The following is a 144,179-nucleotide window of genomic DNA, read 5'->3' on the forward strand; positions in this document are numbered from 1 at the left end:
TTTTGTAGCCTATTGTTCTTGGCATTTGCTTCGCAGTGGGCCCCCAAACCCTGCGAGCCTCCCCGCACTGCAGGCCCTGCGGGGCCCTCAGTTACGCCATTGGGTGGAGATACCTTTCTTGCTTTCAGGAAGTTGTAACATGTAAAAAGTAAATAGAAAGATCGGGTTGCAAGTTTTTTTTTATTTTTTATTTTTTTTAATGACTACAAGATTCATGTAAAATGGAAACCTACCTCTAGGTGTTGCAAATAAAGGAAAAAGGGGTGTAGGGGAAAGTGGAGGAATGGCGGTCACCTAAGCAAAAATTGTTATAATCTAGCTCGTAAAGCACGAAAAGTTTCCGTGATAAGTCGATCCTGTAGGTAACTCTGTCTAGTTTATTGTGACCAATTCAAAATACATCTCTTATTTCATTGCCAAGCTAAAAACGAAAATATGAACATACTCAATTGACTGTTATTTTCCACACGGTTAGGAATGGCATCAGGGATTTCCCCGTGCTTTATACATGGAAAAATAAAACTTCAACACCATTAAGATTTCAAATTTATTCATTAACTTTAGAATAGTTGGTTATCTACTTGGACAGATGATAAACAACAGTTTCGTGTCAAGAAGATTTACAAAAATACTTATTCATTGAAGTTACATATATTTTTCGTCAACACCTTAATATATTTGAAATATAAATCTACTGGTATTGACAAAAAAAAAATCATCAAATGAATTTATACGTCTGGATCCAGTGGAAGTTCCTTGTTCAAGGGTTAGATTTCACTTGAAAAGCTTTGTTTGGGGGTTGACTGTCAAGACTTATTTATTGTCGTTTATTTTAATGTCGGGGAGCTCCAGTCACTGACTGCCATTACCCCATCCGTTTGATCGGGGCTACCCAAAACGCATACACGGTCAACACCAACATAGAAACAAATGAATGCATTAATTTATAGATTACTTTAGAACTATATAAGCATAGTGTCTACCTAAAAAGTCACTTAATAAAAATATCAAATGGAATAGTACTTACAGTGTCGAATATTTTGCCTAATATTACGTCAAACGCAGCAAAAAAAAAAAAAAAAAAAAAAAAACACTCCTTCATTTAATACCTATCAGTCTTATAATGGCGTCGCTCTCAAAATTACTTTATCTGACAGCTGCCAATAAGGGGCCATCATCTGCTTCTATTTACGACAAGTTTTTCACGCTATATCGAACTGACAGTGGCTACCGCCTGACCGGGGCTACCCCTCTCTCCCATATTATGGAGGTCTTGCTTGGACCAGTGGCGGCCGGTAGATTGTGGTTTTGGGTATTGCAGTACGAATGATCGGAGACAGAAGATATAAACTGGACTCATTGACTAATCAGCATAACTTCAGATACAAATGCTATGTGACATGAAATTAAATAAAATTCTGTTTTTAAAAATTAGAAAAAAAATTCAGAACATTTTATCCTGTTAGTCACCTTATTTAATTAGTAAGTCCATTCTATCTTCGATTTGAGTAAATTTATCTAATACATGATGGTTGAACTCCGGTATGATGGAAAGCATAAAAATCGTCGATAACCTTTCTTGAAACATTCAATCCCTTAAAAGTGTCAATTCTTTTCGATATGGAGAAACGCCTGTCTCCTTTTGCTAACGTCATAAATACAATTTCAGAAGCTTTATAGACTCACTAAATATTTTTTCTATATTATTGTGAACAATTCATTCTAGCAAACCCAGTCTCTGACAGTGATCCAAATTCCTCTGCAGCGTATACAGAAGACAGTTCGTGGCAGACATTAGTGTTACTTAAAAAAAGTAAATTGAACACATTTTATTCACAGTTTATCTAGGAAAATTTTAAATAAATTATGGAAATATATCTAAGGCAAAAACAATGCTGCCATAAGATATCCTGTGAATTTAAAAGGGATCTTTTTCGAACATTCTTCTGAATTGTCCCTTGCTTGTTTTGTCTAAGCCTTAATTGCAAGTTTTTCCTCAGTGGAGAGCTGGGCACCTTTTTTTTTTTTTTTTTTTTTGGTAAGTTACAGAAGTCATGGTATGGAATGCATTCAGAATTTGTCGGTTATTTACAAAATTAGAGCACTCACAATGCAAGTAAATCTAATAACGAAAATTTACTAAGTACAGTAAATCTAAAAGTAAATCTAATACAGAGGGCTCACCGCGTTGGACAATAATAATTGAAGATAGTGTCAGGGCAGAACAAGACCCATACTATGTAAATTTTTAAGTGATAAGAAAAAGGAACGCGTATTAAAAAAATAGAAATAAACTTCGGGGTACAAACATTTACGTGGACCAAGATTACTCTAGTTCGGTAAGACAGGAACGTAAACAGTTACAATATTATTTAATGAAAGCGCGCAAAGAAGGAAAATATGCGAATATCAATTTCCGATATTTGTATATTGAAGAGAAAAGATTCACACTTGCCGAACTGCAGAACAGTGAAGACAGGTATTTCCAAGAAACTGACCAGGCCGAGGGAGTTTACAATCAGCCACCTGAATCGCCTAAAACACATGTCAATCAAGAACAAGGAAAATCTCGACAGCATCTGGGACAAGAAAACCAAGCATCCGCTCCCTCCCCCAACCCTTTATCTGGACATTCCAAGGCAGGCCGAAAGATATCAACATAAGGGGGATGCACCAAGGACACTTCCGTAAGTACAAAAACATTCAAAGTGAGAGGTGAAGGTGACAATATAGTTAAGGGGAAAGATGGCTATTTTAATATATATATTCAAAACGTAAGGGGAACTCGTACCAAATTAAGAACGCTGACCGAAAATGTATTAAGTAACAACTATCAGGCAGTTGCAGTAACTGAATCTTGGCTTACTAAGTCATAATGACTCTGAACTCTTTGACTCGCGATATGTCGTGGTAAGAGCTGACAGAAATATTGTTACTTCTGGTAAGAAATTGGGTGGTGGTGTTGTATTAGCTGTAAATAAAAAATATCGTGTGCAGAAAATTCCTTCCCCAGACATTCTCCACGGAATTAGACGCAATTTCTTTGCAAAATGACATTAAAGCTATTTTCCAATGGTGTGAATCAAACAAGTTGCTACTAAATATTAGAAAATGTAAAGTAGTATCATACACCAGGAAAATAAACTATGTACGCAGTGTATACTATTAATCAAACGCCAATTGAGAGAGTGGATTATGTTAGTGATCTTGGAGTCACTCTGCAGTCAAACCTATTATTCGATATTCATGTCACCAGAGTAATTGGTGAGTCCTTTAGGAATCTTGGCTTTGTAATGAGATTAGGAGGTGATTTTTCTAATACTAATGCTCTCAAAACATTATACACTGCCTATGTACGGTCTAAGGTAGAATATGCAGCGATAATATGGGGTTCTAATAGTAAAAAATATATAAATAAAATCGAAAACATTCAAAATTGATTTGTGCGCTTTTTGACATATAAAGAAACAGATATATATCCAAAATTTGAGAACTATGACGGTCTTCGAAACAAATATTCATTACAATCTCTTGAAAGCAGAAGAAGTCATTTCATATTATCTTTCTTACATAAAATAATTCATGGTGCAATAGATTCAGAATATTTGTTATCAGAAATCAAAAAACGCGTCCCACACAGAGCAACGAGACCCCATAATGACATATTCCATCTCTCAGCGCAAAGGACTGATGCATTAGATGTATCGCCTGTCAGAAAAATGTGTATATTATATAATAAGATGTCACAAGAAAACCCAGATATAGATATTTTTAGTTACAAAGAAAATTTACATTCTACATAAATTTGTTGTATCCTGTATATCGTGCTATCTGTATTTTAACGTATATTTTGCTTCCATATTATTGTTTTATTATATATGTATTTTGGAGTGTATTACGATAGAATTGAGGTCATATTATTATGTCATTATATGTGTATTACCATACAATAAGGGAAAACTGCAATTAGGCATTTGCCTGTTGTTTTACCGAAATAAATAAATAATAAATAAATATTTTGTTCACAAATTGCTGTGCAAGACGCCTTCATTATCTATATAAGCTAAGAATTAACATGTAAATGCGTGTTTCCTTTCATTTGTTTTCTACTCTATTATTTTCTTATTTCGTAATTTTGCGATCACTTTTTTTTTAATTGTCATTACATTGGTTTGCTTCAGTATAGTCCCTCAATTTAAAAATACAAATACATAAAAATAAACTTCATTTGTAATTGGTAGTAAAATAAAATTTAGAACTCTTACTTGTATTTAGCACGAAAAACCTCGTTCACTGGAAATCGTGCCGCGTTGTTGCAGAAGCATTGCAACGTAGAGACCTGCACGGGCCGGGCTTGGGCGGGCCGACTCTGTTATTTCTTTGGGCCGGGCCGGGCTTGGGCAGGCCGACACTGATTTCTCTTCAGGTCGGGCCGGGTTGGGGCCAATTAATTGCAATTCTTTAATAATTATTGACTTTCGTTAAACGATAATTAGAATAAAGGCAAACGTTGAAGAAGTGTGCCCGTGAAAAATGTTACAAAATGAAACTTTTAAAATTTATCGGGCCCGGGCTGGGCTTGGGCCAAGAATTTCAAAAAACTTATCGCCACTGGCTTGGACATGCTAGGTTGTCTCGAGTCAAAGAGAGTCCTCGATCCGAATCATCCATCTCCCTTAGCCTAAAGAGCATAATCGTCGGACGTTAAACTGAAATATTTCATTTCATTTTAATACATTTTGATGCTCATACTGACGAGAAAGAGTCCCTCCTTTCAAAAGAAGAAGAATGCAATACATAGCCAACTTAATGAAATCTTATGTAGGGTTAAAGAGAGCTTCTGGGAAGTAAACTTTGTTTCTAATATGACTGTACAATATTTGTGATAAATTATAAGAAAAGTTGTTTTATTGGAGATCACATATGGAATATACTGCATATTAGCAGAATAAATTTTTGATATTACTATAGTAAGAGCAGGTAGTCTTAAGTGTGTCAGCCTCAGTCTTGGGAAGTAACGTAACGCAAGTAACGCGTTATTTGTAAAGCGTTACTTTTTAAGTAACGTTTCCTAGTAACGCGTTACATTTTTCCAAAGTAACTGTAACGGTAACGCGTTACAAATTTTTAAATAACGTACCTAGTTTGCGTTACTTATTCCCGTTACATTTCGGATGAGTAACTACAATATATGTATATTTTTTTCGGAAACAAACGTTTCTTTCCTGTAAGTGAATTTCTCAGAATGGAACAATGGAGCATGAACGATGTCAATGACCGATAATTCCTGCACTGTTCGCCTTTTCCCGTTTCGCCTTATGACCTCTAGCAATGAAATTAGCATGTAAAACCTGTTATCACTTTTCATCTTAATGCAAGGCGGAACGGGAAATCTCGATGAGCATTTTCCCGTTTCGTCTTACGAACTTTACGTTGGTAGGCTTGCAAATACATTCATAGATACAATTTGATTTGTTTATTTACATAACAAAATATAGTGTCACTTGCTGCTTTTGGAAGATGAGGACAGCCTCAGGGAAATCATGTGTACTGATTGCAAGCACCTGGAAGATTTTGTCTTAGATTTTGACAGCTCCAAATCAATACATTCAGTGAGTGAACTACGAGTGCAATGGTACTGGTAGTCTATTTTACTTTGAATGGTGTTGTTTTTATAAAGATGGAGAACGAAAATTTTTTTATCGTTCGAACATTTGAAAGAATACTTTTTCTTAAAAGCTGAAGATGACGGTGAACAGCAGTGGCGTATTTAGGGGTGGGGCTTCCGGGCTTAAGCCCCCCTCCGAAATCTTACTTACTATAGTAAAGTATATAAAATATCTTGCAGAATTTTCACATTTTCAGGCAAAGCCCCACCGAAACAAAATCGTAAGTACGCCACTGCTGAACAGAATTTAAAAGTAAAGTGGTGCCCCGGCGGGAAATATTTATCAACAATTAGGGTGCCATAATGAACGACATTCAGTTAGGGTTTAATATGAATAAACGGTGTTCTGATGAGCAGGCCTACTTTATTGATGTAATGTTGATGGTAGGTAATATTAGGGTTCTTTTAGATCAGTTTGCATATCCTATGTTCCCGTTGATTATAGAGTTTGGAACAACTAGCTTTAAAAAGCATGTATCGATTTTAGAGTTATTGGCAATTTTGATTCACCCCTAGTTCATGTGTTCTCATTTCGTCAGTTGTAGTGTAATGTTTCTCTATATTCTGTATTTTTAATTTTACATAACAACATTGTTATTATTATATAATTAGTTTAGCAGAATAATAATAAGCAACCATTTTTTCTAGCGCATAGGGATGGGCACGAGTCAAGCTAAAATTCGACTCGAATCCAAGTCGAGTTTCGAGTCGAGTCAAAAGTAATATTCTCGAGTCGAGTTCCGAACCGATTCACTGTTTTTGGCGTCGAGTTTCGAGTCGAGTCGAGTTTGATAAGTGGCTCGCTTGTTTTAACTTGTTTTGAAATATGGGCTGATTACACTGGAAAGCGAAAGCCATGAGAAATGTAAGCTAATCAATAATGTGGAATACTTTTAGTGTTGCTCACGAGAGGGGACACTGCTCGCATCTCGTCTCGTCTCGATAGCGAGACTACAAGAGATTTTTTATAACAGGCTTAGCTCGGCTCGGCTTAACTAAGCCGATGACTCGAGCCGGCTCGTTTGAGGTGAAGCATCGGCTCGAGCTGGCTTGGTTGGTATAAGCCATCTGCTCGGTTCGACTCAACTGAGCGAAGGGCTCTAGCCGACTCGGTTGGATGAATTTTTGGCTCAGCTCACTTCTCGGTTCGGGTCGATAGTGAATGAGCTGTGAAACGAGCTGCTCGAGTCGTTGACAATTTTAAACACGGACCGAGCAGTTTTGAAGATATTTGGCCAGTGCCCTATAACTTTTAACAACGTTTGGCTCGAGCCCGAATACTCAACCTAGACCCTCAATCCAAATTAAGAAGCTCGTGAACAATGTCCTTGACTCCTAGACTTCACGACTACCGAGGTTAGCAATCAACTACTTTTTTAATATTCATATATAAACCGCCTATCTTTCATGTTTATACACAGTGTTGCTATAATAATAATAATAATAATAATAATAATAATAATAATAATAATAATAATAATAATAATAATAATAATAATAATAATAATAATAATAATAATAATAGAAGAAAAAGAAGTTGTAGTTGTAGTAGTAGTAGTAGTAGTAGTAGTACCATTGATAATAATTATATTGTCTATGTAAGATACTTGAAGAGAGTACGCGAAACTATACACCAGATTTGACTCGACTCGACTCGAAACTCGACCCGAATTTGAGTTGAGTTGGAGGAAATTTTTCAAGCCGAGTTCTCGAGTCGAGCTCAAAGATGTCTGTTTCTAGTCGAATCGAGTTTCAAAGAAAACTTGCTCGAATTCACTCTTGCTCATCCCTACGAGTAACGCAGTATGGCATTTTAGTCAATGTTACATTACATTAAAATCTTCATATAGTTGTCAAGTAAAAATTTGTCCTTGCATTTACATAAATCGATTCAGAACGTGCAATAATAATAATAATAATAATAATAATAATAATAATAATAATAATAATAATAATAATAATAATAATAATAAAATAGCGGTAGTAATAGTAGTACGGAAAACTGAAGTAATAGGATTTTTTCCACATATTTAAAGTTCCGGACCTAAAAGTAACGCGTTAGTAACGCGTTACTTTCGAAGTAAAGTAACAGTTACTTTTTTGATGCAAGTAACGTGTTATTAACGCATTACATTTTAAGAGAAAGTAAAGTAACTTGTAACGCGTTACATTTTTACAAGTAACTTACCCAACACTAGTCAGCCTCTTCGATACGCCATTGGTGTAATTTATGTAGTATATATTTCCAATAGTATGGTTGAACCAAATATATCAATTTTAATAACACTTTTCACAGTTTAATAACTGTGACACAACACTTTAATAACACTTTAATAACACTATTATGTACTCCTTCTAATATCGGAATGCATTACTTTATCTGGCGATTTTTTTCGTTTCCATTTTTCTCTTTAGATTAGAACTATCACTTCAACAATATTATAATATACGAGTAATAAACTATGCAGTGACTTTTGATACTTGTATGTACGTTCTGGCCACCAAGGGAACCGATCCTGGGGGGCCGGGGGGAGGCAAAGCTCATGTGGGCCCCCTATTGTATTTATAAATATACAATATTTGGCATAATTTGAATTCAATTTGTCTTAACATCCTCATATATATACGGTATCTTCTGCATCTGACTGCCCCCCCAAAAAAAAATTACAGAGAAATCGTCGCTTTTGCTAGCCACCCTGTATAATAAAGCAAAAAAAAAAAAAAAAAAAAAAAAAACAACTTCCCTCTCATTAATCTCTTCAATCAACTACTGTGTATAAACATACCACAGCGTCTCTACAAAACGAATACACTAACTCATCAGATGGGTAATAACGGGCAATATTCAAAAAGATGATTACAATACTGCATATAACTAATTTGCCGAAATCTTGAGTAGGGCGTTAAGTTTGATTTGATTTTTAGTTTAGCGTCCCTTTTTGCAGCTAGACTATATGAGATGTGGTCCTACGACTCAACGCGGGATCCGAACCACATAAGCTCCCGCCAGGAAAAGTAGGGTCTTAAAGATAGAGCTTATATGAGAAGTAAGCTTTTCTTTAGATTTGATTTCAGAGCGAGGATATGTGAGACGTGGACCTACAGCTTAACATGAGATCTGAACCACATGAGCTCCCACTGGGGATTGAATCTGGATCTCCGACGTCAAAGGCGCGTGCGCTAATCGCTTAGCGACGAAGAGCTTTAAGTTTTTCTTTAAACATGTTTGTGTAATGCTTGTTTTTCGTGACAAATTATGTCTGTAAAAGACTTGTAACATTGAGATAGCAAATGGAACATACTACATGAAAGCAGAGGTCGTTTCAGTATCACTGTACTAAAGGAGGGATCGCTTGAACCGATTCAGCACTCTGCTTCGCCATTGATATTGATAAATCATCAACTTCCATGGCCGGATCAAGGGGGGCTTAGGGGGCTATAGCCCCGGGCCTCCAGGTCCAGGTGGACAGGGGCTCCACTCTTATCAAAATCTCAACTGGCTATCTAAGAAGAATCAATATACAATCATCATCAGGGCCCGGATCTTGTTGACAAGTCAACTTTTTTCTGTTACGCATAGGACAAGGCAAGTTCAACTAAAAACGTTATCCATCAACTCTAGGTTCTAAAAATATAGTTTTTTAGGGTCAACTTTTGGCCAGTTTTTGCCGTTTTGAAATTTCAGGTCATTTTTTAATATTTTAAGGTAACTTTTAGGTCACTTATGGTCTTTTTATTCTTTTTCTTCTACATAAGGAAATCTTTAAATGAACACGGTTTACGGATGTGGAAAAGACGAAGTTGAATAATCTCTTTCTTCTTCCTGACTGTTGGGGTGGAAAAACTGCATTCTTAACAAGCTAATGAAAACTAAGCTGTAGCTGGTTAACGAAAGGTGGTGGTTAGTAGGTGGCCACACAGATAGTTTTGGATTGTTGACCACAAAGAATGTGATCACGTGAATAACTAAAAATGGATTAGAAGGCGTACAAGGATTTTAAACAGGTTTCTATATATTATTTTCATGTGAGTATATATTATTTTCATCTACACTTGCGAACTTTTTATTGTTTAAGAGTGCTTCCTAGTTTCAACTCGGGAGTGAATTGACATTTTCAGTACCTACAATGCCGTACAATGGACTGATCAATAGAAATAAATGATCAATGGAGTGCAACTAACTAAAACCAGATTTCTTGAATATGAATGAGAAATGTTAATCAAAAATCCAATGGATATTAAAAAAATGTCAATGTTTAACGAAATAAACGTTTAAGAAAACGTAAGTTTTAAGGTCTATTTTTGTGATTTTTAGGGTCATTTTACAAGAATTTTAGTGTCATTTTATAGGTCACTTTTTAAAAATTTTTAGGTCAACAACATCCGGGCCCTGATCATCTTCATAAAATAAAATATGAGACATATTCCTTTAACTTTCCTACTGTACTTTCACAGAAATGTATTAGGTGACATCAGCAGGGACCACATTTTGTTCTAGCCCCAGACCTCCAGATGGGTTAATCCAGCCCTGTCAGCTTGTTTAATCATTTAGCTAACTGGATGCGCACAGTTGCTATTTTATTAACCTACTATACTATTGCATAAAATGGACTTCCTAAAACAATTTGACACAAGCTGTGATTCCTGTAAATGTGCAACCTGTGATTCAAATTTTGCAGGTTCAAATCCATGTTTTAACTGCTAATTTTATTAATTTTATAATTTTTACACTGCAGTTTTAACTGCCCATCTCCCTGGTTGCTATATTACGGTTTGGTATTTTTTTTTATTTGTTTTAAGAAAATATTAAGAAATTTAATAATTTTCTTGAGCCAAGAAAGTCCCTGTCCCCTTTTCGGGCGCCCATGGTCTTCGGAAATAAGACTTTCGGTTCCCTTTTAGTACCGTATATAAAAGTCCGATCTCTGAAAAAGTAATGGGTACACCCCTATCTTAATATAACGATTATTTCTTTTTTTTTAACTTCCGGTTTGTGATAATTTCTGTGAAAACAATTTGACAATCTATAAGCATCTTCCAATGAGCTGTTGCAATCCATATGGGCTCGGCGAATGAAACTTGATTTTCAGCAATTATGTGAGAATTACTTTGGAGTACAGAAAATGTGTAACACAAATTTTATTCATCGAAGAAGACCGAACCACTTTCTCCCACCCTTGGGTTCCATTCCCAAATCATCGGTTTACTATGACATTCAATCTTTACGTTATCTAGAATCAACAGGTTTGTTAATATTTTAATAATTTATTGTATATTAACTACGAAGTAGATCTAACGAAGCTGTTGAAATTTTGTAAGAAGTATAGCACTTGAATGAAGTGTATTCTATGTAACAGTAGTTACTTGTAGTGAAAGTTTTATTTATTTTCCAGCATAAGCGCAATAGTTCGATATTTGCAACGAACTAAATAATGTTAATTATGTAACAGCTGAGAGCATCGGAGAGGCGAGAGCGCAGACATTTGTGTTCTCTCATTGGCCTCCGAGGCATTCGAATGTAAGAAGAAATACTATTGGTTGATGCTCATTTGTGGTCCTTTTAACTTGATAGACCGTTGAACTGCAGTGAACGACTTATTTCCAGTTGTTGCTTGCGTGATTTGTGGTGAAGGTGTTCCGTTAAATGAAGTGGGGTGCTTTTAAATGGTGTGAAGGTATTTGTTTCACTTGCTAGGATTTTTCTTGCACAATGTCTTTCCCGAGGGCGAAGATACAACGTTTTAATGATTTTACAGGTAAGTTCGCACTACAATGGAATTTCGAACGGACAGCTTTTTATCATATTTTTGGACTAATTCATTTGGCATTTGTATAAAACTTATTTTTCCTTTTATATAAAATTGCTATGTTGTTTGCTAGTAATAACCTATGTTTACGTGTATATATAGGATGAAAAACTAGGTAATATAACGTCTAATTAGGAATGTTGCCATTGCCTGTTACATCTTCCGAGTTGTGGTTAAGAAGTTTTGCTGCTTAAGTTCCGAAAACTTTTATGTGGCGGACCTCTATATTTAATCGAAAGATCCCTCCTACAGAAGTAATATCATTAATACACAGCAGATTTACCAAGCACAATGATAGTTATTAATACAGTTGATAATGTAACACAGGGTATGTGGCTGTACCGTGGACGAAGCGTGTGTCATAACATACTGGCATAGTATGTCTAAGGCATAGTTTCGATCCCCGCTTTTGCTCACTCTGAATATAACTTGACTACTTTCGATAAGTTAAAATTGACTTTCTTACAGTCATACACATAAATTTATATAATAGTGAAACTTGTATTTCTTCGTCCGCCAAGTGAACTTTGTGGTGGACAAACACCGTGTGCGCGGGTTTTCTCGGGGTTCTCCCGTTTCCTCCCACTTCATTCATTCCACCATTTCATTCATTACTCATCATCACCGTCTCCTTTAGCCTAACCGGCATAACCGTGGGACGTAAAACTCAAAGATTTTGTATTTCTTCGTGGAGATATGCTAGTCTTCTCCATTCTTGGCTCATGCCGATAGCGCACAAGGAATAGGTATATTTTAGGGGGGGGGGGGCACCAACAGTAGTTAAAAAAAATAGTTTTTCCATTAATTAGTTCATAATGCCGGCTTTTGTTCCTCAAAAGGGGGCCAGAAGCACTGATACAAACATTTTGCAATTTTTATTCAAAAAGTTACATTGATTGGCTCCTATCCACCAATTACTTTCAGATTTATAATATGCGTGCAAACTTCTATGCTAGCTCATTACTAGCATTGAATAAGTACCTAGGAAATTATATGCCATTAAAACAGTTACTCGGGGCCTCAATGGCACAGTGCACACCTCTGGCACATGGGGTCCTGGTTCGAACTCCTACACTGCGGTGGACAAACACTGTGTTCTGGAAAGTTCAATCACCTTGCTCCCGCAGCTACTGATTTTTGTCTAGGAATCCGTATCTTGTATTTCGGTCCGTTCTTGGAACATGGTTACGAACAGTCACTGCAGATACTAGAAGATACTAGTTAGATATTTTTGTTGCTTGTTCTAGCAAAATAAAACAGTGTTTGAAAAAAAGAATAAACACGATGTGCTTATCATTGTAAAGTTGAATTGATCGATTTAATGTAAAGAGTTAGGTAACCACAACCTAGTGCAGGCCTGTATCTACGACGGGGTCTAAATTTTTACTGGCCCTCTAAAATTTTCACGATAGGCTTGCAAATAAACTATAATATGGTTGGATCCCCCCCCGTAATTTCTACCGGACACCCTACATTTTTGGGCTACCGGCCTGGTCTAGTGGTTTCTTCTGTTACAAAATCATAACCTACTTATTGCTGCAAGAAACTTCATCGCTTGAGTTTATTTTATTATGACTTTTCTATATTCAGAATCTCGTACTGATTAATTGGAATGTTTTGTCTTGATTTTGTGGTTCTCCCATTTTCTCCCACTTGTCATTCCACTCTTATTAGTCAGATAGGTTCTGGAACACAGGTTCCCCGGATTATTTAGTTTTTCCCCCAAATCACTTGGTAGTGACTGGCTGTAGGGGGTGCGTCCGTAGAGAGGCGTGTCAGCGATGGTAGGTAATTTACAACGACTTGCTGTAAGTCACAGTACCGGCTTCAAGGCCGCCAATGAATTTGGGGAGAGAGACTAAGCGTCCCCCTTTTATAAAACTACTGAAATATATTTTACGTACCTTATTTTGGTTCCTTTTCATTTCATATTAGTGTTCTTCCATATTTGGACTTTATCGTTGAAATATATTATTGCCGAATCTAAGAACACTGAACTTCAATCTTTGAACACTATTACCATGTTTGTTTACATAACCGCACTAGTTATATGTAGTTCTATTGTTTTATACGTACTTAAAGTAATAAGTTTTAATTAATTATAATTTTAGATGAATTTTTTTTAGTTATTTCTTTGATTTTACATGCATAAATTTTATTTTAATTGCTTTTTATTTTATTCGAAATTCCATTTATTTGTTTTCGTTTCCGGAGTCTATGTTGAATTGTTCATTGGCTGGAGACTTATGTGATTGCATTGTGTGAATCTGTCAATGTATTTATATGTGACAATATATTGCTTTACACATTGTGTTCTGCGTACATTTTATGTTTGTGTTCTATTTCTTGATTCATGTGTGTTTTGAGTTTTAAGGGTTTACACTTTTTTTTTTTTTTTTTTTTTGGCATAGTGTGTAGTGTTCTTTGAAATTCATATGTTCGCGATGGGTATATTGTTCTGCATTGTCTGATGTTAATGTTCCTAGCTAGTTTTGTTTTCTAAGATAAGTTGGGCGAATTACAAATTATATTATTCAAACTTATTAATTAACCAAAAAACATATGTTTGAGGTGTGTGGAGGGGCTTTGCCCCCACTCTTATTTTGTCTCTGGGTGGTGGACCTGGACGGGGAGCTATGTATAGAACTAGGGTTGGCTGGTTTAAACCAGCTGGTTTAAAAAAAAAAAAAAAGTTTAAACCAACAACAAATAACGAAAAATGCTTTATATCGTATGAACTTCATGGTGACGTCCCCACATATCATACTATCTGCATTCAGTTTATCTACTTTTCACCTTTTAAACAGGGATGCCGTGTTTAATTCTCGGTCGAACCACAACCCATCTTTTAAGTGTAAACCAAGTAGCGATTCGGTGTCCCTTTAAGCGAAAGTCTTCTCTGTGATAACCTTGGTATTTCATATGGATGTTAAGCCTAAACATACGAAACGAAACCAAATTATATATTTCTACTTGCCTGAATGCCTGCTATTTTATAAAGAAGCCAAGGTTGCTTAAATATATTGATATAAATTTGTAAAATGTATCAACTGCCTACGTAGCTTTCAACATCAGCTTGGATTCGACTTTGTTTTAATTTTATTGAATGATATCTCCATACCAAATTTGTAATGTAATACATCAGTTTTAGCGTAGTGATTATGATACGTTGACCTTAGAATTTTACATACAAATACATTTAAAGTAATAACAGGATTTTCCCAATGCCTAAGGCGGGAGTTTCCCGATTTACATATAATTCAGTATAATGTTTTCAATTGTGTAACTGTTTATCATTTTGTCCTTCTGAAATGACTCTTGACAATTATATTAACAAGTAGGCGTATGTAAAGATAAGTACAACGTATTTTTATCAGGAGTCCTTTGTGAGTGAGTTGGCAATCGCATTTGTGACCAACTAGTCCCGGTATCGTGTCGAAATGGACAATTTCTCTTGGATATAAACCAAGAAACGGTTTGGGTTCTGCTTTAAGCTTATGTGACCCCTTCCAGTATAACCTTGTTGTTGCATAATAACACCACGGCGAAACAAACTAATTTCTGTCCATGTGGGGACCCGGCTTCTTCAGTGTGGGAGACCCACGTTCAGTTCCCGGTAGGAGCCCGTTCAGATCCAACGTTAAGCTGTAGGCTCATGTCTTCTATAGCCCTGCTGCTGAATGAGACTAAACTAATTTGTTCAATCAGGCAACATCATGTCTGAGTTTTCTCGGGATTCTCTCGTTTCCTTCCAAATCATTCCTCCCATTATTTCATAATCACATGCTTCCAGTAATCAGTCTCCTTTAGTTTACGGAAGGTAATGTGAGACGTAAAACTGGAAATGTCATTTTTTTTTCCTTTTCATAAGTCAGTTTATTTACTGTTTTGTCCTTTACTTGCATTCGTACTAGTATTGCAGCATTTCTATACGATTTTCCATGTGTTCTGTGTTGGAACAAGGTTTTCTAGTGAACGGAAAAAGTTTCTCATTAAGTGTTTTTGACCTAATATTTGTAGTATTTTCTTGACTGTGATATTTTGATAGTGTTATTGGTATAATTAATGTGGCAGTGGTAATAGTATACTTATATCAATAGAAACAAGTTACAGCTGTTAATTGTCAAAGAATTTTTAAATTCATTGTACAGGGAACTGGGCAAAGTTCATAAAGCTTTATACTTGTAAACAAACTGTTATATACAAAGAACATAAATCAACTGATTATATTGCCTATACCGGGATTCCACAGGGCTCTAATCTAGGTCCGTTATTGTCCTTTCTATTCATTAACGATCTCCCTGATCATATGTTAGTGACACATTGCTTTTTCGGATGACCTAAAATATACGGTAGGATAAAGGAACTGTCTCAATTTACAACACAGAAAATATTGCTAAATGGTGTTCTCTTAAACTTAGTGTAAACTTAAACACATGTAACATTTTATTGTTTACTAGAAACGAAAATCAAATAGTACTAAATAGATGAAATTCAGTCAAAGATCTTGACTTACATTTGATACGAAACTGACATTTTACAACCATGTAGTGAACATAGTTTATGAATCTAAGATGTTAGGGTTCATAATTAGAACTGGAAAGAAGTTTAACAATATTACCACACTAACAAAAATGTATTATTCCTATCTCCGATCAAAATTGGAATATGTTGCTGTGATCTGGAACCCATCATAACAGCAATACCAACACCAACTGGAAAAAGTCAAATTTAAATTTATCAAATACTTGGCATACAAGAGAACTGGAATCTATCCATCTTATAAAAATTATCTAACATTAATAGACAACTTCTGTATCCCTACACTTGAACAAAGGCGAAACGAGATAGATCTCATTTTTCTCTATAAAATAGTACAAAACTAGTTTAATTGTACAGATCTCATATCGACATTAAGTTTATATGTTTCGACACTTAAAACTCGTGCTGGTAACTCTGGCCTATTCCCTCTATTGCAAAAAAGCAAGGACCAGCGTATTATTGAAGTCATCAATCTGGATAATATGCTTTTCTTATAACAAAATATGTATCAAATACAAAGAAATTGACATATGTAAAATGAATTATGTTCAAGAAAATTATGGCAAATTTATTTTGTAATACACCGACACTATAATTGGGCTCATGCCTGTTATGTTGATAAATAATTAATAAATACATACTCATGTAAGAACGAAGAATGATACTTCGGACCGTCGACTTTTCAACGACAGTGTGTCATCTTCATTAGTACACATTCATTAAGGAACAACGTTGCTGTAAGGATTGCATTGTCGATGAATTATCTTCCATATTAAAGAAGTACCTTACTCTTTTGTTTATAAATGGAAGGTAATTCACAGAGTAGTTCGTCTACCAATGCTGTTTCCTTAATGAATTTGTGTAGATAAAGTTGGCGCACAAAACTGTCAAGAGTATGTGCCATTGTTATATGTGAATGAAAAGCATTGTTGTTTTAAGTATGCAGGCACCCTTTTAATACAATAAATATTTGGTTAAATTTATCACGTATCGATACACATCTTTCGAGTCTTAGTTTTTTTACTTTGTCAAGGCAAGACAAAACGATATATTAATTTCTTTATGAAGCCAGAGTTCAAAATTGTTGTATTGATAAGAATAGAAGTTACAATTTAAGTAAATCGACGGAATTTATAATTGTAAACTATGGACCTGTGACAGGAGATTTCCACATAAATTGGTTTAGGAACTATAGCTTATTTTACTTAATTTATCCATGTGAATAACTTCCGTTCCTTTTCCTTCCCTAACCAATGAACTAGCTTAGTTCTGGAATATTGCCCAGATTGAGGAAGAAAACGTCTGAAATTTATCTCAATAGATAAAAGAAACTTAAATATGAAACTCTCGACGTTAACACCCAGTGTGGATAGAAAGCAGGGTTAGCAAAAACCATAGTTTTTGTTGAAAAAACAAAAAATTTTTGGGATTAAACCATTTTTTTTTTTTTTTTTTTTTTTATAACTATTGTGCTCCATGTATTTATATTACACGTTGACACAAATAAGTTTGCTTCACCTTCGTGTTATTATGCAGCAAAGGGGTTATGCTGGGAGGGGTCACATAAGCTTAAAGCTGAATCCAAACCACTTCTCGGCTTACATCCGAGAGGAATTGTTCTCAATTTGGACTCGAAACCGGGACTAATTGGCCACAAATGCGATGAGTCTGCCGACTCACTCACGAAGGACTCCTGATAATACGTTGTACTGATCTTGACATACTTGTTAATTGTCAAGAGTCTTCAGAAGGACAAAAAGATACAGTTGCACAAATGAAATCATTATACAGAATTATATGTAAATCGGGAAACTCCCGCCTTAGCCATTGGGGAAAATTCTGTTATTACTTTAAATGCAAAGTAATAACTGAAAAATCCCGTTATTGCTTGACATGTAAAATTTTATGGTTAACGTACGCTAAAACTGAGGTATTAAATTACAAATTTAGTATGTAGATATCATTCAATTGAATTAAAAGCGAAAGTCCAATCCGAGCTAATGTTGGAAGCTACATAGGCAGTCAATAAATTTTAACAATTTCTATCAATATATTTAAGCAACCATGGCTTCTTAATAAAACAAGCTCATTCAGGCATACAATTTGGTTTCGTTTCGTGTGTTTAGGCTTAACATCTTTATGTAATACCAGGGTAAGAAGAAGACTTTAACTTAGTGATATCCGAACCGCTACTTGGTTTACACTTGAAAGAAGGGTTGTTTCGACCGAGAATTGAACATGGGACGCCTTGATTAAAAGCTGAAAAGTAGATAATACTAATGCAGGTGGTATGATACGTGGAAACGTCACCGTGAAGTTCATACGATTTAAAGAATTTTTCGTTTTTTTTTCTCCTTGGTTTAAACCAGCCAACCCTGAGAGAAAGTATGATTACCTACCATCTGATATGTTTTACAGGCACTAAGTAGCTTATGTATATGGTCAAGTTAAATTTCGTACAAAATTTAATAAGATTTCGAGAAATCTTGTAGTTTGTTAGAAACTTATGTTGTCTAGGTCATCTTGGTTTTTGATTCAAAGAATTATGGCCTTTGGACTACTTCGCGGATCGGACGAGGCAACTGAGTGATGTGGATTTCCTTATACCAAATCTGTGTTGAGCCTAATTTATTATTATTATTATTATTATTATTATTATTATTATTATTATTATTATTATTATTATTATTATAATGAGCCTAGTTACTGATAGTTTTTGTGTAACTAAATTGTTGGTAAGCTTATTTCTGCAGGGTTAATAGGGGAGGAGTGCAGTCTTCGTTGTCTTGAAGTACAAAAGTATACTAAGATGTCAGTATCCAATGAAAAATAAAAATATTATAGCTGTACTTAACAGAAATCTAACGTGAGATGTGTTTGTGAATTGTTTCTGCTTAGTACATATTTATTTTTCTAGGATGTGCTCCAGGTCCTGGTGCGTACGATCCTAAGTTATTAGAGAAACCCAAAGGTGGTGCTATTCTGAAAGGCGAACGCTTTATTGATCCCAAAGGTGATGCCTCTGACGGTGTAGAATCTCTCAATGACACAACCTCATCCAAACTTAATGAATCAGTGTTTCGAACAGTAAGTATTGACAAGAATATCTCACTAAGTAAGAATAGTTTTTTTTAAATTTATTTTTCGTTTTTGTTTACATATTTTTAAGAAAAAAGGAAAATAAGTTTGAACTTTTGCAGATGAGCTAATTTTAAAGGTACAATCTATGCCAATAGTGATTCGGACTTACTGGTTAAAAGTATTTTTTAATTTTTTTTTTTTTAAATACTCAAATCGGTATGTAGAGTACTTTTGATATCTTTGCTGGCTAATGGACGCTATAGGATACGTAACTATAATTATCTCGGTTCTTTCTGGGGCCTTCGTAGATAACTTACCTCCAGGTGCTTTTCTATCCTTCAAATTTACTCTCAAAGAGAATTTTCTGCAATTATTTAAAGATAAGAGGATAATCTGCAAACCTGTTATTTTAGTGTTCAGGCTGATATGGTACAAAAGTTTTTTTGTAAATAGTTTTCTAAACTTTTTCAGTGCCATGAAGGTTTAATTTTATGTTTAATTTTCAAGAACAAGTGTCAATAAGTGAATCTAAAGTGATACCCATAATTCGAAGGATTTTTGGATGATCATGTTTCTTTAACCCTTGTTTAGTACCATAGGGTCTTTTCGGGACCCCAGAGATATTTAATGCAGTATATCTCTTAAACGTGCATGAGTGATTTTGGACTCACTTGTGAGTGGAACTATTTTTCCATAAGTCACGGCAAAGGTGTTTGCGATGAAATAGTTGAGACGCTGAAATGTCTAGCGAGACATGCTAGTTTACAGAGGCCACTGGATGACCGGATTGTTACTATTGCCGATTTCTTCGAATTTTCTCAAACTACAGCCAATGTCAAACTATAACCAAACGCTTTTTTATGCTGGAAAATGTTGGAAACCTTTGTCCAATGCTTCAAAAGAGGCTGGAAAAACCATAACGTTGCAGGGGATGCGTGAAATTAATCATTATGAACACTTCAGCCTGTTGAAACTTGAAGTCAGTCGTGTACCTTCAAAGACAACATTCAATCTACTTGAGCAGAATCGAAAGACAATCTTTCATGTGAGCAATTTGTTGCGTGCATTTCTGAAGAGGAATGGTGGATTGGAAAAATAGTTGAAAATTCACAGGAACATCGTGACTAATGTGAATTTCCTTCATCCCCATGGACCCTCGAAAATGTTTTTCTGGCCAAAAATACCTGACACATGCTAGATTCCATACGAAGCCTGCATCATTAATATTGAAGTACCCAGTATTTCAACTGGTACTGGCAGAAATTACAGCATTTCTGAAGAAATTAAAGCTACTGAGGCCTTCTCTAAAATTAGTGATAAGCAGGGTGGATTGATTTAAATCAGTCTGATTTAAATCACTTGATTTTTTTAATAAAAATCGTTGATTTAAATCGAATTCCGAACTAAATTCATTTAAAGTGAAAATAAGTAAAATCCCGTTTCTGTTCTGTTATTTCGATTATGGAAGTTAATAATCATAATATAATGAGACTCAAATGTACAGTATAGTATGAAAACAAGTGTCATGCAAAGGATGATTAGGGAAAATCCCGTTTTTGAACAGGTAACGGAGCAATCCTGCTTTCTTCTTTTCGTAACATTGGGTTTGGGTTTTAAAATCGTTAACTATTCCAACGGGGAAATCACCATCGACATTTAAGACGAAAATTCTTTTTTGTGCGTGTCCGTTTGTTCTCAGATAATAGGGCGTATTTAGAGGGGTCCTATCCCCTCTCCATTTTTTTTTTTAGTTAATTTTATAACTTTAGGCGAAATTTATGTATTTCATGCCGCAAGCTAGTTCTGAGTTTTTAAAAATAGGCCTCTGCAAAATATCAGTAACTTTTCTGAAAAACCTACAATATTGAAATTTTGCACACTTACTCACTGTACCCCTCAGTATTTTTCAGATTTGTTTCAGATCTCTGCCTTAAAACAGGAGGAGGGGTCCACAGAGGTAAAAATTAAAAAGAAAAAAACTATATTTTTAACAGAAAATTCCTTTTTTCGTCAATTACCCCCCCCCCTCCCCAGATATATGATGGAAACATTTGAAGGGTATCGTTTGAAAATTTGTTTTATTCTGAACAGGTACAAATCATGATCCTAGGATAAATAGGGATGTCTGAGGAAATTTTTATATTACATCCGGTTCATCTGGGGCATTCTGTGAATGTTCTTAACTCATTGTTAAATAGTTTCCTAACCCTTACTACTCAAGATAGAAGCTTGAAATTTAGTACACCCCTTAGTATTTCGCAGTTGGTTTTGAGATCTGTGCGTTAACACAGGGGAATCCAGAGGGGATCAAAATTTAAAAAAGTTAAAGAAATGCTGATTAGTCTCAAAATTTCCCGCTTCAGGGACATGATAGGGAAATGTGAATGTTACCGTTCTAAAAGCTGTTCTATTCTAAAGAGAGTGATGCATGTATGATGATCCTAGGATAAACAGGGATGATGCTGTAGCTGCTTGACTGAAAGTCTATAATTTACCTTTAAAATGAGCCATAATTTAAAAGTGTTAAGAAACATTGTTTGGGATAGATATATGTTAACGATTGGGGATAATTCAAAATTCAACCCCAATACTTTCACTTAAATGGCATAATTAGCATTTAATACTAATTCCTAATGGTTTTTCTTCACTTTGCGACTTATACGAGGAGAAAGACTTGATTTAAATAAAAAAAATCGATTTAAATAAAAAAAATCAACAAAAATGATTTAAAAAAAAAATCATGATTTTTTTCCACCCTGGTGATAAGAGATCTTAGACTCAATATTTCAAATTGTTTACAATCAATCAAACATGTAAATGTTTTTTGTGTATTATATAACGATAGTTCACTATTGTTCAGTGTTTATTTTATTAAATCAAACAACACTATATAGGTTGCGTAATAAGGACATATTGTTCTAAAAGGACTATAAATTACATTTAAGGAAGATTTCCTACTTGTTTATTATTATTATTATTATTATTATTATTATTATTATTATTATTATTACTTTTCATAATCATCAACCATTGTAGAGGAACATACTTAGCCATGCAAGTCGTATTATTAGAAAATCAAATACGAGACTTGAATTGTTTTTTTTTTCCTTTTAACATATCAAAACACACCCTACTATTTTTTATATAATAAACAGGAATACCAGATCTACTTATTTTGAAAATTTGAGGTTGATGTTAGGTGGGCCTTTCTCAGAAATAATTGAAAAATTTTGACATTTTTCCTTTTTTTCTCCTTGATGGTGAAATTCATATGCTTATTGACACTCAATCCAGCATTTCAAGGCATTTCATCACTGTTGTAAAGTTCTGTAACTAAATTAAAGGTGTTTGCAGGAATACTATATCCTTTTTAGAACCAGGTTTGGCTAAAATACAATGCTCCTTTCTGATCTGGGTTTTACGAACGAGATACTCGGTTGTTTGAAATGTTTCAACCATTTTCATAGTCGTCCATGATTTTGGAACTAATGACAGAATCTGAGTTCTTTTAGCAATGGTATTTGAAGTTTCAGATTTCTGGCACAATTCATTTATTCAGTCACCTCAGTCTTGAGAATTATAAAAAATTTCAACACGGAAAGTTGGAAACAGTCACTGGAAATTTGGGAGTTTTGTGCAAAAATTGCCTAAATCTGTCCTCAATTTAAATTGTGCAATAATTTGTTTTTCTTGAACACGCCAAAAAACACACACCTAATTTTTATATATGTTAGAGGAACACCAGAGCTACTTACTTTGAAAATTTAAGGTTGGTGTTAGGTGGGCCTTTTTCAAAAATAGTTGCCAAATTTTGGCGTTTTTTTTTCTTTGATGGTGAAATTCATATGCTTAACCCCACTTAGAAAGTCCATCACTACAATTTTATTGCTACAAATTCTAAGATTGTTTTAGTGAAAACTATTTTCAAGAGGCTTCAATATCTCCAGAGATCTAGCGGTTTCAGTACTTTAAGTCGAAGACGGACTTAGGTGTTTTCTGCACAAAACCCCCAAATTTCGAATGGCTCCTACAGCAGTTTCCTTTGAGGCAGAGTTGTAACATTTTACAGGTGTCATTTTTGAGTACCACAACACACGTACATAATTTGAATAAAATTTAAAACATATGAGCCACATTTTAGTTTCAAATATGGCGATTTCATATGGAATGACCCAACTGAAAATAGAGTGTTTCGGAATCGTACGTAACGAATTTATTTCGAACTTGGTCAAATTCACTCTAACTAATCTGGAGCAAAAAAGAATGCAGTTATGTCTCCTATTTTTGTAGTACATACTCGCATATTAGTACAAACAAATAATAAAATGTTTTTTTCCATCGAAAATGCTTCATTTAGAAAAGGACTTTTAGACACTACATTTGGTTAATTACATATATCTAAGCAAATAATAATTGCATTAGAAAGGAAACAGAATTTTCTATTATGATGATTACAAATGTAGTAATAACTTCGTTTTTGTAATACCATAATTTGAATAACAAACTACAAATTCTTCACTTGAAAAAGGAAATTACTAAAGATCTAAATCTATTTTCTCAACACGACACCTCCCAGCGTCAAGAATGTGGCGACCCTATTGCCCAGTTCTTCGGAACTGCAATAGCCACTGGTCCTCCAAGTTGGGGAGCTCATCACCTTCCCGTAAAACTCCTGCAGTGAAGGATTGCCTAGGTCACTAATGTGCCGCAGGGGAATGTAATTGTTTAATATAGTACTTCGGATGAAGCCGGCCTGTTTGTCTGTTGTGTATGGACTGAGGTTTATAGACCAGATTTCTAGTTTTTAGTTACTTTGACTTGGCAGTGATTATGTTAATATGAATTTGGTTGACCTGGGGTCGTGTGACGGCGAAGTAAAGCTTGTTAGTGCCTATCCGTACTGGATCGAGTGATGCCTTGAAAGGCAAAGCCAGAAATGCGCCTTGTTGGACCTCCATAGATGCCTGGCCTGTACCATGAGCCAGTGGGACGATGTCTCCTTAAAAGTACCCATCAGTCGAGGATGGAAATGGCGCAGACTCCTCGCAGTTATCGCTCAGCTTCCTGACAAGGATTGTGGTATGTAGTACCTGCCCGCGTCGTTGGTCCTTCAGAACGGTGACTGGAAGTGGAGGAATTATGGTTATTTTCACAGCATCGAGCCCACTTAAGAGAAACACTAAAAATTAAGAGAAAGCGAACTAGAAAAAGATGAAACATGTGCCATGGTATTCAGTTATTAGATGTACTGAGACTTTTGCAACATGTTGCCACCGAAACTTTTTCACCGGGGCATATTCGCAAACTTAGAAATAGAGCTCTTATACAGACTTAAATGACAATTCAAGTTCTTGCGTAAATGCATCACATTGGGCACAGTTTCAGTGTAAGTTGAAGCAAATAGTCAACTGAATATTAGCAAAGGCATGATTTACTCGTTTTGACCTTTTAAAGGTTGTCAGAAGGCAGGATCAAGGACGAGTTGCTTGAGCATGCTGGACGTTAAGCAGATCCACACCCGCAAGATTGGCAAGCTAAACAGACATATTCTTGTATCATATTTGGCATTTTAGACTTACCTGCCAATCTTACTGTTGCATATTTTCCTTAAAGGTGATACCATACATTCCTGTCTCCATTTGCACTGTTTTAAATGCTAACATTTTGGCCGCTCAACTACATCATGTAATGTCACTGTCATTTGTGACAATTATTTTTACGCAGGACGTGTTCCAACCTAATGTACGGCTCCGCCTAATTGTGCTAATTGTAAAGCGGGACATCTGGCTTGGTCTCGTGACTGCCCGACATTCAAGGACGAAAAAGTAATCCGTGAAATTATGATTACTGAAAATATTTCCGCCGCCGAGGCCAAGCGCCATATCAAACCGGCTCATACTTTTGCCTCCACTTTTTCAATTGGGCTTTCTGCCTACACCACCATGGAAGATATTTGAATACGAAAGGATTTCGAAAACACAACCAATAAATTAATAAGAATACTAAAGGCCGATGATCACCTCCGTCCCCGAGGAAAGTTACTTTCAACTTTGGCTTCTGAAATTCCCATAAAAAATTGTCAACTATCAAGGCTTTGTGATGCACTTTCCTTTCACCTCTTTAGCACGCCGCTAATTAGAATAAGTAGGCATTTTGTCATCTAAATTATAAAGCTTGAGTTACAAATTTATCATGAAGACGAAAGGATATAGTTTGGATATTGTGATTTTTTTTATTACATGAGTTGCACGTTCTTCACACGGGGAGAGTGGATTTATGAAAAGTATTTGAGCTTTTCCTTTTAGGATGTGCGTTTCAATGAAAGTGTAATAAAAATTAGTACTGTTATCCCTTTTGGCATCGAGACTCGATATTCTTCTCAGTAACACCGAAAACTATTGAGTAGACATATATCGGTTGCTTTCGATTATTTTTGTCACCCTCCTCCACCTCCGTCCCTCACCCCCTTGTCGATGAGGGATGGATTTGGTTTCGGGAGTGTGTCCTCTCCAAAACTAGGACTACCTATGTATACATTAATAGCGGTTATTTTTCTGTTACTTTTACATTCCACTCTTTCCACCCCAACCCTCACCTCATGCCGATAATGTAATACCAAACGTAGTTAGGCACTGGTCCACGTATGTACTAAAATCATTAAATTTAGTACAGTAGTCTAGGAGGATTTGACCAAACGTTACATTCATTTTTATTTAATACCCCCTTCTCCCCTAAAACGGAAATTTCTAAAAGGACTGGGCATATGTCCCTTATTGTTAATGAAGAATGTATATACCAAGTTCCGTTTTTCTAACATGAGCTCGTGAGATACTGTATTTTCTGACTTTGTTTTTTTGATTGTTCTCTACCCCCTTAAAATACACCCTTCAGGGTAACTGTGATAAAATCCTAAGTTAGGTCATAATCTATTCAAGTACCGAAAATAAAGATCGGTCTAGCGGTCTAGAATGAGTTAGCCGTCGAACATTTTCAAGTTTGGTTTTGGCAGAGTATACATATCAATGCTTGTGAACAATATTTACGATCTGAGTCTTTTCTTCCATTCGTCTTATTTTTTCTTTTGATACTAGCAGGATACCTTCCTCCCCTTAAAGCATTAGCGGGTTTTCTCTTAGCTTCAGAGTGGATGGTCAGATTGGAAATGTAATTTTGAAAGATCGCCTCCTCCTCAAAAAGGAAACTCCACTAATGGCATCTATGGACAAATCTGCCGTCTGTTTAAACCAGGGACTCAAATAAGCAACAAAATTTTACTAGCCCAAGAAAAAAAGCTATTAGCCGATACCCCACATAGAAATTTTCTTTACTTACCTTCAGTATATTAAATAGTCGCCCGCACCGATGAACCACTCGCCCCGGACGAGTGGTTATTTGCATCCTTGGTTTAAGCCGCACAAATTAATGCCAGCAAAGGATCGTGCAAATTACTCAATTTTTGTCTTTTAATATCTTGAATTGTTATTTCAGGAAAATTTTCACAATCTTTCTTTTCGAAAACAATTTGAGTATTTTATAAAAAAAGAACTAAGTTTTATCTGCATTCTAAGCTTATGATGATTTGGTGTTTCCTTTTTTTTTTCCATTGATTTTCTTGTGGAGTTTTCGTTTATCATCATAGTAAATTACAAGTTTAATATGCGTATGAAGCTTCTGTCGGTACAATTTCATCAACGTACCTGTTACTTACGTTCAACTATTTTTTATTTTTTTTATTTTTTTATTTTTACGAACTTCATAGGCCCGAGATATAGTGAAACGTATTTATAGCTCATGTTAAATCAAAGTTCTTAATACTGACTCTACTCACTCTTGCTGCCACGTAACACATGAATTTCTACTTCCCGGAGAAAACTCACCATTGTGTATGGGCTTGTGGAACGAGACAAAGTATTAAATATGTGCTTGTAGATTGTCTTCACCGTGCTCAACTTCGAGCTAACTTTCCCCTACTAGCAGATTTGCCAGGACTGCTCGGAGATATTACCGAACGATCTCTCAAGTTTTTGTTTGTCCTCCATATTCTCTCTGTATTGTGATTGTCCTAGTGTTTATACTTAACTCATTTCTTGCTTCCTCGTGTGTGGTTTCTTCCTGTCTGTTGTTAGTAAACTCATTTTTTCGTTTCCAGTTTGACAATCACGACAGTTATTTGACTTCTTTTTCAGTGTGATAATTAAAGGGAGGAAATTTCCAGGGACTTCTGAACACTTTTCCGGAAACTCTTTTCCTATGGAGATGGTACTTGCTAATGACAACTCCTGACCATGCCCTTCATTCTGTGTGTCCTGAACAGTGAACAGGTTGAGAAATGTTGCAGTTTCTCAGGTTTAGTTCTGTGTTTCGTTGAAAACTATTTTACTGCGAACAATGGATATGACAGTTTTTCAAGCACGAATTAGATCATGATGAAAATTCGAAAAAAATTTAGCAAACATGAAGAAAATCGACTTGGAATTTTTAAAAATAAGCCAAAAGTTCCATGTACACTCATGTCTATAAATATGTTGTAGGAATATAATTTGATAACTAATTCGCCCGGTATTTCTTATAATGTTTGTATGCGTATAATCGGCAAAGACATGTATATGGCAAATTTCATATCAAAAGAGCAGTAAATAAGAACAATAAAACGAAAATAAAATTTTCTTGTCCATTTATCAACATTTTGGTTTACTCATTCTAATATTTCGTATTTATAATTCTTTTCCTATGACATTTACCACAAATATAAATTTCCCGATTATACACATAGTATCAGTATCAAAAGTACCCTGCAAAATCATTATCAAATTACATTCTTACAAGAAGACTGTTATAGATATGCGACAATCATTTTGGACATGTGTGCACGTAATTCGATGAGTCAGTGATGTTCTCGTGCCGGAAATATGTAGCTCGACACAATTCAAAAACACTCAAACGAAACTAAAATGGTTAAGTACAATTGAGGGTAGTAGTGAAGTGAGGGGAATTTGTAAAACTGATTTTAAGTTAAGTGATGTGGACATTCAAAGTGGTTTCCGCGCTGTGCCTCAAGAATGAATTGACGGTGCAAGTGCGAAAATTTCTGAAGAGCTACTGGACAAAATATACGATCACGAGAACAGAAGGGGGCATAATAATAATAATAATAATAATAATAATAATAATAATAATAATAATAATAATAAAAGAAAGGAAGAAATTAACCAGAAAAAGTCCAAAGAACTTATTACGAAATCTATTGAGTCTGCTCATAAACGGTGGTTAGAAGTACATAAATCTCATTGATGCGACATGCAGCGTGTTCAGAACTGCGTACTTAGTAGCATAAAATTATATTTCTGAACATTCACAGATGTTATTTCACTTCAAGAATTAAATGGGTAAAATGTTTTCACATGTGAGTTGTAGCAATATAAATTTTATGGGTGAAAAAAAAAAAATTCTCGTACTTAGATCTGATTCACTTTTTCATTGATGATGGATAAATCAACTACTGTATCATCTAAAATATGTTTAATCGTGTACTTTTGTTTTTTGTACAATTTCACTCGTTGCAATGTATTAACTTGGTAGAATTAAGTTCAACATCAGTGGAACAAATAGTAAAAACACTGGTTACACATCATAACCTTTTTCATATTGTACAGGAGTATTTTCCTGCGAGTTAGTTTCTTTTGAAATGCGTTGAGAAATTAACACTTAGCCTACAAGAGTACTCTTCTAGTACATTTTAGGCACACACTAACCCCCCCCCCTTCCTGTCGAAGTTCTTCAATTTTCACTTTAATCTTTTTAATACTAATTTGGACCTATTGTTTTATCCTTGCCACGTAACCTCAACAAAATATTAATGTCCAGCTGTTACTAATTTTATCCTAGTGTTTTTATCATTGTGTTTGCATGTTCTGTGTTTTCTTTCATGGCAGACTTAATACTGTATTTTAGAAATTTGACGGGTGCAGAAAGACCTCTACAGTAGAACACACTTACTCCAATCTCTTACTAGACATTTTATTCCTTTCGCCGCCCCAGTGGGGCTTTCGAGCATGCAAGATCCTAGCTTACTGTTCGTAAACTAGATCACTAGCAAAAACATAGAACTTTGGCAATACTCACTTTTCTGCCCCTTTTATCTTTTCATAGTGTTGTCATAACACTGATTCAGAAATGTTCTTCTCGCCCTAGTTTGAGCTGAAATTAAGTTGTCTTCAGTTTAAAACTATTTTCTTTTTTTTAAAAAGGGGGAGTATAAACAGAATTCGAGAAGCATTTAACTAATGAGTTACTTAATATTTGTGAAATTGAACTATTTATTATTGTGAAAGTAGATTTCTTCATAGATTGATACATTTAAAACTAGCGACTAGCATAGGCAATCCGTAGAATGACAGTCTTTTTTTAAAATTATAATTGTAATTTCTTTTTCCTTTGTTTACTCTTTATTATATTTGTTTGTGATATACGAAAATGATTAATTTTTATCATATGTCTACGTTTTTTTACTATCAGAAAAAAGCAATACAAAACTTATTGCTATACAAATTTAATTTGTTTAGCAGTTTGCTTGTGTCAACTTAGGTAAAAAAAAAACTTTCGAAAAATAAGTGTATTTTGAAGTACAAGTTTGTATTGTATAAATAATTATTGAAGGTTATTTCTGTAATAGATTGATTGGTGTTCAGCTTTTTTCAGCGCTTGAGGGTATGAGAGACGTGCAGCTGTAATTTAAGATGAAGTCCGAACCACCGTAATGAGCTCAAATTTCAATGCTCTTCTATCGGGAATCGAATCTGGGGCGATACTAGCAACTAAACCAGAGGTGAGAGCTCCAATATAGAGAACGTTGCATGTAGTACATTTTTTTTAGTTTGCCATTCACACATTGATTCAAATGTTTTAACTGCAACGTGCTAATTACCTACAGAACGCTACGTCTTATTCTTTTCCCCCTTTCGTTCATGAAAATAGGACGCAAAGATGATAATCATGATTCGGAGGGCCTAAAACCGTATGTTCTGTTTTTGCTTCTCTTTGACACATTTTTGAATTCCTTTGTCATACCTATATAACCCTTCTGGCAACTGCATTTTATCTAGTAGACTTCTGATTTTTCGTTGGGATCTGTGTAATAGCCCGTGAATTAGGCAATATCTTTGTCCGAAGATTTGAGGGTTTAAATGCTGGAAAATATAGGTAGTTCAATTAACGAGAGTCTAGTTTTCAGGTCATTGAGTTGTAAATTATTTTCTACATCGTAGATGAATGTTGATAATAATAGTGGCTTATGATTAACAGTGAGAAACTTAATACTCTCTCTTAAGTTAAATAGGCGAATCTACAGAAGGTTGTTTGGTTTATATCGGACCGAATTAGGAACAACGGGGTCATCTTAGAATTGATACTAGAACTAGATGTCTTCTGTTGTGAGCAGCTGTCTCGGAAATTACAGGCGGATTAGTGTCGCATGGCGATTAACTGAAAATGAAAACTACGCAGTGTTAATAAAAACTCGAAAGTGAATGCAATATATTTTCGGGAATTCACACACATTTTTCGGATCGACATTCTTTGCGTTTTTACAGGAAATGGAACAAGAATTCGTGTCATTCAGTTTCAAGCATTTCTGTGAATAACCTTGCTGCCATTTCAATGGATTTCTACGGCTTTGACCTATTGCAGTCTCCAACATCAGAGTCCGTGCAGCCTCTGGTCTCTGGAAAGTTTACAAGGTGAAGTGGCACAGATTTTCGTTGTTGGCACTTCAGTGTAGTTTGCTACATTAGAAACTTCCATGATGGTTGAGTCCATAGTACTAGAGATCTATCAGAACACCATCGATAGATGAGGCGAGGCTTCTCGTAGGGTGAGTAGGTCCGTTATAAACCGATCAACTTTCAGTGATTGTGAATTTTCTTCATACTGGAAAATTGATAAGTAGATGGTGTACTATTTCTAGGGGGATATAGTTTATCGGAACAAATTTTCTTCATACTGGAAAATTGATAAGTAGATGGTGTACTATTTCTAGGGGGATATAGTTTATCGGAACAAATGTTGAAAATATTTTATTCTTTTCTACAGGAAATACATATCTTTTTCAAAATTTTGTCCCATGTCACCTTGTCGGACGTTTTGAATCTATATAATTGGTGTCATTAATAGGAAAAATGTCATATTTTGAAATTAAATCACCAACAAAAAGACGAGACTTAATTTTTTAAGAACACTAGAGAATTACACAACTTGTAAAATATTGTTTAGTGAAATTGAGTTTTGGAATGTTACGCTTTTACGAATAGCTATGTTGGTTCACTTTGTACTGAATGCAAACATTTACTTTATCTTTTCAGCCAAAAATAATCAGGAAATTTGGAAGATCGTTGAGCAGTAGTAGCAGCAAAGAAACTGTACGATCAGTAGATTCTTTAGAGGTGAGTGCTTTTTTTTTTTCTCGAGAGTGTAGAAATTTTCAGTGAAATAGATTTTCCACCCTCCATAGGGAAGGTCTTATTTATTAAGGTGAATGTAAAGAGGCACCAGCTGCAAATAGAAGGCAGTATACTCCTCTTTTCAATGTTTCCGATGTTTTGTCATAGGGACAATATTCACAATAATTCAATCGAATTGAACAGATGGGATGTTGAAACTTCACTTAAAAAAAAAAAAAAAAAGTTTCCAACTGCTCTGTTTCATTCAATGTTGAGTGCTTTTATTTCTAGGGAGAATAACTAATACTAACTAAAGAAACCCCAGATCATGATATTGACAGGATGTGTTATACAGGGTGTTTGAAAAAGAACTCTCTAGTTTTAAGTATAAACTTAAGTGGGAAATGAATGAAAACTTACATCAATGAGTACATATCATGAAAGAGAATTCCTTCAAGTTTTATTTAATGTTGGTAGACTTCAACGTGGGATCCATTTGTGGCCCTGCACACGTCGAGACGATATTCCACTTCTCACCATGTATTCACCAACATTTCAGGTGTGACTGTCCCAACCACCGCGACGATTCTTTCCCGTAAATGATTGATGTCTCTAATATTTTCACTGTACAGAACATTTTTTTTATGTGGCCCCAAAAGAAAAAGTCCAGTGGGGTTAAGTCTGGGCTTCGTGGTGGCCAAGGTATTGAGCCAGCCCTGCCTATCCACCTTCCTGGGAAGCGAGTGTCAAGAGCCGCACGGACATGGCTATTGTAATGAGGTGGGGCGCCATCTTGTTGGAAAAACACAAGCCTCTTTCTGCCTCAATATCGTCCATTTGGGGAAAGATGTACTCTGTCAGCATGTCATAGTAAACGTCCCCGTTTATTGTTTTTTCTACAAAAATGAAAGGACCAATCACACGATCTTCCATCAAATCGCACCAGACATTGTTTGGGAGTGTCACGTTGATGCTGAATAACTTCATGTGGATGCTCTGCCCCCAAATTCTGCAGTTATGACGATTAATTGTTCCACTGACATGAAGTGTAACCTCATCAGAAAAGATAATCTTTTTTTTTTTAAAAAAAAATGACATCAATTTTGTGTAGAAAGTCAGCAGCAAACTCATACCTTTCGATTTTATCAGTAGGTTTAATTTCATGTAACAGTTGCAATTTGTAGGCGCGCAACTTGCGTCTTTTACGCACATCATACACAGTACCTTTAGGCACTCCTAATTGTAGACTACGTCTGGCCAATGACTTCTTCGGGCTCCAAACACAAGAAACACGGAACTGTTGAACATCTTCAGAAGTTCTCGGTCTACCTGATGATTTTGCTTTTAAAACCCTACCGGTTTCCTTGAAAGACTTTAGCCAATGACGGATAGTTTTTGCTGTAGGTGGTTCACCACCATACTGACGTCTAAAATTACGTAGCACTGTTATAACTGACTCAGTTTTCACAAGCCAAATAACACACTGCGCTGTTGCGGAGTATACATTGTTGCTGAGTTGCTCTGCACTGCACGCCTGCCTGGACCGAACTGCGGAAACAGGAGAAAAAAAAAAAAAAAAAAAAAAAAAAACAGCACTGGTGCCGTCTCAAGGTCAAGCAGACCTGCCAGCTGCAGCGGAGCCAAACTTGGAGAGTTGATGAAGCAAACAGCACAAGCTAGAATAGTGTATGTCACTTTGTACAGACTCTAGGACACATTAAAACTAGGGAGTTCTTTTTCAAACACACTGTAGATGGACAAGTGTACTGAGGAAGGGTGGGATCACCACCAGGAGAACGGTACATTCGCTGGTAACCAGTGCCACTAACAAAATAACGTGACTTTAAAGCCAGTTTTTCTTGCGATGATTCTCTTAAAGGAGTTTCGTGCGAGCTCTAACTTCGTAGCTCTAAGTCTTCATGAATTTTCTCCTGCACCGTCCGAAGGGATACATTACCAAGCAATGCAGGACTTTTAGTTCCCTAGCTGTTAAAGAAGGTTGCTTCTGCAGCTGCCTTTCATGATCTTTATCGTTCTTTGAGACTTTCCTAGGCTTAACAGACTCTAGTCTTGGACGAGGTATTTTGACTTCTTTATCCTTAAAGCGTTTTTACCAAACGTTGTACTATTCTCAGCTTCAGACTCATTTGCCTAGAGATATCTTTGAATTTTTTACTAGCTTTAAACAGGGCAAACACTGCCTCAGTTTCACGAGGCTTCAACACGTAGTAAGACATCTTGACACAAAGAAACGAGATCACAATACACAGAGCAGGAACAAAATTACAAGAGCACGTGCGCACGGCAAGTAATCCTGTCGACCCACCAGAGCAAGTTGAAACTTGTTACTCCACAGCAAGCAATACAACAGGTAGGAGTTTCCTGCCATTGAACGACAAATACTTTACGCAGTGTCAAGGAAATATACACGGATGGTGTGTAAAAGCGTGCAAAATATTGACACTAAGCTCTAGGCGTCAATACTTCCCGCGCGAACTGTATATAGATATGACAGAATATTGGCACCAGACTCAAAGAACGCTTTAGGGAGTCTCGAGAGAACGAAGAAGCTATATCAGATTTATCAAAAAATCTACAAATTACGAAACTCATAGTATGATTCGAGTCTTACTTCGTGCTACCTCAAAATATTGAAAGAAATGTTACGCGTACTAGAAGCATATTTGATAATAAACAATCCATTGCTAAACACTGAGAAAGGAAATCTTGATTGGGATGGTTTGTATTGGTTTAAAATAGAGTAGTGGTTATGGTGGCATGCTGCTTAAGAACTATCAGGTGGTGTGAAAGGATACCCGAAACCCACAAAAATAAGGTATTTCCATTAAGTTAGTGCACTAGAGGAATATAGTATAATGTTATACCTGTATATCAAAAGTAAGAAATAACTATACCATTGGGAAAGATAGGTAACTATAAGTAAGAAGGAAAAAAAAAAAGATAAATGTTGAATTACCATTTGATCTCAAGAAGGAATGAGACGGAGAAATGAGAAAGCTCCCCGGCTTCTTACTTTGCGGGTAATGTAAAGACATACAATTGTAAATTTGCCAAAACTATTAAATTTTACTACTAAGGTGAGTAAAATCATAAATTGTCTGTGGTAGTAAGACAGCTTGAGTCAATGTTAGAAAAAAATCACATTCATAACCAATGTAGCGATGGGGAGCAGAGACATTTAAGTAAAAAAAGTTCTACTTATGAGCCCTTACCGTATTCTACTGTATGAGGAGGAAAGTAGTTGGGTGGGATTACTGCATCATCCAGATCTAGTTGTTACAAGGTGGCGCAGTTAGATATGTGCAGTAGTATTCTATTGTAAAAGTTTGATAGAATAAAGGGCTTCCTTGGAAAATTTGATCCGCCAGAGGCAGTCTGTGAATAATCAAAAACTTACTGCTGAAGATCTTAAAGGAACTATATAAAGTTCTTAGTTGCAAAATGCTTGCCGACTACATAAAAAGTTGGAGCTCCAGTGCATTTTCAAGCAGGAATAATGGAACATACTTCAAGGTGAAAAAGGATACCTACAGGGATCAGCAAAATCAAAGTTTAAAAGTAGTTGATTGAGAAACTCCAACGTCTTAGAAGTTGGAGATTTCAACTAATGAGTTTGCCGTTTGGATCTGGAATTTGCCGTGAAAACAAAGTACATGTATGCTCCTTTAGTGCCTGTAGACGTTGAACGCTCCTTCTCGCAGTAGAAAGTACTCCCGGTAAACCGAGAAAGCCTGCAGTTTTCCGGCATTAAGATAATGTTGTCAAATCCAATTAATTTCTATTTCACTATTCCACGCCTTAAATGTCAAGAAATTGAAGGTCAATTTGATATTTTACATTTTTCGATGTTCAAAGAAATATTTTTCAGGTGACCAAATATCTAGACGTCCAGAATTTGGTTTTCATTCCACCAAAAACTGTTTTTTCTACCCATCTGCACTTTCCACCCATCATTTTTTTTAAACCAAAATTTTTAGATACATGTAAAAAAAAAAAAAAAAGTTTATTCTCTCATGTTAACCATCCATCGTACATAACTAACCTAGTGAAAAGTCGTAGCTAATTACATATCTACAAAAGTATAGCTCGACGATGACTTGATCATTGGCAGGGTTGGAATTATAATTAAATATGCTGTAACTCACATAATCAAATCTAATGGATAAGAACTAGAAATGATTAATTCCCTTTCAACTGTTACAAGTAGATGTCGATATAATGTTGCATTTATAACTTCCTGCAATTTCAGTGCATTAGGCATAGTCGTTGCTATCGAGCTATACTTCTTTTTTCTGATCTATTATGATACGTAGGGATCAACCAGCCAAGCTACGAATAAATAAATATATATATATATATATATATATATATATATATATAAAATGACTGAGTTTCTACCAGTCTCTTCTCAAAAGCTTCCTTTCAACCACCTGCTTGCTAGATTTTTATAGATAAACCTTGTAATTGATCGTCTGATCGAGATTTACTGTTTATTTTTACAGTTCAAATGTGGATTGCGGAAGAGTTGTAAACCTCAAATTGAATTAGAGAATGAGCTTAAAGCGTGCAGAAAGAAGACTGAAAATATTGCCAAAAAGTTGCGTGAGAGAGAGGTAAGTTCTTTACAAGTTGTTTTCCTGTTAATTGTAAGTTCGAGGGAGGGGAGTGGGTGAAAAGTTTCCGACCTAACAGGGGGGGGGGAGGGAGATAGATTAGTACAATTGGAGTATGTGATCCTTGTATGTACTTAAGTTACAATTTGAACATCGTGATGCAAATACTCTTCCTGTTGTTGGAATGAGTGACGCAGCAAAATATGGAATTAACCCGGTCGAAGGAGTCGGTGATTAAGTTGCACGCAAACGATACATTAGCTTCTTTTAGGTGCATTATCTATATGTATCCTGGATGTCTTTTAAAGCTGCCACAATTTGTCGGGGGACTCATGCTTCCAAAAATAGTTTTATTGTAGAAAATGAAAACCACATATGCGCATAATTCGTCTAGTACTTTTATTACTTTCACACCATGCATGTGCTTGGGGTATTTGTTCTGGCGTCACATCTTTCCTGATTGCGATAGATATGAAATCTTCCTTTCATTTGTATTATATACCCACTTTCACTCCATCCATCTGTGTGGTGTTGCCACAATTTACCCTATTACTTTTGCCTCCAAGAAACTTTTGAGAGAGAGAGAGAGAGAGAAAGAAAGAAAGAAAGAAAGAAAGAGAAAGAGAAAACTAGAACGAGAACTAACTCTTATTTTATGCGTACTCCTTACAGTTTCGTTACAGTCTTGCATGTAATTGTGGTACTTCTGAACTACCTTCATTACACATTTGACGTTCATGGTCATAAGTTTGAAGGGGCTTCTGCCCTATCCAACCATTTTATTAAGAAAAATACAAAAGAAGGGTTCTTTTACACTCATCAGCCAAAACATTTAAGACCACTAGGCATGCGGTTTGGCGTAGAAGCAATATGACCTTGATATGAGCTGGTGGCATGGCACATTAAATCTGCAAACACAAGTCACGTAATGCCTATAAATTACTTGGAGGGAAATTTCCCATAGATGTTCAGTTGGCTTAAGGCTGGGCGAATATGGGTACCATTGATCGATTTAAATTCACCACTGCTTCTCGAACCATGCAGCCTCATCAATTGTGACAGGGAGGATTGTCTTGCTTAAAAAGATGCCATTGCCAGCTGTAAACATGGCCGACGTGAATGGATGTATATAATCAGCGATGACCTGTCGATAGCTAGGAGCAATCATTGTACCTTACACTCGCACCACCGGGCCTATGAATGACCATGTGAATGCTCCCCAAATTTAATGGAGCCACCACCGCCCTGCCATCCTACTGTGCACCTCTCAAGCAGCTGTTCCGCAGGAAGGACTGTTTCCGACCCGTCCAATAATGTAATTGAAGGCAGTATCGTGATTCATCGGACCATGCAACATTGTGCTATTGCTCGGTTGTCCAATCACTATCAACACGTGCACATTCCAATCGGAATCGACGATACTGTGTGGTTAACATTGGCACAGGTATGTGACGTAGATCGCGAAGGCCCATATCTGGCAGTGAACTGTTCTCACACACATTCTTGCTTTGTCCACTGTTGGTCTGCTGTTAATTGTGCCATAGTTTGCGTCCTAGGCTGCTTCAGAAACCTTGATAGACTTCGTTGTTTGGTGCTGGTTTCACTGTCCTTTTCTCATATTTAATACACTAACCAGGCAGCTTGCGAACACCTGACAAGGGCATGGTTTCGTGAAATTCGTTCCCAGCCGTCTGGTCATCACAGTCTGGCCACTGTCAAACTGATAATATCACTGACCTCCTAATTCTACTTACAAGCATCATACTTATTGATCGAGTGAGATCCTTGTCACAGTCTGGCAAAGTGCTCTGTTATGCCCCATGACTTATGTCAGCCCAACGACTTCGTTCCAGAAATAGCGGGTGGTCATAATGTTTTGCCTGCTGAGCGTATTTTAAATCTGCTATATCTGTGTGCATTCATTCGCTTAGGTCTACTTCTTCCTGCGTTCTGGACATAGACTTTCAATATTTTGAGTGGGGACTTTTGGACCCAAGAGCAGTTTTTCCGCAGGAAAAAAAAGAAACTTATTCGCTTATGTCATGTCCAGTATCTAACTGCCAAATTTGATCGAAATCAGCATGAATCGCTAACATATTTCTTATCAGACAGTACGTGATGACACAACAGCATATTTACTGGGATTAAACAGAACTCCTTGGAAAAATAACAGCTAAGTTGAGAATAAGACATTACACATGTAACTATCATGCTATAGTGTTCTCACTGGTACGAATAAGAATTATGGCAACTGTTTAAAAATACTCAATTGTAGTTTGACTGACCCCAGCAGAGTTGTGAGAAACCCAGAAAAAAAAGTGTACATACATTTAAAGCCGTATTCCTTTCTAAAATACCACTTAAGCATTTTTGTTCTGTTGTGCATATTTAGTGAAACTATGGAATTCCTTTGTCGCACAAAGGAAATCCGTGAAGACTCATCACTGTTTCGTGGGATACACTTCGCATTCGCTTATATTTCGATTTCTTGAAAGGAGGGAGTAATGTTGTAGAGTAACAAGAGACGTGGGTAATTCCATATGTAGAATAGGAATAAAATCCTGTTATTCGGGACTCAAGGACCAGTCGTCCTGACTGAAGATTTCGTTAACTTTCCTCAAAATATGCCAAGCAAATACTAGGATAGTATCTGAAGTCTAGAACCTACATGCCTGCTACAAAGTTTATGTTTAGGATATAACGCTAAGATACGAAACAAACTATTGGGATCTGCTTGGTTAATATTTTATATTAGAAAGAAAAAAAATAATTGCATTAAGACTTTTTCGCGTAAACTCGAAGTTTGTAAGTTGCTCACTACTTTAGTATGCCCTTCGTAAGATGTGACGTTCTATATATGTAACTGGAAGGATCGGAACCTACGAACAAAAGTTCTGTACCAAATAATTATAGTTTGCTATTTGAAAAATGTTTTTCTGGTTTTACCTGTAGCGAAATAAATTAACACATTTACAGCTGTTAGTATACAGTAAACATTAGTAAAAGTGCTTCTGTTCGCGAACTGGTGGTTTGTCATATCAGATATCACTGAAGGTTGATTTCTAAAGGGTGTCTTCTAATTCATGTATCTAATTTGCATTTTCAATATGGTCTTTTTGAATCACTGATAAAAACTGGTTGCCCTAGATCTGTGTTAGCTAAGAAACCCGCCTTGCTAGTTAGGTAAATGCGCTAGAAACTGCCTTCCGGAGGAACACTCAAGTAAGGTAATTAGAATGTGTTATTCTCTGTCGTAAAGAGGAAAGTGTTTAATACCTAGACAATAATAATAGATTGAGTTTTTCTTTGACTTACAAGAGCATTAAGTGATTAAATAAGTTATATCTATGGTTATCATTTCTACTTTTGAGTTTGTTTGCATTTGTTTTGCATGCAAATATTCTAATACATATTGTATTATACATTTGTTCTAAAATTAGTTGAAATTTATATAATTGAACTCATTAAAATGAATAATTGGTGCTCAGACTTGTGCTTATTGTGTTTTTGTAGTACTTAAGCGGGCCTGGGTTATCTTATGTAGTTGTTGTTGTTTCAATGTCCTTAAAATTTTCACATTAAAACTAATGAATGTATTGAAGTTTTTCGTTTTGATCTGATTTGAAAATTTGGCATTAATGGAATATCATGTCAACTCTTCCGTCGTATTTTTATTTTACAATCACCAAGAACAAGCAGGAAAGCAGTTTTACTTCTATACGGATAAAAAATAACTGCACTGTATAGATATATTAAATTAGCTGTGAAGGCTAATTTAATACTATATTGTGTTTTCACAATGCATCTACGAGGGTCGTTCCGAAAGTAATGCCTTATTTTTTTTTTTTTTCATGGAAACTAATGGAGATCCATAAATAACAGCACAGCTAAACAGAGCAATATTTCAGCTACAGACTGTCATTTTTCCACATAGTTCTCATCATTCGTTATGCACTTGCCAACGATGAACCAGAACCTGCACGCCGCGCTTGTAAAAATCGGAACCAGCTGAGGTTAATCACTTCCTTACAGCTTTGACAACAGCTTCCGCGTCTTGAAAGTGTTCGCGACATTCAGCTTTGTACACAATTCTCTGGTCGTTATCCGGCGATCGGCACGGATGAGTTGATCAAGTCTCTCTTCATTACGAGGGATGATAGCTGTGCAGGGTCGACCGGGCCGTGGCTTGTCATGAACACCCTTTTCACCACCTTGAAAATGCCGTACCCATCGCCTCATATTGCTCACGTCTATTGTATTGTCTCCATAAATCTTTACCAAGCGTCGATGGATTTCAATCGGCGCAGTTCCTTCAGCAGTGAGGAATTCAATCACACATCGTTGTTTTATACGCACGTCCATATCAGGCTCCATTTTGGGACACTCCTATGCTGGCACCAACTACCGCAGAACAACGGAACCAGCTGCAAAATAATAGGAAGGTTCAAGTATTAGCACTACACCAACACGGACGTACAAAGTCAACACAAAAAAGTAGGAGGCATTAATTTCGGAACGACCCTCGTAATTATTTCAAATTTGATCTTTTCAAAAGGCAAAGAAATAAATTGAGGAAAAATATTTCCAATACCCGAAGCCCATCTTACTTTTTCAAATTAATGTTGAAGCTACAGATAACTTGTTTCTTGACGTTGCAGACATTACATTTGTCAGCATATATAAATAACATAATAATAAGCAAAATGAAATTTTACAAAGTAGTTTATACCCTTTCTTAAGTGCTTAAATTTTAGAAGCCTGTTATTTTTCATAAAGTATGCTTTCATATCACGGAGCCAAAGAAACGCTATCAATTTAATATCGCTGTTTTCTAAATTTTCATATGATATAAGGTTTAATAATGTGATGGGGATATCAATGAAAGACACTGATTAATATTTTACAGGTCACACTGTCCAAGAGCATGAAGCTTTCTCGATCTCTTCGCAATGTAATAGAAAAGTGTAAATCGTGTCCAAGTGAAGCTGGGAAATTGCTTTCGGAGCTTGAAACCTTAGAATCAGCAATCCTAAGACTTGAATCTGAGGATAACAGTTCCGATGAAAATGGAGTTTTATCCCAGCGTATCCCTAATGGGTGCTCCAATCCTGATTCGAGGAACTTGTGGAAGGTGATTGAGCAGAAACTTTGTCATTTAGAAGATGCTGTTAGTTTTGCAGTGCAACAACAGAATTTACTATCAAGGTATCGTGCTGAGTTGGAAGATCGAGTGCAGCAGCTTTCAGCTTGTAAAACTGAAGATTGTTCGGGAGATCTAGAGCATCTTGATCCTCGGGTAGCATCATTACTCTCCAAGCTTCATGATAAGCTCCAAATGTTCATTGATAATAATGAAAAATACGAAAAGGCGTATCAACAAGGTATGATAATTATCCAACATTTGGACACTGTAAGAGACGACAGTGAAAACAGAATAACTGCTTTGTCAGAGGAGTATAAGTGTCTTCGTGAACAATTTGAAGAGCTTCACAAGTTGTCAGTAGAGCAGCTTCAGTCTTCTGAGCCCAATTTAAAAGATCCTTCAGTTACGGAATGGAGAGAAGTGGAAACAAACGTGGAGGAGAGGTAAGTGTATTTTCAAGTAATATAATTTCAAAGATCCCTTTCTCTTTGTGCATATTACAAGAGTTTTTAATGTTCATATTAAGGGTAAATGATGTAACGAATGTTTATGCGTTGTTTTATAAATAGTTCTCACTTCAAGATTACTAATAAAACTCCAAGTGACCAAAGCAGTATATATATATTTTAAGATTATATATTTGTGTAAGTTTCGGCTATCTAACACAAATATATAATCTTAAAAAATATATATACTGCTTTGGTCAGTTGGAGTTTTATTAGTAATCTTGCATTTCCAAAGCTACAATGAATAATTTAAAAGTTCTCACTTCATTTCAAGAATCTAAAAGCGGCCAAATTACTAGCTTCTGTAACTTAAAACTATTACAATAACTTTACTGTTATGCTTGAAGTTGCCAGTACAATAGTATTATTCAGAGTATCAATTTGTATCGTATCTACTTGAAAAAATTAACATGAAATTTTTTCGGTCAAGTACCTCATGTGTGTCGTATCCAAACAATCTCCATTCTATACATATTCAAAAGCTTTGCTATTCTATACATATTCAAAAGCAACATATCACTTTGTAAGACCAGATATTGTTCCGTTACAATTAATATAACTTACCTGTTCATTTCGGTTAATGTTTCTCTTAAATTTTCAAGTTTTTGTTGTTGCAGTTAAAAACCTATAAATTTCATGTGGCGAAAAGTAGGGCGGAACGATTCGTTGCAAAGGAATGAATTTTCCGTGGTAATGAAAGGATGGCATCTAAACCAGATAGCTAACAGGAGTTGCAAAATCTGGCTTTCACTTTCAAGAGATCGCTATAGAGCAAAATGTGAGAGTGCGAGAAACTACTTACGGATTTAGAGTTTCAAGAATTTAGTCCATTTCCATGCAATTGTTCTATTGAAAACTGGAAGTGTGGTAGAAACTACCAATTCGGGTAACAATATTGATCCTGATAGAGGAAAAACGGTAATAGATAGCGATAAACTGTTTGGTTGATATAGACTGAAAGACTAGAACCAGCCTTACTAGGCACTCACTCTTTCTCGGTATTAATACTTCAAATCGGCTAAACCTGGAACCATTGAAACCTATTATAGTTCCAAACAACACATTAACACCATATATTATCATAACACCCATCAATCTGTACTATTAAATAAATATTTTTTTAACTCATGAATTTAATTTGTTTCTAGAATTTCTAACTGAAGCCCGATTTTCATGAGGTTTGTGGCAAATGATTAAGGAAGGATGGAAAATTTTGGAACTATGTTTACTGGTTTAAATTCATCCTGGGTAATATCGGTCACGCCTCAAGTGAAATAGCAGATATCCGCCAGTGTACCTTACAATTGGAATCAGGTTTTGGATTTTTGAAGCGGAATAGCAAAATATAAATTGTTAGTAAGAATACAAATTAATTATTAGTCGTAACAGTCATAAACATAAAAATTATTACATTACGTTATTACTAATGGTACAATGAAGACACGTAACGTCTTACCTTTAGAGAAGATGCTGAAAATGTTCGCCTCTTTCCTGTAGACAGTCTAGCACGCCGTTCCCATGTTAAGGGCTGTTAGACGTAATGTTTCCTGGCTAATGTTTGCATTTTTAGTTGTAATCTTCTGCTTCAACATTTTTAACAATCCCAAGGATATAGGGTGGTTTCTGTACGCACGTCTCTTTAGGAAGAACCACAGAAAGAAGTCAGGTGTAGTAAAGTCCGGAGACCTCGGAGACTACAATCCCTTCGGATTTTTTTTTTTTTTGACAGTAGGGTGATTTCAATCTGGGCCATACTGTCATGTGATGTTTGACATGTTGCTCTATCCTGTTGTTAATAGCCATGTGTGAGTTCAATGTCGTTCAACCTTTGAACAAATTCAATGGAAATTTCCCTGTACCTCTCTGTTTGTTTCATTGAAGATGATTGGTCTCACCATACGTGATGCTGAAACAGCGCACCATACCCCAACTTTGAGTGATGCAACGGAATTTACACTAGACTATGTGGATTAACTGCTGCCCATAACCGTCAATTCTGCGTAATAACGTACCCACAAAGATGAAACCAGGCTTCATCTATAAACAGTTATTTTGAGAATATCAGGATTACGTATAATGAAAATTAAAAACCAGTTACAGTAAGCAACACCTTTCTTATCTGGAGCCTTCAATTCTTGAATAGGTGTAATTTTTTACGGTCTTAGTTTTGCAGTTTTCGCTGTCTTTTGAAATGTTGAATAGCTGTAGCCGGTTTCTTGCGACAAACGACGGAAACCTAAGGAGTCTATAACTGACTTAAGGAGTTTCTTGGGTGACCTAAGGAGTCTACAACTGACACAACACCCGCTTGTGGGATCTCTCAGAAGCGATCCTATTTCTTCCAATTTATTCACTAGCGACATCTGTTCCTGTCTGGGACATAACGTGTGGCAAATTTGTTTTTAAATGCCCTTTTGCGTACCAACAACAGGTTCCTTTCTCCAAAAACTTAACGATACACACACGTTGCTCCAAAGAGTACACCATTGTCACTGTGTTCTGATAATCACATAATAGCACACAGCTGTACAGTACGATTCCCAATACAACGGATCAGTTTCGGGTTTCTTTTTGACCGTGGTGAGGTTGCCATCTAACGGAGAAAACTCAAACCTACACCGCACTACACTTCATTCCAATTGTAAGATACACTGGCGAATACTTGTTATTTTTCTTGAGGCGTGGCCGATATTACCCGGAATGAATTTAAACCAGTAAACAGTCTCATAAATCTCCTATCCATCCTTGATCATAAGCCACAAACCGTATGAAAACGTTAGAAATTGTAGACCCAAATACAATCCATGAGTTTTAAAGAATCATCCTATAAAAATATTTCTAATCTTGAAAGTATAATAAAGAAAACACAATAATTATAAAAAAAAGTGGAATATGAAATCATCTTTTTTCTTCATCTACGTATATATATTTTACATTTAAAAAAATGGCACCACTTTTCCCTTGATTTTATCTTGACTGCAGCTTCATTATGTGAGGTGGTATCAAAAATTAGACTAGTTCTGTAACCCGTCAATAGATGGCAGCGCAAGGCTGCACGCACAGGGACCTTCATAAGTTAGTGTGCCAAGACGCGTCCTGTGTACATCTGGGAGCTGCGCAGCTGGTACTATTCTGACCACGTGCATTACCACGTCGGCGATTTCATTATAGACAGCAAGTTAGAACAACGAGCGAACGTGAAATTCTGTGTGAAACTGTTCAAATCTGCCAGAGACCCTTCATGATTCGGCTAGTGTATGGCGACGTTGCAATGAGTTCGAGGTGTTTTGAATGGCACGCACTTCCAGAGCGGAAGAGCACCACTTAAAGACGACGAAAGATCAGGACAATCTTCAACGAGCACAGCACCCGAAAATGTTGAAACCATTCGGCACTTGTGCACGAGAATCGTCGAAGAATCCACAACATTGGTGCCACTGTCGGTGCGTCATACGGAACAGTGCAGGCAATCTTCACGTGTGATTTGAACATGTGCCGTGTTGTTGCCAAGAACTACGTCAGAGTGCCGTGGATGACCCATTCTTCATGTCTAGGATCATTACCGGTGACGAAACTTGGGTGTACGGTCGCAGCATTGTGAATCACGAATTCCTCCCCAGGGACCAGACCGTTAATTCTGCTGCAGGTTTTGAGGCATCTGAAAAAGGACATTCGGCGAAAACGACCGTATTTGTGGTGCGCAAAGAGCTGGCTGTTCCACGATGACAATACACCCTGTCACCGTACTCTTCCTCCGCGAGTTTCTTACTAGAAACTAGATGATCGGACTTTCGCCAGACTTGACCGACTTGACTTCTGCAGGTTTCACTATCTTTCCGAAGCTGAAGATGCAGCTCAAAGGTCGCTGTTTGGACATCATTGCGGAGATCCAGCGCGAATCGCAAAAGATGTTTGACACTCTTCGAAAAGAAGACTTGCAGGGCACATTCCAACAGTTGCAGAAGCGCTGGGAGCGCTGTGTTGCTGTACAAGGTGACTATTTTGAAGGTGTTAGTGTGTAACTGTAGATAAAGTACTTTCTTATAAATAGAACTTGTCTCAAAACCTTTTGATACCACATGATTATATATATATAAAATATTTTTTATCATACCCCGACATAAAACTATATCATCTGAAACCAATACATTTATTTTTCGATTCGATTTGTTTAAAAACTAGCAACAAAAGAATTTTAGAAACCTACTGTAATTATTCGTACTGGAAAGTAATTATACATATAATCAATATGTTCATCATTGACGTAGAAGGGTAGTTGGACAAAAGCCAGAACCGCACATTGGTAACAAATAATCTTAAAGCATTGTCCATAAAACATACCGGTACTCTAAGACTTATGATTGCATAATTTTTTGATTTTTATTGTTTACACGATAGCTTGCTAACTGTAATTAACCCATCCCGGATTCTCGCAAACTAACAGTCCCGATAGAATGCCATATCATAAAGGAATTTTCAAAATTCCAGTAGAATACCATATAAAGGAATTTTCAAAATTCCAGTCATAACCGATATCATCTCGGAATCGGAAGTCATTCAGTCTTCCTTTTCGAAGTTCAAACGCCATTTTCTTCAAGTGGAGGTAACTGTTATGAAGCTTAACCTGAGAGTACATATCTGTATATGTTCAGAATATTGCTATATTTTAATTCCATGTAAATAGTTTTATACAAGCTGGTTCACTTCATAAAATGTATGTAGGTAAGTAAAATGCAAGTCAGCAGAATTTAAAATAGTAGGAAGTATGTAGGTCAAATTGTCGCATCATTAAATAAATAAATAAATAAATAATTAAAATAAATAAATAAAAAGAGACAAAAGGTATAAAGATGAGGTTCTATTTCGGTTAATGCTTTAACTAATTTTTTTAGCAGCTCTTTTGGGATATTTTCAGATTTTTGAGATTGGAAAGCTCCATTAGAAAACAACAAGAATTTTATGAATCTTGTATCATTGAAGTTCAGGATCTTCAAGTGAGACTAGTGGAGAGTTTTCAGAGAAGGTAAGCCTTTCGTCTATTTTCATCAATACTTGTTTCAAATTTTTAATCTATATTCTAACATTTGATTATACAGTATATTGTTTTAATTTCACATCAATTTGTTCAGAATTTTGAGGGCATAAGCGCGAGGAAGACAAAAGTAAAGACTGTACGTTATTTAAAGATTAGAATTATAAGCTCTAAAGGTATTCTTGTACTTTGCTCTTTTTGTGATATATATAATATAGCCATGAAAAAATTAATAGTAACTCTGGAATTTTACGCATTTATAAATATTTCAAAGAAGTTCCTACCTTAATATGCACACGTATTTTTACAACAATTGATGATATTCAACAAAATATGACGTTAGTTGTTAAGTGAAGTGTACCCAGTTGATTTTGGCTCAAGCTAATACTTGATTGTATGTCCACGCTAAATAATGTCTTCGCATCGTTGTGGCATGTATTTGACTAAGTTTTGTAGTGTTTATTGAAATGCAGTATTGCCAGACGTCGTTTATTGCTTGAATTAACTCAGCTCTTGTAGAATGTCTTGCACGAACCTTATTCTTCAAAACACTCCATAAATTTTCAATTGGGTTTAAGTCGGGCGAATTACCAGGCCAAGGAAGTTGGGTAACATGACGTAAGGACAGCATATAGTCTTTTTATAACTTTGGCACGATGACAGGGGGCAGAATCGTCTTGAAAAATAAAGGAATCACTGTTGGATAAATCACTATCCGCAGGTATCATTGTAGTTTCAAGAATATGTTTGTAAGTTTGTGCATTAACAACACAATCACAAATGTGAATTTTACCAGTTCCATTAAAAGAAAAAACATCCCCAAATCATTACACTGATAGAGTACTTGGAAGTTTCTACAGTATACGCAGAATTTAAATACTTCGCCAGTCATGGATAAACTCTAGCGCGTGAATTATTGCTATAAATAGTTATTTTCTTCTCATCGCTAAACAGAACTTTGCGCCACTGGTCACGTGTCCAATTCTTGTAAGTTTTGGCATACTCTGTGGCTTTTACGTTCCGGTGTAAGATACGGCTTCCTGACAACTCGGTGAACGCAAACCCATCGATTTTAACCTGTTTCTCTCCGTTCTCGGACAGATGTCGACACCAGATGTTTCCCTCTTCTATCAAGATTTTCTGATGACTCAAATCTGTCTGCAAGACAACTGTCGCAATGCACTGTTCTATCTAGGCGAGGATTTCATGTTTCGACCACATTTGCCAATTCTTCCACTTTTTATGCACCCTGCTTCCCGAATTTTGGCCAGCTGCCTACCCACTGTATATTTTATCATTAGTTTTGCCACACTCCATGTTTTAATTCTAATGGCTTTCTAAGGTGTAAGGTCACACGTTTTACTCATGTCGATGTCCGATATCAATTTATAAACGGTAAATCAATATGTATGTAAAACTATCACTTTCAAATTTGTCAGTGAAATTAACAGTACTAGAACAACACAATTACGTAACCCAGGGCACCCACACAAGAAGTAAGGAAGCAGAAACTATACTGCACGCGTGGAACGTGGATTACCGTATTGAGCACTCACTGAAAGCAACATGTTCATTCATTAAATGAACATTTGGCATGACGGATTTGTTTCCTTTCCCACAAATTTTCTTGAATATCAGCAATTGTAAAGATACGTATCTTCTGTGAGTAGATTTGGATTCTAAATAAAATTTCCTTTAATTTGATGTATTATTGTGCGTTTGTGCATATTTAGGTAGAAACTTCTTCAAATTCCTTATAAATGCGTAAAATTCCAAGGAGTTGCTATTAAGGTTTGATCTTTTAAAAGGATCATCTTTCCTTCAGAATGACTATATATATATATATATATATATATATAGTATGGCGCTAAATAAGTTTCTGGACACTTTCACTGGATTGACTGCCGCATAACTCTTTGCGACACAGATTTTGGTGATCTGAAAGAACTTTCGGTACTACAACCTTCGCATATATTTTCTTGTTCAATCCTTTATTTAGAATGCACCGAACAACTTTCCGATCTGAGTTAAGCAACTCAGCCAGTGCACAAATACTAAATCTTCATTCACCTCACTTTATATATAAATATAAGGTAATCTGGTTCTATTAAGGTTATTTCATTGTCTTCCACTTTCTTCTCTCCAAAAGTAAGTTTATGCCAAACACACGTATCCCCAACAAACTATTATCTCCATAAGCCTCAGTTAACATATTGAATGTTTGTTGCTGATTTCTTGTTCAGTTTTTCCACTATAATTCTTTCGTCAGAAAGCGGTTACACATGTTCAATGAGGTAATAATCATAGCTGGCGATACCAAACGAGTTCAAACTTGCAACACAGATAAATGAGGAGTGTCGCATGACCTCACCAAATTAGGTGTTGCCAACTGATCTCTTTAAATTAATGCATTCAGTTATATTTGTCGCTTCATATAGGAAAGTATTTTTTTTTTTTTAATTATTTAATATGATTTTAAGGCGTCATGGTTATTGAATGCGTGAAAGCAACTTAGCCATACCATATATCATACAAATTTATTTTTGCATTTCATGTCACTTACATAAGTGTAGCAAGCGAAGAACAATCGAAGTAATGAATTTACTATTAAAATCAGAACGTCAGTCATCCTTAAAGATTATGGTAATCAAAGATAGTCAGAATTTTACCATCGAAACACAAAATTGCATAATCTTTAAAAGTATTTTGCTCGTACAGTAGAACTCCAGTCCTCTGGATCGATATCAGGAAAAAAAAATATTGAAGTACAATCTGTATATATTCGTTTGTAAAAATATATTTTCCTTGAAAATCAAATTTCAAGGAAATTCAAACTAACTTTATATACTATTAGGAATATGTTGTTTTCTTTGTAGTAAACGTGCTCATCTGCAACAGACATTAGCCTTACCTTTGTATTAATAAGAGCGATTAGTTTTTACTTAAAACATTTTTTAACTCATTTTCTCAATTTTCCTAATTTCTGGATATCCGGAGTAGTCCAGAACTCATTAATCCGAGTACTTGGAGTTCCTTTGTAATATTGTGATGAAGTAGGAATAATATTGATTAATAATCATGGATTGTACTGATAATGTGGTTTTTGTGTTATTTTGAACTGATGAAAAAATAATTTAAAATTACTTTTCAGATCAGTGCAAGACAAAGTGAAATCTTTCAAGCTAATGATATCGCAAAGCTGTACAGATGCCTTACAAGAAATTCAAAAGAAATACGAAGATAAGATGGAGGAGCTGACTGTGGAACACAGAAAGGAAATAGATCGCGTTACATATGCTTATAATGAAGAAATAGATCGTTTAAAGCAGACTCATGAGAAGGACTTGGAAATAAAGCTTAACAGTGAGAGGGCATTGCACACTAATCTGCAACTATCTCTGGAAGAAACAGAAAAGAAACACAGAGAAGAGATTGTAAAATGTGAAACAGAATATCAGTTAAAACTGTCAGCACTTGTTGGTGAATACGAGTCAAAAATTTCAACCTTGAACAACGAGAAACAGACTGAGTTAAGCGAATTGGAGGACAAATATGATTCTCTCACAAAGAATTTTGACGCTTTACAAAAGGAGCGAGATTCCTTGAGGAATGCTCACGAAGAGCAAATAGAAAAAATATCAGATTTGAAAGAAGAAGAGAAATCGTGGAGAGAGAAGGTTGAATCTCTCGTTTCACAATTAAATGAATTGGAAGCAAATTACAATTTGAAAGTGAAAGCTTTAGAAGATTCTCATGCTGAAGAGCTTAATACGTTGATAAAGTCTCATGAATTGGAAGTACTTTCTTTGAAGGATGATTACTTATCCAAAGAAGCAAATTTAGTGGATGCCTTAGAAAAAGCCAGCAATGAACAGACAAGTTTGCAGTCTCTTTTAGCTGAAGAGCAGTGCGCCAAAGAAAATCTTCAAAAGGAGCAAGAGGCATTGTATAATGAAATAAAAATGCGTGGGGAGGTTGTACAGTCTCTGCAACACAAATTGGAACTGGAGGTAAACAATATGAAGCTAGCTCATAATTTAGAAATTGAAAATATGAAAATTAAGTTTAATGAAGAAACTGAGCAATTAAAAGTTAGTTTTGAAACTGAGAAGACTGAACTCTGTAGTGCCTTAGAGTCGTGTACAGCTCAGATAACCATGCTTCAAGAAATGAATAGAGAGCTTGAGAGAATATTGACAGAAACAAACCAACGATTGGAGGAACGAGATTCTCAATTCTCAGCTACAGTAAAAGAATTGGAATTCACTAAACAGAACATGGAATTGCTAACGGTCAAATTAAAGGAAGAAATTTCTTATTTGCAACAGCAACACGATGAAGTTTTAAGAACTTCTGATGCTAAGTTACAAGCTATGCAAAATCAAATGGAAGAAAAGTTGAGAGAGAAAGATGAATATTTAGAGAAGACAAGGCAACAATTCTCAGCTGCTATCAAAGATTTAGAGTTCACGAAAGAGAATGTGGAGAAATTAACAAATAAATTGCAGGAAGAAAACAATAATTTACGAATTCGACATGAAGAGTCCGTGAACTCATTTTCAACTCAGCTCTCAGAACTGCAGCAAATTAAAATCAATCTGGAAGAGAAACTGAAAGAGAAGGAAGAGAATATAGAAGAAAAAGAGAAACAGTTTTCAGCGACCATACAAGAATTGGAGTTTGCAAAGGGAAATATAGAATTACTTGCTAATAAGCTTCAAGAAGAAGCTATTACTCTGAAGAACCAATATGAATCAGAACTTCAGCAAGTTAAGTACGAGCTGGAAGATAAAATAAAGGAAAAGGATGTAAGTTTACAAGAGAAAGAACAACAATACTCAGCAATAATTAAGGAATTAGAGTTCACAAAAACAAACGTCGAATTGCTTACGAACAAACTTCAGGAGGAGACTGTGAATATGAAGACCCAATATGAAGCAAACCTACGAGTAAAGAATGAGTTGGAATTGGAGATAAAGGAGAAATCCGATTGTTTGATGGAGAAGGAAGCTAAGATTTCTGGCTTAGTGAAGGAATTAGAATGGACTAAAGAAAATCTTGAGTCTTTAACAGCAAAGCTTGTGCAAGAGTCCGAGGCACTAAAGAGAACACACGAAGAAGAACTTGCAAGAACAAATCAGGAATATATTCAGAACTTGGATAGGTTAACTGAAGAGAAAAAAGCAGAATACGATAAACTTTATGAAGAGTATATGAAAGCACAGGAAGGTCTAAAGTTATTGTCGTCAGAAAAAAATGAATTAGATAATCTTTTGTCGCAAGTGAACAGCGAGATAGAGAGAATAAAAGAGGAACTAAGTTTTGAAAAAGAAAATACTCTAAAACTAACGAAAGAACACAGTGATTTTGTTAAGAACCATGCTGAAGAAATTGAAAATCTTAAAGAGGAATATAGGAGATTGGAAGGAACTTTTACTGAAAAATGTAAGGAACTCGCAACCTCTAATCAGTTGAAGTCAGACTTAGAAAAGGATGTGTTGGAGAAGCAGATCGCGATCATTGAACTAGAAGATCGAGTTAATGTTCTTGTTACGGAAGTTGACGAAGCGAGAACGAAGGTAGATCAAATGGCATCTGAGAACCATCATATATTGCGACTGCAAGAAGAAAATGACAGGATTGTTCTAGATCTTCAAACACGGTTGCAGGATGCAGTAACACAAACTGAAAGTTTAAAAATCGAAAAGGAAGATATAATAGCAGAAAAAATGAAAATTGAATCACGACTTGAAGAAGAGGAACAGCAAATTAGAGATCTAATGGTGGAAATAGATTGTCACGCTGAGCAGTCAGAGGAAGCAAAGCAAATGGTGGAAGAGTTGCGGAAGGAATTAGAAGAGAAAGAGAGAGAATGTGAACGATTGAAGAACGTTGAAGAAACTCTGCGTTTGGCAGAAAAGCAAATGACTGAATTGGAAAGCAGTCTTCAATCTAAATCACGAGCTGTCGACAAACTAAGTACAGAACTCAGTGAATACAAGGAATCTGTTAGTTCACTTGAAAAAAATTTAGCGAACTTGCGGGAAAGAGTAAACACTGAACAACGAGAACGGAAGCTTTTAGAAGCGTCTTTGAAGGAGAAACGTTCGCGAGAAAAGGAAATGCATTCCTCACTGTCTAAGCTTAAAGATGAGAAACAAAATCTTCTGGAAAAGAATGCAGATATGGAAAGGGAGGTGAAAGATTATCGCACTGTTATCAGGGATCTTGAGAAGAGACTAGATAAATACATGGAGAACAAGACCAGACAGGATGTTGAAATACAGGAGTTGAAGAACGAATTACAACTTAAAGAGGAAATGCTGGAGAGGTTAGTAAAGATTTCTATTCACTATTATGTGTTCTGTCGATTTTGTATGAAGTAACTGAATATTCAAACTGCACATTGATGGCTTAAAACGCAAATTATAGCGTTCTCTTTCTCTTTAAAATACCAATAGTTCTGTAGTATTTACAAAATGGGACTAGTGTTCGGAATTCTGTGTACTTTATTTCTGCTAAGAAACTTCCAATGATTAGTTGTGGTGCTATCAATTGAAATTCGAAATTAAGTACAAGTTTCTAAAGACGCGAATAAATAATAATAATATAATGGTGAATGCCGCAAAGAGGATTGTATGAGAAACAGGTTATCTATTATGAACCTTAGTAGATCTGATACACGTGAAGTATTTTTTTTTTTCCTTTACGTTGTGTCGATGGTTCATTCCAAATCATATTTTACCCGCCTAACTTGGTGCGGGCTGCTTCCGAGTTTCAAATTTCTTACGCCTAAGTGCTTCTTTTTAAAATCCGATAAAATTGTGTAGAATATATTTGGTCTAGGAATTAATTCGTGCGGTTGGTACGCACACATTGAAGCTGTAGTACAAACACAAAATACATAAATACCTTAAGAAAAATATTGTCCATCGCTAGCCACCACTTTCGCCCATCTGTCAGGCAATGTACGGATTCCGTGGCGAAAGAAGTCCTCATCCTTGGAAGCGATCCAGTCAGAGACCCATGTTTCGATATCTTCTGAAGAAGTAAACCGCTGTCCAATCAAATCGTTGTTCATGCAATCGAACAAGTAGTAGTCCGAAGGAGCAACGTCTGGTGAATACGGCGGGTGGGGTAAAACTTCCCATCCGACATTTTCTAAATAGGTTTTGACCGGTTTTGCGACATGTGGGCGAGCGTTATCATGTTGAACAATAAGTTTATCATGTCTGTTCTCCCATTCTGGTCGTGTTCTGGCCAGAGCTTGCTTCAAACGCATTAATTGTCGTCGATAACGTTCTCCATTCATAGTTTCACCCGGTTGCAGCAGCTCATAGTACACCACACCTTTCATATCCCACCATATGCACAGCATAACCTTTGCACAGTGAATATCTCGTTTTGGTTGTGATGGACCTGGTTCACCTGGTTTCACACAGGCCTTTTTTCGTTTAGGGTTCTCGTAATGGATCCACTTCTCATCACCCGTAATAATTCGATGCAGAAACCCCTTTCTGCTCTGTCGTTGAAGCAGCAATTCGCAAATGGTTTTTCGTCTTTCAACGTCTCTGTCTTTCAATTCATGTGGAACCCAATGTGACATCTTTTGAATCATTCCCATGGCTTTCAAGCGTTTGGAGACTGTTGTTTGATCAACGCCTAATGCTGCTGCAAGTTGTTCCTGCGTTTGACACGAATCCTGCTCGAGCAATGCTGTCAATTCTTCGTCTTGAAATTTTTTTGGCTGTCCAGCTCGCTCTTGGTCTGCCAAGCCGAAATCACCACTTCTAAACCGTGCAAACCACTTCTGACACGTTCGCTCAGCTAGAGCATGGTCACCATACACTTCCACCAAAATACGATGACTTTCAGTCGCACTTTTCTGCATGTTAAAGTAATGCAGCAGGACACCCCGCAAAAACACTTTATCAGGCACAAATTGCGCCATGTTCACTTAACTACAAACTGGTGTTGTTGACGCTTTAATCCACTGCCCTATACTACGAACGATACGCGATGACAGGGGTTTGCAACACATGTGTGGATACACGGAACTGTGGGACGCTCCGTTCGTTGCGCCATCTCTTGTCCACCCGCACGAATTAATTCCTAGACCAAATAAATTTGTTAAAAGCTGGAAACTATTGTTGACAGCCACTACGACCACAGTAAAAATTGCTAGCTTTTTTTTTTTTTTTCTGATGCCAGGAACCTTAATTATTTGCTTGAAGCTTGTTAGGGACATACCGTATTTGCGCCAATAGAGGCCACACTTTTCTTCCTACATTTTGGCTTGGAAAAATCATGGTACGGCCTATTTTCTCCCTCAGATCCTAAATCGTTATATTCAAAATAACTTGTACACGTATTATTTTGCAGCCTTCAATTGGAATCATTATAACGGCATATTCACATTTCCAGTTTTAAACTACAAAATCAAGCAATCTTTCTCCCGCTTTCCGTGTTTCTTTGCATAGCTGATAACTTGAAGTTCAAATTTCGCTGTGAAACTAGTACGCTCTTTTCTTATCGTCAATCAAACCAAATTATCAACTTCCCTCGAATTAATTAACTTTGAGCTTCCTTACACTGTCGCTTAAATTAGTCACGTCACCAGTCCTCTCAATACGCAAAACATGTTCTGTTGATTAGTCACCCTTAGTTACGAAGTTGAAGAAGAGGAAGGAGAGAGATGAAACTCAAATGAACTTTCTCGTAAATTTAATACTGCGGCCTACATTCGAGATTTACATTTTTCTATAATCTCGTGTTAAAAGTTTAGTTGCGGCCTATATTTGCACACAGCCTATATTCATGCAAATACGGTATCACTTGACACATGAGCTAATTAGGATATCCGGCCGGCAAAAGTGAATATAACCCCCTTACACCAAGTTATTTTTTCCTTGTTTATATTGGTGGTCTGTAGTACTTTTCAATTTTTAGTATCAAATTTATATTCTAAATAATTTTAGCTTAAAAGCATAAGAAATCTGAAACTGAAGAAGTCCACAGCAAGTTATGCGGGTCAAGTATAAGTTGGAATAAATAATTAACGCAACGTAAAGATGAAAAGCTTTACCTTCCCTGTTCTGCGTACCTTATTTTGCACATTTTGAACTTTAGATCAACTGTAAGAATCATGACAGTGCTTAGAATCAGTGTTTCTGTTAGTATGATTTAAATTAAAGGACACTTTACGATTTCGTGATTCATATTTCCTTCATGTTTTAAAATATAAAAGCATACACTGTAGTTTTTAGTGCAGCGAGATTCAATATTTATAACATTTGTGGCAATGATGTTTTACACTTTTTTTTTTTTCTTTCTTCAAATATACATGAAACACGAAAATAAGACGTGTTTTCCTTGAAAATTTTTATGATCCTGTCTTAATAAAATTTTTAGTTTTATTTCATGTTTTTCTGAAAGTTACTTATGCATGACACACACTTTTCCTTTTACAAATTTTAACAATGTGCTATAATGCAATAGGAAAAGAATTTCTGTAGTAATTGGTATATTAATAACGGCATTCTTGTAACATCTAGCCGGCAATAGACAAACAATTTCGTGCTTGGGAAATATGCACCATACTTGTCACCATGGCAATCTTTCAGTAACAAATAAAAATGTGTGGTTACAAAAATTAACTACAGTGCTTGAAAGAGTTAAGCCCAAAATTTCCTAGACAAAGAAGTCTTAGAGAAATACTTTGATATTATTATTATTATTATTATTATTATTAACGTTTATAGATGAGGAGGAGAGGTAAAGATGGAAAGGCTCATAAAAAAAAAATGTGCCTTTCTTTTTTTGAAATAAAAAGAACTAAATTTCCCATAGATTTTTTTTTTCCATGGGAAATTTTGGGCGTATTTAAACGTTTCAATTTTAAGAGAGAACAGTACAGTCCAGCTTTTACTTTTCCTAACACGAGAGACATACTGGTATATTCGAAGGAAAGAAAAAAAATTAAACTTCATTTGATAGGGAAGAGCTAGACACAAGTGATTTTCTAGTTTCAGCTAATTGTATTTAGTTATTAGTTATGTTCAAGTTTTTTTCCCCTCAAAACAAAGATCAACAAATTTTAGTGATAATTGTACTGATAACTTAAATTTTCTTCCACGAAATTATTCAATTAAATTACATGTTTTAGGAATTAATGACCCATTTTATATGGAAGCATAGTCAAAGCAAGTATATCGCATTTATAGAAGTCGTTATGCGGCAGAGTGGTGAAGTTGTTGGTACGTTAAATTTTTATCTTTGTTTGGGACCACGTTGAACTCATTCCCAACAACCGGAACTACCATTGCAACAACGAAAAGTTGTGCGATTAATGCTACTATATATTCACAGCAATTCTAATGTGTGCATGGGGCCAGTTTTTATGAATCTCAGATATGTTATTTATTTTTTTTTTTTCCTTCTGAGACTACAATAATCCACGTTACTTTCAATTTCCACAAAGTCAGGATTTATAATCCAAAGGTTGGGGAATAAGTCAAGGCAACCCAATAACATTTCGACAATCGAAGGATGTATTAAAAATGTTGTATACAACTGAAAGAGTATCTATAATGGATATTTTGTTGATAGGAATCATGAAAGATAGCCCAATACAAAAACTCTTCTCATTATGATGAATCATCAAAAAATAATCTCCCTCACTGTCCACAGCATGCTACCATCAATGTTACAAAACCTTGTCTGATTATGATAATCTCTCGCATTGTCCATGGCACTGTATTATCGAAGTGGAAGACGTCGAATACCATTGGGAACACCATCCTTTGCACCATGCCTGAAGAGCTTGATATATTGGCGCACAGCATTTTCAATGTCCAGGCGGGTTGCATATTGTCGACCACGCAGTAGTTTCTTCACCTTGGGAATGAGGCCAAAATCACACGGTGACAAGTCCGGTAAATGTGCTGGGTGCTCCAACTCCTCTCATTCCTATCGGCGCAGTAGGTCCCGTACACAAGCTGCCTTCCGTAGCTTTGCATTATAGTAAAGTTTGATTGAATTACACGGTAGATCTAGACGCTTCTTCCTAACACCACATCGTAGATGTTTCTGCAGGAAGTCTTTGTAATACGCTGATATGACTGATGTCTTGAAGTACGAAGTGACAAACAAGTATTCCTTAGTGTCATATGCCACAATCACCAATTGTGTGAGCGAGGAATTTTGCCGAACCTTCTGCCTACGCGGTATCCTGGATGTCTCCACTCTGAAGACTATGATTCAACTCAGATTCATACACTCTGGCCCAAAATTCATCTATGGTAATGATCTTGGAAAGAAATTGGTCTTCTTTCACTTCAAAGATTTTAAAATCAGTAATAACACGGATTCCTTTGTTCCAGTCGACACTTAATTTCATCTTGGATATGGTTTCGGACTGTTTATAGTGAACACAGATTTATGAAAGTATCCACTTTGTCGAAAGTATTATGTGGTATTTTGACGCATCCATAATTTGCAGTATTATGATCTAGACAAACTTCCATGTGCTTAGTTGTTTCTTCATTTACTTCTAAACCGATAAAAGCATTTAATAAGGCATCTGCATTTCTTTCCATCGTTCTATCTCCTATCAGATTTAAATCAGTATACACCATAACCTGATGAATACTTCTGTATCATTCAGCTCCAGGCTTTGGTTGCTATCTTTGATATTCCTTATAGCGTACTCCAGAACAATGGTAAATAATAGCGACAACGTATCACCTTGTTTTAGGCCATTCTCGATGTGAAACCTCGTGGACAAGAATTTTCCTACTCGGACTTTACTTTGGGATTCATTTAAACACATCTAACTAGCTTTTTATCGGTGTTCAAATGCGATAAGAATGTCGTAGTGTTTCCCTCCTAACCGTCATAGGCCTTTCTAAAATCAGTAAATAATTGATGAAGCAGAGTATTGTATTCTCATTTCTTTTCGAGTATTTATCGAATGGTAAATATTTGATCGATATTTGGTAGATTTCGTCTAAATCTGCACTGATAATCTTCAGTAAATTCATCTGCATATGGGGTCAATCTTGCTAATATGTTGAGAGGAATGTTTGATTCACTTTCACAAATTTGGAAATTTCATTGCAAAGGAGGAAGGAGTAAAATTTTTACTTTATGCTTTCAGATGGTTAGATAGATGTAAAGGCACGAAATTTGATACACGGAGTTGTTATGCTTTATGGACTAGGAATAAAATTTCCTTACATATATTCAAAGTGGGGGATGCAGAAGGGAGACGAGGAAAAGGTAGTGCGCAAAATATCCGTGGTAATATTTATGAATTACCAGGGTGTGTATCGGTCACGAAAGTCATGAAAAAGTCACGAAATCGGAAAACGGTCATGAAAGTCAAGAAAAAGTCACGAAATTTAGCTTCTGGGTCACGATTTTTTCATCTGTACAAATATAAGTATAGACTGGAAAATTTTGTTTTGTAAAACGTCAAAATTCAGCACCAAAAATGTCTATGGTCGGCTTTAGACGCTATCAAATCGCAAACAAAGCATGCTTCTATCGTATGCATGAAAATTCGGCTCAATTCGCACCCAAATTTGCTCTTGAGAATGTTACTAAATTTTATGGTTTGGGAAAGAAAAAGTCACGAAATTTCATTTTGGCATTTTAGTACACTCGGATTACTTTCCTATGGGAACAAAAATAGTAAGATTGAACATTGATGCTGAATTACCTTATACCACAACAATTCTCAGCATTTATTTTTTTAGTTATATGAAAATTGTCGAATGCATAAATTCTATAAAAATGTTGGATGAGATTTACAATTTTTTGAAACTAACTTAGTTTTTTACATTATAACTTTTTTTTTTTTTTTTTTTTTAAATAGTGAGCGTGAATCTCAGCGAGAGAATCTCACGGAAGAACTTGAGGAGTGGAAGAGGAAGTACCTGGAATTAGAACAATTGGTTGGTCCATTCAGAGAACAGTTAGAAGCATACGAGGCTGAAAGACAGGCTTTAGAAACCCAAACAGCAGCAGCGAAGGGAGAAATGAAGCAATTAGCTTTGCAGTACGCACAAATTTTAGGGCACCAAAACCAGAAACAGAAGATAAGACATATGGTTAAATTAAAGGAGCAGAATTTGGAGTTGAAAGATGTAAGTATCAATAGTTGAATTATTACTCAATGAAAATATCAGTTCAGCGATTGTTTTCGGTGCGTTTTAAAGTTGTTAGTTATTTATGTGTGGATAAATGTTAGTGCACAGTTTGTGTGATGGCTTTTTCGTAGTATTTAGAAAGTAGTGTATAGCTGGAGAGAAACTTAACTATATTTGCCGGCGCATTTCCTTTACGTATCTCATTTTCTGTATTCAGTTTTGAGGAAAAATATTTTCACTACATATTAGGTATTTAAAAAAATACAAACAGATATTTTAGTAAGGAACATAAATATCTTCAATGCCTTCACTAAATGTAGAATCTCAGGCATCTCCGGGAATATCTAAAACGCATGCGCGTCGAGAAAGAATACACTCTCAAACGATAAACAGAGATATTTTATCACAGTTTTTAAGTCGCTAAACTGTATGCAACTTAAATGTTGCAGACCGTAAGTAAATAAGGACATCAACAAGAGAGGAATCAGAAAACCTTAAATTTAAAATTAAACGGAATATCTATATCAGTGTATAAGAGCAAATTTTTTCGACTTATTCCCAAAGACTATCATATACGCCGGCATATACGGTACTTCCCAAAAGAGAACTTGCCCTGTCCAAGAAGTAAAAAATCGCTTGTATTGCTCAGTAACAATAGTTTCGAGTTGTTTGTAATGGAGGTTTCAGATTTCGAATAGTGGAACTTGATTTGACTGGTGACAGCAGTTTCCATAAAGGCTGTGAACAACTCATAAAGGAGTATACAAGTGGTTAAAGTAATGCTTATTAATGTAGGTGAAGCTTAGGTTAGTAAAAATGGCATACGATATTGTCTGGCAATACTAGAAATTACATTAGAAACATACAGAGTGTATAAAGTCTGTTATGAGTAAGGGTGCGGAAAAATGAAGAAAAAGGAATGTTTTTGGGAATAGGTAAAGGTTTTCCACTTGCACCAGCTGTTTGGACTCTACGCTGGTAAGACGGCCTACGTTAAATGAAAGTTTCCAGTTCAGCTGACTGTTCGAACGGAACAAAAGAACACGTAAAAATAACATGGGGAATATTTACATTGTTGTGTGAGGAACCTAAAGCACCTCGAACAGTCTCCCGCCAATGTTGCGTTGTTGGTAATGTGAGGGTTCAAGGGAACAGCCTGCTGAACTGACAACATTCCGTTTTTATTTAATACAGCACACCTTACCAATATAAAGCCCAGACGGCTGGTACGATTTAAAAAGTTTTCATTTTATATTGAAATGAAAACTATCTATTTTCAACAATTTTCCTCTTTCACTTTTTCGTATTCTTACTCAACAGAGTTGGCCTATGGCTCACTTCCGATACATCTTGTATAGTTACGTTGGCTTTGAGCGCGTAAATCTGAGTATTTGAAAAGTGTTATTTTGTACACTGGTGTAAAGCATTATGAAGTAATCTTTTCGATGTAGATCCTCAAAGACACATTCCCATGAAGATCACAAATATTATGGGAGTATTGAAATTATCGGATATCATTAAAAAAATACACAAGGTATACGTAAATCAATTTATTTACTCGGACATATATTATGGCGTATAAAAATAAGACTTCAAAATTTTCCTGTTCGAGAATACATTGGTGACTTAATTAAAAAAAATCTTACACAAAGTGAATTTATGTACAGGTTGGAAAATTAATTGTATATAGAATGGATAGAGGTTGCAGAACGTAAAGACGAGAGGACCGGTGGAGAAAGTTAAATATGCTATAAGTATGAATATGGCTCATTCTTTATAGACTACCTTTTGGAAATTCTGGCAACACGTCGGTGAACTGTGTTACTTTCACTTGAAAACCTTCAGTCTTGCATTTTACGATAAGATCTGCGATTAAAATTGCACTTCACACATTCATAGTTATTACTGTACGTGTGCGGGCAACGTTGGATTACTATTTTTGGTCTGGGGCCACCGTAACTCAGTGGTAGAGCGCTTATCTCTGGTGCGTGGGGTCCCTGGTTCGATCCCCGGTCAAGTTAGTTTGTGGTAGACATGTTTTCCGTGGGTTTTCTCGGAATACTCCAGTTTCCTCCCATATCATTCCACCAGTTTTTTCATCACTCACTCACTTGCCCTAATCATCTGTCACCCTTAGCCCAATAGGCATAAGTGTGGGGCGTTATATTAAGATTTCATTTACTAGTTCTGTTCCGAGAATAAGCTAAAATAAGCGCTGAGAGCCACTCCCTGTTGGAATAATTTAGAAAAAATATCGGATGATTTTTATTCGTTCGTTCATGGATAGCAGTGAATATAATCATGTTCATAAAATAGGATCCGCGGTGGCTCAGGGTAGAAAGCTCACCTCTGCGTGGAATCCTAGTTTGATTCAAGCTCACGCTAAGTGGGCTTAGATGATACAGATGTACGTGAATTTTCATGAAATTTTCTAAGTTTCTCCCACTTTCTTCATTGCACATTTCGTTCATCAGTCTCCCTAAGCTTCAGAGCACAATGGGGGGGGGGGGGTGTCGTTAACTAGAATTAAGACGAGAATAGGGTCCTACGATAGTACTTGCTCGTAGAGGCTTCTAATCAAACGGTAAAACATAATTTCAGGTAGTTGGACCAAATGCAATTTCCTATAAAAGTTTTGTGCTATTTCCTTTCTAATCCCCACGATATCACCAATCTTGTAGAGATTTATTTTATTGCGCATTTTCAAAATTCTCAGAATATTGTAAAATTTTATACACCCTTGTTTTTAATGCTTCGCTTCTCTTCACCTTTTACGAAGGTGTTACACTACTTTAATCTAAAATAACCATTGTTGTCGAACAATTCATTCTACCGTGCACGATAATGCGTCACATCAAAGCCATCATCATTTATAATTGGTGACTTGTACGTTCGATGCAAACGTAATGAAAGTTTTTGCTGATCTCGCTGCTGCTTTTTTGAACTTCAGTGAATAACAAAGATAAAGAACATCAAAAGTTCAGAAAATGAGTCTAATTTTAACGAAATTTGGGTATGATAGTAAGCGTCGTGTAGATTAGTAAGTAGATCAAATATAATGGTATGCGGATCATTGGTTCTCGAATTATTCCACCAGATTTGAGTTTGAACTTAAATGATGAAATTTCACTAAATCACTATCGATAAACTCTCCTGATCTTCAACGAACTTGGTACGGTGGTAAAGGTTGACGAGCTTTGTATACATTCGAGCATAGTAGAAATATTAGGGTATACAGATCTTTAGTTACGAAGTTATTGGTCATCGAAGCTAAAACTCAGTGAAATCAAGTAATTTCGCTAAAAGATTGATGAAACTCATCCAATCTTGACCAAATTTAGCATGGTGGAAGATCTTCGAGTTTACTACTCATATGGAATATTATGGTACGCAGATCTTTGGTTGCTATCGAAGTTGAGGTTCGGACTTAGCCCAAACTCTAAATTTGATAACCAATAACTCAAGAACCAAATGCCTGCACGCCATGGCATTTTACATGCATATTAAGCATGTTAACGTTTACCAATATTTGAAATTTGGTTACGAGGAAATCTTTATTTCCCGAGTTATTGGCCACTAAATTTCCGGCCTCGACTTAACAAACCAATTATGGGAAGTAAGTTGAATATGTATTTGTAAACAAAATATGCAAAAAATCAATGAAATGACTTTTTCCGCTATAGGGAAATTCACTAGCATTTATTTATATCCGAAATTTGAGATCACTTCTAGGCATTCCATGGACGCGTGTTTAAAAATGGTTCCTTTGGATTCAGTCCTCAAATTAGCATAAAAATTTCAATTAGAAATATATTCAAGCGTGGTTACTTCTCACTAGTAGCGTGATCGTTTATTTATACTGAACCTTAGAGTACTCGTTGAAACTTAAAAGCAATAATTAAAATCGGAACAAGCACATGTGTTCAGTTACGCGTAAACATGCACACAATGAAGTCTGCTAATTGCGATATTAACATTGTCAGCCGTTGAAAAGTTTCATGATCTAGCTCCGAAGACTAACATATCTGATATGAAATCACCGCGAAAGCGTACTCTTTCAAACAAAATGATCTCATTAAAATTGTTGCTCTTACGTCAAAATTATGCGTAATAATACAATTATGATATTAACACTGCACCCGTTGAAGTGTTTCATAGTCTAGATCCGAAGACTCTACTGGGAAAGCATAGTGTTACAAAAATATTTCACAATATTTTGGGAACAGATTCCTCACATCAAAATAAGAAAAAAAAGAAAGAAAAAAAAAGTTTATATGGACCTCTGCTTAAAAGTGGATAGTTTCGGAGTTATAGGGTGCCGAAAACGTAAACACAGCTGCACTACTATGGGACATATCGAAGTCGGGTCAAGACATCACTGAGGTACTGGCATGTGAACTATCCAAATATCGATGTTTAAGAATGCTCCAGTACTTGCACACCAATTTTTAGAGTGATCAAGTACTCCCAAACAGTCTCTCTAAAAATGGTGCAAGTACTGGAGGTTCTTAAATATGGATATTTGGATACTTCACATACTAGTTCCTCGGTGATGTCTTGACTTGACTAAGATCGGTGCTATATGATCCTTTAAAGATGTTTTTTCACGTTCTCTGCATCCTATAACTACGAAACTATGCACTTTCAACCACAGATCCATATGAAGCTTTTTTTCTTATTTTGATGTGAGGAATCTATTCCCAAAATATAGATAGATGTTTGTAACACCCTGCATTGTTTCGAACTAAGAATTACCAAAGCGGTGTACCTATGTCTGTTACACGTGAACGGGTCAAACTGAGATTTTATATATATATATATATATATATATATATATATAAAGTTTCACTTAATAGTATTTTGCAAACTATGCGAAGATATCTGTCGTTATAACAGAGGTGTGTAATATTAGTACCAGGCATTGATTCTTGAGAATGTCTTAAGTATTTGATCACTTGATGAAGGCTATATAACAAATATGAGTTTGAAATGTTATATACGATATTGGATTGTTAATATCGCACTAAGTATGGTGTAAAAACTGTTGCCTTATGAGGAATTAGTTGGTCCAAGTGAATACAGAAAGTTGGTCTGTCTGTGTGTCAGATTTTGACGTCGCACCTACCTTAGAAAAAAATCACGGGACCACCATCAGTTGCCCCTGATATGAGTACCATGTGTCTTTGCAATAGCCTTGCTCCGTAATTTCCATTGTAAGAGGCTCCGTTGAAGTACAGGAACGAGAATCTTGAGCCACTTCTCGTGCCAGGCTTTCCACAGGCCATAGACAGTAGTGACACGATGAGATACAATACTATCTTTTTCTGCTCTTTCCAATAGGCCAAACCCTCATAAAATCAGAACTGGCGTCAGGTGACTTCAGTGGCGTCTGTCTGAAAGGAAATAGTCTGGATACAGATGTCTGCCTCCATCTGTTGCAAAAATCTTAGTGTAGAATGGGATGTATGTGATGAGGCCTTATCCATATGCACACGGACTTAGTTTATTACATTTCCATATATACGGTTTAGATCTGTATAAATTGGTGTTACTATATGTTGCTGATAAAATGCAGAGTTGGTTTTGCACTTCCTAGGCACCAATCGCTAACTTTCCTTCATAGCGGGGGGTACGGTAGCTCAGTGGTAGAGCACCTGTGGTGCGTAGTCCCTGGTTCGATACCCGGCCAAATGAGTTTGTGGTGGACATAATCATGCTCATGGGTTTTCTCGGGACTCTCGATTCCTCCCACTTACTTATTCCACCAATTCTTCCATCATTCACTTGCTTTTCATACTTTCCTTAGCCTAATAGACATAATCGTGGGACGTTAAACTCACATTTAATTTCATTTTGCCTTCATAGCAGTATCCCTCGACAACCAGAAACCTGTTTGAGAAATTTGCTTTGCTCTGACGGATGAAGTCACGACGGGTTTTTGCGTCTAGTGGTGTGTTAAGTTACGGCTCGAATTTTGCTACAATCTGATAGATAAATCCATGCTTCGAGTGTAGTAACAAACTTCTACTTTTCCCTCGATAGATGGCGTTCGTAAAAGCTCCTGCAGTGTCATTTTCTCATTCCGATGGGCCGGAGTAAGGACATATCCATGACTTTCAAACACCATCCGAAGCTTTAATTTGCCACGTACGTTGCGGTTCACATTTGGTTGTGCCACATGCAGGATCTTATCATACATTGATTGTAGAAGGGTTTTCCTTACAGGTCTATTCAGCGCAACTTCTGAGGTTTAGGTGGAATCACTGCAGTACACGACTGCTTCCTACTCCCCTTACTGAATCAACGAAGTGCTGGAAAGTCGTGTTTGTTGATTAATTATATGCTTGAGGCTATTGATCCCAATGCACGTTCATTTTCTCTGCACCGTTTTCTGAGTCTGTCACAGAAAACTTGACGTCAAAAAGTAGTACGACGTAGCCTTCCCAAAACAGATTTACCTCGGGAGCTATGATGCACACACCAAAGACACGCGAACTTGGCGCGATACTCGAGGCGTTTGGTTTTGGTTGAGTCATTCGAATCGGTCAATTCTGTCAGTAGGAGTGAAGGTTTAAAATGAGACACACACAGATGGATTAACCTTTTGTATTTGACAACATACGAAGTATTGCAGAAACCAACAGTCCAGCTGTATTTTGGCTCACTTTCTGCATTTTTGATGTTCATGGTCTTTTTAAGGTGTCGTAAAAGTAAGGAAGTGGGAGTTGAGCACAGCGAAGACCCTTGAGTATTGAGAAGCCTAGAACCGAAACAACTTATCTGTTCAACTTTCTACATTGCATTTTCTCTCACAAATTTTCGATTTCAGAGGAAATGTTGTCACTCAAGTTAAAAAGTAAACAGCTAGGTATAGAACAGAACAATTGGATTGCTTTCAGAAATTTGACATTGCAATTGGAAATCAACGCTTCGTCTTATACGAATTATGTATGGTTTATGTGTAAGATGATGATTAACAGGGTGTCTATCGGTCACGAAAGTCACGAATGTCACGAAATCAGAAAACGGTCATGAAAGTCACGAAAAAGTCACGAAATTTAGCTTTTGGGTCACGATTTTTTTAAACCGTACAAATGTAAGTAGATTGGAAAATTTTGTTCTACAAAACGTCAAAATTCACCACCAAAAATGTCTATAGTCGGGTTTAGACGCTACCAAATCGCAAGCAAATTATGTTTCTATTGCATGAATGAAAATTCGGCCTAATTAGCACCCGAATTCGCTCTTCAAAATGTTAGAAAATTTTATGATTTGGTAAAGAAAAGGTCACGAAAATGTCACGAAATTTCATTTTGGAATTTTAGTAGACACCCTGATTAATTGCTTGTAAAGTCTTGTTACTAGTTCAATTAACATTTAACAGAGGTCATTCAGAACAGCATTCAAATAAGAGTAAATACTCTGTAGTAAATGTAAATCCTGTATATCAATATAAACACACTATTTGAATTTGGTTCAGTAAAGCATACTTGCGCAATCGATAAAAGATTGCGTTTGGAACGTTGCAGCAAACAAGATTGTGGAGAAGTGAGGGAGGGAGGATTCTGTTTGCATTGTTACTGGTATCAACTGAAACCTGTACATGCATTCCAACTGAAAATAACCATCACAAACTTTATTTGCCGCATTCACAGTGAACGTAGGCTTTATATATAATATAGGATGACTATCAGAAACCTAATATTTCGGCCTTCAGTATATTTTCATATAACCAAGACAATTTGTTATATATTTTTTGGTATACTTCCATACAAAAATATTTTAACAAAACTTCTAATTGGTATTAAAAAATAGAGTAATGTCTATTCACTATAAAAGGGTGGAGATAATCGACATACTGTTAAGAAACAGTTGACAGAAGCAAATAACTTGTAAGCAGATACGGTCAATAACCAAAAGAGGGGTTTTAGCTTTCAAAATAGATGGTTGTCTGTACGCTGAGTTAACAAAAGTCTCTTTTCCATCGAAAACTAATTTCTGGAACTCGAAGAAACTTGTAGAAAAGAATTATTTAACATCTGGGTGTTCATTACGTATATCAAGTGCAGTGCCATGCTCAGTAAGATTTACCGTAATCGGAAACACAAAACAGCATTTTTGTATGTTTGAATCTGAAGTCGAAATTTTTGGCTTTAAGTTTTTTTTTTTTTAAGTTAGAAGCAGTGGGTTTGCATTTTGGCAGTTCCACCGTAATTTTTACCGATTTAAGTTCAGTACAATTGCTCTCCCGAATGATAGATGAATTTCAAATCAGAGCGCGCTCAACTGTTTTCAGAAGAGTTAATTAGTATTCTGGGATAGATGTAACTAAAATTACGGTTTCTAGAAATAGCAGTAACAGGAACCAATATACTAACCACACATAAGTAGTCTGGCTCATAGACTATTGTTGCCCGGAGTACAGTTTTACTCGATGAGTTACTAAATTATAGAATTTAACGTGAGTAAAACCTTGCACTCCTGTTTTAAAAGGTATTAAATTTTCCGTACCTACAAATATGCTTCCCGTGTATTTTCTTTGCAAGTGTTCTAGATATAATGGGTACATCTACACCGTTCAGTTCTTCGAATAGTGAATGCGTTGACCACAATATGTTGTCTGCGGATATTTTGTTTTCCAATGCTCGTTGGCAATTTTCTCGATGAATATTTTGTTTGCAAATATTCGTAAAGAATATTTTTTCCTGTACTCTATTTGTCAATAAGCGATAGTAAGAAACATGCAGTTTACATCTTTTTAGGAATTAACTTACTAGCTGAACGTGCGCTCTCTACACAGCGCGTCATTCACATATGAACATGAACCTCCTTGTCATTCCTCACATCATATGTACATGTCCCCTTACAGACACAAGTAAAAGATGTCTTAATAAAAATCGGCAAGGGGTACCATAAAGGGAAGATTTTTTTAGATTATTTTTTCAATATCTCGCACCGTTTGCAAGATTTGAGACCACTTCCGGTTGGAGTTTCTAATTCATGTATGATCAGTGTTTTCTTTTTTCTTACATGCAGTATGTAATAAGCAAATACATTACATACATAATTAACTCAGTGATTATTAATGTCAGTGATATATGGTGTTGATTGGACAAAACATTCCAAACAAAGATTCATCTTAGACTGGTGAAATGACTGCCCTTTATTGTTCATTATTTGACTCAGACAAACGCCTGAGAGCTATACAACCCCTGGATACAACCATGTGGTGTTGTAATATATAACTGTTAGGATATGATTTTTTTTAAATCAACACTTCCGGTGTACCCCATAAAATTTAATAAAGAAATAATGGTCATATTTTAAAAAATATTCAATTAGAACTGGATTGACCAGTGAAACCGACACGTTTCTAATACTTGTGGCCGACTTGTAAACCTAGCATTTGAATATGTAGATGCTCACGTTAAACATTGTCCTTTTTCCAGTTATTAATACTTTTTGTTAATTTACAGGAAGTGCATAAGCTTCAGACGCAGGCAAGAGCTCAAAAGCGAACAATCGATAAGCTTAAAGATCAGTTGGCAGCCGCAACAGGACAGCGACGGTTCGATCCTTCTAAAGCGTTTTCAGCTCGCCAGACACCGGCTCCTGAGAAAGAAAATTTAGACAGGACAACAAGTAATACAACAATGTTTCATGCAAGAGCTACGAGTACACCTTTCGCAGAACGATCAGTTAATTGGTGATCATCTGGTTCCCAAAGATTTTAACATTGCTTAGGGCATTTTTCTAAAATTTTAAAAGGTCGTTTGATAGCCACGTTGTTTGTAACAGGTGATGAAGTATACTTCTCAAAGTTCATTTCAAGTGAACTTGGAGGGAAGAGTTTGCGTTGTTTGATATTGGTCTGTTATATCTGAAGTTTGCATAATTAAACTTCAGTGATATGCAGGAATTTCTAAATCATAAATTGAAATTTTGAAGTAAAAAAAAAAGAATCTCCAAAGTAATCTCATCAATCAATTTCAGCGTAAAAATACTCTTGTATTTAAGTTTGTATAAAGCTATTTCATATTTTCTATTTATCTTTTATTCTTTTTTCGAAATTTCATCATTGTATGAAGCAATGCACAATTGTATGTATGTGTATATGATGAATAATGTATAGATTTTAACTATAAACATTGCAGATTGCATTTTAACAATTTTCTTGCTTCTTCTGATTAATTATTGTAAAAAGTCATTAAATTTTTGTATTTTATTAATATGTACAATAAATCTTTTTCAGCTATATTTCAAACAAAAAGTGTTGTGGTTTTTATTTTTCGATTTAATGTACAAGAGTTGTTTACAAGTATTTTGAATTTACGATACCATGTTGTGGATAATTTGAACTCGGATGTTAGGCTTCAAATCCTTCGGCCCCAACCCCGTCACACTTACGGTGGAAACCCTCCCTTGTTTAGGAGAAAGAAGTGAATGACTTTGGCTATGTTGCCTGTTTGTCATTCAGTCCTTTAGTCTTAACCAGTGAAGATCGGATGCTACTTAGAATGGCCAACAAGACAGTGCACAGCGAAATCTGTGAAATAATTCATTGTGGCAACGCTTCTGCATACAACATTTGAAAGATCTCAGCCACTGCAACTTGTCCCTCCTTTTTCGAGGGAGATACTGGAAAATACATCGACAGCAGCGCTGGCTGGGACACACTTGAAATAGAAAGGATTTAGTCTGTGATAGCTGCTTGTAGGGAAATCTGATACTGTTTGGGGCTTCCATTTAATTGAAAAAAAAAAAAAAAGTGGCTAAGTATTTGAACTGGTAAGTACAGATGACGTGACTACATAGTTGAACCACAGTGGTCTCAGCTTTTCCTGAGTCTACTGGCTGGTATGCGGACGAACATGAAGCAACAGGACGTTTTGGCCCCTTTCTCTTGGGATACTGCTATACCTGGTGACGCAACCTCTATAGAGAAGCACAATGCACATCGCTATTGGTAATGTTCGGAGGGAGCCAATCCACCATTAGGATGACATCTACTTCGGTACAGGATTACTCTTGTGCTCCCATTCTTAACTGCTGCTTTGTTTCCGGCTTATTATAAGACTTATCACCGGTCACCAACTGAGCGAAGAACCCGACTTGATTAGCATCATGCAATGTCAGCAGCTCACGTCGTTTATTAATTCTGGTTTGTTTTTATTCCGTTGTCAAAGAAACTGAATTCATGAACAGATTTTTGACAATTTCAGATCATGATGATTTACCGTAACATGTGGCGATTGAGACTGGTGTCACGTTTCAACTTATCGAATGTCATTCGCTTGTTCTCGGCAGTAAGCTCCAACATGTGCAATGTTCACGTCAGTCTGGCAGGTTAACGGCGGACCATTATCAAATTTTTTCAGCGTATAGATCAGTGTGACAAATACCGGAGAGAAAAATCAGAATGGTCAAAAAGTGATATTTTTTCCATCCTCTGTAGATTTAATTCATAAGGTTGTAATTTGCTTGCCTGTACAAACATACATGTTATGTTTTGCCATCCTCTTATAGGTATATGCTGCTACTTGGTACCCCAAAGTTTCGGCAAAGAGTGTAGCGACATTTCAATGGAGTTATGACTGCAAGAAGGTAAGTGGTATGTATCCGCTTCTCCAGGAACGATACAGATGATGCAGAGACCGTGCACAATGGGCCCCAGAGAAATGGACAATGATACTGTTCAGCAATGAATTCCTGTTCAGTCCGCACATTGATACACTGTGTATATATAGAGGAAAGCTGGAACCAGTTTTATCTCGGAAAAGTATAACTGAAATCAGTGTTATCTTAATGTGATCCACGATCATGATCTATGGACAGACGCCAGTGTGTGCTGGATCAAAGCATTTTGACCATCGATAAAGAGATAATCGAATTCATCGTGAGAAATTTTGAGTAGTCTGCGGACCACAAATCCGGTACATTGACAATAACATCCATCCTCGTCACGCAGTTGGTGGCTGAATTATTGGAAGAGAATATTCGACAGATTCCACGGCTTACGTGTTTTCCGCGCTTGGATCCCATTGAACACGTATTGGATGCCTTGGGAAGGAGACTTGCAGCTTGTCAACCTCTCCCGAAACCCCTCTAGATTCCAGATCTGTTCTGCTGGAAGAGTAGAATGCTTTATTCCAGTAACTTACCTATATTTTCACAAACATAATAGGAAACCGTTGTACGGCGTTATTAGTTTCAAAGGTCCATATTCTCTTAATACTGGATGTACAGTGTTACCAGAATACCTGAATTGCATAGTCTCTTGTGATCGCGGCTGTACCACACCATCATTACACATTTCGGTCCATATCGTGTCTTTCAATTGTGTGACTTCTGTGTGTTCGTTATTGCACACTTATACATCCCAGGAGTGTCGTTGCGTACTTACATTTTATTTTCTACTAGCATCAATTACCTGCTTCGCTGGGTTAAATTAAGAAAAATAGTAATATGTTTCGTTAGTCAGTCACTTTTTATTACTAAAGCTCTCCTTGATATTGGTCATTTTCGATGATTTTTATATATCCCTCCCCTCCCACAATTTTTGCGGGGCTGAATGTGAATTTAAATGGCATCAGAAGTGTCACTGTTCATCTCAGTGACCTCAAAAACTATAGATTCGACACTAATATCGGTCATTTTCGATCATTTGTAAATGTCTTTCCTCTCCTTTAAGTTACATCGTCAAAGTGATATGACAAAAATCATTTCATGTTCGAACATAATCTAGGATGAAAATTTGAGAGCAAGCTTCATGCTCTCAACTGGCCAATGAGTTGTTTGAGGCTACAGGACAATGCGTGAGTCGTGAAACTGTTCGTCGGCGGCTCAATAGAGCAGGACTGTATGCAAGAAAGCCTTTGCTGTGTGTGCCATTGAAACTGGAGCACAAACGTGCGCGTTACACATGGTGTCAGGAACATGTTGCATGGGGGGAACACCAGTGGGCGCGTGTCATGTTCTCCGATGAGTCGAGGTTCAGCTTGTCATATTCTGCTCGGACTTTAGTGCGGAGAGAGCCAGGAACACGCTATCATTCAAACTTCGTTGCTGAACGTGTCCTATGGCGGTGGTGCCATTATGGTGTGGGGTGGAATTATGCTGGATGCGATAACGGACCTGCATATTATGCAACATGGCACTTTGACAGCACAACGGCACCGGGATGAAATTCTCAATGCACATGTCCGCAATTTCTGCGGAGCATTTGGCCCAGACTTCCTGTTCATGGATGACAATGCCCGCCCACACGGTGCACATCTTATGTCCGAGTATCTGGAGAGCGAAGACATTACGCGTATTGCATGGCGTGAATATTCGCCGGACTTGAATCTCATCGAGCATGCGTGGGATGCTCTTCGGCGGCGAATAGCGCAGCGTAGTCCACCAGCACGCACTCTCCCTCACCTGCAAACAGCTCTCCTCGAGGAGTGGCGCCATCTGCTGCAAGACTTGATCAACACTGATTTGCAGCATGAAGGCCAGATGTGCCTATATAGCTGTTCGTGGTAGTCACGCCATATTGATTGCCTATGCCCTCGCACAATACAACTTCACTTGTTGAGGTATCGTTGTGCTGAACTTTTTGGTCACTTTGTACATCCTAACCTGCGCTCTCTACACAGCGCATCATTCACATATGAGCATGAATCTACTTGTCATTGTTCACAACATGTGTACATGTCCCTTTACAGACACAAGTGAAAGACGTCTTGATAAAAAATCGACAAGGGGTACCATAAAGGCGAGACCTTTTTCAATTATTTTTTTAATATCGCCCGTTTGCAAGATAGTTCCTGTTGGAGTTTCTAATTCACGTATGATTCAGTGTTTTCTTTCTTGTATGTAGTGTGTAAATAAGCAAATACATTACACACACAATTAATTATGTCGGTTATATATGGTGTTCATTGGGAAAAATACTCCAATGAATATTCATCTTAGACTGGAGAAATGGTTATCCTTCGTTTTTTATAATTTGGTCATGAAACAAACGCCTGAGAGAGAATACCCCCAAGGCTTTCACACAATCCGCAATGTTTGGAGTTGAAGTTTGTCAAAAATGAAGAGTGACTTTAGCCTCCTTACCCTTCTATGATTCATTAAAAATAAAACACCCGGTACTTTCCTTAAATAAGTCTTGCATTTGGTGTTACATTTCGTAAAGATTTCCCAGGATTCACAACCATTTCTACTCTAGGTGTTGAAATGGGTCAATGAGGAGGAACTGAATTTATCCGCCTCCAATTGTAAATAAAATATCCCATAAAACTATTCCGATAGTAGAAGGGAAGAGGCGTGGTTGTTGGTTTTACAATGGATAGGGTTATTAGTTTATTAATTCGTCTTCATTGACTGCTTACTCACATTTCTCTGTGTGAAAAAATGCATTAACCCTAAATTTGATTGCTTTGTTTAAAGTCAACTGAAAGTACTTCGTGCACCGTTAGACTTAAAATTTCAAATTGCGGATGAGTGCTCGGAGTACTTCTTTTATACTATTAGGGGTATATCCAGCAGCAGTTCGTGATCTGCAGAACCAGCGGATACAATGAGTGCCGTAACAAGGCCAGGTGGGGCCCCGGGGCAGACATTGGCCAGCCCTCCCCCTCGGAAAAAGTAAAATGTTGGTCATATAATCACCTTTTTATTTTTGATATACAAGCATATCATTTAGCAGCACCTTTTTGAAGTACATATTTTAATAGCATTTATAATTTTTAAGTTACATATTGTTTGTAAAATTATATTTTTTTAACCAGACAGAAGAAAAGATAATAACCTTAATCCTGGGAAATTCATATAAATAATTAAATTTAAATAAAATATTATAAGAATTTTCGAATTTTTAAAAATGAGTTACTTTTCAAGCAGGATGAAATAACTTAAATCTTGGTAGAAGTTTTCAGCATTTATTTGATATTTTCATGAACAAAAATTTAATTGTCTTGCCCTTTGGTTTTCAATTGAAAGCAATTCTAACCCAGAAAGTAGTTCCTGACTCATCACCCCATACAGCTGAGTGGTCATTTTAAATGGGGTTTTAACAATAACAACAAAGGAAACGATTTGGGTAGGTATTGGCTAGGGCCTATTTACTAGGTATCGTCCTGAAACTTGACTGATAGAACTGAGAGAAACCCTAATCAGAATAGTCGGCAACGGGATTCGAACCCACTACCTCCCGAATGCGAAGCCAACGCTCTAGCAACTGAGCTAGTTCGCTATAGATACATTAGTTTTTAAAAATACAATGTACGTTCTTTTTCACAATATGGACTTGGGAAATACATTTTTTGTACTCCGTCATACCTTTCAGAAACAACGCAAGTCACAATATTTCAACATGGCTTCTGTACATACATTGTGACGTATGTAAGTCAGAGCTTAATATGCATGATTAAACAACGGTTTCATGTAACAGTAACAATTAGAACTTCAATTTACTAATGCTTTTCGTTCTTTTGACTTTCATTTAAAATTCTTTAATAAATAAGAAACTATCGATTATCTCAATTAAAAGGATAGGGTGAACACGTGACCATATTAAGAAACGTCAGAGTGGAAACTTGATGCTGGTAAGATTGATGCCACTACTTTCGGAGATATACGGTGCCAAAAACGTGGTAAAATGAATTGCAGAGCCTATATTTCAAATACTATCCAGTGTAGAAACTGCGGCTTAAAACGTCACACTGAAAGTAATACCTGATCTACTTGAAAATGCGTATTTCAAAGCTCTGCAATGCAAGAGCCAGGGATTTCCCAAAGGGAGTAACGAACCGACAATCAATTCACTGTTGATTTGACAGTCCCTTTGAAGAGTTTCTTGGAAATATATGTCTCTGAAATTCATTGTTCCACGTTTGGGATACCTCCGAAACTCCGATACTAGTTACATTTAACCAAAGTGAAAAAAGATGTTTTTCTTGATTTGATACCTTTCTTCGGCCAGAACAGTGCATCATCATTGACATCAAGTAATTACCCTTTCTTCTAACATAGTCACGCGCTCCTCTGTACAATTCTGTACTTACCAGAAGCTAATGAAAAAAAAAAAAAAAAAACTCCTCGTATTTTCTGGAATAGTCGTAAAAAGAATCAATCTTCATATGTTTTCTCTTCTCCTCTTTCTTTATTCTTTCTACGTTTTGCTGCGCCACTTAGTTTACCCATCATTTAGCAATAATTTCGTACCGTCTAAACGTATCAGAATTGAACCACGAAATGCGTCATTAACATTTACTACCCACCTAGGGTTCAGCGATGCGCGGCCTGTTGTAACCACAAAAAAATCACAACTAATTGCAGAATTACAAACTCCAGGACATTTTGCAGCACACTTTAATATCTACAAGTTTTAGAAAGAGAAAAAATATATGAACTTAGCTGACTAAGAGGTCCCGCAGTCAGGGTATGCAGACTGCAAGAGACATTGACATCGACATGATAAAACTGCTTTTAGATTCTGATATTACAGGTGTGTGCTGACAACCCCCCCGGAAGGCAACAACCCCAAAAATAGCGTCTCTTTCTCGTTTAAATCCCGGCCCCTGCTGCTGTTATTTCGAGGAGCTTATTCCAAGTAAACAGCATGTTTATTTTCATTTTTGGGTGACACACATCGCGGGTTGTCTTGACTAAAAAAAGGCCGTCATCACGTACTGAGTAGGGAGTTCGAGAAATGTGGCATCGTTATTACGTTTTTTCAGTACATATTTTTTCGTTTCCCCAAAATACTTTTTGTGACAGACTGAATTTCGCATTTGCGTTTGTCATTTACTTTGCCGGAGCATCCAAACCTCTGGGGCACCGCCCCGACAGTATGTATGACACTGAATACAATTATCAAAAGTATGTGCAAACGCATGAGTATTGCCCTTCCCCGGTGACAAAATGTGTAATATTACGTTGTCTCTTCAATACTGTTGCCCACGAGACTAGACGAGAAACAATTTTTTTCGTCTTGTATCGTAAATTTTGTAAAAGTTTCGTATTGATTTTCTAAGACTCCCTTCTCGCCTTATCTCGAAATTTTTCTCATTTTGTAAATTTATGTACATATATTTGGCCCTATTTTTTTAAAATTTGCTTTACCAACCATCAGAATCCTTCCGCGTCACAACTGGTTCATGTAAAGCGTCCTATCACAGGCTTTAAGCCATATTTATTATTGATGGATTTGTGTAATGACTTGCATACTTTTAATACTTTCGGTATGTTCGTCAATCACTTATAACAATAAAATGTTTGAAATCTAAGACTAAGTTGAAATAGTATTGTCCACGTGACTCGTGAAATATCTTTTCTACCCTCAAATTTAAATAGTGCTTTTCCTCTCGACTCTCGTCTTCTAGTCTAGACGAGACGAGAAATTTATAATCTCCCAAGCGCTATAACTTTTCAAGTTTATAAAACTGAGTCCACTTGTTATGAGCAGGTCCGATCCTGCAAATTACGACTATTTTCGTACGTGAAGTTGACATTGAAGTTTGTAGTATTATGCTCTGGTATTTGTTAACGGAGGTAGAAAAAAAGGTCGCACTAAAATATTTTGTTAAGCATGCAGGGTGTAAGTTAATGAAATATAGTTATTTTCGTTGTGAAATCTTACGCTTAAAGAAGATCGAACTTAGAGGAGGAATTAGCACGGACGAAACACAATCGGGGAAATCTTGGTCTTAATTTCCCACCCTGGGCAACTTGACAGCTTTCTTCATTCTGAGAGGGTAATGCTGTTACGGTACCTTTGATATATAGAGCATATCAACTTTTTATCCAAATTCTTTCTTTCCTTGTTAAAGTTTCAATGTAACAAATGATTTTCGGTTGTAACTGAAACCTGCAAATAAATGAATACATACCACTGACGCCGATTTCTATATAAATGTGAGGCCCGTTCAGTTATCTGAGTTTCATTGTCAGGCATCATCCACAAAAACATGAGAATTTTAATACAAATACAGAGGAGACCCAGAAAAGTTTGGCGTTCCGGCCCATCGTCCTTCAGCTCTTTGACATTTCGCTCTACTGAGAAATAATAACGAATAATATTCCTGCTGTGGTTAGTGAATAATTATTTTCTGTATGAACTAGGTAGTGATGAGTTAGGAAAAACATGTTAAAAGTTGTTTAAATCACATTATTAATCCAATTTAGTTTAACAGAAGCAAAATAGTTTGCTTTTAGTATATGTGTACTGGAAAATTTTCCATCAAGAACTAAAATTATTTTGCAGGTTAATCAGCGTTTTCTAGCGAAGTTTCCGGAAATGTAAACATTTTTTAGTTTTTTTTTTTAAAAAAAAGCTTGGACAGTGAAAGGTAGCTCAGAACTGTTTGAAGGCAAGATTAAAAATCCAATATATATATTGAAAAACACATAACACGTCCTGTCACACGATTTTTCCAGATCGTTGAAGCTCATCCTTCCACAAACGCCAAGTGGTTTTATTTTGCAAATGACCATGACCATGACAACGTTAAGGGATTCCAAGCATGCGCGCCGACTACGTGCGTGCTCCGGAGCTCCAGCACCCACACAAATAATCTTGTGGGTGCGGCGTACCCACAAGATTTTTAGTTTGATAGAAAGAAAATAAAATATACATTTCTCAGTTGTCAGTATCAAAAAAATAATAAGCAATTAAAACATTGAGATGATTAAAAGTTCTAAATCATAATTGTTTGTTTCAAATGTGTTTGTGCAAAGACAACCAAGCAACACATTTAAGTTAGTCATTTTGTAGTTTGTGTTCACAACAAAATCCTTATACAGTTGTTTCTCCAATACCATTAAAATTATTTGGTTTAATGAAGATTATTTTTTCATTTTAACCCATAAATTCCCAGCGTGTCCATATGGACACGCAAATGGGGATAACTTTTTATGCCTGGGGGATTTTGTGTGTGAAATTTTGTGACACGGCTCACAGTGAACACATTACAACAATAACAACAAAACTTTCGTTATTTTCACATTTACTACGATCATATGGAACAAACGTAACTGAAAATATTATAAAATCAGGAAAAAATTAATTCGGGCAGTTATGGGTTAATTTGTATGAATGTGGTATTTTCTTTTAGTAACGTGTTGATAGTATAATTGCCTCTTGCAACCATTGTGCATCATATAAGTTGTTTTAAAGTATACACTTAATGTTACGATCACGTATGTTGAGGATATTCATTACAGTAACTTATTCTTAATCTTGGACCCGGGTTTGAACCCGTTTCTCTTGCGTTTAAGTCAGCCGTGTTAAGGTAGCCTCAACGTATCCTTCTAGTACCGGTAGATTTTAGTTTATCACACCACAGCCCCTAATGACAGTGTTCAGAAAAGATTTTAACTAAAAGGAAATCAAAGAAAAAATTTCGAGACTCCCTTGAAAACACACAACAGGACCTGCCACTGATATGCACCCACATAAATCTTGGAAAGTCGGCGCCGTTGATTCCAAGTGAAGGTAATAGGAGGGTGTAAATGAAATGTCTGACGGGAACACAACAAAGGGCTTAATTAAGATCTTGGGGCTAACATCACAACTCTATACATGATCGGAAAACAGGCAGTCGAGAGTTGTTGAACAGACATGGTATGAAAGTGCATCATAGAGAACACACAATTGAGAGTGTTTTTTTTCTTATTGAAATTGGGGCATTCTTCACACCAAATCGGAAAAATCAATAACAGTGCATTTGGGTCGGGAACGGAAAAAGAACGCACCATCGTCGTTGGTTTCTCAAATTTAGTTTCAGTGCCATGACATTGCAAAATAAGCAGCGTGGGCACTGATCAACATCATGTTGATCTAGCTCTTCATAAACACCTATTAGTTTCCTCATGAAGTGACTATTAATTTATTAAAACTACTAAAATATATCAATCATTTTCCGCATTGTGAAACTACCGCAAATTTCCAAATCACGCGGATTCAACACTGAAACCGGAAATGGATATTTACCTTCCCGCAGCAATAGAGTGATAATGTAAGAGAAGCAAACAACTTATTCACCGGGCACTGAATCCACATTATATATATATATATATATATATATATATATATATATATATATATATATATATATATATATATATATATATATATATATATATATATATATATACATATATATATATATATAGGTGGACAACAAATATAAAAACAGGACACGTAAGTTTGGCCCTCCACTGTAAAACACGTGATGCGGTTGACGATTGTTTTTTGTTTTCAATGTGTCATCTAGTCCTTCCTCTTCAGTTAGCAGTAACGAGTTCACCTGTGAGTGTCGTGGTGTGAAAGTGGTACGGTAAAATGAGCGACCTGACAGACTTCCAAAGAGGCATGATCGTTGGTGCCCGTCTGGTTGGAGTTTCAGTGGCGAACATTGTGGGGGTATCGAAAGGCAATGTGTCCAATGTCACGAGGGCATACAATTCAAGGGCAAACAACGTCTGCAAAGCAGAACAGTGGTCGAAAGACAATTCTATCAGATAGGGACCGGAGGACATTAAAACGGATTGTAGGAGCTAGAAAGAAGACCACTGCAATGAAAATTACGTCTGAACTCAATTCCGGCCAACAGAACCCGGTTTCATCGAAAACAGTTCGACTGGAACTTCATAAAATGAAAATTCATGGCAGGGCTGCTATCGCCAAACCCCTGGTTATAGCAGTAAATGCGAAGAGGCGCATCCAGTGGTGTAAGGACCACAAGGCATGGATTCGTGAGCAGTGAAAACACGTAATGTGGTCCGATGAATCGACCTTCACCTTGTTTCCAACAACTGGTCGTGTTTACGTATGGAGAACACCGTCGCAGTCCTATGATACATACCGTCTGTATCATAGCCCTGAGGGTATTTCTGTTACAGTATGGGTAGTGATATTGTGGTTTGCTGCAGGTCCCATCATAGCCCTGCGTGGAACGATGAATACTAAGACGCATGAGGCCATTTTGGGTTGACCAGGTTCTACCCATGGCCCAAATATTGTTCCCTGATGGTGATGGCATTTAACAAGATGATTTGGCACCCTGTCACGCTGAAAAAACTGTGAAATCATGGTTTCAGGAGCATAAGGACCTCCCCTGGGTCCCACATTCACCAAATCTGAACATCATTGAGCCATTGTGATTTGAGTTAGAAAGGCGTGTTCGGTCTCATTACCCTCCATCAGCATCGCTTAGAAACTGGAGCATGTTTTAGAGGAACAATGGTACAAAATTCTACACACCACGATTCAGGAGCTGTATACGGTGTATGTCCATTCCACGTCGGATACAAGCAAAAGGAGGCCCCACACCATACTAGGTATGATTTTCACATTTTTGCAAACGTTTTAGCTTTTCTTGTCCAACCCTAGGCAGGTAGGTATCTATCTATCTATCTAACAATTATTAACATGTAGTAATCAATTTTCAAACCTGAAGTTCTATAGCCACTTACAAAAGTATCTCCCCCCTAAGTGCTCTAATTCTATTACTTGGTGTCCAGGTCCAGTTGTGAGAACGCCTAGACAGATGCAACCCAACTTACACGTAACTTTTCTCGGCACTGACAGCAGTTGGTAGATCTGATCCAGGTGTTTATGCAGGTAAAATTGTAAAGAAGGTGAAGAATTGAAATAGTTCTTCATTCTAAGATGAATCTCTATGGTTCGGATCGTGTTTTTAAAGAACACCATATATTAATCTCAATATTTCTCTGTGTGTAATGTATTATTTCTTTATATACTGAATGTTTAGAGAAATAAAAATACTGACCACGCATTTATCAGGAAATGCTTGAAAGTAGCTGAACATATCAAATCCAGAAAAACTGCTGGAAATAAGTTTGTAGGAGAGATCTTTCTTGTCTCACTGAGTATGTATTGAAATTGAAACATTTGATAAAGTTTCAGTCTGGCCGGGATTCGAACCCGTGACAGAAGTTCAATACGCTAACCACTTACCTACTGCGTAACTTCATCTTATACCTAAACTTTTAGCTAGTTAAAATCGTTGCATGTAAGACTATACAAAATACTAATGATCGTGTAAGACGTTGCTTATGAGTGTCACAATGACTTACTCGAGATTTCCTTCTTTAACTCAAAAGCAAGTTATATAGACCTTCGTCAATGAGGATAAGATCACGTACCTTCTGATTTCCAAAGAATAGCCGGCAGCATTTACGCCGATCCCAGAGTTTTAGTATTCGCGCGCTACCCTAGCCAGCTGTTTGAAGTTGATCATGTAAAATGTACAGAAAAATTTGAGCAAGAGAACAGAACCTAACCAACCCCTGCGGGGCTGCTAACCCGTTCCTACTACTACTACTACTGTTGCTGCTATTATTATTATTATTACTTTTACTATGGATGCACCTAGTAAAACTCCAAGCTTATTTTAATGAAAAAGTGTTATGAAATTTTAAGAAATCCTTGGACAGGGTTTGAACCCACGTCGAAAACTATTTTCATTACTAGATTGTTGTCCTAGTACCCTCGTCCACGAGGACCGACAGCAGTTGGCCTTAATTTCCACTATATGTAAGTCATGACTCTTGATGTCCTAGCTGTATCGGCCAATAATATCAGAGTATATCTGAAATTCTTCGAATCCGCGAAACTGCAAGCCGGCAGACAGGCAGTAGCCAGATTTCGTAATAGCGAGGTTCCGTGATGAAATATTGAGGTTATCACATCAGGGGCTGGGTCATTCTAAACTATTTTACTGGTAAAATATTTTGGTTTGTTTGCCAGAATTTTGTAATGGGGAGGGGCGTGACATGAAATATTGTGGTTACCCACAAAAGGCTCGATCAATCAAAACTATTTTACATACAACGTACCCATATTGGTTTGTTAGGACAATAAAATGGGGATGTGTTAGTAAGTACGTATTTTAGTAACAAACTATGAAGAAATCTCGAGTAAAATGATATAAACAATTGAAAAAGATAGTCTTCCGAGGTCTTTCGAACTCGGTTCTTCTTTTTCTTGTCTTCGTTTAATGCCGTTAAGGGTAGCAACGAGATCTCTTTCGGCAGTGAAAACATCCTGCCTCGAAATGGATTAGTGTTGCCGCGAAATTGAAAATTTCTTTAACAAGTGTCACTGGAATCTATGTTGCCACGCTCATATTATTGGGGATTACTCGTATTTCTTAAGTTATGATAATCTATCTCATCGTGATTTGTAGCCCATAGGATTAGCATGGAGCTAGATGAAATTCAGAATGCTCCGCTACATCTAGCATTTTTAACTTGACTCCCTGTTTGTTTCTCCCCACAAAGCTCTTCATAAGAAAGAGTAAGCAAACGTTTGCTGTAGCTTTATATTTTTAACGCTGGTTCTCGTTTCTTTTTGTTTCATCTTACCCTAATTTTTTTCACTTCTGGTTTAGAAGGTGGGTCCGAACCCACCCCTTGGCTTCGAGCCTGCGGCAGACATTATTTTTCCATTCTTTGAATTGTATCAACACGTGTAGAAAAAGAAAGTTCTATTTTTATCTTCCGTAACTACTAGTTTACTGTTTCATCTTTGTATGAGGAATTTGTGGTAGATTGGAAAGTTATGAAACTCGTATGACAAAGACACGGGTTCGAATCCCGTCGTGGCAGCGCCGTGACTTAGATTTTTCTGGGGAGGGGGCAAGCATTAATACGCGTATTTGCACCCCCTAGGAAAAGTCGTTTTCCTAATTCTTGGGCCCCTTCTTTCCACCCTTCTCTTACTCTTAATGAGCCCCGGAGCCTGTGAGCCCTCCCGCGCAGCTAGGTCTGCGGGGTCATTACTTACGCCTTTGGGCCCGTTCCATACACGACAAATTAATTAAGGTGACAATATTGACAAATCTGACAATGATATACAAATAATTTCTAGGGCCCCTAATAGTAGACATTTTTTTTACTGAAATGGGCCCAGGACTCACTTTAATTTTATTTACCTTTTGTGTGCTGTTCTGTTTATGTAATGTAGTGAACCTGTTTGATGCTTCACTTATAATTTCATGTTCATATCGTATATGGAGAAAGACAATTTTATCTTAAAATGAGTCCCCTCGAACGGCAGCCAGCCCCCTTGGGGCAGTGGCTCCCTTGCCCCAACAAGTTACAGCCGTGTCGTGGCAAATATTTTTTCTTAATTAGAAGGTATTGTTTACGTAATTGATTTTGTAATTGTGTTATTCCTTTATTATTATTATTATTATTATTATTATTGCAAAATCAAGAGTTGGCTACATATTTTATATTTTATGAATTTTCTGATTGGATTTCAATTCTTTTTGTTATATAATGAACACACTCCACTTTAGGGAATTTGTGGGAGGGAAATATTATTATTTTGCTTTTCATTTGTTTACTTATACGCTACACGAAGCCTGGATACTACATTTCACCTTTCTATATCTACGGGAAGTACCCTAAATGTTTTGATGATCATAAGAGCGTAAGTGAGTAAGTGATAAGATCAATGAATTTTGCCTATTAACAACATTCAAAGTATCAGGTTGTCGGAAAGGTCATGAAGTATTTTGGTAAAATATGACAAATGATGATTTGTGGATATACTAGTCATTCGGATCATGCAATAGTTATGTCATGAATAGCTAAGATCTTGACGTTTTGTGTATTAATATTGCTCTTTGTTTGGTTTGGTTTTACAGATTTGATCAGAGATAGAGTGGGTCAATAAAAACTTGACTCACGACACACTGACCCACCACCCATTGTGATCCGCTCTGACCCATGATTCACCACCCACCATGAACCACTGACCCACCAAAACACATCGTCATCAACTCTGACACATGATCCACGACCCCTTCCCTGCCGACTAAAGAGTTTATACTTGTAATAAAACCAGGTTGTAAAATTCTAACTAATCGGAGTTTGAATTTCTACGGTCAATCGTTCAAGCACCGCTCTGTTACAATAACGGTGGATCTGACCTTTACGATATAAAATGGTAAAGTGCTTGTCAGGGCAAAATTACGATGAATTTCAATTAAATTATCATGGTCTAATTATTTCTTTCTTGAATTATCGATACTTTTCAGTGGAAAAATGGATGAAATTTGAAAGTACCAAATCAAGGTACGAAGACCAACATACAGAAGCTTACATTACAAATTTTGTCTATTTTTCTCACAATTTTATGGGTTGATTGCCCTGTGCTCTAAGCGCTCCATATAATAAACAAGCTTCAGCATTTATTATAAAGCGCATGGTAAGCAAATATGGATATATGATGCGAAGCACTGTATTTTTTTAGTTGATTTTGAGTTTAACGTCCCCTTCAGCAGTGAGGCTATATGAGACGTGGACCTACCATGCCGTAAACGTCGATCGTCAATATAGCGACGAGTCGAAGGATTGCCGCTGTCTGCCACTGGCGGCAGGGTTTCCTCTTGTCGAAACAGAGAACTCGAGTCGGGGTGTTGAAGTTACCACCGCGTACCAGCGAGGACTTTGTTTTGGTGCGCGCTCCTTCGATTCGTCGCGGAGAATCGCGAAGGGACCAACACGAACTATCGCCAGTCATGTGCATGCGGTTCTTATTATATTTTTTCCTGACGAATTGTTCCTAAAGTGAGGTCCGGGGGTGAATGATAACCTCTGTCTCAACTTCATGAAGTGAAATATCTTAAGATAAGTGCGATAATTGTATGAATTTAGATGGCAACTGTAGTCGATCATTAGAAAGTGAGTATGGGAGAGCTATGAAACAAAGTAAATAGACACGCGTTATTTTGTTATAAAATTACATGGCAAACGCATTTTTCTTATCCCAAACAGTTATCGTCTCATATACACGGTTAAAGGAGCACTCTGACCAAATTTAAAAGATCTCAACGATATACAAGGTCTGTATGATAAGTAATGAGACTCGCCGCGCCGCGGCGCGCGTGTCGCTGGAGCGGGTTTGTCGGTGATGGAGGATGTAGGGGGGGGTCCGAGCAAAGCAACGCACCGCGCGTCAGTTGGCTCCGAGCCTTAGTGGAGCGCGGACAAGCCTTGGACAAAGCCCTTGTGAACATTCTTGTCACGGCGGAAAATCAACAAACATGGAGGGTTCCATCGAACAGCGTTATGCGATCAAATTTTGCGTTCGCCTGGGGAAAACGGCTACTCAGACGCTTTCTCTCATCACGGAGGCCTACAAAGAGGAAGCCCTATCCAAAGCCCAGGTGTTTCGTTGGCACAGTGCGTTCCGGAACGGCCGGGAAAGCGTTGAGGATCTGGAGAGGGCTGGACGCCCGACAACAGTGACTACGGACGAAACTGTGGCAAAAGTGAGGGATCTCCTGAACTCAGACCGTCGATTATCGTTGAGATTGATTGCTGATGAACTCGATATGAACCACACAACAGTGCACAAGATTGTGACGGAACAATTGGGAATGAGAAAAATCTGTGCGAAACTGGTGCCGCGAGTGTTGACTGACGAACAAAAGCAACGACGTGTTGATTGTTGTCAGGAACTGTTGAACCTCATGAACAGTGACCCTAACTTTGAAGATGACGTCATAACAGGTGACGAGTCGTGGGTGTTCCAGTACGACCCTGAAACGAAACGTCAAAGCGCGGAGTGGCACACTCCTGCGTCCCCGCGCCCCAAGAAGGCCAGAATGTCGAAGTCAAAGGTGAAAACAATGTTGATTGTTTTTTTTGACAATGTGGGGGTGGTCCACAAGGAGTTTGTACCCCAAGGACAAGCCGTCAACGCCGCCTTCTACAAACAAGTCCTTGAGAGACTGCACAGGAGCGTCAAGCGGAAAAGACCGGCGATCGCTAGCCGGTGGAAGTTGCATCACGACAATGCCCCTGCCCACACCGCCTTCTTAGTGACCTCCTTTTTGACCCGGATTGGGGTGGAAGTCCTTCCACAACCACCCTACAGCCCAGATGTGAGCCCGGCCGACTTCTTCCTCTTCCCGAAGCTGAAGCCACGCTTGAAAGGAACCCGTTTTGCAGACGTCACAGCCATCCAAGCAGCCGTGACCACATTTCTAAAGGACATGCCGGCTGCTGACTTCCAGGGGGCGTTTGCAGCGTGGAAACATCGATTGCAGAAGTGCATCGACGCAAGAGGAGAGTACTTCGAAAGCTTTTAAGTCCCTGTACAGATCAGATCAATAAAACAATGTTTCCAGACCTGGTCTCATTACTTATCATACAAACCCTGTATGTCTTTACAAGCGACGTTTTCTTCATCGCCTGCGTGGCGAGGTCGGAAGAACACCCGTCCAGTAATCATAAGGTTGGTGCTTCGAGGCCCCTCCGGGTGCTTTTTTGGTTCTTTTTTAGTGTTTTTTAGACTCCCTTAATGTAAACAAATCAGACATATCGGCGATTTAACATTTTTGGGGAAGTAATTTTGTGATTGAGTCGCGGTTTTTTCGCGTCTCTGCTACTGGTGAGCCGCTGGCGGTATAATTTTCAAAACGGAAGAGAAGCCACCGCGGATCGTCGCTGCGGGGCCACCAATTTTTGGCAAGATGTCGCTAGTTGCACATCGGTGGTCCACCGACGCTTACGGTATGGGGTACGGATTAACGTGAATCCGAACCACATGAGGTCCCGCCGGGAATCGAACCCGGCTGTAGAGTATTGAGAGATTGCTTTATGCGTTGAGTTTCAACAAAATTATAGGAGGAAAATCCAAGAGGAAATTTCTAAGAGCCATGATACTATCGAACGTGCAGAACGATGCTGGAGCATACAGTGTAGTGAATTATTAGAATATTGAAAAGCACAAGGTATAACAGACTGTAATTTAGCGTAAAATTCACGTTCCATCGTGGGTATATCATTAAAAGTGTCTGATTTATTCAGACATGAAGTGGTATTCAAATTCGTCAGGTGTAAATCCAAATGTATTCGTAACGTAGTATAAACAGTGTCTGTGGTATGCACAGCGTACCCCACATGCGAAATGGTGATGCCTAATTTTTCCAAAGTGTCTTGCTTGCGATGATCTATATCCCACTCAAACGTAATACATACCACTTGTAATGGAAACAATATTAATAATCAAAACATCTGAAAGGAGAAAAAAGAGAAAAACTTGTTTCAGTACCAATTCTATTGTTGAAATTATACTTATTATTATTGTTTAGGGTTAATCGATTTTCATTCTTTGCTATAAGACTAAACTTCTCTACTTTCAGGTAATGTCATCTCAAATTATTGTTAATAAATAGGGAACAAAACCCAAAGAAGAAAGAAAAGAAAGAAAAATTTCAGTGGGAAGTCCTCGGTGTCTTAGATGGTGGTGGTAACTTGCATGTTGTTTTCCTTTCGTTTCTAACACATTACAGCAGGACGCGTGTATACAGCGCGACCATAACATACACTTCCTAACATAAGTCATAATCCCCTGACAGGCCAGTAACCAACAAAAAAAAATAATAATAATAATAATAATAAATGCCAAAATATGTCTTCTTTTCCAGGTCTACTTTGGGAAATAAACATGCATCAATCTCTCATAAATCCGTTGGTTCTCTCTGTCAAATTGACAGAATACAATTACATCCACCAATTCCACATTCTCTTCCAAAAATTTTCGTATGCAATCTAAAGCGATACAGCACGGTTCTTCCTTAGGGAATAAGAAAACACCAGTTGCAATGTTCGGGAATGCTATCGATCTAAAACTATTCTCCAACGCTAAACTTAGGGCTTTTTCATAACATGCTTGTAACTTCTTCGGATTCTTGTCAGGAGGAGCACTGGTGTGTATGAGATAAGATGCGGGAAGGTTGTAGGCGTCGATGATGCAGACATCTCCAACTTTTAGATGACCAATCTTCTTGCAGTCTTGAAGCAGATCCGATCCGGCAACCTGATGAATCGCAAGGTCAACACCTCCACGTGGCTGCAGTGACGTATTAGTACTGTTTATAATGCAGTCCCCAGAAAGCGATGTAATGCTTCCAAATTATAGCGCTACCTTCTTATTAATCTCCTGATTGGCTGAAAATTTCGGGTGAACTTTGTCCTTTAAAGATGAGGTGGGAGGACCCACATCATTCCAGGTCCACCATGGAAACCATGTCCCTGATAAGCATATAATCAGGAGGAGCATTGTCTTCGCAGAAATTCGGTTCTTCAACGAGGAACTGGGCCAAATCATCAACGGCTGGTAACTCGGGGTCTTTAGCACCTCCTAGCACAGTGGGGGAAGAGGCGTCTACCTTGTGAACATCCTTCTCCCCATCCTTCCCTCGAGGATAGTACTTCTTTAAACGGTCTATAGCAAAGGAATCGATCTTCATTTGCCCATGACCAGTGCGAAACTTCACATAATAATGTTTCCTTCCCTGGATCACTCCTGGACCAAAATATTTCCCAGAAAAGGCCTTACAATTCCCTTTCTTAATAGTTGAATCAAAAATCCAAACCAAATCGCCTTTCTTAAATGTTAGCTGTTTCTTCTTTTTATTGTAGGATCTGGCGGAAGTAGGAAATCTGTTATATAGGTTTTCGTGAGCTCTTTCCCTTATGTAATTTAAACGTTTTAGCCGATCTTCGTTTTCCGAGAATTGACACTGGGTGTCCAACATGGCCGAATGTAACAATTTCGGGGGGAAGCCATAAAGGCACTCAAATGGCGAGATCTGCTTACCCAAATTACAAGTCATTATATGAAAAAATAATCAGGGGCAAAAGTTCAATCCAATTAGACTGGTTATCTTTATCCAAGGCAAGTTTGAACTGTTGCTCTATGTGTCTTATGGCGCCTTCAACTAAACCCAGAGAATAGTGCCCTGCGACATCAGCAAAGTGTAACTGGATGTCAAAAATGTTACATAATTCTTTGAACACTTGACTTGTAAAGGCTGAACCAGGGTCACATGTCAACTGAGAAAAGAGATCGTATTTCAAAATGACTTGCTCATACAAAAATTGTGACACTGAAGCTGCAGATGTATCAGGTAATGATCCAGCAATACAGAACCTAGTCCTCTCATCAATGCAAATAACCAAATAACTTTGAGAATGTTATTACTCGGGTATTTTCCTGAAAAAATCCAAGTACAAGCGGTAGAAGGGCGTGACGCTGGGATGTGTTTAAAGATTGCCAAGAGGCTTGCCACTTCTCTTCTTTAAAACCTGACAGACAATACACTTTTTGCACTTCTGATACACGAACTTTTTTATATCTAAGAAAAACAGACTTCAATAACAAATTATAAGTTTTCGAAAATCCGGCGTGATTCGCTGCAAGTTTTTCGGCGTGACACTTCTCAAAAACTCGGTCTCTCAACGACAAAGGCACAGCAATCAAATAAACTTTTCCAAAAGGCGTGGAGTTGACTTTGTACAGAAGAGAATCCCTAATAGTAAAATGCGATGCTCTCCGTTCGAAGGCAGGATCCTTATCCAGAGGATCCTCTAGCCAGGCAATGATCTTGCTAAAATACTGGTCCTCTCGGTGGGCTTTTCTAATATCAATCGTGTCATCCTTAATAAAAATATCCGAGGATCAGCTGCGCTTGCGTCCTCAGAAATATCAAGCTTGTGATTTACAAAACGGCTGAATGCATAAGCGTCCACATTGTTGGCTGCGGAGACATGTGAGATAGTAAACTGATAACTCAATTTCAGAAAGTCAACGCGAGAGTTTTCCAGTCAAATTTTTGCTGTTCTTTAAAAATGTAATGGCCTTCGAGTCAGTGTGCAGGAAAAAATGTCTCCCCAAAACAAAATAGCGGAAGGAGCGCAACGCGTACAATAAAGCCAAAAGTTCCAAATGGTATACAGAAAGATTCTTCTCTGCAGGTCCCACGGCTCGAGATGCAAATGCAATAGGCACCAATTCTGAGTCAGGGTCATCAGATATAGGTTGTTTAGCGACAGCAGCTAGGCCTCGGGTCGAGGCATCCGTGTATATGTGTAGATCACGATCCGGTTTATAAGCCATCAAAGTGAGAGCTTCCAATATGGCCGTCTTCAAGGCATCAAAGGAATCCTGTTGAGGCTTACCCCACGTAAAATCCACACCTTTTTTCATCAATTTCTGGAGTGGTTCCGCGATGATTGCGAAGTCCTTCAAATAACGGCGCAGGAACGTACAAACTCCGAGGGAACTCTTAACTGGTCGCTTGTACTCTCTGATGGTATCCAACATCCTATTAGATACGGACATTCCGAAACTCCCCAACTAATGTCCAATTACAACTAATAAATGATGGGCCAGCTTGGTCTTTCTGGTGACAGTTTTAATCCTCTCCAACGAAGTTTATCGAACAAAATCTTGCACAAGTCAACCATTTCATCCACAGAACTCGAGAGTAGTTAAAAATCGTCAACGTAGTACATAATATTAGAAGGCACACCCGCAAGCGTCAATTTTATCAACCTATTCAAAGCTGCGGCGCTGGAGATATGTCCCATCGGTAGGGAGTTATAAACATAGGATCCGAAGCCTGGAATCCAGTGCACTCACTGCTTTTTTATTGAGCTTAATTTGGAAGAAACCAGTTCTGAGGTCACTACTACTGTAAAAAAGCTTTCCCGCCATGCGTCCTAAAATGCCCTTTATCGGAGGCGTAGGAAAATTAGATGGTATTGATTTGAGGTTTAAAAATCTGAGGTCCGAAACGAACCGAAAATCTCCTAAACGTTTTCTCATCAAAATGATCGTGTGGTTCCAGAGCGATGTCTGTGGGGAAATAATATTCTGACAAAAAAGAAGATCCAGCTGTTTCTTGACATCTCGAAGATGGTAAGGGAGGGAAAACGGAGCTTGTTCACAGGGGTCAGATAATTGTATCTCGTGTTCATAACCTCTCGCCACACCCACATCTGTGTCAGACCAAGAGAAGACATCTGCGAAGGAGCGGATGAGATCGTAAAATTTTTCCCTATCCTTCGGAGCGAGATCCTGGTTGACGTCCACTCGGGTTGAATCGCACATCTGTGATTCCGCTAACTACTCAGGTGTTGGGTTGTACTCTTCCACGGTGTTAGCAACGACTGCATCCGAATCGCAGGGCACCTCCTCAAGTTCTTCTGCAAACCAAGTGCTGTTCCCATACGCCACTTCACTGAGCTGATCGTAGGATTCCGTCACGTACACAACTGGCGTCTCACTATTCACCAAAATTCGTGGGACAAAAATTCGCAATAACTCCTCAATTCGCTGGGAAGGGGACAACTTTTTCCCAGTAATATCAAGCGAATTCCGAAGACGCACCAAGATATGAGATCGTGGTGGTAACACTGTATTCTCAAGAGCGCTTAAAACAGGTGTGGAACAGCTTGAAATTTTACTCGTAAGAACTTTGAACAAATGAATCTAAATTTCGCTTCGGCAAAGAACGAGATGGTAAACGATCTAAATGAGAAAGTGTAAAGGTATTATTTTCACAGTCTTTTAAAGCTCTGTGACTATTCAAGAAATCAGCTCCAAGCAAGGGACCATAATCAAAGTGCGGAATAACTCTAAAGATGTAAGAAAAACGTCTCCCATTAATATCAAACTAAAGGATCGCCAACTCGGAAACCTGTATAAATTTCCCTGTAACGCCTCGTAACCGAGTATTAATACGATATCTTCTAGCATTTTCCGGCACTAAATTGGAACCAATACAACTTATTTGGCTGCCAGTGTCAAGCATAATCTTCGTTTGAACTAGTGCTGTTGAATTTTTGTGACATTTGCGGTTTTCGGTTTTTGAGGAAACCGGTTTTCTGAAAACCGAAAACCGCAAATGCGGTTTTCAAAACCGAAACCGCAAAAGCGGTTTTCAAAACCGAAACCCCAAATGCGGTTTTTAAAACCGAAACCGCAAATGCGGTTTTCAAAACCGAAACCGCAAATGCGGTTTTCAAAACCGAAACCGCAAAAGCGGTTTTCAAAACCGAAACCAATGTTTTTAATTACACCTTTTAACAATTGTGAAAGCATCTATCGATCGAGACAATTGTGTTGATTTATGTCTGTTTCAACTTTTTTTTTATTTGCTCCCGTTTCCTCCCACTTTCTTACGGTTTAGAACTCCGTAAGTGCTGATGTGAACTTGTGTGTTACAAATACTGACCTGGGATCATTTGCACTTTTTTTTAGTTACTTCTTTGATGACACTTCCAAGGTACTTTTCGGTTGCAGGGAAGCAAACTGGACCCCACCTGATTTTTATATATTTTGTAAAGTAGAGCACGAGGAACACGAATCTTAAGGAATTTTGACATTCCGACTTCCCGAACTCGAGATACTAGAACTTATACAGTAGTTTTACATAGTATGTATAAAATTAACGAAGAAAGTTCTGTCGCTTTTTGACCTATCACCTTAGAACATCGATATGTCACCTAAGACCAGGGGTGTAGCCAGCAGGTTTCTGTAGGAGGGGCCCGTCGTTTTTGAAGGGGGGCAGCTACAATCTAAAAAAAATGTGTTACAGGTAGTGTTTTTGAAGCCTGAAAAAAACTGGAAAATTTTGGTTTCCTTCCGGAAAACTAAAAACACTGTTTTAGCTTATTATTATTATTATTATTATTATTAATAATAATAATAATAATAGTAATTTCATAAATTATATTACCGATAGTTTGTATTATATTTAACCAAGAACTATTGCCCCCGACCAAACATTATACCTTTGTGCATAACTATTTCAATACACAGAACCGATGTATATAGGTAAACAAGAAAGTTCTATCGCTTTCTCACTCACCACCTCCGGACATTCATATGTAACCTAACACGTATCTGGAAGATCAAGAATAGATCGACAACCTTCTGCAAACGTTCTGGAAGGCCATTTATTCCATCGCGGTAGAGGTTGGTGTTCCGTGAAGTGAAGAAGTTATCAAGTGCATTTTGCACCTCTACTTGGGATTTGAGCTGGCATCCTTTAAAGTGATTGTCCAAGGAAGGGAACAGATGATAATCGGACGGTGCAATGTCCAGGGAGTATGGCGGATGCAATAGGCAAGGCGTAAAATGTTGTCCCGGGTCATCCTAGCCACGAGGGGCTTAGCGTTGTCCTGTAACATAAGGACCACTTTGGGAGTTTTGAGTTTCTCTTGAACACGGCTCAACTGCTGACAGTACACAGTTGGATTGATGCGATGACCAGCTGGTAGCAGTTCCCGATGCACGATGCCACGAGCAGTTCATCAACACACAGGAGGACTTTCTTCTGGTGTAGTACTGGTTTCGGCTGTCTTGGAACCGTTCATGGGATGCTAACCAATTATGACGGCGCCGTGGAACTTCGTACAGGACCCATTTCTCATCACATAACAACACCTTGTCCAGAAATGACTCCTTCCTTAGACGAGACAGCAAAGAAACACAGGTGTCTGCTTGCGTTGCCTTTTGACCCGGAATCAAGTTATGTGGTACCCATCGACCCAACTTCTAGTGTTTCCTCAGTTGAAGGTGCTGCTGAATGGTTTCGCCACTCACACTGAATTGTCCCTATGCCGTAAGCGTCGGTGGACCACAAATGGGCAATTAGCGACATCACGCCAAACATTGGCGGCGCCGCAGCGACGATCCCCGGTGGCCCCTCTACCGTTTTGAAAATTATGCCACCAGCGGCAGAGATGCGACAAAACGCCAATGAACCACAAAATTACTCCCCCAAAATTGTGATTAATTACATTAAGGTGAGTCTAAAAAACACTTTTAAAAAGTACCAAAAAATTACCCCGAAGGGGACTCAAACCACCAACCTTATGATTACTAAGCAAGTGTTCTTCCTACTTCGCTACGATGGCGATGAAGGAAACGTCGCTTGTAAAGGGATAAATCGTTAAGATATTTTTAATTTGGTCAATCACAGTGCTCCTTTAACCGTGTATATTCGACGATAACTGTTTGGAATTAGATAAAATGTGTTCGCCATGTAATTTTGTAACAAAATGACGCGCGTCTATTTACTTTATTTCATAGTTCTCGCATACTCACTTTCTAATGATCGACGACAGTTATCATCTAAATTCATACAATTATCGCACTTATCTCAAGATTTTTCAGGTCATGATGTTGAGGCAGAGGTTATTCTTGACCCTCGGAGCTCACTTTAGGAACAATTCGTCAGCAAAAAATAATATATAATAATAACCGCATGCACATGACTGGCGACAGTTCGTGTTGGTCCCTTCACGATTCTCCGCGAAGAATCTAAGAAGTGCGTACCAAGACGAAGTTCTCGCTGGTCGCTGCTACGCGGTGGTACTTCAACACCCCGACGCGAGATATATGTTTCGACTTGACGAAACCCGGCCGCCAGTTAGGGCCAACTATCGCAGACCTACGCAAAAAGCGACAGAACTTTCTTGGTTACTTTTATACATAAGACTGATTTTCTTTGAAATTGCACTTAATTTATTTTAAGATTTTCTGAAAAAATGTTTATTTATTATTCGAGACTAAAGAGACATAATTATTTTATTAACAGCTATATCTCACTTCCTGTTTTACACGAAATAGCATTTTAAAAAGCGAATGAAATCCAAACTGAAAAACTGAATAAAAACGTTGCTTTTCACCAAATTTTCCATCTGATAAAAAGTTTTCTTGAAACACTAATTACAGCATATAAATAATATAATGTACTTACGATTTAGTATAGTACCATTGTTTTATGATAGAATTTATAGTGGGGGCGCGGTGGCTCAGTCATAGAGCGTTCACCTCCGGTGCTTGGGGTCCCTGGTTCGATCCCAGCTCGCGCCGTGTGGACTTTGTGGTGGACAAACAACCATGCTCATGGGTTTTCTCGGGGTTCCGTTTCCTCCCACTTTCTTCATGCCACCATTTCATTCATTTCTCATAATCACCGTCTCCTTTGGCCTAACCGGCATAGGCGTGGGACGTTAAACACAAAGATTTCATTTCATTTCATAGAATTTATAGTACCTTGTCAAAACGTTTGTCTTCAAACTGTCAAATACAAATCGCCGTAAATTGTGTAATCTACTGTCACAAAAAGTATACCATACTATTTTCGGATCGCTATAAGGAAGAAATACCATACTATTTTGTGATCGGTATGGTAAAATACTATTTTTCCATACTATTTTACCGTAAATTATTAATTATATGTAAACATTGTTATTTTAAATGACTGAAGCGAAGTAATCTCACGATGATGTTTTAACATCTGATCATTAGGGGGGCCAGGAAATCATTTGGGGAGCCTGGCCCCGTGGCTACACCCCTGCCTAAGACGTACCTGGAAGATCAAAAATAGTACCCATCAGTATCAACGACCTTCTGAAAACGTTCGGGATGGGCATGGATTCCTTCGCGGTAGAACTTGGTTTGCCGTGAAGCAAAGAAGGTATCAAGTGCATTTTGCACCTTTACTACGGAGTTGAACTTTAGTTCTCTAATGTGTGTCCAAGAAATGGTTCAGGGATAATTGGACGGTGCATTGTCCAGGGAGTATGGCGGTTGCAATAGTGTTTCCCATTTAAGGCGTAGGATGGTGTCCCGGGTCACTCTAATCATGTGGGGCTTAGCGTTGTCCCGTAACGGTAGAACCCTTAGCGATTGAGAAGTGCTGGCTCCAGGGTTTTGAGTTTTTCTTGAACACGGCTCAACTGCTGACAGTAGACAGTTGCATTAATGTTCTGCTCTGACCAGCCGGTAGCAGTTCCCGATTTTTCTCCAATCCCAAAAAGCGGGTGGTTTTTCGTGATTAAGATAGCGAGGGACGAATATAGAACCTGACAATCGGGTGGTACCTGCAAAAATCGGGTAATATGACAACACTAAGCTAAATAGAAAATAAGGTATATCCCTATTTAAGATCACTACACCTGCAACCCATGAAATCCAATTTGAAATCTCATCCACTTAGACTGAGATCTTTTATATTATCATTACTCTTTCACTTTGTTTCTAAATAGTACTGCCACTCTTTCTTTTGTTAACAAAAAAAACCCACCTCCCTTTCTTAAAAAAAAGAAAAGAAAAAATTTAGATCACAATACACAATTTTATTGTTGATTTGTTGCCACTCCGATAAATGTGAATGTTGTGGTTTTGCATGTGTTGACTGGTTTCTTATCGCAAGTCCCAGACACCTGCAATAGTTCATACGTGAAGGGAACACCGATCATATTTTATTCTATATCTTTTTACTTCCCAATAACGATAGCCGTGCCTCTTTGTGAGAAACTGCAATTTATTTTTTTTATTCTGCCAATTGTAAAAGAATACTAAACAAGAATTTCCCTACACGTTAAGACATTTTAAGAAAAAATATCTTCTTTCACCTTTGCAAATTTTGAGCATTTTTTCCCTACGCCGGGGGAAATTTCCCTCCACCTGGCAACTGTGAGCCGAAGATGGGAAAGATTCTTTGCTGTTTCCTCGTCGTTACTTGATAATAGTGCTCTCGAATTTTTGTGACTTCTGCAGTTTTCGGTGTTTGAGAAAATAGGTTTTCAAAACCGAAACCGCAAATGCGGTTTTCAAAACCGACATTTCGGTTTTATGAAATTTCACTTTTTTCAAAAAACCGGTTTTCGGTTTTTTCAAAAACCCATTTCGACAGCACTAGTTTGAACACCACCCATTATTACACTAATATGGGGTAACTCATTTTGGGTAAAGAGGGGGACCGTAATTCGGGGAGTACGAGTAGCAAAGCTCCTGTAAGTTTTACGTCCCACGCTTATGCCGGTTAGGCTAAAGGAGACGGTGATGAGAGATGAGTGAAATGGTGGAATGAAGAAAGTGAGAGGAAACGGGAGAACCCGAGAAAACCCACGAGCACGGTGTAAAGCAAAGGTCCTGTTTGCTACCCTAGCAGCTAATTTAAAGCTCTACAATATCTGGCAATATGATTAGGTTCTTTGCACCGGAAGGAGGTAATAGGGCCCTCTCTGGAAGAATCATTATTTTGAGACGACCCTGTATTTGATTGAGACTGGCTAGAATCATTTTGGGGCACTTGAAAATTATTGCCACCACTATCATTTCTTTGCTGCCTATTATTTCTTAAAAATTCCGTCTTCCATTTTTTCTTCTATTTCGTGAACTTTTTCCATTATTTTCGTTTCTACTACCATCAGAAATAGCAGAAATCTACAGCGTTAACTTAGATAACTGTTGCTGCAATTCGAGCAAAGGACCGTTTACGTCATTATTTTGCTGCGTCTGCTCTCTTGCCGTGTCAACAGCTCTTACAGCTGTTTCCTGTTCGTATGCTGCGTCAGCAGTTGTTACATAATGACTAGCATACTCTTTCTTAATAACAGCGCGGAAGTATTCGGGTTGAAAGCTCTCAATGATATACTGAATCTAAGCTTTCTGAAGCATCAGGATCTGACCTCACAATAAGGTCCTGCTCCCTAGACATAGTCCATGACGCTTTCGTCCGTGCTGTTCCCTAGCTCTCATCTGGGCGACGGTAAAATGAGGAAGCGCATGATCTTTAAAGGTTTGGCGAACCTGCTACTTAAATTGGTCATTCGACCATTGAGCAAATTCAGGTTTCGTTTCAATGAATGAATACCAATTTTCGTCTCCTCCCTGAAATAAAGAGCCTAAGATTAATTTTTTCCGTGCGCAACTCACCATTAACTTCGGCAACAGTTTCATATTTCCTCAAAAATCTATCTACATTTTCGCCAAACCGTGCATAAAATGGCTCAGGCCTAATAATTGAATTCATGTAGTGAACAGGACTATCACCTCCAGCGTTATTTCCAGCGGACACTATGTCTAAAGTTTTCGGGCTCAAAGATACCGAGGACGAGCCAGAAATCTGAGAAAAGGTATCAGATAAACGTAACTGCTGATGTAAATTATGCAAATACTGACGCGTAACCTTGGCAGACTTTGGGGATGAACACGCGGCAGGTTCAAAATAAACAGTGTTACTAACATCTAAAATTTTCTCAGTAGGCACACCTAACTCTTCATGTAAATATCGCAACGTAGACACAAAACCTCTAAAAACTTGGGTACACAACTACACATTACATTAATACTAAAATACTAATAATCAAATATAAATGTAAAAATAATACCAAAATATATGGTAACTAAAATAGGCGTACTTAGAAAAACATGCTAGACTTCAAAGGGAATCAAAAGGAACATCTTGCCAGAACCCAACCATCAGGCACAAAAAATGAGGAAAACAGCTGAGATACTTTCCACTTGGCGAGAACCTCTCAGACTCTAGCGATACTTCCCCCTTAGCGAGGAACTCGGATCGGTCAAAAATTCCATCTGACCGCAACAAACTCCGTGTACGGACTAGACCAACAGGCCTCAACTCTAGAGCAGTACTTTTCGCTCGAAAAACACACACACCAAAGAAGCACTCACAATAGCGTGAAACCCTCCACATACAGTACTACGCCCTTAGCAAGTTTCTGCTCGGGGTATGTCCATACCTCCGCAATAAACCTCGCATAGACTCGGGAATAGGATGCCTCACTGCATTAGTGAAATGCTGATATACCCAACAGAAAAGAGAGCTTATTGGCCTACACTCTGGTAAAACCATCCGTCTGTTGCAGAGATACGCCCAGTAACTGGTCTCCATTGGAGTACGTGTGCTACACTCCCGGACCCAAAAGAACAAACCCTAGAAACATGCAATAAAAGGACTAGCAAAGCTAGAAAAGCACATCTCACCATAAAAAGGCCTAACGGGGTAGAAAAACCAGATCTTCACCATGAAAAGCTTAGCGGGGGCTGAAAAACTTCATTAGCATCTCCACCATGAAAAGGGTGTGTTAGGGGGAGGTAAAGGCTACAGAAACTCCACCTAAACACAAGCCGTCAGAAGAATGAAATGGGGGTTTTAGCTCAAGAGAGATACTAAGAACGGACGGCTATCCTTTGATAAAAAGCATAATTATCAAGAATGAATTTAACAAAAGGTTTTCTTAAGAAAAGAGAGACTGGGTGTGGGAAGAAGGTTAGGAGACAGAAAGGAATACCTTCATTTTGACGTGTGGACTCTGTTGCTAATATCCACGGGCTCTCCTCCTCTGGCTCTGGTCTCACAACGTCGGCGAGGTGCTCTCCTACGTCAGGCTCCAGTCAGCTGGTAGGAGTCCAACAGCAACTCCGTCAGCAACCCGTTCTTGGATTGCGACTTCCCAAAGCGGAAGTTTTTGGTCGTATTTAAGCTTGGGCCCAAGGCTCGGCAACTATTACAAGTGAACCTTGAAGCGAGTACCAGGCCACAAGAGGAGTGGCAAAGGTTGTAGAAGGGGTCAGGATGGTGTCTCTCATGATTTATTACAAAACAACAACAATTACATAAATCACATCACAATTGTAAAACGCTGATTTAGCGAAAGATAAATCAGTTGGTCACCGGCTCTTCAGAGCACTAGTCCACAACAAGTTTGTATATCACAGTGTAATCATATAATAAAAGGTCTCTGTTCTTTACCAAAATGCACTACAACTCACAAAACACGAAGAACACAAACAAAAATAGGAAGCCCACAGCATTGTTCGCTGGTAAAACAAATATACATAAAATCAATACATCGATAATAAATCAATCACAACATTCTTCAATATGGGACCTAACACAAAGATTCCTTTACACATATACACAGAGTGACCCTGAATGATGTGCACATGCTTCGGGAGTTGATTCGTGACGTCAAAAGAAGACAAAAGGTCTTTTATTTTACATTTGCCTCTTGCATTTTATCGAATTCCGAGAGTCTTATGAAGCCAAAGTGTTAGTTGGTGAAACTCTATGTAGTTTTTCAATGTGGATATATTGTTTTGCTCAACAAATACTTTGTTTGTGTTTAATGGAATTGCGTGTAGTGTACGAGTGACCACTTGGATTCACCTTTAATTTTATTCGTTTTACATATATCTGCCCCTCCGCACCCCTAGGTTCCACCGTAAAGTGAGATAACGAAAACATCCAGGCCCGAACCTTATCCATGTTGAAAGTTCGAACAAGATAGGTCTGGTGGCTAAAGGATGATTGTTTTATTGCTTTTTATAGATTTCTCTTCTCTCCCTCCTCTAAGTTCTACAGTTAAAGTGATATGATAAAAACCATCTCGTATCTGAACCTCATCTGTGTTGAAAATTTGGTTAAGATCGGTCGGGTGGTTCAAACTTGATGAAGTCACAGTCATGAAATCACTTCTATTTTTACTTTTTTGACATATATCTCCCCCTCCCCTTCTTTGCATTATGAAAGTAAAATTAAGAAAAAAACCCGGGCCCGAACCTTATCTATATTGAAAGTTGAATCGAGATCGGTCGGGTGGTTTAACAGTAAATGATTCACGAACATAATCACTTTTATTTTTTATTTATTGATTTTTGTGTATCTCCCCTTTCCTACGTTCCTCCGTGAAAGTGAAATGACAAAAATCATCCCGGTCCCGCTCCCCATCTACATGGAAAATTTGATCAAGATCGGTCGGGGGTGTTCAAGAGTTATTAAGTTTTATATATATATATATATATATATATATATATATATATATATATATTACAATTTCTCCTCCTCCCCCTGCTCTAAGTTGTACCGTCAAAGTAAATAGCTAAAAAGACCCCAAGGCCAGAAACGCATATACGTTTGAAATTTGATCGAGATCGGTCGGACAGTTCAAGAGATTAAGAGTCACAAACATAGATACTTTCAATTTTATAATATAGATAAGGTTTGGCCGACTGACGATATAATATTGGTAGTTTGCTATGTAATTTTTCTTTATTACGCTATCATGATGGTATTTTTGTATCAGTTACGGAAAGAGTTATGTACTTTGTCCCATGTCTCGAAAGCTTTCAAACCCATAGATCCCATGAGCCAGATAGATTTGGTGACAGACACGGTATGACCTTGAGTCTAGGAAACTGGCACACACATGCAAAGTATGTTTCAAGATCATACATCCAGCAAGCAAATATTCAAGTTCATTTAGAAAATAATGTTGTCCATATAAAAACTGGATAATTAAATTATCAATTGAGATAAATATGAAAAGTAATACATTTGTTAACTTTTCTGCTTGATTGATTCTGTTTAATAGAGAAAGTGATTTTATATATCAGCTGAGGAGCATGAGTTGAGTGCCAGAGGTTATTATGTGACGTTGACTGTTACCTCCGTTCCTTCAATTTGGTAGCTGTAGGTAGATTGTTATGAATGGTTATTGTTTGTTTCTTTATATATAAATATTTCATTGTCCAAAGAACGATATTTGGGGTGTGTAAAAGGTTGCCTGAAAATGAGTTTTTTTAAAGGGAATTCTTTAGAAAAGCACTAATTGAAGATTCATATGTCTGTAATGATTTAACATAATTTTTCATAATATGCGAATTGAATATGAAAATTTTTCAGTTAAAATAGGTATTCGGTTTGGAAAATTTTAGTTTTTACTATAAATTGTTTTTTGAATCATTAGAAATATTAGTAATAACGATATACAATACATCATAGGCATCAATGCGAGTGCAATGTATGCAAAGCGAGTATTTACGTTTTGACTTCTGGCGTCCTGCTTTTGTTGTCAAAAACATGGTTATTTTTGCTGCGACGTCTATCAACATCAGTTTCAAGCCACGTCGTCAAACTAATTTCGATGCAGTTGAGAGTGTACGGACCATCTGCACGAAAATATTCACAGTATAGGTTGCTTTCCACCACATTATTTCACCTTTAAGACACGCCGGTACCCAGCCCAAAAATGTAGGAGAGGCCCGGCTAATGTTAGTGGGGCTCGATCCAATCTTAGTAGTTGATCACCATATTACAGTTCATTTCCAAGCCTAACGTCAAAATTTTAGGGGTTTTCTGTCATGTGTACATAAATAAATGTGATTTTCTATATTTTTGTTGAGTGAGAGTCGTGCCACATTACCCATCCAAATTTGACCTCTCATCCGTAGGAATTATTAAGTGCTCTTTTAAGTGAAATTTTGAATACGCGCCAAAGCATTCACGGCAAATCTAAGGTTATAATTCTGTTTGCGCAGTCATGTACAATTTTAAATTTCTTACCTGAAGAAATATGTAATAGAGTTTACAGGAAATGTGCAATATGCCACCTACATGAACTATCAAGTGATTTTCTGAAAAACACATTGCTACCAACATTCAGCTATGTGGCGGGTAAGCGAGCTGAAAAATTTCGGAATATTTGCGACACTTATGCAGTTTCAAACGTCTTTTAAAGATAAATCCTTTACCACATTGAGAGCAGGAGTAGGGTTTCTCACCTGTATGAGTCATCTCATGTCCTTTTAAGTGAGCCTTCCTGATAAACTTCTTGTCACACTGATAGCATGCATGTGGTCTGACACCTGCATGACTTAGGATGTGTTTCTTCAGACCACCTTTCTGAGAAAATGACTTGCCGCACTTGCTGCAGGTGTGTGGTCGCTCACCGGTATGAATAGTCATGTGTGTCTTCAAATTATATTTGTAAGCAAAGGTCTTTCCACAAACAAGACAAGTAGGTAGACCGTAATCAAAGTAGGCATGGGAAGAACCACTTGACATCTGACTTGTAGAGAGAGAATTTTGGGTAGAAATGTTATCATTCACTTTATTTCCACCAATTTTAGTTAAAATGGACGTTGTGAAACTCAAATTTTCGTCAAGTGTATTCCATGTTTCATACGAAGACGACATACGGGATCTGAAAAATGAATTATATGTTTGGTAAGGTTTATGCGAAAGGGAAGTTGAAGTAACAGATTTGAACATGAACGACTACTTTCCACTGCCAGTTATTTAAGAGATGACATTTCTACAATGGAAGTAATTGTTAAAAATTAAAAGTAATTAAGGCAAAATTTAAAATGCTTTGTTAGAACTTAGATTTCTTAAGATATGTAAGAACTTAATACCTATGTAAAAAAGTAAATGATTTGGTGATATTCTATTTCGGCTGATTGCATTAAAAGGTAAGAGAATAATCCGACCAGAGAGTCGAGTCGGATATGTGTGCCTCCAGAAGTAGGATGCTCAGTTTTTGTGGTAATTAGTATAATTAATAAGAACAAAATATCCATTAACTATGTTCTGGTGTATACTGACATATTATATTTAACATATTAACGTCTTTTAAAGATAAATCCTTTACCACATTGAGAGCAGGAGTAGGGTTTCTCACCTGTATGAGTCATCTCATGTCCTTTTAAGTGAGCCTTCCTGATAAACTTCTTGTCACACTGATAGCATGCATGTGGTCTGACACCTGCATGACTTAGGATGTTTTTCTTCAGACCACCTTTCTGAGAAAATGACTTGCCGCACTTGCTGCAGGTGTGTGGTCGCTCACCGGTATGAATAGTCATGTGTGTCTTCAAATTATATTTGTAAGCAAAGGTCTTTCCACAAACAAGACAAGTAGGTAGACCGTAATCAAAGTAGGCATGGGAAGAACCACTTGACAAACATATTAATCCGTTCATGTGAATTTTTGCCATAGCACGCGATCGGGTGAAATAATTCGGTATATATTTTTGTGAGTCAGATTTGTGAAGACATTATCATATCCTCTCGACAAGCAGAAGACATTGGACAATGAAAAATGATTTCGACGAAATCATAAAATTGCGTCTTGGTTTGGGTGCTTTATTGAGGAGTGCAATTGTATGGCAGTAAATATTACCTTAACTTACAGCGTATTAAAGAAAGTACGTTGTTATGAGATTTTTGTGGCCAAGTTTATTGTGAACATGACGGTCACGAGCGCCGATGCTGTTGCTCTGATGATAATAGATTGTGCGTTGTGATGTTTGTAATAAGTACTATCGATTGAAATATTTAAAAATGAGTGAGGAGAACAAAAGTATCATCTCTGGCCTAACACTAGAGGGAAGTGTGGGGAATGTACTAAACGAGAGACACGCAAGAAGAATTCTGGAAAAGACGATACACTGGCAAAATATTGAGGTTACTGAAAGTCGCTGACATCAAAACAAGAGTAAATCCATGAGATTTGTTCTGGAATAAAAGCCAGAAGGTCAGTGCTGGAATAAAAGAAATCCAAGAAAGTCATATTGGAATAAAAACAGAAATCCACGAGTTTGTGTTGGAATGAAAGAGGAAATCCAGTAGGTTCATATTGGAATAATGAAATGTGGTAGATGCAGAATCAAGAAGACTTGACAGGTTCCGGCATCAAGTTAATAGACTGCAAGCTACAATCGCATTTAATATCTAATCTGTGAGGAAAGAGCGAACAGCTGGAAAAGGAGGTAGAAACACTAAAGGAGAGGTTTGGTTCCTGCGAAAAGCATGTCAAACAACCAAAATGCCCGTGTGTTTCTGGGAAGAAAATAGCACGTGAACACAAAATCTGCCAGGAAGGCAAAACGATGTTAGAAACGAACTCAGAGGTGTCATATGAGCAAGAAGAAAGGTCATATGTATTTTATTTCTTTGCTAATAAAAAGGTGCCTACAACGTTTTGTAGTTCATGGTGGTCGGGTGATAGTAAATTCGTGACGACTGTATTCGTAATTTAAACTTTCATGTGTTGAATATTCGTATTAGAGTTATGTTAATGCGTACAGACTATTAATAGATGTTATTTCGGTTTTGATAGAAAAAGCAAAGAGCCTGTATTATCGCGAAATTTAAAGGCTAATTCTGAATTTAATGATATTGAGCACGTAGAAATAGCAAGTAATATATATTTTATGTGGAAACCTGTGTTAAGTTCTTAGCTGATGTAAGAGGGAGGATGATTGTTCACAGTTAGTTACATTGAAGAGATGGGGGTAAATTGGTGTCTTCCTGAGAATGATCACTCATGTACGAGGGAAACTATTTTGTTCAACGGCCAGAAGAGAAAATAGTATGCAGTTGTTTCTAAACTAGAAAAGACAAGATGTTTTTGTGTTTGTCATATTTAATGTTGCAACCCAGTGTCCTACTCGTTATGTAGATAATGGCCAAGATAATGCTAGTAATGAAGGTCTCAGTAATGATCATAGCCTCCTCAGACCTGACTATGATTTGTTGTTGCTGAAGCGACCATGTGTTTTCCGGCAGTTGCCACCTTAGAAACAATTTTTGTAGTAATTGAGAACGTTTGGTCGCTAAAGAAACCTTCCTCCGTAGAACCAACTTACAAGTAGTTTGAAACGTGAACACTAGATAGCAGGATCGTCACACAATGGCAGCGTCTTCTAGAAATATGCATGTTGGAGCAGCACGTGGTAAGTATTTATTTATTATAGATATTTGTTGATAAAGTTGACATATTTTCACGCACTAATTTTCATTTTTAATTTCAGATTGTACAAAGTTCGTAATAATTAGCGACTGAAACGATTTCTCGATAAAACTAGTCTCGAAAATGTGTGTGGTCGTTACAGCGGCCAGAGGTCTCGAAGTCAGAATTTCTTGTTTTCTAGAAAAACACTGAAGGGGAATTAAATGCCTGTTTACTAAGGGCAAACTATAAAAGTAATTGGTTTAGTTGTTTTGTGAATGGGCTGAGCCAGAAACGTAAACCGAGGAAGGGCTGTTGGGGGTCCGGATCTCCCGGAAAATTAAGTTTTTTTTTTTTTTTTTTGAAATTAGTAATTTTGTAAAATTCTGAACATTTTACGTTACTTTCGCACCTAGACACACCTCGGAGCACCCCTAAATCCAACTTCTGCGTATGTGCCTGCGCTGAGCTCAATTAATGGGCTGAGCAGACAGTATTCGTTTAAGCCCGTCATGTGTGGAGGATGACGTCTCCCGAAGGTTACTCTTTCAGGGATACCCCCGCCCTTTGTTGGTAGTTTCAAGAAACAATGGTCCGAGTTGCCGTGGCTGAGGTTTTTCAGGGTCTCCTCAGTCATACCAGGCAATTGCCGGGATGGCACTTTTAATGTAGGCCATGGGCAACAACTTTCCGTATTCTCGCCCCCTCCTATCCGGCCTGAGCCTTAGATCCGTAAAAGTCATAAATGTTATTCAATTCAAGAAACAATGGGTGTGTTCTATTTTTATTACGATTTCAAATTATTGTGATACTCTCTGGCTTTTTGTGCCTTAATAAAATAATTCCTACTGTACAAAATTTTAAGAACTAAAAAGAATTTGTGTTAGTAATAACGTAATAAATCCATAGTAAAACTATTTGTGATAAACTGATAAGATGAAAGGTAAGAGCTGAAATATCATTGAGATATTTTTTCGGCTTCCGCACTAGGAATTTCTTTTTTGTTTCAGAATGGCAACCAAACGCAGGGAAATTTTCGTCAAGGAAAGCCTCAATGTGAAATTGTTCGTTTGATTGTTGTTCCAAAAACGACAGTCCTAGACGCAGTTCGCGATTCCAGGAGAACGACCATGAAGGCTATCGTCCCGAAAGAGGAAGAAAGCGCACCGTCAACACGTCCAAGAACCGTAAGATTATCAAAAAGGGAGTGGAACGAAATCCGAAGGTTTTCGTGAGAAAAATCACGCGCGGGACCGGGATCAACCGCAAATCGGTGCGGCAAATTTTAAAAAGAGAGCTCAAGGCGTACAAGCTCCAAAAAAAATCAACTGCTCACGGGCAAAAGCAAGCTCGTGCGACTCGAATGATACTGCCTTCTCAATCGCCGGGCGGTAGGTGAACGATGGAAGCGCATTCTCTTCATGGACGAGAAGCAGTTCACCGTGAAGGCGCACAACCACCACAGGACCTGGTTCGCAGAGGCTCCCGGCACCTCAGCCATCGTCGGACAGCGCCAAAATCCGAAGTCGGTCAGTCTCGGGCAGAATTTTTGCAAGCGGCAAGACCCCTGTGGTGTTCCTGAATCAAGGGGACAAAATCAACCAAGAGATGTACTGCCACGACATTTTCGAGACCGTGGTACTTCCGTGGGCCAAGAGGCACTTAGGCGATACGGAATCGACTTCCCAACAAGACTCCACGCCGGTCCACAGTGCGAAACGAAAGAAATACTGGTGCAGAACCCATTTTCCGGACTTCATTTCGACTTCGAAATGGCCACCCTACACGCCTTATCTCAAACTCATGGAATACGGTGTAAGGTAAATTTTGGAGGCGAGGCCATGAGCTGCATGTAACTAAAGTTTGGAGTCGAAGAAGCAATTCCTGCGTTGTGAGTGGAACTGATTGTCACCCGAGGACTTGCAGCCCATCGCCGAACATTTGAAAGCACGTTTGAATCTCCGTATCGCTGCCAACGACGGCAACTTCGAAACCGGCTGAATATATTGTAGCTAAATACCCATGCTCTTGATATTACATTGTTTTGCTAAATTATTCTGGTTTAATAAATGTATGGTAACAAACATTCGTTCGTGTTATTTCTTGTTACCTTGTAGTAAGCTTCTATATGTTTCATGCTGAGACCTATTGGCCTCTGGAGCGACCTATCCACTGCTAGTCAGTGGTGACCATGGTTCACCACAATTGAACAAAATCATTTCATATGCATGTAATGCAACAAGAATCTTCAAATGAAACCCCAAAACAACAATTCGTTTGTTCTCGGGTCTGTGGAGGATATAATACGTTTGAATAAGCATTGTGGTGACATATATAGACCAGTTAAGCTGACCGAATTCAATCCTTTTCCTTCGTTTTCTGGTTATATTATGATGGTCTTAGGAGGAAATTACCTCATAGTTCGATATGGGGCGTATAAATTAAAAGATCAATTATACATCTTGGAAAAGAAATTTACTGGTGGTGCAGAGGAGTGGGTTTTGTCCATGAAGAGTAAGACAGGATCTTATATAATTTCTACATTCATCACTAAGTATCTTATTCATTACTTTTCAAGTATCTTTATTCATCTCTGTTCAGAAATACAGCGATAAGATCATTGTAGAAGCACAACTTCGTGCTCTGAATCAATCGACTTTCAGCTCTTTAGGGTACAAAAACTTGTTGTATTTGAATGAGCAGCGAATCGGAAGTATGTTAATTTGATGTTTTGTCTCGATTAATTTGAAAATATAGACTTATTGTTAACAGTGTTGCTAAATGATGTTCGTAAAACATTGTTTCACATGCAGACAGCGTCTGATTTAATTAAGATGAGAAGCTCGGATATTCCAAATTATAACAGTGACTGGCAGTAGTAAGGACAAACGGAGAAACATTGCAATAGTATTGAAACTTCTCTTTATTTATTCACAAGCTGGGCGAATGAAGGGACTCTGAAGTTGGATGTATCAATTTTGTTTATAAACTCTTACATGAAAAGAAAAACGCGTTTTCAAGAATTTTGCTCCTAACGGAGAAGAGGAGCAAATTATTATATGACATGTCCCCTTATTTATTCGGAAAGTTCGCAATATGTGTTGGAGATGTAAAATTACGTATATAAGCTCTTAAGTAAAAATAAGAGAATACGTATTTCGGTGTTCTCAAAATTCTGCTTATATAGTGGGAGGAGTCAATTATATATAAAATTTTCCTTTTTAATTCATGAGATGCCGGATGTGGGGACTCAAAGTAACGAGTTTGGATATTTGCTTAAGTTGGAAATGTAAAATCTGGTATATAAACTCAAGAAAATAAAGGGAATAAAAAGGGTTCAACCGTTTCCGAAAATTCTGCTTCTAAAGGAGAAGAGCTCGGTTATTTTTATAACATCCAAATTTCCTTTGTTTATTAAGAAAGTAGCAAATGTGAGGATTCACTTAACTTGTAGATGTGAAATTCCGTATATAAACTCTTAAATAAAAGCAACGAAATACTTTCAGCGGTTTCGAAAATTTCTTTCTTAAGGAAGACAAAGGATAACAATTTCGATATTGAAATGTTGCTTTATTATTTATTCACAAGATGCCTAATATGGAGACTAACTTAAATCGGAAGTCTGAAATTCGGTGTATAGCTCAATTACAATTAAAAGAATATGTGTTTCAGCAGTTTTTAAAATATCGTCCCTAAGAGGAAAAGAAGCGGTATTTTTATTTCAAAATTTTCCTTTATTTATTCGCAAAGCACCATAATGTGTGGACTTGCTTAAGTTAGAGACCTGAAATTCAGTATAAACTTTTAAAAGTAGTGAAACACGTGTTTATCATTTCGGAAAGTATCGCTCATCAAAAGGAAAACGCAGTCAATATTATAACGTCCAAATTTCTTTTTCTTCATTGAAATAGTAGCTATGCTGACAAATCGCTTAAGTTGGAGATGGGAAAATAAGAATATAATTCTTAAACAAAAATAGTTAAACAAATATTTCACTGTCAGAGAAAATTATACTTTTGACTGAGTTTGAGGGGACAATCTTTATAATATTAAGATTCCTCATTATTTGCTCAAGAAATGTTTAATGTAAGGATCCATTTAAGTTTGAGATATAAAATTTGTTTTTAAACTCTTGAATTAAAAATAAGCGAAACACGTATTTCAACGTTTTTTGAAAATTTTATTCCTGGAAGAGGAAGAAGGGCATAACATGTACTCTTATATGGAGGACTGAAATTTGTTCACTGAAAATTTTGGCCATATTATTACATACGAGGCGTTTTTTTAAGTAAGGTCCGTTTTGTTGTAGGCACTAGTAGTTCGCGCGCATACCGCAACGAGTGTGTGCGTTGTGTACTGGCATGCCTTGGGAATAACTGTGCTCAGTTTTAGCTCTGTAGCTGACCTGTATGGTTGTGTTATGTGCTTTCACAATGTTTAAGACTATCAAGTCGCCCGCCGCGTGTGAGATTCGCTCAGTGATACGGTTTTTGTCAGCAAGAAACCTATCTGCTGTAGAAATTCATCGACAGATTTGCGAAGTGTACGGCGATACTGTTATGAGTGCAAGCAAAGTGCGTAAGTGGGTACGAGAATTCAAAAATGGCCGTGACAACGTCCATGATGAGGACCGCTCCAGTCGGCCTTCTTTGATTACAGATGATTTGGTGGCTCCAGTTGAAGCGAGGGTTCGTGAGAACAGGCGCTTCACAATAACAGGTCTCTCAAACGAATTTCCTGACGTGTCGAGATCAGTGCTTTACAAAATTGTTTCTGAACACCTAAAGTTTAGGAAACTGTGCTCCCGTTGGGTTCCGAAACGATGTGAAAACGGCAGTGAACTCTTGGTTATCGGAGTAGGCGGCAAGTTTTTATGAAGAGGGTATTTTGAAATTGGTTGAGAGGTATGATAAATATTTGAAGAAACTTGGCAACTATGTCGAAAAATAGAGTTAAGTATGTACTTTCTGAAAATACATTTACTTTTTTGAAATAACCTTTCGCTGTGTACTTATGTTCAACCGGATCTTACTTAAAAAACACGCCTCGTATAATAATGTGAAATTCGGATAGAAATGTCCTTTCGTTACGAGAACGATGAATAACAATTTTTAAAACTATCATGCTAGGGGAGGTAACAGGGATTCAAATGTTTTGTAGACAATAGGATACCACATAAAAACCTGAAGTTCGGGAGAAACTCGGCATACCAAGTTCTGAGTGTATCTCTTAAAAGTAAGCGGACACGTGTCTCAGCGTTTTCTAAAATTCCTGTTCGTTTTAAAGACAAAAGTGCATTTCCTATTATTTTCTATCCTTCTGGTCAAAAGCGACGTTAACTGTTACCTCATCATGGGAAAATGGCTGAAAAGTTTGAAGTGAATGTCGGAACATTCTTAGTATCTACAATGAGCCAAGTCTGAATCATCACATTGATGAAATGGCGCACCCTAAAAGAAGAAATATGAAATCTTACAGTTTAACGTTCCACAATTATACGAGGATAAGGAAGAAAATGATGATGGAAGAACTGGTGTAATGATAACGCGGGAAGAAACTGGAGTACCCCGAGAGAAACCACGGACACGATGTTGTCCGCCACAAACTTACTTGGCTGGTGATCGTATCTTTAAAGAGTATGAGGTTCAAATTAATGTGAAAGGTAGAGTATCTCACGAGACCCTCAACCTAAGATGACAATCTGCATATTAATTCCTAATTACAGATAACCGGGTACGTGACGCACCATTTTCGAAAATTACGGTTTTAAACTGGAAAGTGCATTTTTTAAACGTTTTCTTGACGTTGAAATAGACGTTTCTGTTGTTTACGATTGCATCACAGAAAACAGGGTACCCGTTCATTTCGAAACATACTTTTTACTTCAAGACTCTTATCATATCACATTGTTTAACGAGCGTTTATGCTAAAAACAAGAGTAACATGAATTCTTAAAATTATGCTGTGTCCTAAGGAGGGATTGGGTTTAAATACTTTCAATAAATCTATTCTGCCAAGAAAACGAGAATCGCATATAGTTACTATATAGGGGAGGACATTTGCAATTTACGTGGAGTAATTGCTGCCCTGAGTTTGGTTAATACATAGTATAATAATATACTAATGGAAAACGGGATATTGTACTCCTGAGAACCCTGACAGCCCTAGGAACAAAATCTAGAATGAAGCCGTTGTAAATACTGTAGTACTATTACAAAGTTATGCGTATGTACTGTGATATGTTCTTTTGAACCTATTAAGTCAATAATAGTTCACATACAGTTTAGTGTGGATACTTCACATGGGAATACTACTTCTAATCAGGTTTGTCAAATGTTCCATACACATTCGATTCCTGCAGTTGGCATGATGTTAATACTTTCGTCTATGTTAACTACTCAGAATGCACCTCCGCTTTTATCTTGGCTTATTCCAGAACGCCTTCTATACTTTTGCACCACCTGCACTGAAAGCTTATTTGACTTGACTTTGTTGGCACTGGAAGTTTCCAAGATATCTGTATTTCTTCCTCTACCAACAGACACCCAAGTCTCAATATATATATTTCTCTCTTATGTGTTTTGGTGACATTGAATCGTAGAAACATAGAAAAGGATCATCGTTCCAATTAATGAACAATTGAAATCAGTGAACCTACTAACTATAGTCCAAACCGTAACTTCTCCTTTGGGACGAGTGGCTTTTCCTAAGTGTATGGTGTTTAGCACATTTTCAGATGTTTTTTTTTCTTAGCATGAGTGTCACTCTCTTCGAGCATTTTTTGAAGAAACGTTGCTAGTAACAGAATTTCCTCGATGTTATTGTATTTCCAAAAAGTCATTGCCGTTATATGTATATCTTTTCGGCAGCAACCCCGAGATATAATTGGAAATTACTATTTTTCTCTGAATTAACGTCTCAAATAGTAGAATTCTAAACAAGATTATAATTATATTTTACAAATGTGTAAATATCTATCACAATCTACAAACGAGACATTCTAATTTTAGTATAGTACGAGAATGACCTGCTGCCAATAACTGCTATTGTTAAAAGATAAAACACTACATTATATACTAATTATTATTGCTTTCTCAGTAGTAGCAGTTTCTAGTATTTCAACACAGAACATACCCAGTATGAAATCCAAGGATGTCATAGAGCAAGGACATTCCTAAATTTGTGCTTCGTCTCCTTTAGCCTAAAGGGCATAATCGTGGGACATTAAGCTGAAAGATTTCCTTTCATTTTTTCCTAAATTTGTGCTTGACCTTTGAAAAAAGATACTAAACATACTTTTCTACTGATGTTTAAATAATTTGTGTGGATCAGAGATAACATATCGGATATCCACATTTTTTGAAGATATTCTTCTTTACGCACTATTATTAATGATATAAAGACTGAAATTTAAAATCTTATAATTGTGTACGTAGCAACTGACAAAATGTGGGATGTGTAAGGGGTTTACGGAGAAGAATCACGTTTTGTTTTCTATTCTAAAATTTTATGTATATAACACCCGAAATTGTACTGTCTGGATGCATATAGGTATAAAAAGCATAATGCCCCTGATTTTCCAGATTCCTCTACGAAATATAAGTTTTTCTTGGGAGAAAATCTGAATTCATCACTGAAGGCTGAAAAATTAAAACTGTAGGCTGCCAATATATGGGGAATAATAGATAAATTTGCGTCGTGTCTCTTTTTTGTGCCATATGATGACATTGCAATGTCGGACTCCAGGCTGACGAAATACGCTTTCGCTACTTTCATACTATTTGCATGTAATACAGCACAGAATAAGGAACATGATAAAACTGAGATCGAAACATCATAGAGAGACGTCTAAAACACTGAAGACAAAGATGAAACATTTAAACGTAATCATGCCTAGGGTCGGCGCGGATTCCAGAGTGGTGTTATAAGGTTAATTGGTCAAAGTAATCTTCTTATGTACAAAATATATATAAAACGACAAAGACAAAACACATTTCTGTAAGAAACAAACCACTTCTTGAAGAGTTTCTGTTTTTGATTGTCATGGGCCAGACGAAAGGTCATTTCGGGTATCGTATGCAACAGGGATTTGTTTTTACAGAACACCTATTGTCAGGACAAAACTAGAACCAGAATAACACTACTAGAACTTACGTAACTGAAAATCAATTTGTAGAAGTCCAGCAGGGAGAGCTATTTCTATCTATAGCATTGGTAAAAATGTTTTGTAATTTTATGACACATTACTTGTATTATTATAAGTTTTCTGTGAAAATCCAACTATTCATAATAATAGATTAATTTTCCCATGTTCATAATTTTATTCATTAAATTTTATAACTTTCACAATTCAAAACAATTCTTTTATAGTATTAAAAATTCAATTTTTGATTGTAATTAGTTAATATTAATTGATTAGATTAACTATTACATTTTTCTTACATCAATTTGATAATTATTTTCAGAACTTTAATACGATAATTTTTTCTTACTATGGTGTTTTCTTCCTGTTTGGTTTACTTGGAAATAAATAGAACAACATGTATCTAGCTATATGCTACCGATTTTGTACTTTTAAAGTCATCTCATCTTATGATACTGGCTTCATTTTCTTGGCTTTTCAAATTAACCTTATTCTGCAAAAAACATATATGTAAGCTTTTCAAGTTTCGCACTCTCTGTCTTAACAGATCGAATACTGCAGATTCCATGACTACTACGATCTAACTAACATCAAATCAAATCTACTGCTTCCGAAAGACAACGTGGGAGAGACATCTAAAGATGTTAGTCTTCACAAAACGAAGAAGACTAGGCATTCGTTTATTCTCATATGTATATAGCAACGAATATTAGTCAGCTTACTATATAACAAGTGGAGCTTTGGGAGTGTTTCACTGAAATTCAACCACTTCTACATCTGCGTAATTATGATACACTATTTACTTCTACTCACATGTTACGATTCGATCATTGTAGATGCCTTTTGCTGACGCAGTCACACATTATTGCAGATGTTTACCTGCTGCATTTGTGGTAATCAGTCTATTCTTTCGGGGTCCAAATATCTTTATCTCCAAATTTTGTTCCTGTTCGTAGAGCAAGGGTTTTCCTTAACATAAAGAGTTGGATCGTAATCTGCACTTGACGTGCAACTGCCTGACTTACTTTACTACCTGACTACCTGAGGGATTGGTGACTGGCATGAAATACTTTAAATCAAGTATGATCATTAGACCTGATTTTTCGTCTACGGTCTTCGGAAATTGCCTTTATTACATTATTATATGTTTCTCATAAATTAAGCTCCAAATTGAAGTCATGCAACAAAATTACCTGTTTAACAATTGCACAGGTCCTATGACATCTGTACCTAAAATTCTGGCGTAATGATTACTATTGAAGTAATCTAAAATTCCATCGTTCGAGTGTATTTGAAGCCAGGCAGAGTTGAATGTGCACATTATGAATTTCAGAAATTTGTCCCCGAATAAACTGGCACTTATATGGCATGTTAATATACATTAATGAATACCTTATTGAAATGAGCTCCACCGCAGATAAAGTTTAAATGCTAAACTAAAATTATACATACTGCAGTCTGCGTGAAAAGAATTGACGCTATACCACTTAAGCCTACAAAACTAAAACAAAGAATCCATTACAAGCAAGCAAAGCGACCCATCATGTAGCTTACACTTTGTTAATAACTTTTTCTTCCTAGCGCTCGCTTTCGGCCTTTTAAGGACGTCTAAGTCAGGTTTTAGAGAATCTTCGGTGGGAAATTTTCACAAGGTTCCTTATGGCAGATTCCAAATTCGGAATTGTCGAAGCGTCCATCTCCCTTAAATGTCTTTTCACGATAGATTAAGTTTTCTATTGGGTTTAGGTCTGACATTACCCTGAAGAAAGGTACGCTAGTATCATTACTCAAAGTTGTATGACCTAAAGCAAGACGCCTTTATCTTTTGAAAGAACAACTCGAATATATTATTCAAAACTTCAAAATAATTTAAGTGGTTTACGGTGACGGATAACTATTTTGCCTACATTCTCATGGCTGAAGGAACCTCACACCGTAACACTCGCTATGTTTTACTGTTGCACATGTGTACTAAGGGAGTGTGGAATCACTAGGAAAACAACACATTTGTTTAGGACCATAAAAACAATAGTTTTATCAGTCCAAAGCACTATATTCCGAATTTCGATAATGTAGCCATTGTACTTTTTACAAAAAGCTTATCTTTTTAACGCTGCTTGTCTGTCAAGTGATGTTTAGTTTGAGTGCTGTAACCACTTAGGTATATGTCGTTATAGGTTCTCTGCGTCCTGATCTCACCTTGACGCTTAAAATGTTTGACCAAAGGCTGCACTTTACGGAGCTTCATGCCCGTTTGCGTTTTAATATCTGATTTTTTATGCATACAAAGGAATGACCTGCTTAATGATATTAGCCGTCAATACATTGTAAAACATAGCTGTAAAAAATAATCACCACTATACTTTCAACACATGTAAGGAAAGCACAGAATCTCATATTGGAAACACATGTACAACAGGAAGTGACGAACGCTAGAAACAAAATGTAGCATATTACTATGCAGAAATGAAGATCAAAGGTCGTCCTAAATGACAAGGAAATGAAAAAAGAAATATTGCGTATCTCTAACAAAATTAAGTGGTATCATGTGAAAATGCACGAAAGGATAGACGCCTTGCTTGAGTATCAATAATTTTCGCTTCAATATATTACACTTACGGGTATAATGATAATCATAAATAGTAAAATATAAAGAAAAGATTTGTTACCTCTGAAATTTAGGTTGATTTGAAATATCTACTTTACACTCGGTTGTGTTACATGATAATGAATCAGATGATTCAGCAGAAATGATGTATCTTTCCATTTTCAATTTTTCATCCTCGTCAGTTAGTTGAATTTCCTCGTTCTCGATTTTAGGCTCAGTCTTCACAAAATCAATTAACTTGAAAGTGGAAGAAGATATAACGGTTTGTTGCATTGTCGGTTTCCCTTCAGTCAATAATGGCAACAAGAATTCTTTGTCATCCGTGAATATCACATCCTTAGTTTCAAGTGGATCTTCTTCAATAAAACATACATCATTTTCAGTTTTTACGAAAATTTTAACTGGCTCATATTTTGCCTCGACAGGACCTGATTCACATTGTGTTTCATTTTGATCTCCCATTATGATTGAGTTCTTACAAATTCTACATGTCAATTTTTGAGAAATGTTTAATTACTCGTTTAAAATTTATTACAAAGGATTGGCATTTCCGACTTTTGGCTGAGAAGAGCACAATGGATCTTCTAAGTAATAAATGTTGTTCCTCTCAATAAAACCTTAAAAAAGAAAGAAAAAAACATTAATATTTTCTCACGTTATCAGTTCAAGGAATGTACGTTGAAGTTATGTCTGCATTTAATAATCAACGGAGGTGGATCAGAATACCAATTACTGTATGAACACAAATATAAATTTTTATTGCCTGGTGGAAACAGATTCATGAGTATCTTATATACATATATTCGGGGGAATTTAAATTAGAGAATGTGTCCGCATAAATATCGTGAAAGAAGTTTGAAGATCATCGGAGTACAGATATGTAGTGTGTGTGGAGTTGGTATTTGTAAACGCCATGAAACGTTTTGCGCAGTACATTATTAAGAATGTGTCGTATCTTATCACTCCGAAAGGCATTTGTCATTGGGCAAAATCGTACTGACACCGGCGACAAATATCAAAAGTCATAACTTGTGATGCGATACGTGAAGAGGGTTCCTATGAGACTTGCACCTTAATTTTACCTCGAAACGCCTGGAAGGAAAAAGTTCGAGCCCTTGTAACACAGAAAAGACAATAAACAGCGTGAGTTCCATATGAGAGCAGTAATACAAGAATGGATTGTTGGATCCAGTTCTACATCCACGCTTTGTTTTCGCACGATTACTCTACGATTTGTTCACCGCCCAAAACGTCATTCTGGCGTCACGAAAAACAACGTGGATTTCTGGCCTATTGTCATCTGTCATATGCCAAAATCTGATCAAACACTATCCATTTGAATCGTATTGCAGATCAAGCTTTTAATCGTACATGATGCATGAGGATAGTAACTATAGATTATATCGAAATATAAACTTTCGCTCGCCATTTCCTTATGAAAGAAAAGTACATCTCTAATATTAGAATTATACAAAACAATTGTTCATTTTTGCGCTGTCCGTTTGCATATGCACTTCGCATTTACAAACAAAATAAAAATTTGTTTTCAATGCAAGAAAACTAGAACCATAAATATAGTTGTATTTACAAAAATATGCATAATGGAATTCTTGATAATATGGCAGGTTATCACTGAGTAATAAATAAGAATAGGAAAGATGCGTATATGGTGCATTGGTTACGTCCGACAGTGACGCGACAAGATTTTTCTTAATACGCAAAAGCAGTGTCTCTTCTTGGAGTCGTTTGTCGTATACATGGCTTCAATTGCTTGCCAGTAACATGACATCTGATGAAGAAGAGTAGCTATAAAGATAAAAGCAAGAAAACGTATGTTAAAATAAAACGTGACGTGTTTGTTTTATAAGATAAATCAAGATAAAAGAAGATAAATCAAGTCGCGACTCTCTATGATAAGTCTGTGCAAAATAGCGGTGGGTCAAAATATCAACACAATCTTCATTGCAAAGTCTATGGCCACTCGTACGTATCAAAGGAAAAAAGAAATATCCCAATTTCAACTGAAGGGTCTCAGATGGGGTCCAACTCAAAAGTTTCAAGTGCTAAGGGGCATAAATAAGCTCATCATGTGAAAGCTCGTGTTAAATGATACAGAATTGGACATTGGACAAATCTCGACTGTCGATAAGCATTGCAAAATGGCGCAAGTCATTTCCTTTGATACATTCTAGATTTTGTTTTGTTTTTGCACCTGCCTCACCGCTTCAGATTAATAGGTAGTGGCAACAGACTTTTTCATCAAGAGTCGAGACTTGTCTTCTCTTCTTTCACTTAACATCAGCTTTGATACGATAATCAACTTGAACCCCTTTCCATTTCAACAATTTTAGTTGGACCCCGTCTGGGACTCTGCGAGGGACCCTGGAACATTTCTATTTTTTAACTTTGAATCATTATACTTTTGAAATAATGAGATATCCGTGTTTTTGTTTCTACACCTAATCCTTCGTTTCAGATTCATACGGGTGGCCATAGACTTTGCAATAAAGATTGTGTTGATATTTTGACCCACCGCTATTTTGCACAGGCTTATCATAGAGAGTCACGACTTGATTTATCTTCTTTTATTTAACACCAACTTTAATGCGATATGCACGTTGACCCCCTTTCCATTTAAAAATTTTGAGTTGGATCCCATCTGGGACCCTGGGACAATTTATTTCAGTTTGATACGTTATACTTTTGAAATTATGAAAGACATGTTTTTCCGTTTTCATATTTGTCCCACAGTTTGAGATTTTTCGGGGTTGCAGAGGACTTTAAGACACGCTTGCAAAGGTGTTAATAAAAATGAGTAACATGCTGCCCTCAAGCGGAATGCTTGATACCTCCCCAATTTTCGTAACCGGTTTTGATCTTACCTCGACCCAAGCTTTCAGGAAATATATACATGACCCCCACTTTGCGGGTTCAGGTTCAAGTACATTCCGTGTTAGAGGGATAGAGCATTTCTCTTTAATTGCAAGCTAGCGGTTTTCTTCTTGTACTGTCGTTTCTATGGCAACCATAATGTTTAAATCCTCCTAAAGAAGATGTAGGTAATACATCAATAATTTATGCATGGATTAGAGATGGAAGGGCTCGGGAAAAAACCGGCTTTTTTCAAAAAAAAAAAACTCGTTTTTTTCTGCTTTGCTTTTTTGCTTGGGAAATTTTGGGCTTTTTTGAAAATTTTGCTTTAAACTGATAAAGCAGACTCTTTCGCTTCTCTACTTTAAAAAAAAAAAAAAAAAAAAAAAATGGTTGATGCAGATAATAATATGAAGCCTCGAAAATAAACCATGAATTTCAAAAAGATTTTTTTAAAATTCTTAACATATTTACATTATGAATTCCAAAGGATTAACCTATATATGTAATAATATTTTAACCTCTTATATACAGTAAATACTTTAAAAAATGATACACAAATAACTAGCAAAATTGTATGTAGTATTTTTACTTCATAATATCACACCCTCTTTTTGAAGCAAAATAAAGAGCATGAGAAATCTGCACATCAAGAGTTTCGTTTGGGGTGGTTCTGTACATTCTTGAAATTTTTCAGTTAAGTTTTAACTTCCATATATATTGTATGAATATTTCGAACAAATTTTTCACTGACTGATCACATACGTAATAATCTGTTACCACCTATCAGGTGCTTTGGATCTGTAAAATCGGTAAAGCTCCAAATTCTGTAATGCACTGACTGTTTCTTAAGCTTGTTCAGAATCGGGAAAGTATCGAATTTTCTGACCATATACGTAATAGACGGTTTATCTGAGCGTATGGTTTCCTAGGCTGTAGAATATATAACAACCATCACGGTTTACCCAGTCCTGAAGGTTTCTGAATTTTTAACAAGAAAATTCAACATATCGTTACGAAACTTTTTTTTTACACACAAAAAAAAAAAAAAAAAAAACTATGGAATACATTTAAAAAGAAAGGAAGAATCAATCACTGTTTCAATTCACAAGAAAGACGACAAAACTGATTGTAATAATGTAATAATTATCGAGGCATTTCTCTTAACATTCTATTAATAATATTTTCCCCATACGCAGAGATTATCAGTGTGGATTTAGTCGAAATAGACCAGATATTTACCATTCGACGAATACCCGAAAAGAAATGGAAATATATTAACTGTTTATTGATTTTAGAGAGGCTTACAAACTCGGTTAGGAGGGAAACATTATACAACATGATTACAGAATTTGGAATACCGAAAAAGCTAGATTTATTAAGTGTTTAATTGAATGCCAGAGTAAAGTCCGAGTAGAAAAATGTGAGCTTCCACGCCGAGATTGGCCTGAAACAAGGATATGCGTTATCGCCGTTATTATTTAGCTTTGTTCCGGAGTACGCTATAAGAAAAATCAAAGATAGGAACCAGGGCCTAGAGTTGAATGGTATTCACCAGGTTATGCTGTATGCTGATGATGTAAATCTGATAGAAGAACAATCGAAAGAAATGCAGATGCCTTATTAAACGCTTGCAGGGACATGAGTAAATGCAGAGAAATTAAATACAAGGAAGTTCACAAGGATCGTAATACAGCAAATTATGAATGCATTAAAATATCAATTAATACTTTCGACACAGTGGATACTTTCAAATATCTTGGATCGGTATTACCAGACCAAAATCATACCCACAAAGATATTAAATGTCGACTGAAATCAGGAAATTCTTGTTATTATTCAGTTCAAAATATTTTGTCGTCGCGAATTCTGTCAAGAAATTGAAAGCTTAAAATATATAAAATAATAATCATGCCTGTTATGCTTTATGGTTGTGAAACAGTCGCTTACGCTGAGGGAAGAACGCAGACTGAAATTATTTGAGAATAAAATTCTGAGACGAATATTTGGATCCAAAAGGAACGGTAATGGGGAATGGCGGAAACTTCATATGGGGGAACTACATAATTTATACGGTTTACCAAACATCGTTAGAGTTATCAAGTCTAGGAGGCTCAGGTGGGCAGGTCATGTAGTCAGAATGGAAGAAAGTAGGAACGCTTTCAAAGTTTTAACTGAAAATCCAATCGGGAAATGTCCATTAGGAAAACCTAGGCCCAGATGGGAGGACAATATTGAGATGGATGTAGCAGAAATAGGAATAAAGAGTAGAACTGGATTGAATTGGATAAATCCAGAAGTCAATGGAGAACTTTTGTGGCCTTAGAGAAAGAGAAAGAGAGAGAGAATACATTTAAGTTAAGCACAACTGCACAACATGAGTAAGTGGTTAGCTTTCGCGCTTCTATCGTGAAGTCTGGGATTCAACCCCACATTCGACCATTTTGACAAAAGTTTTTTTTTTTTTATTTCATCTGTGAATGTAGAGATAGTGCGTGTACTGTGAGTCCTGGCCGACTTCCTTTCTAATCGTTTTTAAATCTTTGTTACTACTAATTACCAGCAGTGATGGATTTGCGAAGAGGGTTAGGGTGGGGATGTCTTTCGGATTGAAGCCTCTACCCTGAAATTACGGAATTTCTAAAACAAACTAAATATTAAGATTGGCCTTTACTCATAAACTTCAAGCTGACCTCAATTAAAAAATTAAGCATTAATAAGAAAAGCCCCTACCAAAATATTTTCCTAAATCCGCCACTGATTATTAGTATGAAATGGTCTTCAAGGTTGTATCTGGAAGATTATAGCTGAATATACAAACGAAACGAAATATTTGTTATGCCTGTACTCATAAACTTAACCTCCTCTTCCGTGCTCGTGGGTTTTCTCGATGTTCTCCCGTTTCCTCCCACTTTCTTCATTCCACCATCTCACTGATCTGTGATCACCTCCTTTAGCCTAACCGGCATAACCGTGGGACGTAAAACTTAAAGATTTCAGTTTTTAACCTCCTCTTAAATAAAACTTACGAATTTTTAGAAAAAAAAAAACATTATTTAGAAAAAACCCTCCCAAATATTTTTCTAAATCCGATACTGATTATTTCTATCAAATGGTATTCAAGGTTGTGTCCGGAAGATTGCACAGCTAGAGTATAACGGAAAGGTGGAAGTATGCTCAGACAGGTATATTGAATAACGTACGCTCTGATGGATATGTTGAAAAACATAAGTTTAATTATGTGCTAGAAGCTAGAGAACAAAGCTCTAAGAAGCGAAACACGGATGACTAAAAAGAAATGATCTAGAGAAGAAAAAAATGTCGATAATTCAGAAGTTAATATAAAGTTAAATAGCTTCTAAAATTGCCCTCAAATACAACGTACTTTATGTTCACTTTAATTCATAAACCATATGCTCCATCCATCATGATGGTGAATTCCAGAGCGAAACATGGAATTTAGGTCATGGAATCTTATTTAAGTTTAGAGTATACTACAAAAAAGCTATTTAAACAGTAAAATCTTGAAAATGAAAAAAGCCAAAATTTCCAAAAAGCCGGCTTTTTTGCATCTCTAGTATGGATACATAAACTGAATTTGTACATATTCTAAATCTATACATACGACTAATTTAAAATGGTTAATTGAAAATTACGCATTATGATGCAGATTCATAATGCGTCAACCACTGACGTCTCTGGCATGTGAAATTTGGGGGGGGGGGGCCACCGAAGAAAGTTTATTTGTTATTCTGTCGTTAGTAAATAAATTAAATTAGAACGAAATATTGAATATTTTGTACTTCAAAATATTGGGGGGACGCGACCCCCTCGTCCCCCCCCGCCAGAGACGCCTATGGCGTCAGCTATCATGAAATGATACAATATACCGTCTCTCTGTTATTGCCGACATTCCATCAATCTATACGAGATTCCCTTAGATATGGGGGGACTACATATAAGAAAATAATAAGTTCTACAGGAGTATTGTGATGAATTAAAGGAAATGTATTCGTGGAGTTTTACTATTCAGATCCATAGTATAAATAGTAATAACAGTAGCTATAGGGTACCAGTAGGAGTAGGAACGGGTTATAAGCCCCGCAGGGGTTCGTTGGGGGATATAATATACATGAAGATGCATCAGTTCCCGAAGGAGCAGGGCGCTCATACTTTTAGGGATTATTCATTATGTATGAACTTACAAAGGGGGTAACAAAGCGACTTTTATTTACTTATCGACTGATACGAAAATAAAAAGAACGTACCTGTACTTTATATCTGCATGTGTAGTGCCCTTGTACTTTATCTATGACTATATGTGTGGGAGGGGGGAATTTAACGTATATCGCATGTCTTATGCACATGGATACTACTTAGAATTGCACTACGTAGCAAATTTATGGTATTTCATGTAGAAGTGGTAATAGAACACAGAAGAAACGCAGATCAGGGGGTTCTCATGTATACTATTACCTCGTTGGGTTCTGTTTTCGACACAAAATGCGCTAATTAAAGGCTTACCCAAATTTTTCCGTACGTTTTACAATCTGTGAATCCGTATAGTAAAACTGCACCAAAGTATTGACTTGTGTGTCCTTTAAGAATTGAATACAAGTACATTTTGTAGAAATAAATGTGAAATGCTATAGGGACTATATGTATTTACCAGAAGCGGATGTAAGGGAATATGAATATAATGATCAAAGTAGTTAGTCTTATCCTATTCTAAATTCTAATTAACAGAAATTAGCGATTTTTTTTAAAGTTTGGATCTCTTCAAATTTATGTAACACTAATATGTTTAAAAGTTTTACCCCCAAAATTCTTTGCGAGTTCAAGCTGTCCAGTAACAAAACAAAGCTGCTGCTGTCGTAGACCATAATCGGTCAAATAGGTAGGTGCACCGGCTCACTAGTCAAATGTGCTACTAGTGCAAAAATGGTCAAATGTGTACCTCAAACAGAGGATTTATGATTCAAGAACAAAATAGAATAAAATACAGGACACAATCGGGAAAAAGACACAAGTCGGGAAAAAAGGTCAAAATCAGGAAAAAGTCAAAGTCAAAGTCGGGAAAGGAGTTCAGACAGGGAAAGATGGCGAAAAGCCAAGGTGAACAGGGCAAAAAAGTAGAGGAAAGTGGGAAGTATAAAATGAAAAGATAAAGGAGAAATAGAAAGTGTAGAAAAAAGAAGAGAATGTATGTACATGTAAATGGAACAGAAAGTGTAAGTGTAGTGTAGGTGTATCACTGGGCTTACTTAACCTCCTTCCTCACGGAGCATTACCAGCCACGAGGCACTCACTAGCACAGCAACTCCAAAAAACAAAGCTATATTTGATATCAAGTTTCAGCCATTTATCTTGTCCAGTGTTGCCAGACGGATTAGATGGAAAAGCAGAAGACTACGAAGATAACAAACAGGAGAAAGCAGTAGACACATAAATGGGCGTCATTTGAGTACAAATTCGGGGAGAGCAAAACATTTGCCATTATTACGGGGACAGTAGTCAAAACAAGCAGTCCAGAAGGATATAGTATACATAAAGATCATCAGTTCCGAAGGAGCAGGACGCTCTTACATTTTGGGATTATTCATTGAGTATGTACGAACTTACAAAGGGGGTAACAAAGCGACTTTTATTTACTTATCGACTGATACGAAAATAAAAAGAACGTACCTGTACTTTATATCTGCATGTGTAGTGCCCTTGTACTTTATCTATGACTATGTGTGTGTGTGTGTGGGGGGGATTTAACGCATATCGCATGTCTTCTGCACATGGATACTTCTTACTATTGCACTACGTAGAAAATTTATGGTATTTCATGTAGAAGTGGTAATAGAACACAGAAGAAACGCAGATCAGAGGGTTCTCATGTATACTATTACTGTCCAGAATTCATTATTACTTTCATTTCAAAATAAATCAAACATACAAAACATAAATTTGAATTTTAAATTTCATGTTTTCCGATGATTAGGTAATCTTTTGGAGGTACAAAGACCCTCATGGCCTCTTTATATCAATAATGTTTGATACACATGTGTGTGAAGTAAGACGTAGTGAAAGAGCAAAGTGGAGTGCGGTAAAAGTCTTATAATGCACCTGGCGATATTATAGCTATATCAACACCCTCTTATATGGTACACTCACACGGGATCATGACGTAAGACGATTTTTCGCTAACGATCGTGGAGAGGTGATCTAAGCTACCAGTGGCGTCGTAAGTATTTTTCAGTTGGGGGGGGGGGGGCAAACTGCTGTCTTGAAAATAGACACGGGAATGTAACATAGGTAAGATAATACGAATATATGTTTGTAGTGTAACAATAATTTGATTTGATTGGTTAATAATAATAATAATAATAATAATAATAATAATAATAATAATAATAATAATAATAATAATAATATAGTAATATAATAATATAGTTGTAAACAGTGTCGTGAGAGTGAAATTTCCATCTATGAGAAGCATCTTAGTTTACATCTTTTAATTAATTAATCCCGTGTCAATTTTGTGCTGGATTTTCGTCTGGTGCAGAAATTTTCAATCACTGAAATCAGAATTAAAAACATATAAAATTGTAAAATTTGTACTGTTCACAATGACTATTTGTAAGTACAATTTTCACAATTTTATATACTGATACATATTTTTTAACTGTGTTGGACGTGGTCATACGGACACTATTAAAGAATCTTAAAGCTACTTAAATCATTTGGAAACGAGGAAATTAAAAATATATTTTTTAAAAATCCAGTTCTAGTGTTACAGTACACTGTAATATTAGAAATTGCTATTTAGAACCACAAACTTTGTAACACTTTGTAGTAGAAAGTAACTTGAACATTATAAATCAGGCTACATAATCAAGTAAAAAATAAGAAAATATATTTTTTTTCTACCTATTTGATTTTGTGCCAGAAATGGAATTTTCACTAAAGATTTCATAAAATGTATATAGAAAATTCAATTACACTAATAATAATAATAATAATAATAATAATTTTATTGTCCTTGAACCAGTTATGGCAATAGACAACGTCAAAATATACATCAAAATTACAATGTTAACTTTCACATTTAATTTGCGTAAAGTATTCATCTAATGAATAAAACGGTCTTTCTATTAGCCAATTATATAATTTATGCTTAAACACATTCATGGGACTTGAAGATAATTCACTTGGCAACCCATTATACAATTTTATGCCTATTACATCATAGTTGTTCTTCGACTTATTGAGTCTCCTATATGGTACATCTATGAGTTTATTGTACCTTGTATTGTACGAATGCAAGTTGTATCTGCACTGTAATTATCCAGAGTTATTTGTATTTTTTACTACAGTTACTTCAGAGTGTCCAGTTTGTTATTACATTCCAAGGATGTTATAAATAGAGGATCTGCCCATATGTATCTTCATCCTATTAAATCGGTGAAGCCAAAAAACAACTGAGCATCGGAACGTCTGTTTGGCTACTTTCGTTTCTGCCATCGTCTGATTGGCTACTTTCGTTTCCGCCATAATTGTTGGCTCAAAACATTGCGATCCTATTGGGCGGAGTGGGCAGAGTAGGGGTGGCGAAACTGTGACGTATGGCTTCAAGATTTTGTTGTAAGGGCAGATCCTCTATTTTATAAGATCCTTGTTACATTTATCTCTCTTCCTAATCTCATTATATTCACTTCACTTCACACTAATAAAGTACGACACAGTTAATAAGGATTAATTCAAGTTTATATTGAATTTTAAGTGCTATTTTGTAATTTAAATAATTGATTATTGATTGATCGCATAACATTTTCACTTACGTAATTCTACATTTATTTCTTTTCAAAATTGACCAAAAGTATCTCTTATTTCGTTTGTCTTTGATGTGCATACTCTTGCAATGGTGTTTAAATCTAAGTCTGGACGCTACACATATGCAACAATAGCAGGTGAGCCAATCTTTCCTGCGTCATGGACGTCCTCAAATATGCCTTTAGACGACGCAAATAGCTGATTGATATTTCGCAAATTCTCAAGAAGCTAGCATTGTGAGAACGAAAGTCCGTAGACGAACAACTTGGTCGAGAAGGCTGTGAACAGTTGGGGTTTCAGTACTAATAGTTTTTAAATATTCTGGTGATCGTCAGCAACTCAGTCGTTATCAAAGTAGGTGGAAGCAGCCTGAGCTGAGCTCATAATCTATCCAGGTTAAAATCCGACGCATGAACTCCCAATTCCTGCTTCAAATAATCTCTTGAGAGAGGCCCACCAGCACATATAGCTCCTTCAAAGTATCTTGTAGAGTTTTATGAGTTGTTTGAGGCCTGGCTGATTGAAACGACGCTACACGTCATTCAACAAATAGTCAATGATTTCGAAGTACATTTTTGGAAGATCTGATACAAGATGTAGGGTAAATGCTATAGAAGGATTATCAGTCTGCTCCAACCTAATTGGTGTTCTGTTTGATATTGATGAAGTGGGCAATTTTAAGTGTAGTCTGTCTGCATTTTCCTTTGCTTCCTTATAGATGTTTTCAAATGCACTGTCCGTTCGTAGGTTTCTCGGAGTGTCCTCTAGATAGAATCGCTGCTGCTCTTTTAGCTCCAGAAACAAAAACTTCAGAATTTTGAAGCACTTTCGCCAGTTATTCGCAAGGTACAAAAGCACGTATACTGACTATCAGAAAAAATGTCATTCCTATTTTATTCATTCTTTTCAAATACTCATTTAGAATTATTTTTGATCATCATTTAGACCACTTATATTACTGATGATTCTTTTCCAAGTGATTTGAATTTGTTTGTAGTAGATTGAAATCTGATTAGAGATTTCCGCCTAACACAGCAGCGAGTAGGACAAAGAGGCAGCAAATGTTTAGGATTATTTTCGTTGATAGTTTTACAGGGTTCAAGAACAATGTTGGCTATCGTTTGGCAGAATCCAGGTTGATGTTTCAAACGTCTTTCACTATGGCCCGTACGTCACACAAAGATTTGCATTTTCGTGCTACTTCCTGCAATGGAAGATCTAATGCATGATTATTGCAATGAATGTATACAGCTTTCGGATGTTGAGTCGAAATTATCTTCTGAACACCATTCACTCGTCCTGACATAATAGCTGCACGATCATGACACTATTCGCGTATATTTTCTGCATTCAGGTTAAGTTTCGTTAGAATATATTTGATCGTGAATTCTGTTTGTGCAATGTGGGGTGATCATTCCCATAAATATTTTGTTGGGTTTGATGAATCAGAGTCAATACAGGGTACACAGAGACGACTGTTCTTTCTTTGAAATATCAGTCGTGGAGTCGGCTATAATTATATAAAATGCAGACTCTTTAACTTCTGCCACCAAGTCTCACTATATTGCATGTCCCATAATTTTTAAAATTCCATTCTTTCAATCAGCACTAAGCCAGTTATTCCGTCGATTAATCCATTGATTGAGAACAGGCACATCCATTTTTCTTTCATCCAGGAGCGACATCAAATTACCCGTACTATGCAAATGTCCACTGATTGCTTGACCACTGCGAGCTAAATATCTAAGACTACTAGTTATTATAAGCAGTGACTGTCTTCCTTATTCTTGTTTACGAACTTGGTTTGAAAGGAGAGCTGAAGCAGATGTTGTGTTTCTGCACTCATATCTTAACCCTTTCACTACCACTGGGACATGAGTGTCCCACGATACATTCCCAGAGGACCCGTAGTAATTTACCGCATGTTACTGCTATGAATTGGTGTTCCACTAGTAAAGAGAAGCCTGCTAATGGTTTACAGAATTGACATGAACATTATCAAATAGACAGTAGTGGGAGTGAACGTGAACAATGAAAGTGAGGAACAATGTGCTAGTGATAAAGCAGTGGTTGCATGTTCCGTCATTTGGAAAAGGATGCCGAAATGTAAAATATTTGTAATCATATATACGACCCAATTTTTTTTGACAATATACCATAATCATTACAATATACCAATATCATAATTGAAAATAGAAGATGATCATTCATGTCTCTACCACTGGGACATATAGGTCCCACGTAAAAATATCAGTGGGATACATATGTCCCACCCTTCCCACGTCGAAAAACGAAACGGAGAAAAATGTTATATATATATATATATATATATATATATATATATATATATATATATATATATATATATATATATATATATATATATATATTGTACAACTTTGTGTATTTTTGTCTCATATAAGAAAGAGGTAGAGCTGTTAAAAAGAGAGTCCGGAATCGAACTCCCACTACCAGTTTTATTATAAAATCCACTATAAAGTATTTGTACAAAATACTATACAATTTGGTCTCTATTTAAAAAGGTAAGTAAAAGGTAGTCTTTGACCGAGTGGTCGCAGACAGGATCTCCAACAGAGCCCCGTAGCAGGCTAAGAGGAGTGGAGTTAAGGAACCAATGCTCCGTAGCAAGCAGAGGCAGGTTAAATTGCCAACAGAGCCCCGTAGCAGGCTAAGCCAGGACATAGGATAGCGTAGTCCCGTAGCAGACTAGAGGCCTGGGGTTAGGTTACTCCAAGAGTCTCGTAGCAATCTAAAGGAGGGTCACCAGAGAACTGGTACCGAGCTGGATTCTTCTGTCCAATTTATAGCGTCCCTTGGGTGGCGGTGGCGCTGCTGCTTCAATTTCGTCTTCTGCTCTGTAGGAGGGGCTAAACGACTTCTGCAGGTGATAGCAGGTCCCGCTGGTGGAAGTTCCTCTTGAAGCACGTGGTGGTGTTTATAAACACTTGATGCGTGTATTTGTTTGTAAACAACTTCACATGTAGGGATGCACGCGAGACGAGACTCAAAATTTTATGCGAGACGCGAGACGAGACTAAACCATGCGAGACGAGACGCGAGACGAGACTTGGTTAAGTCTCGCACGAGAAGTCTCGCGAGACTTCTCGCAGTCTCGCAACATTTATGAATTAAATTTAATTGTATATTTAGTGATTTTACATTTATTGAGTTTTCTAAGTTGAGCGTTAATGTCTCCAGTAACAAAAAAGTGATTGGGGCAATAGACATTTTATGAGATTTATTATTATTCAAGGTTGATTTTCAGAATTAAAGCCTTCTTTAGTTTCTAAACATCATTAAAACAGAAAAGCTTTGTAAATTGGAAATTTATTACAGCATCGACTTAGGACTTTATTTTGCGACACAAACACATACACGCAGGCGCGCACGAATACATGAACTTCTGTTTTTGGTCTGAAAAGCGAATAAGACTCCCTATTGCTGCGAAATGTGATATTCCTGTTGTTTCTGTCTTTTTCACATTACTGCTAGCGATTAATGTTGGGGGATGGCGGGGAAATTCCCTCTCGTTAAAGTTTATCCCCGGTCCGGCTCGCAGAAATAACAATATTTTTACATGGAAGAATAAGTATTTTTTTCTATATATTTATCAAAAACATCCCCCTTCAGTTCGGAAGATTAATTCAAACACTGGTTTGGTAGGATGGCCCTATAGGTTTGGTGGGAGATGGTAGGAATGGTCCTATATCTGTCAGTAATTTTATTTTCTAGATATGGCAACACCATATAAGTTGAAAGCGAAAGTTGATAAAATGCGATAATGTAACATTGCTATAAGCGCGAACGAACCAAAAGAATTGGGTCGTATTCTATTGTGAGGAGTTCTTTTGTTATCTACAAGCGCTTTTGGTGGTATAAATTCATCTTTATAATGGAAAATCACCCTTCAAGGAAATGACCAAAACGTGTAAATGTTGATAGTGGCGACGATATTCTAGAAGAGCCAAATGGGGACCCAGTTGAAAGTGAAATGGATTCAGGTACTGTTTCTGCAAGTTCGAGTCTTGATCCATCCGAAACAGCAGGGCGTAAAAGTAAGTTCCAGGATTACTTTGAAATTGCGACGAATGCTGAGTTGCCTACTTGTAAATTATGTAAGCCTAAGAAGATAGAATTGAAAATGCATTCTCATATAACGCGGTGAAGAAACACGCAAAATATTCACAAGAAAGAGTACGCGATTCTCTACCCCGACAGCGACAAAGATCAGAAGAGTAGCTGCAGGAAGGAGGATATAACAATATATTTCCCTCAGAAGAAGGAAACTAAGGTAAGTGCATAGCATACTTGACAGTGTCTAAAGTGTTGAAAATTAATTATCACTATTCCCCGCGGCGAGCCATTGATATAATTGTTATTAGCATATAACATAATTATGTTGTATATCAGTTATTTAGGTTAGTATATTAGTATATGTTATCCACGAGACCGTTCACACAAGTAATGTTATTCCTTGGTGGCTGGTGTAAAGGGAGATAGGCGACAATAGATGGCAGCACTGTTCTCCTACACAAGTAACGTATTTTTATATTTTCTCTGCTGCTTCCACAAATTTAATGCTAGAGAGTTTAAACGTTCTGAAAAGAAAGTTCAAACCTATTCTAAGGGAACAATCCGTGTCAATTTTGGATATTGTGACATTAGAGCATTCCTCGGACTAGAAGCAGGCAAAGACAAGGTTGAAATCCGGTTAAATAAAGACGAAGAAATTTACATATAGATTACCACATTGCGCTTCGACAAAGCCGACTGGCCAGGATATCGAAATTACCTTAGTAGCATTTTTGCAAACTCAACTCTATCAGAAACGGAGGAAGATCTTCATAATTCTACAGCACTCCATGACGCTACCAGCCGTTTTATACCGACTAGTACATCCCATAGTTATAACCCAACGCTCCCCCCACATTATTTACCACTTATCAGACGTTCACGAGCACTCTACAGAGATTACAAACGTACAGGAAATCTAGAGTCATTGCATTTACATCGTCAATTTCAACGCACAGTTCACAATTATGTTAAAGCATATAAACTCCGTCAATGGATAAAAGCTTGTAATAATTTGGGAGACGATGGACATCCATCCAGATACTGGAACCGTTTCAACGTGCTTACTGGTTGCAAGACCCACACTACCTATCCTCTCCTAGAAAATGAAAATCCTCTTCAGACAGATAAAGAAAAAGCAGACGCCTTCGCAACCTATCTACAATCTATTTTCACGCCGTCTGAAGCAGCCATTTCTCGCAGGCATCCCACACATACCTTTAACATAAATTCACCAGAACTTCAATCCAGCACGTCTGATGTTTTACCCGACCATCCTCTTGCTACACCTACCACTGTAACATATATCAACTCCGTCACGGCTCGCAAACGCAATACTGCCCCTGGTCTGGACTCAATCACTTACCGTCATGTCAAAGAAGCGCCTCTCGCCTTACTACACCTTTTAGCAACTATATTTACGTTTATTCTCCGCACAGGTTATCTTCCCCTCAGTGGAAGACTTCCAAAACACTCATGTTTGCTAAGCCACACAAACCACTAAATTCCGTATCATCTTACAGGCCCATACAATTAACTCCGACTTTCAGCAAAATATTGAAACGCATCCTTGTCAAGACTTCACACTCACTTAACAGCGAAAAATTTGCTACCTTTACATCAAGCTGGTTTCCGACCAGGATATAGTATTAACGATCAGTTACTTCGCCTCACCAACATGATCACTAATCATTACAATTCTTCCAAGCCTGCCTGTTTAATTTTATTCGATCTCGAAAAGGCATTTGATAAAGTATGGCACCTGGGACTTTTATTAAAGCTTCTGTCTTTCCGTCTTCCTATCACGTACATCCGCTTCATCTTTAATTTTCTTTCAAACCGCCTGGCTTACATCTACATCAATGACAGTGTCTCTTATCCTGTTTTTCTTCATAGCGGCGTTCCGCAAGGCTCTGCCTTGTCCCCACTGCTGTATCTGCTTTATGTCGCTGACATGCCGTCCTTACCGCAAAACATTCATACTTTTCAGTACGCCGATGACACGGCTTTCCTGGCGTTAACGAAAACTATCTCTCAAATAAACAATGCGATGAATGAAGCTATCCGTCGCTTTAGCGATTGGTGTCGGACGTGGAGCTTAACAATAAACGCTACTAAAACTCAGGCCATAGTCTTTATTCCATGAAAACGTCGATCACGAGTTCATCGAAACCCAGCTCAGTAGTAACAGACAAACAATTCTACAGGTACCGTTAGGTAGTATAATTAATATAGAAAGTAATGGTCTGTGTTGGCAGTCGGTTGGGTTAGGTTATTAGGGTTTGATGACCTGGTTACGTGTATTGGAAAGTTGTTATATTTCTGTTTTTAGTTGTGCTGACATGTAAAGGTCATGTGTTCTTTTTCGAGTTTGTATACGTGTCTGTAGAGACTTTATACTGGGTATTTTTAAAAATAATAATAATGGAAATTTGAATTAAATCTGTTGATACGTCATTTTGTATCACTTACTTCCGTAGTAGTGATTAAATTAATAATATTGAATAGATTACACGAGCAATATGTGAGAGAGAATAAAAGATTACACGAACAATATGTGAGAGAGAATAAAAGATTACACGAACAATATGTGATAGAATAAAAAGATATTATACAAATGGATTTAATTTAACCTCTCGTAATAAATTTACTCGAGAAATATATATAACTTGGAAAAATGAAATATTTGAGTCCCACCTGTTAGGCTAAAGGAGATGGTGATTATTTTATTTGTTAAAAATAAGAAGCTCAGAACACTTATAATGTGTGATACGCACTGGGATCGAACCCGGGACCCTTAGCACCAGAGGTGAACGTTGCATTGTACTGGAATTGAACCCCATGACCCTTAGCACCAGAGATGAATGCTGTATTGTACGGGGACTGAACCCGTACCGCACCACCGGTGGTGTATATTGTATTGTACTGAGAATTGCAATAATTGCATGTAAATTGGCGAGAAAAAAACATATGGGAAATACGAAGTGTGTGTATGTATGATTGAATGGATTATTTATTCATCGTTTTATTGATTTGTTTATTTATTATAGTTAACTTCGTGTTTACAGCCAAGTTTGAAATACGGAGCGAGTGAATTGTTCTTCCGTCTCTGAGAGAAGGCTGTCTTAGAATGAACAGAGTTTTATTTTTGTAAATTCCATTATTTCCGGGTCGTTGCCTTACACGCTTTCACCTTGCTTACGTTAGAACTATGACTTGTGACACGCATGTATAGAGTGTCAATGCACTTTCTAATTTTATTTCCGCTTGTACTGGAATAACCTTAGACACTTTCTCCCTCGACCATGAGAAACTGTCTGGCAACATACTGAAATATTTTTCCATTAACGATGTTTGTCACTGCGATACTTATCGGCAGTGATGAAGAAGACAGATAGAAATTTTATGTTTCTTCCCCCTTTAGAAGATGTATTTTTGTGGCAATATCTGATTTTTGGCAGAATATCTAATATCTGATGAAAGTTTTACATGTAAGCATTTTCCTTAATTAGATGAAAACCGTACATAGCCTGTCCTGAATGTCGATCGATCGATACCCTCTCTGAATGAGATTTCTCCAGCGGTTGACGAACTTGAAAATAAGAAATTTTTAGATTTCTCGCTGTGGCAATGAATGAATAAACGATGTTAGCGGACATGATGACTTTATTTATTTATAATTAATGAAATCGGGTTGAAAACCCGGTGAAAACATGATGCTTGGGGGAGGGACATAATGAAATCCTTATATATATATATAGTATTGAAATAAAGTTCGTTATTATTGTTTTTACACAGTTCCATAGTGTGTGTGTGTTGATTTTTGTGTGTTGAACTTTTTTGTGAGTGATTTAACAGAACGAACTCTGATTTTTTTAAGGTGAGAACTTTTTAAATGCCATGTATTATTCACTTAATTATAATGAAAGTTTTTTTGAATAATTACTGGAAAACTACACGATTTGCTTCTGAGAAACATTATCCGGGAAATAAACCTACGACCATTTTTGTAATCATGCAAGAGGGACATTATTATTATTATTATTATTATTATTATTATTAAAAGCTCATTTTTTATTTGCATTTTTTCATGCTTGGTACACAAGCTAATATCAGCTACGCTGCGATTATTTATTTTCTTGTTTGTTACACAAACTCGTTTTTAAAATATTTTATTGGTTTGTGTTATTTTATTTTATTGGTTCGTGTTATTTAAAATAACACTCGTTTTAAAATAAGAAGCTCAGAACACTTGCAGTGTGAACCTACAAATAAAAGGCCTAAAGACGGGCCATTTACTTGTAGAGTTTTATTTGCTTAATTATAGGATGCTTAATTACAATATGTTTGATTCATTTGTTACGATTTTTAACTGTTATACCGATCACTTTAAATCAGTTATACCTAATATATATATATGTACGTTGTACAGATGGGACTTGAACTGTTTAAGTAAGCTCATTTGCCAATAGATGGCATACTACTACGCTTTGGTAATACAACTGATAATCTTTTTAAGAACGCAAATGTTTGAACTAAGACTAGTATTTGCAGAAAGAAATGTTTTAGTCTTGGGGGCGAGCGCTTTTCCCCAACATTATTGTGTTTTAATAGTAAATATTACTGAATGTTAGCCACATAGCGCAAACAATAGCTTTAATGTCAAGAAAGAAAATTTTACGGAACCCCTAAATACATTGGTTATTGAACACTGTCTTTTGACTTGAAAACCTGTTGTATATCCGCGAAGCAAAATGAAATGATGTACTCCTATTTGTACCATGTCCCTCCAACTAAGTGGCTCTTGCCTGCCAGATAGATTGCCTAGATTTTAGCAGTATTGTATTACAATGAAGCAAAATGAAATGATGTACGACTATTTGTAGTATATTTTTACAAGTAACGGGAGCCCTTCCCCCATTAGTTACGGGTTCCTCTAGATTTTAGCAGTATTGTATTACAATGAAGCGAATTGAAATTATGTATGGGTATTCCTATTTGTACTATATCCCTCCAACTAAGTGGCTTTTGCCTGTCAGATAGATTGCCTAGATTTTAACAGTATTATTTTATAGCAAAAAGAGAATTATGTACGACTATTTGTAGTATATTTTTACAAGTAACGGGAGCCCTTCCCCATTAGTTACGGGTTCCTCTAGATTTTAGCAGTATTGTATTACAATGAAGCGAATTGAAATTATGTATGAGTATTCCTATTTGTACCATGTCCCTCAATGAGGGGCTTTTGCCTGTCAGATAGATTGCCTAGATTTTAACAGTATTATAGCAAAAGAGAATTACGTACGACTATTGTAACACATAGCTATAACTGGCGGGGGTCATTTTCCTTAGTTATAGGTGACCCTAGATTTAAACAGTATTGTATTACAAGGAAATTATGTAGTCCTATTTGTAGTATAACTGGCGGTTCCCTTTCCCATTAGTCACAGGGTTACTTAGAAAAAAAATGAAATGAAATTTTTGAGTCCCACGGTTATGCCGGTTAGGCTAAAGGAGACGGTGATTATTTTTTTTGGTTCGTTTCTTATTTTTATATTCTCCTAATAAATTAGTCGGAGCAAATTGTATTTTCGAACTTGCAAAATAAATCGTTTGCTGTGCAAACTCGTTGTTAAAAATAAGGTGTTTGAACTAAATATGGGAGCTAAAATAAGCTCTTAAAAGTATATAGGAAGTGGGAGGAAACGGGAGAACCCCCGAGAAAAACCCATGGACACGGTGTTATTCACCACAAACTTACTTAGCCTGGTATTGAACCCGGGACCCCAAACACCAAAGGTGAACGCTTTACCACCGAGCCACCGCGGCCCCCAGGCTTACTTAGATTTTAACAGTATTATATTATAGCAAAAAAGAGAATTATGTGGGGCTGTTTTTTTTTTACCGGTTGAGGGCATGTTCCCCATTAGTTAGTTCTTACAATTGTGGGTTTTTCTGAATAGGTAATAACATAATGATGATAATTATGTTCAACTGAAGGTCCATATGTGTTGGTGGGTCCCCCTTAGGGATTTGTAATATAATGAACGTTTGGTGGTTTACTGATAGAAGAAGAATTAGCTATGCCCTCACAAACTATGTTTTATTAACAGAACACAACTGCGAGAAGGGTTTTTGGTACTTATTTAATGCTATCAGTAGTATTTAATGGCTAAAAAGAAATATATATATCATACTTTACCTTTAAAATATAAATATATATTCAGGACTAATAACAAATACGTCAACACGATGCACGGGTTAAACTAAACTAAAGTTAATTTAAAAGTTCTCCGACAGATGGCATAGAACCACAATTTTCTATTATAGTTGATTTTGTATTAAAGTAATGAAAACAAATGATTGAAGAGAATTATATATAATAATTAGTATGGGTTATTCGATGAAAGAAAGAAAAAAATAAGTATAGAAGAAGGAATGTAATTTTACTGTTTTAATATGGTTATTGAAAACACATACACAATCTTATTTTTGTTTCTTGTTGAAAGAATATTTATAAGTTTAAAATTGATATAGAGATGCATAAGAAAACTGATATACATTTCGTTTGTTCATTTATGATCGATTCAAGGTTTGAACTAGAGACAATGCTTATATGACGCGAACTTAATCATATATTTTATTTTTAATAAAGCACTTTGTTTGAGTTTGTCCGGGTGGAAATTTGATTTATATACAGTGAAAAATAAAATAATAACTTAATTTGTTTAGTCCGTCAGATTTAAGGGAAATGGCGTGAAAGATATATTTAAATATTGCAGAATACATTTGAATGTGGGAGAATATTTTATAGCTAACTGGATTGGAGTAACATTGAATAAAACCCGAGATTAAATATAATATTTATTATTGAAATTTAATTTCCGACCCTTTGCAGCGTTGTTGTTGTTGTAGGGCATTTAAGAGTGGTTTGTTTATACGCGTAAGCGCACCTGCGATTTGAACCCGTATGCCGCTGTTAAGGTGACTTTGCTTATACGCGTAGGTCCGCCCGGAATTTGAACCCATGCACTATTGTTAGGTTTACGCGGAAATTAAACCCGCACGCCACTGTTAAGATAACTTTGTTTTTAAGCGCGTTGGCTTGCCCGGGATTTAAACTCGTACCTCAGTGTTAGGTTTACGCGGAAATTAAATCCGCATTTTAATGTTAAGGTGACTTTGTTTATGCGGGTAAACCTGCACGGGAATTAAAATTGTACGTCTTAGCACGAAAGGCAATAACATTAAAAATTATGACATGCGAAATTTGTAGATGAGATGTCAAATATGTTTACAGTAAAGATGATGATAACTTTAGTGAATGCGGTAACATGATTTTGTTTGCACCAAAGGCAGAAGCATTAGGGGTTAGAACATGTTGAACCATTACAAATTAAATTGCGATTCCTTTTAACAAAATGCAGCATTCTTAACGTGAAACTTTTAGGATACAACCGGAAATTGAATTCATGTTTGTTAGCAGCGTTTATTAAAATATAAGAACATACTGTAAGATTTTAATAATAGTAGCTTAATTTCAGTTAACCAAGGCGTTCAGCAGCATTGGTATATGAAACATGAACCTATTAACTAATTAACAATTATTGGAAAATAAACTTGAAAACTTCGAGACGTATGCTATTGCCTAAGTTAAATTGATTTTGAGTTTGATGTTGTTTAGTTCAGTAGCATGGGTTTATGAGACGTATACCTACATAAAGTAAATTGATTTTAAGTTGCTATCCCGTTCAGTAGTATGGGTATATGAGACGTGTACCTACATAAAGTGAATTGATTTTAAGTTGCTATCCCGTTCAGTAGTATGGGTATATGAGACGTGTACCTACATAAAGTGAATTGATTTTAAGTTTACTGTTTTGTTCAGTAGCATGGCTATATGAAACTAGTATTTTACCACCACCGGAAATTAAATCTGGGACAGTTTGTACCAATAGCGTGATTATTAGCGTTAAGGACTATGTTAGGCTACACAGGATCACTAGACATGATTTAAGAGTGATATTTTTTTCTTATAGGTTTTTCAGAACAAAAACTGAAAATTAAATATATATTTCACACAGATTTAAAACTTTGCTCCGGGAAAAATTTTTTAGCACTAATTGGAACCATAAAATCCACACCGGAAACCAAACATAACTTCTCACATAGCGGTCAAATTTTTGTGAAGTTAACCCCTTTAAAATTATACATAAGTTGTCCAAGTTAAACAATGTAATTGAGTTTGTGATTAGAATAATAGAATTTTATAATTGTAGATTATAATTGATTTCATTTTGGTGAAAATAAGTTGTATTAATAATACTTTTCTTTATTTTATTTTAGAAAGATGGAACCGCAGCCAAGCACTTCTGCCGCTGAGTCCTCCTCCTTTTCCTACTCCTCCTCCTCCTCCACCTCTTCGTACCGCCACATCCAGTGGTTTAATAAGATGGAAGAATTATTGGATGTGGTTGAAGGAAGGAAAAGAAGAAGAAGAGAGGGGGAGAATAAGTTAAGTAAAAACAAGCAAAAAAGATATTTACCAGTGGTGGATGAACTACCAAAAGAAGTAATACTGGTGGAAGAAGTGGAAAAGATACCAGCACCGTCATTGGAACCAATGGTAGAAGAGGAAGTGATACCATTGAGACCAATAGCAGCACCAGTGGGGGAGGGTGGAAATGATGATTTATTGATATTAGAAGATGGGGAAGACGATGTTTTTATAGCCGCGTATAATAAATGGGAACGACTTCAAAAAATAAAAAAACTAAAAGAAAAATTTTTTGTAAAATACTTGTAAATATAATGTAAATAAATCATGTTTTTTGGGTGAATGGGTAAATTTTGAGTTTCCTTTCCTTTGAATTTTTAAAACCTACCTAACAAAGGTCATAAAATGTCTAACTTTTTTTTCCGTGTCATATTGAACTTATAGATACCTTTTATTAACAGTAACGTTTCGAAGCATAGAAAAGATATTTTCAGAATAAGAATTGTTGTTAGAATTTTTAAAAAACCCAGGAAAAAATCTTTATGCTTTTCAGTACGTTGCACTATTTAGTTAACAGTTTCAATTGAAAAGATTTTAATTATGCTATCATAACTAATTTGATTTCCCTTCAGTATCAAATTGTACTTGAGTTTTCCTTTTATTTTTAATCAATATACATAGTTGTAGGGTGAAACATGCTTAATGAGATATTTGCTGGTGTCCATAAATAAGAATTAAAACAACAACAACAACATTTTTCGTTTGCTAATTAGTTGTTGCTATTAAATGATAGTATACTGAAAGAAAAGTCTGAATTTTTTTTTCTTTTTGATTAAATCCGTTTAAGATGAGTGAATGAATTTATTTTATTCTCTCACTTGTATAAGATGTTCGAAGAATATGTAAGAGAATAAAAGATACTTTCCTAATAAATTACTCAGAGCAACTTATTTTATGAAGACAAGATAGAGAATTTGAATACTTTTTCTTCTGTGAACACTAAAATGTACTTGGTAGCAGGGAACATACAATAAAATCAGTTTTTTTTATTCCTTAAATAATTAACTAGGTATTTCTTTTGGGTTTGAAGCTGTGGATTTGCGAACCACGGTATTGTATATAAAATTTTGTGCAAAAACACAATAATATCCAACTATTTAAGGTAAATATAAATAAAGGGTTTCAGTGTAGGATGATATGTATGTTAATTGGCATACCATTATCTATTTGGATGAAATGGAGTCCCATACACTTAGGTCATGAAGATTTGTTGTGTCTTAGACACTTTATAAAAAAGCGGCCCTGAGAAACACAAATACTTGTCATAAAATGTTCAAATAATTGGAGCATCCTAGGATCGACCCCCAAGCACTAAAGGTGAGCACTAACCCATCGCAATCCCCAAAGACAAAAGAACTTTAGTTCAGTTTAGATACTTAATGCTGCCATCAGAATATTTTCTTTGTGCAGCATGGAATCGAACTCTGAATAATTGTAAAGATTAAATAGCAAATTGTTTCTTAGAAATAAAAATTATTTACTTACTTACTATGGTATCTGTGTACGCTTAATTATGAAATTATTTTGAATAATAAATGAAATCTGTGAGTCCCACGATTATGTCGGATCACTTTAGAAAAGGTTATGAAATTGGTGGAATAAAGAAGAAGTGGGAGAACACGTTGTTTGTTCAGCACAATTTATAAGAAATAAATCCAAACTTAATGTTGTCATAAAAATGTTGAAATAATTGATGCAAGCGGTAATCGAACCAAAAACCCTAAACAGTGGAAATGAACGCCTTACCACTGAACCCTTATGGATCCGCTATGAGAAATGAAATAATTAATGTAAACGGTAATCGAACCAGGAATCCTAAGCAGTGTAAATGACTGCTTTATCATTAAGCCATTATAATCCTATATCGATAAATGAATACCTAATGAAGAAAAGTCTAACTGTAGAAACCAACTAGCATTGAAAAAACTAAACATTGAAACTTTGTCAGCATAGTAATCCATATAATTTATTTTATTTTATTGGATGCTCAAGGAAATTGTATTTTCAAAAGTGTTAAAATTGAATGTGAATCATGGGAGGGACCTGTTATGAAAGAATAAAAGTTTGGTCTCGATAAGAAAACAATAGTGAACTATGGCTAACGTACTTATAGATTTATTATCAAATTTTTGAAAAACTTTGAACAAATCTTTTCTGTTTTGAACAGTACATAAGTAAAATTAATGAACAACTGTGTGTCAAATAAGTAAGATTAATACATACGAAAAGATGGTTGTTTTCAAGAACTTGAACTGAAAATTGCTTCTACCGGCCTTCTTTTTTAAAAAACAAATGGTGAAATGAAATGATAGAAAAAGCTGGTAGATTAAGTTTAGTTGACCTCCCCTTTGAACAGTAATGGGTATTTTATATATATATATATATATATATATATATATATATATATATATATATATATATATATATAATCTCTCAAAGTTATTGTTCGTGAAAAAAGTGTAAATAAAATGATGATTTTCTACATGACTGTGGTCTGTTACCACCGATAACATGGACGCTATCCGCTTAGCAAAGAGGAGGAGGGTCATGTTGGGAGATTGAATCTAATTCAATACAATAGAGATATATAACCTAACGCATCGACATAAAAAACCTGTTTGAATAAGTAAATGATCTTTGAATATATGTCATATAGACATGAAAAAAGAATACAGACAAATAGGGAATAAATCAGTGATTACTTGTACAAATAAATTTTAGTTTCATGAAACTTCAGACATAAGAAGAAGTTTGTGAAACAGTTTATTCTCCTTTGCCATTGCAAACTTGGTGTTAGTTTTTTTTCTTTCCTAAGCTTTTAACATATAGCATACCTGATGAAAATTCACAGGAATTTCTAGCACTGATCAAATACATAATGTAGGCTTCAGTTTTAACATATATTCACAACTTACTGCATGGATTGTCTACAAGAATCCTTAACATTTGCCGAATTTTCGATAGCATTTTGTTTCTCTCTATTGTACGCAATACTTTATCTGTAAACATATTTAGCGAAAGTTCAATAATTATTGTCTTATGATAACAACAGTAATAAATTTTTCAAGTGTTGAGTATTCTGTAGATAAGATAGCACCACTCGTTGGTAAAAGTTGTCACAAAAGGAAGTAATCCATCATGTCTTAAATGTAAAATAACCAAAAGTATATTAAAAAAAAGGATTTAAAAGCATTATTTATCGACACGTTGGAATCCAACAGGCTAATTAAAAGACAAGTAAATACAAAAGGAGCTATTGGGGGTTCAGGTATCGTGATTTCTAATTATTGCTTTCAATGTTAGTATATAGAAATTCAAGCACGCGCAGTAAACGGTCTGAGTGACTTTGTCGCTTGTAAAACTGATGCAAAGATGAAATATTCAAGCTAATTTGGATAATAAAAGAATAGTATCTAAAACTAATATGGGGCGGAAACTATGAGTTTGAGGTTTACCTTAAACTTGTTCAAACCTGTTTTCATTGGTTAATTCAAACATGTCATTACATCCCACGGTGAAAAGTATAAATACCGCGGTTAAGAAAGCGACATATAAATATTGTTGTACTGGTTGTAGTCGATGAAAAGATTTCTTCTTCTTTGTATGGTGGTCAATGAAGATATTTGTGGCTAGTGTTTTTTTATTTTAGTTTGATCGCTTCATATTAATTTAACCTCTCGTAATAAATTACTCGAACACTTACAGTGTGATTATTTTATTCGTTCGTGTTATTTTATTTTATTGGTTCATTTGCGTAGCAAATTCAACTTATTTATTGGATTGTATGCCAAAGCATACTCGCTAGAGCAACTACGTTGTGAACTATTATATAATTCGTTTACTCTGTCGAACTGAAAAATGTCTAATGCTGAAAACGTATTGGTCTGTTTCTGCGATAATATTCAAATAACCATTCAGTGCTTAATAAATG

The 144,179-nt window shown here is 36.7% G+C and overlaps 2 protein-coding genes across 8 annotated transcripts; one reads left to right on the plus strand and one right to left on the minus strand.

Moving 5' to 3' along the window:
• Window positions 1-10,763: 10,763 nt before the first annotated feature.
• Window positions 10,764-70,268, plus strand: LOC145681025 (uncharacterized). Of its 2 annotated transcripts, none has more exons than XM_081752324.1 (9): window positions 10,764-10,912; window positions 18,935-19,104; window positions 31,455-31,535; window positions 36,056-36,166; window positions 41,073-41,752; window positions 46,731-46,838; window positions 49,999-53,178; window positions 59,725-59,995; window positions 69,475-70,268. In XM_081752324.1, exons 1-9 carry the CDS (start codon window positions 10,792-10,794, stop codon window positions 69,706-69,708), a joined length of 4,956 nt encoding a protein of 1,651 aa, XP_081608450.1. In that variant the 5' UTR covers window positions 10,764-10,791; the 3' UTR covers window positions 69,709-70,268. The 2 variants fall into 2 exon arrangements, with proteins under 2 accessions (XP_081608450.1, XP_081608451.1); XM_081752325.1 differs by lacking the exon at window positions 10,764-10,912 and adding an exon at window positions 11,227-11,424.
• Window positions 70,269-101,964: 31,696 nt separating this feature from the next.
• On the minus strand, window positions 101,965-125,111 carry LOC145681024 (uncharacterized). 6 transcript variants are annotated; one of them, XM_081752321.1, is made up of 3 exons: window positions 125,043-125,111; window positions 116,969-117,524; window positions 101,965-103,627 (listed from the first exon to the last, which is right to left on the minus strand). In XM_081752321.1, the coding sequence occupies exons 2-3, from the start codon at window positions 117,367-117,369 to the stop codon at window positions 103,084-103,086; spliced, it is 945 nt and encodes a 314-aa protein (XP_081608447.1). In that variant the 5' UTR covers window positions 117,370-117,524; window positions 125,043-125,111; the 3' UTR covers window positions 101,965-103,083. The 6 variants fall into 6 exon arrangements, with proteins under 6 accessions (XP_081608447.1, XP_081608444.1, XP_081608445.1 ...); XM_081752318.1 differs by lacking the exon at window positions 125,043-125,111 and adding an exon at window positions 124,596-124,717; XM_081752319.1 differs by lacking the exon at window positions 125,043-125,111 and adding an exon at window positions 124,448-124,589.
• Between the last annotated feature and the right edge of the window lie 19,068 nt (window positions 125,112-144,179).

Source organism: Thermobia domestica, chromosome 3 (assembly GCF_964235325.1).
Source record: "Thermobia domestica chromosome 3, izTheDome1.hap1.1, whole genome shotgun sequence".
In the NCBI taxonomy this organism is placed as follows: Eukaryota; Metazoa; Arthropoda; class Insecta; order Zygentoma; family Lepismatidae; genus Thermobia; species Thermobia domestica.

Excerpts from the sequence above, each read along its gene's own strand:
- LOC145681025 (XM_081752324.1), top strand. The coding sequence starts at position 10,792 with ATGTGTAACACAAATTTTATTCATCGAAGAAGACCGAACCACTTTCTC. Across the intron at positions 19,105-31,454 it reads ATGAATCAGTGTTTCGAACA|CCAAAAATAATCAGGAAATT; the intron begins GTAAGTATTGAC and ends TTATCTTTTCAG. Across the intron at positions 31,536-36,055 it reads GATCAGTAGATTCTTTAGAG|TTCAAATGTGGATTGCGGAA; the intron begins GTGAGTGCTTTT and ends TTATTTTTACAG.
- LOC145681024 (XM_081752321.1), bottom strand. The coding sequence starts at position 117,369 with ATGGGAGATCAAAATGAAACACAATGTGAATCAGGTCCTGTCGAGGCA. Across the intron at positions 103,628-116,968 it reads AATCAACCTAAATTTCAGAG|ATCCCGTATGTCGTCTTCGT; the intron begins GTAACAAATCTT and ends TTCATTTTTCAG.